Genomic DNA, 144,179 nt, shown 5'->3' with positions numbered 1-144,179 from the left:
TTTTTCAGAGGACAACACAGGGAAAGTACCCTGCAGTTTGATGCTACTGCATCTCTGGCAAACACCTTGTCTGACTCAACCCAAGCCTGAGATATCCTTAGACTGGTTCACTAACAATGCCGGGACCAAACACTGTGTACATGCAAAGAGAGCCATTGCAGATGACTGGACTGAAGGCAGATGTGTCTCAGCCACAGCAGTGGGGTGCACACAACAGGCAAGGGGACACCCCTGAAGCACCAGGTTCTGGTGAACAGGGGACATTGACTGCAGGGCATTAGAGGACCTTCTTCTTCATAAGGCCACTACTTTTTTTTTTTTTTTTTAAAGATTTTATTCATTTGAGAGAGAGAATGGACAGAGGGGAAAGACAGAAGGACAGGGAGAAGAAGACTTCCTGCTGAGCTGGGAGCCCAATGCGGGGCTTGATTCCAGGACCCAGAAATTGTTACCTGAACTGAAGGCAAATACTTAACCATCTGAGCCACCCAAGTGCCCTGTACGGCCAATACCTTTAAGAGCATGAGATGCAGCTGACTCTCCTGACATGTAGAAACAGACACAAAGAGTTAGATAACATGAGGAGACAGAGGAATGTGTCCCAAGTGAAAGAATAGGACAAAATTACAGCAAGAGAACTAAAGGAATTAGAGATAAGAAATATACCAGAGAGAAGGCAGCGGCCATAAATATATTCACTGGTGTTCAGAAACGAGTGGATGACCTCAGCAAGACCTGTAATAAAGAGATAGAAAACGTAAAATCATCTGAGATGAACTCAGTAACTGAAATTAAAAATACACTAGATGGAATAAATAGACTGGAGGAAGCAGAAGCACAAATCAATGACCTGGAGGACAGAGTAAGCAATCAAACTGAACAGAAGAAAGACAAAATAATAATAAAAAATGAAAACAGACTTAGGGAACTCAACAACACCATCAAGCATAACAACATTTGCCTTTAGGGATCCCAAAGGCAGAAGACAGGGAAAAGGGGGCAGAAATTTTATTTGAAGAAATAATAGATGAAATCTTCCTAAACTTGGGGAAAGAATCAGAAATCCAGATCCAGGAGACACAGAGAATCCCTGAAATTATCATCCCAAGGAGGACCTCACCAAAACACATAGTAATTAAATTAAAATTAGTTTTTCTGGCTGGGTAGAGTAGAAGAACATACTTCAAGCTTAGCCAGGCCCTTTGTGCTTTGACTAAAACCAACCCACTCCCTGTGTTCCCTGGCTGAACTGTGCACTGGCTTACTTTGCAATTAGTTCTACCTTCCAGACTCTTTTCTCAAGTTTTGCTGGGTTTGCATATGTTTCCAGTCAGGCTTTCTTGTCAGAGTGGGCTGGGAGGTAAGTTTAGCAGCAATTTAGGCTATAACTTGGCTCCCATGCCATGAGCAGAGGCAGATTAGACTCCAGGGGTAGCAAAGATGAATTACCTTTGCTGAGGATACCTGTATCCTGTATCCTGTTGTGTTCCCTGGTCAGTTGCACCTCCATCTTGGCTCTGCAAGTGAGCAAACCTGCTTGTTGGGATTACAAACTGACTGCTCTAAGTAGGCACTTGGTCTGCCTTCACCTGAGTGCTGATTGCTGCAAGCCTTTTTCTTCTTCTCCATCACAATTCCTAGTGGTCAAGTGCCAGAGATTCCCCTGTAATCCCTATGGGGCAAGACTGGTTGGGGACTCCCAAGAAACAACCCATAACCCTGAGGGAATTGAATGTCCATCCTAGGCTCTGTTTCTTTTTGTTTTTCCTTTGTTTTCTTTTATCTTGTTTGTTTGTTTGTTTGTTTGTTTTACTGGAGGAACCAGAGGCTCACAGGAGATTTCCAAGCATGGTGCTGCACAGGGGTGGGGAAGGAGCAATGTGGCCAGTGTATAGCTTTTTACCCTTCTAATGTGGTCTGTGTTGGTCTCTATCATGCAGGGAATGTGCTTTGGCCTCAGCCGCATGTCCTCTGGTTTTCTCAATGGTGTTCTATGCGTGAATAATTGTTTGTTGTTTTCCTTATGGGAGGAGCAAAGCCAGGAACAACCTATGTCACTATCCTGGTGACATTACTCTTAGTTTACATTTTAATTTAATCTTTTCTTTTATAAAAATTCTATGTAACAAATATATGAAATTATGTATGTTATATAATGTATAATATAGATATGCTAATTTATATTATGTGCATTATATTTCAAAATCTGTCAAAATAGGTTAATACTTAGTATAGTATCATAGTTGGTAGTACTCCATTTCATCTTTCCATAAATTGTCCAGACGTGAAACCACTCTTTGTGATTATTGAGTCTGAGAGTTTCAGTTCCCATCTCTTTGATATTTTGCCATCTAAATTTGGAAGAAAATTAGACCTCTTGTTTGCTGGGCTTTAAGGAACTGTGGATGCCCTTGTTTGTTTGTAGTAGATTCTTTTTTGAGGCACACTGTTAAATAATACCACTACTTAGAGTGTAGCAATTCCTTAGTACCAGGACACCAGATTTTGAAATGGTGCTATCCACGGATCTCAAGATAACACTACTCCTCAAGCATGAGAGGAACAGACCCTCTCAAAATCATCTATTAAAACCTTAGGCTAAGGTGATACCCTTCTTTCTAAGAATTTAAAACCTTTTCACTTCTTAGATAGGAGAACCTGATATTGTGTTTCAGGACACAAATCAGCACTGGGAGCCAGAAAGGGCAGATTTTTACCTCAGCTTCTATCCCCAAACCCATTATCCCCATACCACAAGAATGACAATGGAATCTTTTTATCTCTTATGGCTCCATAAGATGAAGTATTCTCAGCTGTGTTACCAAAAGGAGATAGTATATGATCTTATTTTGTGCTTTCAACATTCTTTGTTGTACAGATTCAGGAAATACATACAGAAAACCTGGTCATTAGGTGAAAATTAGCTTTTTATTTTATTTTTAAAATAAAAATCTGCTTATATCTGCTTAGATATGACTTCCTTTTAATTTCCCTATTTATAAGGATTCATGAGGAATAATGCTAACTAGATAAAGTGCTAGGTAGGACTGAGGAAATGATTAACTTTATTCTACATTCAGTCTGAGTAGAAACTGTAAGCAGAAATTGATGCCAACATTATTAGCTGATTGATGCCTTTGGTACTCATGACCTAAAGCAGTCAATCAACTACTTAGTTAATCTATTCTGCCAGAGTCCACAAGAGCAGCAGGGAGCAATGTGGATGGATGATGGTCCTTCCTAATCATGGAGCTAAAGCAAATTCAAAACCATCAGTGATTTGATAGCTCATGTATATGTATGACCTGTTGAGCCTGTCAGTAGTGATGCCTTTAGAGGAGGTTTTTTTCCCCCCCTTACCATGATCCATGGAACACTAACCCAAACCGAAGAAACTCCAGCAAGAAATGCTGTATACTGCATTCCTATCTTCTCAAGTATTCATAGTGCACAATTATTTACTAATAGCTGAAGAATTCTGTAATAAAGTAATCTGTTTAATGTTGTATACTCCACCCAGCTTTGCTCAGGCTTATTCTCACAGCCTGCTCCTCTTTCTCTCTTTTTTTCTCTCAGTAAATAGCATTATCATTGTTTGGAAATAGTATTCCAAAATCTTGTTTTGGAAAACAGTGCTCTTGATCATTTAAAAGTTAATCATTGCCAAAGTAAAATAGGCCTTGCCAAGTTGGAATCTTGTATATTGCTTTTAAATTATTTTACCTTGCCTTTCTAATCTTCTGACAAGATAAAGTTTTTAAAAATTACATTATTATTAACCCCATTGCACAACAGTAAGAATGAAGAAGAAAATGGGAGTGTCCTAGTGTAGCAGTACGAGGGCTACACATTAGGAAGTCCAAATCCTGGTTGTGTGCTGAAGAAGGCTTAACCTTTGCCTGGGGACTTAAGACTTGGTCAGCTGTCATACTGGACACACTTAGGTCTACTGCACTCCTCTGTTCATAAAAACTGAAAGCATGGTTAGTTTAACCCAAATGTTAATCCCAGTTGGGAGTAAGAAATATCCAGGAATTCTGGGCCTGACTCCTGATTCACCAATTCTCTGGGCCAGATGTAAGACCACTGGGGAGTACTGACTCAAGAAGATGATGAAGAGGTTGGCAGTAGCACACGTAAATCAGGAGAGAGTCCAGGTGGGTGTGCCTGACAGTGAGATGTGCAACATGCTGAATACACCACAGAGAGACTATGTGCGAGCCCAAAGCCAAAAGATCCCCCAGGGACTCTGAGAAGCCAAGCTGAGTCAATTATGTGTACGAGAAGAAGACAGGTCACAAGGAGAATTCAATTGTAGGCTAGAGCTGTTTGGTAATAATAAATATAAATTTATAACAGACATGACAGCAGTATTTATCACACTTTCAACATTTGGAAACGTTTTCTATTAGCATGAAATTACAGCTCTGACCAGAAATTACCATTATTTGCATGTGGTGTGGTTTATAAAGTTGTAGTCTTCTTGCAACACTTCTCCCTTTATTGTGGTCTTCTTTGGCATGCAGTTAGAGAAATTCCTGGTTCTAATTCTCCAAAGTCACTTACTTTTGTTCTCAGGAAGCAAATTAAAATCAGTAAACCCTTTTCAGAAACTACCATGGGCAAGCAAACATATTGGACAACACAGGGGAGTTAACAACTTAGAAATAGTTCTGATCTCATGCTGTTTATCCTCAGTAAGCTTCCATTTGAAATAATCATTTCTTAAAGATTTTATTTATTTGCGAGCTAGAGAGAGACAGAGTGTGTGTGCACGAGTGAGGGGAGAAGATTCCCCAGTGAGTAGGGAGCCTGAGGCGGATCTTGATCCCAGGACGCTGAGCTAAAGGCAGATGCTTAGCAGACTGAGTCAAGCAGGTTCTCCAGTAAACTTCAATTTGGATGTGACCTAAGCCCATCAGGATTCTGAAATTTCTACTTTGTTTAACAAATACTTGTTTATCACTTAGCATGCGCTATGAATGGTATTATGTACTATGCACCATCCTAAATTTGTTAAAAATATTACTTTACTTAATCTTCTTAATAAGCCAGTGTGTAAGAGTCTATCAGTGTCTGCATTTTACCTATGAAGGAACAGAGGGACAGAATAAATAACTGTTTTTCCCAATGTCACATTACTAGTGAGAGATGGAGACAGGATCTGAACCATGCATTCTGGCTCGAGACTCTGTGCTCTACATCACAGTGTTCTTTTGCTTCTTAAAAGATGTAAAATATTTGTTAATTCTGGTGCATCCCTTTATTCCAGTGACCTATGCCAGATCAGAAAAGTTTTTAAGTTGGGATATGACATTCATATAAGCATAGCTGGACATCTAATTATACAGTGTCCACCAAAATTCATGAAATTAAGATAGTGTAACTCAACCTCAAAATAGATCCATTTTTCATTTCCTTGAAGTACCAACTCCTTGTCCCATCTGCAAGCAGATAGCTCCTTTTGAATGAAGTGACTTTTTCTTCTCTGGTTGAAAGGTCATTGAAAGCACTCATTTCAGGAAAAACAATTAATTTGAATGTATTCACAGAAATAGACTAGTAGCTTGTCAAGCTTACCTTGGTGGTTGGTTATCCCAAGTGATTATAGTCTAGGAATCCATTATGATTCACAAGTAGCTTTGCATCCGTCCCATCCAGAAGTGAGTGGGATCCTCAGCTGGGGAGGCTCTTGACAGAGAGATGGCAGCTTTCACAGTCCCGAGACAATAAAAAGAGTTTACTTAATTTAACTGACAGAAGTCTTGAGACTCTTCAAGAAAATGCCTTCTCATGGTTAGACACCAGCTTTCACAGTACTGAAATGCCATAAAAGGCTGGCCAAATTAAGATCTATTTCTTCTGCCCCTGAGGTCTCAAAGTGGAGTTCTCATCAGAAATCCCAGTTCTAAAATGTGCCACAAGAGAGAAAAGGAAAGACTGTCACTGACCCCTAGTTTGAGTGACCTCTTTCACATACCACACCACCCCACTATCAGTGGAAGTTCCAATCTTTGGTTGATTATGGGAGGAAGAAGAAAAGCAGAGGGTTTAGGAACTGCAACTTCGGTTTGTGAGGGGAGAGAGGGACACCTTCCGCAGCTTGCCCTGTACATTAGTGTGGAGTTGGATTTTATAGGCTTCTTTTAAAGCTCCCCAAGATAATGTGCTTGCAGAGGAAATAGTGTGCTCACTACACCATTCCAGCTACCTTCTTTTAATATTTTGATTAATGTGTATGATGAGATTTAGTTAAAGACCTCTTTTTTCCCCTGAGCTTTTTGAAAGAGTTGTGAATACATTTTTACACTTAGTATCCCACTCCCTCTTGGGCAATCTGGTTTCTGCTCACAGGACTCCAATGTCCCTGCTACCCTCCAAAGTCTAGCATAAGGTTGGAGGCTGCTAATCACCAATGTTTCTTTTCTACAGCACACTCTTTTCTTGGCTTCCATGGTGGTTCTCCTCCTACTATTCTTGGCATTCCTGGTAGATTTTTTTGGAAATACTCCCTCTCCCACTTGATCCTTTAATAAAGTTAGTGTGTCTCAAAATTTTGTCCTGGATTATCTTGTTACTTTCTACACTTCCTCTAGATGAATCCATTCATTTCCATGGGTTTAAGTATAGCTCTTTCCAGTTCCATCTTGTGAGTTTCACTTGTTAATTATATATGCATTTGAAAAAAATCAGCACTTCATCCAATCAAAAGCATGTCTAATTTTGCGTTGCCTATATCATGGATTGGTACATCCATTCATCCATCAAGTTGCTTAACTATCTAAATAAAATGCTCTTACATTCCACAAATGAATCAATAGGTACTGCCAATTTAGTCCACTCAATATTAGTAATTGGTTTAATACATTTCTATTTGCTTTCTCAAATCTCTCCAATATGTGCCCAGTGAGTATACTTTTCTTCTGATTTTGCATTTATATTTTCTTATTATGCATAAAACTAAAAGCAGTATAATCTTTGTTGAGAAGAATTATCAAGTTGATCCTCAAAGCCTACAAAAGAATAAATAATAATTGTTTGGAATGGGAATTATGAATTTCAGGGAAAATAGTAAGAAATGTTCAAAAATTACCTGATGGCCTGAATCAGATTTTATATATTTTCTCATACAAAAAATTTTGAAAATGTTGAGGCCTTAAGAACATCAGGGAGAAATCTAGACATATCATTTAAGTACAAAATTAAAAGAAAAAAATCAGGGGTGCCTGGGTGGCTCAGTGGGTTAAAGCCTCTGCCTTCGGCTCAGGTCATGATCTCAGGGTCCTGGGATCAAGCCCTACATTGGACTCTCTGCTCAGCAGGGAACCTGCTTCGTCCTCTCTCTGACTGCCTCTCTGCCTACTTGTGATCTCTGTCTGTCAAATAAATAAATAAATAAATAAATAAAATCTTTTTAAAAAAAGAAAAAGAAAAATCAATAAGTAAATGTTCTTATTCTTAGATCCCCCAGGGCAGCACTTCCATTTTCTTTCTTTCTTTCTTTCTTTCTTTTTTAAAGATTTTATTTATTTATTTGACAGAGAGAAATCACAAGTAGATGGAGAGGCAGGCAGAGACAGAGGAAGGGAAGCAGGCTCCCCGCTGAGCAGAGAGCCCGATGCGGGACTCGATTCCAGGACTCTGAGATCATGACCTGAGCTGAAGGCAGTGGCTTAACCCACTGAGCCACCCAGGTGCCCCCACTTCCATTTTCTTGATCAGAAAATTCAGTGAAGAGTTCTTTACTTGGCACATCTTCATTTTTTGTTATTCTGGTATTAATAAATAAATGTAAGCAATTCCATTTATATTTCAGCATGGTATTGCTCATTTTCCTAAATTTTTAACTGTTCCAACCTTGAAAAATATTTCTGAATGTAGCGTTGGTCACTTATTTACATAGATTATTTCCTGCTGGGTTGTATTAGATCTTAATATGCTCAAATAAACCATTTGCCTCCTCTGTTATTAAATTTCTTTTGTGTTTATATATTATCTCACTAATTAGATAATTACTCCCTTGATGTCTTCCTTATAATTCCCTCATTTCTCCCATAGCAAATAAGATAGTTCCAAACACATAGCAGACATTCAATAAATATGCTTTGATAAATTGAGTACATTTGGATCTTGCTTCTATTTAATGCTTGTAATGTTAGTCACCATCTGTGGCTCTCTTTAATCATTCATATATAATTATAGCAAAAACAAGCATGCTACTTCTGGTGATGCTCTTCTCTAGGTCTGTGCCTTCTTAAAATTCAATCAGGCTTCAACACACACACATACACACACTTATTGAAGGGTTGAAGATGAAGGGTAAAACTAATGTCATTTTCTTCAGGAGTCTTACGTAATTGCTCCTTCCACATCTTGTGCTGTTCCTAATTCCTCTCTACCCACAAGTGTACTCCTCAGAGATACCGTATGAGCATTGATTTTAAATGCTTATCTTTTCAACATTTTTTTAAAAGATTTTGTTTATTTGAGAGAGAGAGAGAGGGAGAGCATGAGCAAGGAGAAGGTCAGAGAAGCAGACTCCCCGTGGAGCTGGGAGCCCGATGTGAGACTCGATCGGGGGACTCCAGGATCATGACCTGAGCCGAAAGCAGTCGTCCAACCAATTGAGCCACCCACATGTCCCTAACTTTTTTTTATTTTTAAATAACTTCTATATCACTTGCCTCCAGAGACTCTCACAGGGAACACAGACAATTATACTCACTTGTGATAAATGCCAGTTTAAAGTGAAATAAATAACTTGAGGGGGCACATAGGAGGTATAGCTTCCTTAGCTTCCTTATGTCTGGGTGAGAGGAATGAAAAAGAATAGTACAGACCATTTTTCTTTGCAGACATCACTGGGAGAAACCTGGAAGATTGAAGAGGAGTCACCCAATGTGTTGGCTTCCTGTCACTCACTGCATGTCAAGTTATCCCTAATTTAGTGACAAAAGAGAACATTAATTATTTAATATTCTTTCATAGGGTTCTGGTGTGGACCAGCCTCCAGCAGACATTCCAGATGTGTAAGGGACTGAATATTCGTATCCCCTCAAAATTCATATGTGGAAACCCTAACTCCGAGCTGGATGGTATTTGGAGATGGGGCCTTTGGAAGGTCATTAGGATTAGATGAGGTCATGAGGGTGGAGCTTTCACAGTGAGATTGGTGGAGAGACACCAAGGGCTTGCTTTCTGTCTCTCCCCACCCTGTGAGGACCCAGTGAGAAGGTAGCTGTCTAAACACTACAGTGAGTGACTCTCCTCAGAACCTGACCGTGCTGGCAGCCTCACCTCCATCTTGTGGCCTCCACTCTGTAAATTTTTGTTTAATCTACCCAGTTTATGGTGTTTTGTTATGACAGCCTGAAATGAGGTCTGTATTGTTGTTATAGTCAGAAGGTGTTGGATGCTGGAGTCCTTGTGCAGGCTTCCTCACTCCCACATTGGAGTGACCAGACTCAAGCAGCCGGAGCCTAGACGTGTTGGGGCTTCATAGGTATATCCTTATGTCCACGTGTTTTCTTCAGCTGGTCTCGTCAGCCTGGTAGTTCCAGAGTAGACAGCCTTATTTACAGGTGGGCCCAGTGCTCCACAGGGACGACAGACCAGGCCAGATGGCAGCTGCATCACCCCGTATGACTTCGCATCCCTAGTCACGCAGCCTCGCTTCTGCCACATTCTCTCGATTACAAGCAAGTCACTAAAGCCAATCCATATTCAAGGGCAGAGGAATTGGACTTCACCTCTTGGTTGACGAAATACCAAAGACTTTGTGTGTCTGCCTTAAAACCGCCATGAAGAAGTATCTGTACGCATTTGTGTGCGCGCTGCGTGGGTTTGCGCATGTGCGGGCCGGTCCGAAGGAGGGGAAAGGAGGCTGGTCTGGTGAGAAGCCACACGGCGGAAGAGAGATCAGGGAACATTTGTGAGGTGATATCCAATGATTCTCACAGAGTTCGTCCTGCCACCATACCCAATAGAACGCTTTTATCTTTTTTTTTTTTTTTTTTTTTTAAGATTTATCCATTTTTTTTTAAAGATTTTATTTATTTATTTGACAGAGGGAGATCACAAGTAGGCAGAGAGGCAGGCAGAGAGAGAGAGAGGGAAGCAGGCTCCCCGCTGAGCAGAGAGCCCGATGCGGGACTCGATCCCAGGACCCTGAGATCATGACCCGAGCTGAAGGCAGCAGCTTAACCCACTGAGCCACCCAGGCACCCAAAGATTTATCCATTTATTTGAGAGAGAGAGAGAGAGAGAGAGAGAGAGAGAGAGAATGCACACACAAGGGAAGGGAAGAGGGAGAAAGAAACTTGAGCAGACTCCTGCTAAGCTGATAAACACAAGGTGGGGCTTGATCTCATCTTGCTACTCCTGACTAGTCCCCTGTCCCCCAGGAAGAGTTCATTCTTTGCCTCTCATTGTGTCTCCACAGCCCTGGCATTCTTGTTGTTGTTGTTTGCCTCTTTTCAGTCTCCTGTAACAGGTCGTTCTTCTCAAACTCGCCAATCCTGACATTTCTGTTCGTACATGTTGCTCAAATCTACCCATTCCACCCTAACTGCTCAATTCCACAGGCCATACCGGGATGGTCATTTCTTTCATTCAACATGTATTTCCTGAGCAGAAATGAAGGGACTAAAGGTGGAATACAAATTTCAGTAGGTAATTAGGGAAGACCTCATGGGAAGGTGATTTTTTATAAAGGATTGTATGTACGTATGTATTTGTCAGAGAGAGGGTGAGAGAGCACAAGGAGGGGGAGCCCCAGGCAGAGGGAGAGGGAGAGACGGGCTCCCTGCGGAGCAGGCAGCCGGATGTGCAGTTCCATCCCAGGACCCTGGGGTCATGACCTGAGCCAAAGTCAGATGCTTAACTGACTGAGCCTCCCAGGAGCCCCAGGGAAGGTGATTTTCTTTTTTTTTTAATTTTAATTTTTAATTTTTTTATTTTTGTATAAACATATACTGTATTATTAGCCCCAGGGGTACAGGTCTGTGAATCGCCAGGTTTACACACTTCACAGCACTCACCATAGCACATACCCTCCCCAATGTCCATAACCCAACCACCCTCTCCCTACCCCCCTTCCCCCAGCCACCCTCAGTTTGTTTTGTGATATTAAGAGTCTCTTATGGTTTGTCAGGGAAGGTGATTTTTAAGGAAAAATGTTGGATGGGTAAGGGAAGACACATTGTAAATATTTGGGCATGTTGACATTCCCCCAAGTTGAGGGAGCTGCAAACACAAAGGCCACACTCTGGAAGTGTGCCTGGCATGTGCAAAGATAGACAAGCTGGCTGGTGAGTCTAGAACTGAGGAATGTAGGGTGAGAGTAATAAAAAGCTAAGGTCAGAGAGTTAAAGGTGGAGGATGGACTGATCACCTGGGATCTTGAAGGCTATTGCATGAACTCTGGCTTATATTCGGAGGGTTTTAGGCAAGGGAGTGACATGGGTCAAGATTTTAACAGTCACACTGACTTCTGGGTTGAGAATATACTGGTGGCAAGCCGTGGGGAGAGTAGTAAGGATGGAAGCTTTGCTTCCAGTTAGGAAAGACAACGGTGGCTTCGAGCACTTGCCCAATATTATAGTAGCAAAGGGATTTTTGTTTGTTTCCATTTAAAGGTAGGACATATTTTAGCATACTTGCATGCTCGGAGGGGAGAACTGTCTGTAGATAAGAAAAGTGAACCTCCTGTTCTTTTATGGAAATGAAGAGATGTAGATGGCAGTACATGAAAATAATCATGCTGGTGGCTTAAAAGCAATCTAAGAATCTCCGACACAGGGGCCTGTGAACTTTGTGAGTTAGAAGGTGACGTCTTGGATTATCTAAGCAAGACCTGGTAGGATGGGAGCTATGCCTCAGTGTCCCACCAACACTTATAACGGGTGCCATCAGAATACTCCAAGGTTGGCAACTTCACAGAAAGTATTCTACCCTGCTTTGGACTCTGTCTTAGATACTCTCTAATATTCCAGAAGTATTTTTTGACACGAGCTTGGCATTAGCATTTTAAGAGATAAGTAAGGTTATTAATATATATATTTATATGTATCTACTACCTTCCCCCTTCATGTTGCTTGGTCTATGCAAATAAGCCAGCTGCCACTCACTGCGGAGTTGCTCAAGTGAAAAGCTATTTAAGAACATATTACACAAGCACGTGTGTTTTGGATGATCAGTCCTTCCTACTTTAAACTTAGACACTTTTAATTCAAAGCACTGTGTGCTTTCTCTGTATAGAATATTCTGATTTGTATAGGACTCTGTCCAGTTTGAATTTAGACGGGCGTCTCCTTACACCCCAGTGACCTCTGCTCTGGATACGGCTCACTTACGTCTTTGAGATGTGCTCCTGGGGTGACTGACGAACCCATTTCAAGTCAAATCATTCCAAGCATAATTTCCCAGTTTGTTATGACTCTGTCAGCTGTTTGTCTCTAGCTAGTTACAAAAGACAGAAATTTAGTCTATTTATATAGACTCATAAAGGATGCTAGGAGGTATCAGTCTTGTGGGGGATTTTCAAGGTTTAGAACCCAGTGGAAATCCCAGCCATTCTTTCTGCTTCATCCCCTTCTGATTTCTTTGAAATGTGAAAGCTTTGGAAGGAGTATTTAATTCATTCAGATTTTATCAGGTTGTTTACCATTCCGTATAAATGCAAGCCAGGGGGGTAGGACTTAATCGGGGGAGGGAGAGGGAAGCTTAAACACAGGGGCATTTCTGGGAAGTGGGGATGACCTGTTCCCAGAGAGAAATCACAGTGAATCAGTTTCCCCTCCTTGGTGAATGAAGACAAGCAGATCTTGATAACAACGCTAACCACTGAGAAGTTTGTTTTATTGGGAAAATTATTAACAAAAAGGATAGATAAACACCCATTTCTAACAGCCTGTAAGTGCCAGATGAATGCTTTGTTATTTGGAATTTAGTTAATTACTTAGAAGTTTTGCAGATTGTTCAAAGATTTCCATCTTTCCTGCATGGAATGGCTAGCTCACCCTCTGATTAATGCCATTGGGTCACATTCTCCAAAAATGGCTCGTTCCACAACCTTTGCAGGAGAATATTCCACAACCTATTGTGCTAACAGATCTGACAAGTCATCTTTATTTCATCTCACATATTAAGTAGCAAGAATGTCTTCAGTAGTGCCCGCTATAGAGTTTTGAATCATATTCAGTATAACCTCAGACTATAACAATTAATTTGAATCTTGAATTAAGCTTTATTGTTTGGATGTGCCTTGCAAGGGCGAATCTGCCATTCTAAGGCGATATAAGGAGGAAGTGAGGCTATTGCTGAGTCTGAATTACTGGAATTTGGACAGTAGCAGGAGGGGAACAAAACTTCTGCAGAAGGGCAGAGGGGAATGTGAGGGGATAAGTTTGTCATCATCTGGCTTCTGTCTCGTAGGTTTGAAAACTCTGTGACTTGAGCAAAGGGACTCTGAAGTTTCCTGTTTTTCTTTCATGAGAGCCAAGTCGGGGCTTTAACTCAAAGTGGGAGGAACAAGAGTTCTTGTGATCCACAGTACTAAACCAGTGGAATGTTCTACCTGAAGTAGATACACTTGAAAATGTCCAAAGGAGTCTGGGAGCTAAACACAGAAGTCAGCCAGAATCGATGAAGAGTGGAGCTTCCTGGAGCCTGAGGACGCGCGGGGTGGAGATTGGAGTAGGGATTGGTTAAGGGGGGCCACCGTGACTTGAGGTTCTCAGTTCCTACCATCCAGTCAAAAAAGGGGAAAAACGCTGAAATAATGTCAATGAACCCTGGAGCACCACTCGTTAGTTCACAAAGCAGCTTCCATTATAACCCAACACCCTCCAATCAGGTAGTGCTTTGTTGTTTGTTATCCACAGTTTGAGTAAGACTATGAAATTCGGAGGTTAGATGTCTTCATATAATTACTTCATTTAGTGTCAAAACTATGCCCAGGCCCCAAGCCTTCTTTTAATATTCTTTCCACAATACTAAATGCTTTTCTCTGTAGGGTGATTAACTAGTTCAGTGTTAAACAAACTAAGGTAGAGGAAGTATATCTCTGTGTATTTGTGATAGGATTTATATTAGTAAATTGAATAAACATCTCAAAATCAGAGGCCTGCTGTTTGAATAAAGAAATATTTGCTAAAAAGAGAGAGTGGGAGTTGCTTATCCATTCCCCTCAGGCCCACTGTATTTTACATTGGGTTTTGTCTGCCATCTAGTGGAATGTTGAAAAACCACATGTAAAAACCAAGGGCTCCTTCCTTGCTGTAGGTTATCCAGTCTTTTTGGTTTTGAAATTTAATCCAAGTCTTCAACTTTACCTGACACTTTTAAAGGACTTGTGCAGATTATTTCTTATCTCATATATTAGTAGGGATTCTGTCATCCTTAATTTTTTGTACAATCTAGTTTTTGGTTACTTGACCTTGGACAATAATATCGGTATCTCCTCCCCCACCCCGTCTTCATTTACTCTTCCACGAAATGAGGTTAAAATCTCTTTCAGCTATAAAATTCTGTGGCACTATACTAAATCTTCACTTCATAGTAAAAAAAAAAATCACATTTTAAAATTGATACTCTTCCCCTATTTTCATATCTTATTACTCAGATTATTCATATGTATTAGTGTTATTAAAAGAAAATGTGGAAAATCAATAAATGAGGTCTTAAAAGATGATTAAGTCTTCTCTGTTGTGGGAAAAACGATAAAAAATGCACATGAGAGAATCATTGAATCTACATAAAAGTAACCTATATGGATAGAATATTTTTAAATTTTGTGAATCACCACTTAAAATTTCATTTTATCTTCACAATAACTCTGGGAGACCTTTCGAACAAGTTTTATTACTACTATCTGCCAGTGAGCAAACAGGAACAGAAATACTTAGTGGATCAATCTCACACAGGCTGGCAATTACAGAAAATGCATTAAAATTCAAGTCTGTGTTACTATGTGCAGAGAAGCAGCATTAGGATCTCACGTGGAGCTTGTGAGAAATACAGCATCTCAGACCCCAGCCCAGACCTATGCAATTAGAGACTGTGTTATCACAGGATTCCCAGGTGATCTGATGCCCATTCAAGTTTCAGAAACACCAATAGCCCATGAACCATTTATAGACCAAGATGTCTTTCCAAGATATTTAAAGTAGCCATGTGGCCTTGAAGGAGCATTTAAATCACTTTTCATCTGAGTGAAAGACTTAAATGTGGGAAAATGTTGTCTTAGGTGAGAGGACAAATTTCGAAATAGCCAAATCTCTTGAGGTATGTAAGATATAAGGATGTTTTGAATAATTTCAATCAATTTATTTGGAAAATGTTAATCAGGGTGATTCTAGAGTAACAATACCAATTTTCTTGTTGGTGTATTTCTGTAAAGCATATGATAACTAGCATAAGCCTTTTTTAAAAATCTAGAATTTTTGAGGTTAATGACCCTCCTCTCTTTCTTTGTTTCATGGACTCCTATTCATCCTTCAAAACCCGGCTCAAATAAAACTGCTTCAAAACCGCTTCTATGAAAAAAAAAAAAAAGTTTAGCTCAATTCTTTTGATTCATAGATGAAACAAAGGAAATTTAATCAGACAGTTATTGGCAGCACTAAATTTGGAGCACCTGTCTGCTGGTCTATTACTCTCCAACCAAAACATTTTATTCCTCACAAATATGGATTATAGTTTGTCTGGATAACTGTTTCCCGGAGCCTGTTCTGCAGAACACTAGTCCTGCAAGTTTGCGAAATACTGCTTTCCCATAGCTGTTCTTCATAAGTCTTGGTACGTTCTTACAATGTGGTCCTGTTGTATGGAAATTAGTCTAACTCTTCACCTCCATTTACCAGGACCTGAATGAATGCTCTTTGATGTCCCCTTGTGCTATATTTCTTTCTCCTCCGGGCAGAAAAAATTCTGTAGTTTGAAGGGCTCCTGTGATTTATTTGGACCTACATGGATAATATAGGATAATCTCCCAACTGAAGTCTATAACTTGAATTACAGCTGAGAAGTCTGTTTGCCTTATAACAAAACAGAGTCTCTGCTTTTTGGGATTAGGGCATAGATATCTTTGGAAGGCCAGTCTTCTTACTGCAAATGTCAAATCCTTGCAGAGATCTTCCCTGAGTCCCTAGTATTGAGGAACTGCTCAGCACTGTATTGTATTACCTTAATTTAATTATTTATACCTCTCTTTAAAAAAATTGTTGTATCTGATGATCCTGAAAGAATGTTTGGCGCATAACAGGTGCTCAGTAAATATTTGATCTCTCAATTTCATCTAAGCCTCTAGCCTTTCCAAATGTATTGTTCATAAAATTCAGGGTGCATGTTTGTTTGAGAAACTTAACATTCCATGCACCAAGGCCATTTTTATGTTCTACAGACACACATGTGCACACATGTATACGGTCTGCATGTAAGTGCATGCATATATGTGCACACACAAACCCTGGATTTCTCCCTTTTTGTCTGCTTTAAAACTTTATGTGAAACATGGATTTTTGTGTGACTGAGAAGTTAAGGGTCAGGTGCTTTAGGCACCCCACCAAATTATCTGTTTGCTTTTGAAGCTCAAAGGCTGCCTGCTAAAGTTCAGTGCCGTCCGTATTTATCTGTATCCCAGCACTTGCATAGGAACAAAGAGGTTCCTTTTTTGAGTCACGGTCTATCTTCTTTGTCTTACTTATATCATACCCATTATCCTGGAGCTCTTGAGCAATAGGAAATATACAAAATTCCTTTATTACACAGTAGACTGAGTGGGAAGAAGGTTTAAACGTTCTTCCACATCAGCATTCCCAAATTGAAATTTTTTGAGTCATTACTACAAATACTTATTGGAAAACACTGTGTTCCATGCTTAACTTTAGAAAACATTGGATTAAAGGAGTTCAGTGGTATCTTGGAACATATATCATGCTTATATATCTCACAACTCTTTAAGAGGGCTATTTAGTTTGTAATATCCTAAATATTTCACCAGAGGACCAATTTTTCCCCCCTATAGAACTAATCCAAGAATTAGTGTGCTAAGAGACACCACTTAGTAAACATTACTACAGGCTATCTTCATTCTCAGTATAAGGGTCTTCCAGGTTTCCGAATTTATTAACACAGTTTGTACATAAGCTGTTGGTGGCTCCAAAAACAACTTAAAAGAAACCATTCAGAGGAATCCTTTTTTTTTTTGGAGGGGGGTGATCTTTTATTCAGAATTTTTTTTTTTTTTTAATTATAACAGACCCTCACAGCATAACTCAACAACTTATTTTCCATGTCACATGTTTCCAAGTTGGGGCTGGTGGCTGTGATGCTGTCACTCAGGAAACCAGGCTTCCTCTGTGGTGGTGTCACGTGTAGCAACAAGTAACAATGATCTAAGAGCTTTTCAGTGTTTCTGAGGAAGTATTGCATCACATTTCTATCTGTAGACAATTGGCCAGAATTTATTGCCCAAGACCTAAATGTCGGGGTCTGAGAGATGCAGGGAAGTAGACAAAATGTTTGGCACCTTCTCTGTTGTTACTAACAGTGCTGCTTCATGAGTGAAGTTTCCATGGCATTAGGAGCTCGCTGTCTTCTGAATGTCAAGAGAGATTACTACATGTGTTGTGAGATGGTAAATAGAGTCTGCCGCAGAATGAGGAAATACTGAATGTGAGAGAAGATTAAAGCATTAGTAAGATACGTGTCATGTCCTAGTGAGAGAAGAATTTCAGAAAGTATTGGCGAGGAACCAAAGGAATATTTGGCATTTGCTGAAAAAGGGTAGCTGTGTAGTCCAGGAATGTGTCATGTGGCACACAAAGTTACTACAACAGTGCAGTCACTACCGTGATCAGATGATTAAAGTTAGTGTGTCAATGAAAGCCAGAGTAGGGGAAAACCATGGTTTTATTTTTATTTATTGTTAAAGATTTTATTTGAGAGAGAGAAAGAGAGAGAGAGAGAGAGAACACAAGCAGGGGAAGCAGCAGGCAGAGGGAGAGGGAGAAGCAGACTCTCTGCTGAGTAGGGAGCCTGCTGTGGGGCTCAATCCCAGGACCCTGAGATCATGACCTGAGCCAAACAGTGCCCAAGACACTGTTTTAAATATTGAGCACTTTATATATGCCTTTTTCCCCCCCAGGCACTTTATATTCATGCATTAAGGGTACAGTTATTTTACAGTGACTAAAAAAAAAAAAAACAACAACTGTGAGAAACAAGCAAAATAAGAACAGCCAATGGTGTTTTAAAGAATGTACTTAGCATTCATAAGTAATTATTCTCAAGCCAAAGGAATTCAAAGTCATAAAACATTGAGATCATTGAATAGTAATTTTTCCTCTTGGAGATTTATAGCACCTTAAAGTGTCTGAAAAGCATCCCAGGAAGAAATCAGTTTAATGGTATTTACCCACATTTATCAAATAGCTATTTATCATATAGCTAAAAAGAGTGAAGAAAAACGAACCTAACACAAACTGCTTAGCCATGTATGCTCCTGAAAGAGATAGGAAGCATCAGGCTTCTTGTCTTGCAAGATGTGCCAAGAAAGGAAGGTCCTGGCTACTTCTTAGGCAGTCCTTCTCTAAGGTTTGTATTTGCAGTGATCGATGGAGAGGGATAAGCAAATGTCTCACTCCCATCCCAAACAAAAAGCAGCCTTGCTTACTATTTACTCTCCAAGTGGTGGATTCCTGAAACGCCATGTTCCTCAGCTGGGATACAAACCCACTATGTGCATACACACCCACAACACCCATCTGGGCCATACTCCATCGGCTCTGTGAGATTTATGGTTAAGAGCAGCTGAGAGCAAATACGCTGTTGCTTGTGCTTTGGTGTACTACCAGTAACAGTCTTTTGTCTCTTTCCCAGGAGTATCCTGTGTCTGCTGTCAATATCTATGAACAGTATAGACTAAATTATTAGCTTGTAAATAGAGTAGATTCACCTAAAGGGGGCAACAGTATAACACGGTAATAATCAACTTTCAGCTCCTTCCAAAGGTTGATTAATTTGAATAATTTTTTCCAGGGTTATGAGTTCTATTTGGCAGAGGGGAAATAGGAGTTATTAGACAATCCTCTCACAGTTGCTGGGGTCTACCAAATTTACATGGTCTTAGTTAGCATCTGAGTGCTTACTTTGCCTCATTCACTGTTGAAAGCACTTTATTTTTGTTAAAGATTTTATTTGAGAGAGAGAGAGAGAGTGTGTGTGTATGAGCAGCAGGGAGGGGCAGAGGCAGAGGGAGATCTTGGCAGAGAAAGAGGGAGAAGCAGGCCTCCTGCTGAGCAGGGAGCCAGGAGCAGGGCTCCATCCCAGGACCCTGGGATCATGACCGGAGCTGAAGGCAGCTGAATGAGACACCAAGGCGCGCCTTGAAAGCACTTTGTTACCTCACTTAACCCTCAGAGCCACTCCATAAATGTCCTCATTTTACAGATGAAGAAACTAAGACATAGAGGGGTTAATAATTATCCCAAGACCATACAGTATGTGGTGGACCTGAAATTCAAACCCAGACAGCAGAACTAAATTTCTAACCACCAAATTAAGAAAAAGGAGATAAATTTTTAGATTTAGTCACAGTAGAAACCAGAACTATTATAACCAAAGTAAAAATAAAAAACCTAATTGAAGATTTTCTCAACTATCAAAACCCTGAATTTTCAAATATCTTCCCATAAAGATAAAAGCAGATACAAATTTTCTTATCCAATAAGTATAAAGAGTATCTGACAAAAGAGAAAAAGAGTTTTGAACTAGAAGGGAGGGCCCTAACAGTTTCAAATATGATAATTCTTATTTAACCATTCAGACAGTATCAAACAGAGCAACCCCTGTGAGAGGGGCTTCCAGTCCCAAAAATCAAGAGTTCCATTCTTGGTGTGGTAAAGCAACACAGTTAAATATCTGTTCTTTATAGCCCAAATTTTGGATGACATATGTCTTACATAGAAATGATAGACTGGTTTAATATTACTGTATAGGAAACGTCCCCATTAACCAAACCACTCAAAATAATCACCCATCATACCATAATTTACAAAGTTTAAGTACTTCCTAGCATAGGGATTCATAAACTATGACCTGGGACCAATTTTAGTCCATTCCTGGTTTTTGTAAATAAAGTTTTATTGGAATCCAGCCATGTTTGAGGTTGCTTTCATTGCTATGATGATAGAGCTAAGTAGTAGCAAATGCCACAGAGCCCATTAGGCCCTGGAAAGCCTGAAATATTTTCTATCTGGTCCTTTCCAGAAAAAGTATGGCTGATTCCTATTTTAGTAGCTTAAGCACATTTTCATCAGTGTTAAATACCTTAATGCTTGTATGTGAAACTGAGTCCCATGTAACTTTGTTCAGAAGTAAACCCTAGGATTAATAAAACTTGGGACACTTTTTGATGGTAATATTTCTACAATGTGGCAGTGAATTAAGCTTATTGATCATATGTTTATCCCATCGCAGGGTGTTAGTGTTTAAACCCACACATCAACTTGCCCATTTCATAGTTAACTTGAGGGACCTCCCCTTCCTCTAAAGACCAGGGATTTTTCTCTCCGTGTTTCCCATGATAGACCTTGCTAACTATTCAGGGCCGTTGGTTTATGCAGATCTTGGACCTGTCTACTTATCTCTTTCAGCCAGTTCATTCTTTTTCAACCAAACGATTTCATGCAACTACCATCAAACAGCTGCTAAATGAACTTATTTGCCATCTGGGCCTTATGCTGCATATACAATTTGTAATTTGTTGTTTATTTAGCAAGACTGTTAAATATTTTCCTATTTTGCATTGCTGAGTTACTCTAAACAAACTTGTTCATTGTTTTTTCAGTCCTACTAGAGGAACTATAGTGTTGTGTAGGAAACTTCTTGACTCGTAGTATCCTCTGAGTACGTCCAGGAGCTGTCCCACAGGTCTTGGCACAGAACATCTCAGAGAACTTAGCTTATCTAATGCCATGATCTATCAATTTAAAATGCACAGTGAGGAGCTATGAAAGATTGAGTAGGTTTACAAACTTAGGACAGAGTGGGAGAAGCCCCACTATGCCTGAATCCCACGCTGTTGCGGCAGTCTACCCTGCTGATGGTGAGGAGAGTAAGACCGGAGTTGGGATTTGAACAAGGGGGTCCAAAACACAAGGGTGCTTGGTGTAAAAATCCACCCTTGTTGAATTAGACACAGGAAAAAGTATGTCTAGCCACAGCTGTGGAGAATCAGTGACCTGATAGACAGCCATGGCTTTGGTTTTTGCTTTTTTCTGTATGTTACTGGCAGGGGAGAAATGAGATATGTCTGTGTCTCTTATAAACGTATTATACACATTTAGTGACTCAGACATACTTGGTAATTTCATACCTTCCTATTTTCATCACATGCTTGTCACACAAACTACTTCCTTATACACTTGGTTTCATCTCTCCATTTTATTTCTTTTATTAGCAGAGCTGAATATTCTTTTTTAAAATTGAGGTATAATTGACATAAAGTATTAGTTTCAGCATTACAACATAACAATTCGATATTTGTATAATTATAAAATGATTACCACTACAAGTCACATCTCTCACTGTATGTAGTTAGGAAACTTTCTTTCTTATGATAGAACTTTAAAATTTATTCTCATAGTAACTTTTAAATCTGTAATATCGTTATCAATAACTGTAGTCACCATGCTGTACATTATGTCTCCATGACTTAGGCATTTTATAACTGGAACATTGCCGCCTTCAACTTCCTTCAACCATTTTAATCCCCGAATATACACACCCCACCTCTAGCAACCACCAATCTTTTTATCTGTAAGCTGGGCCTTTTTAGGTATTTATTTATTTGGATTCCTTGTATAAATGAGATCATAGAGTATTTGTCTTTCTCTGACCAACTTAGTTCACTTAGCATAATGCCCTCAAATTTCATCCATGTTGCAAAGGGCATTTTTTATGACTGAATAATAGTCCATGGTGTGTGTGTGTATGTGTGTGTGTGTGGTGAATGGATGAATGGATGAATGGATCATCCATTCATCCATTGACAAATACTTGGGTTGTTTCCATATCTTGGCTATTGTAAGTAATGCTGCAATACACATCGGTATTCAGATATCTTTACTAGTTGGAATTTTTGTTTTCTTCAGAAAATACACAGAAGTGGTATAGCAGAATGCTATAGCAGTTCTATTTTAAATTTTTCAAAAAAAGATTTTATCTATCTATCTATCAGAGAGAGAGAACAAGCAGGGACAGTGGCAGGCAGAGGGAGAAGCAGACTCCCCACTGAGCGAGGAACCCAACGAAGCACTTGATCCCAGGACCCCTGAGATCATGACCTGAGTCGAAGGCAGATGCTTATCAGATATATCATTTACAAGTATCTTCTTCCTTTGCATAGGTTACCTTCTGATAGTTTCCTTTGCTGTACAGAAAGTTTTTATTCAATGTAATTCTACTTGTTCATTTTTCCCTTTGTTGGCTTTACTTGTGATGTCGGATCCAAAAAGTCATTGCCAAGACTTATGTCATGGAGCTTTCCACCTATGTCTCCTCTAGTTTAATGGTTTCAGGTCTCACATTCAAATCTGTAATCCATTTTGAGTTAATTTGTGTGCAGGTTGTAAGATAGTGGTCCAGTTTCATTCTTTTTCATGTAGTCATTCATTTTTCTCAATACCATTTATAAGGAAACTGCCCTTTATGTGTTGTGTATTTTTGGTTCTTTTGTTGTAAAGCAATTGACCATGTATGCATGGGTTTGTTTCTTGGGTCTCTTTTTTTTTTTTTTTTTTTTTTTTTTAAGATTTTTATTTATTTAGGCAGAGAGAGAGAGAGGAGGAAGCAGGCTCTCCATGGAGCAGACAGCCCGATGCGGGGCTCGATCCCAGGACCCTGGGATCATGACCCGAGCTGAAGGCAGAGGCTTTAACCCACTGAGCCACCCAGGCGCCCCGGGTCTCTATTCTTTATGTTTGTTTTTATGGCATTACCATACTGTTTGGAAATCAGTAAGCATGATCCTTCCAACTTTGTTTTTCTTTCTCAGGATTTCTTTAGCTATTCTATGGTTATACACAAATGTTAGGATTATTTATTCTGTTTCTGTGGAAAATGACATTGTAATTTTGATAGGAATTGCACTGAATCTGTAGATTGCTTTGGGAAGTATGAATATTTTAACAATATTCTCCCAAATCATGAGCATGGACTATCTTTCCCTTTATTTGTGTTACCTTCAATTTCCTTGATTAATGTCTTATAGCTTTTGCCCTAAAGACCTTTCACCTCCTTGCTTAAATTTATTCCTAGTTATTTTGCTCTTTTGGATGCCATTGTAAAAAAGATTGTCTTCCTAATTACTCTTTTATTGGTGTATAACTGATTTCTTTGTATGAATTTTGTATCCTCCAATTTATTGAATTCATCAGTTGGTCCTAGGAGTTTCTTGGTGGAGTCTTGAGGACTTTCTACATAGTATCATGTCATCTGCAAATAGTCACCACTTTACTTCTTCTAATCTGGATGCTTTTTACTTCTTTCTTTTGCCTAATTGTGGTGGTCAGGACTTCCCATACTATGTTGGATAAAAGCAGTGAGAGTGGACAGTCTCGTATTGCTCTTGATCTTAGAGTAAATGCTTTCAGCTTTTTATGGTTGAGTATAATGTTAGCTGTGCTGGAGTCACATATGGCCTTTGTTGAGGTATGTTCCCTCTATATTCACTTTGTTATGATTTTTTTTTATCACTAGTGGTTGTTAATGTTGTCATATGTTTTTCATGTATCTTTTGAGACAATCATATGATTCTTCATTTTGTTGTTCAGTGGCGTATCACATTGCTTGATTTGTGATGAAGCTGTAAGTTTGTTCTTTCTTCTTCTTCTTCTTCTTCTTCTTCTTTTTTTTTTTGGAAGAGTTTGAGAAGGATTGGTAATAATTCTTCCTGAAATGTTTGGTAGAATTTACCAGTGAAGCTGTCTTGTTCTGGCTTTCTGTTTGTTGGGAGGTTTTTAATTACTGATTTAATCTTCTAGTAAGTGTGTTCAGATTTTCTATTTCATCATTTTTCAGTCCTGATTGACTGTATATCCCTAGGAATTTTTCTATTTCTTCTAATTTTGCTCAATTTGTTAGCATATTTGTTCATAGTATTATCATGATTCTTTGTATTTCTGTGGTATCAGTTGTCCTCTCTCTCATTCAGATTTTGAGTTTTCTTTTTATTTTCTTGATTAGTCTTAACTAAAAGTTTGTTAATTTTTCTCTTTTCAAAGTATCGATCCTTATTATCATTGATCTTTTTATATTTTCTTTTTATTCTTTTTTTCATTTATTTTTACTCTGATCTTTATTTTTTTTTTCTTCTAACTTTGGGATTTGTTCCTTTTTTAGTTCTCTGAGATGTAATGTTAGGTTATATACTTGAGATATTTGTCTTTTGGTGTAGACATTTGTTGGTATGAACTTCCCTCTTAGAACTGCTCTTGTTGCTTTCCACATATTTTGCTATGCTTTATTTCCATTTTCATTTGTTTCAAGATATTTTTTTATTTCTCTTTTGATTTCTTCTTTGTCTCATTGTTCAGCAGTATGCTGTTTCTTCTCCATATATTTGTAACTTTTCTAGTCTACTTCTTACAATTGATTTCTGGTTTTATACCATTGTGGTCAGAAAAGATATTGATATGATTTCAATCTTCTAAAATTTATTAAGACATATTTGTGGCTTAACAGATGATCTATCCTAGAGAATGTTCCATGTGCACTTGAGAGGGATGTGTGTTTTCTTTCTTTTGGATGGAATGCTGTATTTATCAATTAAGTCCATCTGGCCTAACATGTTATTTCTTTACTGATTTTCTGTCTGGATGATTTATTCATTGATGCAAAAGGAATATTCAAGTCCCCCATTTTATTATATTGGTGTCTCTTTCCCTCTTTAGGTTTGTTAAAATTGGCTTTATATTTTTAGATGTTTCTATATTGGGTGCATAAATATTTACAAATGTTTTATCCTTTTTTTGGATTGATACCTTTATCATTATATAATGTCCTATGTCATTTATGACAGTTTTCATCTTAAAGCATATTTTGTTTGCTGTAAGTATAGCTACTACAGCTTTCTTCTGGTTTCCATTTCATGAAATATCCCTTTCCACCCCTTCATTTTTTGTCTGCGTGTATCTTTATACTTGAAGTGAATTTCTTGTAGGCAGCCTATATCTTGGTCTTGTTTTCATTTTTTAAGTCCACTGAGTCATTCTGTCTTACGATAATAAAATTTAGTCCATATACATTTTAAGTATTTACTGATAGGAATGTGTTTTTGCCGTTTTGTTCATTGTTTTCTGGCTGTGTTGTAGTTCTTCTCTATACCTTCTCTTGCCTTCTTCCATTGTGAGTTGATGACCCTCAGAATGCTATGTTTACATTTCTTACTCTATTTTTTTGCGTATCTACGAGAGGTTTTTGCTTTGTGGTTATCATGATACTTATATGGAAAACTTGTAATAGTTTAAGTTGATAAGAACTTAAGTTTGAATGCATTTTTAAAGCTCCACATTATTTTGGCATCACATTTTACATTTTTTTGAATCTTGTGTGACCCTTAATTAGTTATTATAGTTTTTCACTGCTGTCTTTTAACCTTTATACTAGCTTTAGTAGTGATTAATCTGTAACATTTACTACATATTTATTTGTGATTTATATTTTATATGTTTTATTATTAATTAGCCTGCTTTTTTTTTCAGCTTAAAGGTCCTCTTAAATTTTTTATAAGGCCAGTTTAGTGATGATGAACTCCTTTAGCTTTTTTGTCTGGAAAACTCTATCTCTTCTGAATAACTTTGCTTTTGGGTGGAACATTTTTGGTTGGGATTTTTTTCTTCTTTGTGCACTTTGAATATATTGTGCCTCTATACTGTAGCCTGCAAACTTCTGCTGATAATTCTGATAACCTTATGGGGAGTTCCCTTGTGTGTAACAAGTAGCTTTTTCTTTGATTTTTTTTTTCCCTTGTCTTAAACTTTCAACATTTACTTGTATGTCTCAGTGAGGCTCTCCTTGGGTTCATCTTATTTGCAATTTTATGGGCTTCCTGGATCTGGAGGTCTATTTCTTTTACCTAGGTTAGGGAAGTTTTAAGCCTTTATTTATTTAAATAACTTTTCATCTCTTTCTCTGTCTCCTTTTCTCTGGGCCCCCTTTAATGCAGATGTCAGCCTGCTTGATGTTTTCCTTAAGTCCTTTAAGCTATCTTCACATTTTTCCTTTTTTGGGGGAGTTCCTCTGCTGTGTCTTGAATTCATTGACCCTTTCCTCTGTTTCATCTCGTCTTCTAGTCTGCTGAATCCCTCTCATGTACTTTCAGTGGTTATTTATGCTTTAGCTCGGTCACTGCTGTTTGATACTACTATCTTCTGTCCCTCTATTGAAGTTTGCTGTGTTTCTCCATTCTTATTCTGGGTCTTTTGAGTATCTTTATGAGAATTTCTTTGAATTCTTTATCAGGTAAATTACTTATCTATGTGAAGGGCTTTTTCACTGAAGTTTTATTATTATTATTTTTTTTAAATTTGGAACATATTCTTCTGTGGTCTTCATTTTACTTGACTCTCTGTGGTTTTCTTTGCCTTAAATGAAATAATCTTGAGTTTCCTCCTGTAGATGACCCCAATTGTTCAACCCTGCCCTAGCTCCTGTTCTTTAAAGAAAGTATTGTCTTTCCTATAGGGTATTTTTAATATAATTTACTTTGCATATGTATTGTCTTTCCTCTTGTATATATTTTATACAATTTAAAGAAAATGTTGAGTAATGATAAAGATTAGAATATACATGCAATTAGATAAATACTAAAGACACATAAGTGAAATCTTTTTCCTGATACCTAAATGCTGTGACATTATTTTCTTTGTGAAGATTTTAAAGTCTGAAGCACTGCTTGGATACACAGATCTTGTGTGCGGTGGATATATATGTTTTTCCTCCAATTCTTCATCCCACTTAGCTGAAGGAATTAAATTTCCTTCATATCTTTTAGATCACCATGTCAACTTTTAAGTATCAGATGTCTAGAATCTCAATACCTCACAGGGATACCACTCCTCACCTGCTGCCTCTCAACTAAATGTAAAGACATAGATCAGTACACTTTTTGAGATTTTCTTAAGATCCCTCCAAACTGGAGGTGTCTTTGGGATTTTCAGTATTTGCCCTGGAAGATAATGTGAGGAAAACAAGTTATTTTTTTATTTTAGTATCCAAACCAGTTATGACTACTTTGTCATGTAAACCACTGTGAATAAAACACAAGATAGAATGTGGTCTATTTTCCCTTCCTGTGAAAGCTTTTCAGGAGAACTAGTGCTCTGCATTAAGTGAACCCTTGCTAAAGAAAGAAGATTTACCTAATAGTAGGTCTCCTGATAAGAAGGAAAAATCCTTAAGCTCTAGATTGAAGTCCTAGTGCTGTCAAGGATGAAACTGAGTATATCTTTTGTTTTTCCTCATATGGGCTTAAAAACAGCCTAGGACAAAATGGTCATGGTTGAACTCAGCATAGTGCCAGAAGGAAATGGAGATTCAGACAGAATACTTCTTACAGAAAACTAGGGTAAATGTATTGTGACAGAAGAACCACACAAAGTATAGGAAGGAAGAACATATTTTAATGGTTGAGACCATTCTGAGGTGACTATGAAAGCAAGAACTATTACAAAAAATAACTGTTAATGCACATTCTATGCTTGGTAGTCTTTCATACAGTAATTCTTTTATTACCATTTACATCTCTTAACACCTAGCACAGTATTCTGAAGGTGCCAAGCGTAAATTGTATGTAACTGAGTAGAAAGAGCACATATTCATATTGCCAGAAGAGCTGCAGAATGTGGAAGATGGCAAAGTCCTTAAACATGAAGAGCCAAAATGTGCTGAAAACAATGTCCATTTGCATAATCAGTGTCAAAATATAAGCCCATATTGTTATACAGTAAGAGAATGGTTACAATGCCTGCAGTTGCTGTACAGAGGATTCCATAGAGAGAGTATCTTGAGTAATATATAACTTTACTTTCCATTCTTAAATGTCTTTCAAAATAGTCGGTGTTCACAAACTGTGATGTACTGACAGTCCTGGGGTCAGTCTATTGCAAATGAACGGGGACACTGATGTTTTTCCCTTGATAATGAAGACAGGAGTTTGGGTCCAAGATTTGTTGAGAATGTCCACTGTGTTGAATTTGCCACCAGGGAACCAGTTAGTGAATCAGTACCAAATAAAAACAGTTGGTTCATTCTTGAGCCATGTCTATAAAAACTGAAATCAATTTGATTGCGCACATATGAATTCTAAAAAGTTCCAGTTTTGTGTGCAAAATGGATTTTACCAACATCTTAAAATCCTTTAGAAATGTGCTGCTGCTTAGTGAAAAAAAATGCCACCATTTCTTTAATTAGAGGATAAGGTGTGTTTTGAAAAAATAAAGCATCTTAAGTCTTCGTTTTGTAGGCCAACAGTAACAAAGGTCCTGATGTAGCTGGTACAGAAAAGTGAAAACTCATTTACTGCCTGAAAAATAGGAGAAATGTTACTTCTTTAAAGCAGTAGAAAAATAAAACAGGTAATATTTATGTTCTATATATACAAGATATCATTCTTTCTATTATTTAGCCTAATTTTTCAAATGACAAAGAAAAGTTCTCAGATGGACATTATGGATAAGGCACTATATATTCCCAATCATGGAAGGCTACTTTCTGACTTTCAAGAATTAGCCAGATAAAGAGTGGTAGCTAATTAAACCACTTTTTGCCATCCCTTCAGGCCACCTTTCATTTAGAGGTGTATACACTATTGCTTTTGAAAGAACTATTGGCTTAATCTGTGATCCATTGAGTAAAACCATATGTTAACTCCACCATCTTTATTCCCTCTTGTATGTCCATCTTAGTTTTGCAACTGTTTACAAATCTATCCAAAGACCTAACTTTTATAATATTCAAAACTGATGCTCATTAAAGGAAATTTCTATCTTCCATGATTTTTCTAGAACTAGTAATCTGCAAAGAAAATTTTTCTTCTCTTACAAAGAAATAGTTTTATAAAAAGCAGTAACTTTTTCTTGTAACAACATCATGTCAAAGCAAAACTAACATACTTGCTGACGAAGACACTCTGAAAGCTTTCACTTATTCACCTTAACTTAGGCATGTATGGACTGAAGAAATTTGACATTCAGGGCTTGTTAAACACTGATGAAATTTATCATGTAATTGTGCTAGAGAATACCGAAAACAAATTATAACTACAACCTTTTGAAATGTATGCTTTCCCACTAGAACAAGTTTTTTGCAGTAATTTATTAGATAAATTGTCATATGAATATCTTTGTCTAATCATAACTTATTTTTTACAGTGTTAATGATAGGTCTTAAGGTGATGCAATATGTCCTCTATTCTAATGTGAATGTATGTAGGCAAAGTTATCTAGTCTACTTCCTAGTGAATAAATAATGGCTAAAATGATCAGAACAATATTCAGCTGCTTTTCTAGACACAGGCTGTGAATCTCACACAAAAATATTGAACAGAAAATTCCACTGTACATTTTTTTTTATCAATCAATTTGACTGATTCACATATTAAAGATGAACAATTCTGCACTGTTATAATGTTCTGGAATGTCTCCAGAAGATAGAATGAATGCTAAATAGTCCCTGACTATTGGGAACTCATGAAATTTTATTAGGGATTAACTGTGATAATACATGAAAACTGTTTAGCAAGAATTAGCAAAAAAATTTTTCCAAGATTATTCTTGGTACAAAGTAAAAAGCTCCATAGTTATGGGTAGCAACTCCAGAATTTCTATATAAGACATCTTGGGGTCAACAGTCTGATTTGAAGTTGTGACTTTCCAAGTAAGCATATTGCTTTTACTGAGGCTGTATTTTGTTGTTCTGAAGAGCTTGGGAAGAGAGGCTGGTGGAAACATTTGGGGAAGTAGAAGAAACATAGGGGGAAATGGAAAATTCTCCCTTAGAGGCCATACCAATGCCACCCATGATGATTAAAGGCTTCCATTAGGGGAGATAGGATCAGGCTTTCATTCCTGTTTATGAACAAAGGGGCATGGGCACTGATACCTAAAACACAGAGGTCTGAACTACTTCTACAATTTTTCTAAAACTCAAATATTGCCCACATTTAAGAGATTTTTCCTTTAAACTGAATAATTTAGTTTTGTTGTGTTGAACATGATCCTTTCATATTCTCTTGTACTGTTACACTCAAAGTCAAATCATACAATTTAATCATATATTGGGGATTCCACAAAACATTTGGGGTGTACACCCTAATTTTAGACCAGCATGTCTATATGCAGGAATTCTGTTTTTATATTAACAAGTTTTGTTCATTTTACTTCAGTGTTCTTTTAACAGCATATTTTTCTTCTATCTCTATTGTTTTGTAATGAGTTTTCAGTTTGTTTACTAATTTCTAGCTTAAGTTTTTTCCCCCTTTCCCCTTGCATAACCTTCTCTAGGCAGTGATATATTAATTACCATTTATTTCTTTATAATTAATGAGAATCAAGAAATGAAGAGTCAGAATAAAGCTATATTCATACTAACTTTTCAAAGGTGATAATTTCATCTTTTATTTCATTCCTCCCAGAACTTAAGATGTAATGTAGTGATCTGCTTGCTTTTCACAGGCCACATTTACTTGTCCAGTCTTTGTTTTTGTTCTAATTTAGACATCCCAAAACTTGGAGGGTATATTAAAAATGATAGTAGTCTAGACAAGTCTAGAAATGGTCACAGCCTAATTTGTAACTCCTCTTTAGTAAAATGAAAACATATGAAAACTAATATTACTGAAGCACTATATAAATTTCTTGGTATACTTACTTATTTTACTCTCTTTGATCTGCATGCACAGTATGAAATCATAAAAGCAACAAACATCACCACACCAACACTGAGTAAGATAATTTCTACCAGGCCAAGGAGGTTTATTTTTCCAGTCACTTGTTTTCTGAACTTTTCTGCCTTCTCATCACCAATGGTACCAGTCTGTAATCAGATTAATAATTAGCATTATAGGAGTAGATCAGTGGAGCAAAATACTTGAAACCTTCCACTTACTTATTACTCTTTTCTCCAAACACTTGCATAGGTGTTAGTCATCTGTATCTTTAAGACAAGCCAATAGAATTCACCTTGCATGTCAAGGGCAGCAATAAATACCAAGGTAGTATACGTACAGAGTGAAATATAATCCCCTTCCCTTTGAATTATGTTGTAATAATCCCCTTCCCTTTGAATATGTTATATAGTGCTATTGAACATACTAAGCTTCATTGATCTTCAAAATGGCCTTATTAACATATTCCACAATTTTCTAATAGATGTTTCCTATTGACAGATGAAGTGGCAAAGGTCAACAGTTCTGATCCCTCTCAAGTTTTATGTTCTGCATTTTCTAATTCTAGGGCTAATAAATTCCACGGTTTACACTACAAATATCTCATCAGGCAATAGGATAGATGGCCTGTACCTACTCTTTATAAAAAGCAGTAACTTTACTGCTTTTACTGTAAACCAAGTCTTTATAAAAAGCAGTAACTTTACTTGCTTTACTGTAAACCAAGTCTTTACAAGCTTGGTTGATTTTATTAACACTGTAATATTCGCAGAGTCTTGAGTTATTTGGAGTTACATGTACATATGACTTCTCCTAAAACAAGCACTATGACAAGAAAAAGTGCTTAAAAGATAAATTTTGAAAATAAGCAAAATGATAGAAAATGCTTTGACTTTTTAAAAGAAAAACACTGAAAACTAACACAAACTTGGTATTTCTGTGTGGTTGGGTTTTCTCAAATAGGTAGAATATATATAGTACTCATCTATATGGGTAAGAAAACATACACAATTTCAAATACTATACATACATTTTCAGTTTTGAGACACCAAAAACTTTTTTTATATACATGGAAGTTTACTGCTTTTAATGACAGAGATTAAAAAATACTAACCTCATTAAGCCAAAGAACAGGCACAATATAGTTTCGCTTCAGATTCTTTAATGCTCTATAATACATACATAAAAAATAATTATGAAAACACATATATGACAGAAATTTCAATAAGTACTAATGTAAATATATGTTCAGAAATTAGCTGCTTTTGCAACTTGGTTAAGTTCCTTGATTTTTTTTTCCCTATAATAAATCATTTAAATGTTAATGTGACTGTTTCTCAGACAGATTTCACTCTTAAAAAACTTTCTAATACCTATTTCTAATTAGACTGACTTTTTCTAAGCACAGATTTTCCCTTTCCTCAATGGGAAAGTGAAATAGGAATTCCAAAAACTGGTCATAGAAATATCTGGACAGCTTACAAAATGAGAGATACCACCAAACACTCAAAACACTCCAAAATATGTATAGTTATCATTTCAATAAACACTGGATATAATTCTAAATTACAAATGAAAATCATCATATGCATTTAATAATGATTTAATGACCTTAAGCCAAAGAGAAGTTGAAAATTTGTATTCTTTCCACTTACTTTAATAGACTAACTCACATTCTTACAAGAAAATACTAAAAATCAGGTAACCATAAACTTGTTCAAGAGACTCACTCAATTTTTCTTGCTGGCTTGACCAATATGTTGACTTGCAACCGTTTTGCAAATCGTAAAGTGAATCCAGTTATCTAAAAAAAGAACAAACTAGTTATTAACTTAAAAAAAAATCCCCAATTTTTATTGTTATATGGAAATTAAGATGAAATTCTACTACTTGAAACTTGTGAAATTAATTTTGACATGTTAAGTATATTACATATTACACTGCATATTACGAGAATCACATGTGTACATGCAGGTAAGCATGGGTATGCCTGTGCAAGCACACACAATTTCCTCACCCAAACAGATGTCAAGGTTTTAGTTAGATGTGTGGTATCTACCAAAAATGGTTTTGGGTAATGAACAAAATACTGCAGTGCTGAGCTGATCATATAGATTCCTGAACTCTGCATCATCAAATGTATATTTACTCAGAATCAATGTATCATCAGTTTAATTATAGTACTACCTTTCTCATTATTTAAACTGACACATGACCACTAAAATTTTGATATTTAACTTTTTTATTGATTTTTCTTCACACTAACTATAATAGATCTTGCCCCCAATTCACATATATCCATAAAAATCTTTTAATTCCTCATAATACACGCTATTTCCTCAGGCAAGCAATATTTAAAGTTACAAATTTATTTTTAAAGATTTATTTTAGAGAAAAAGAGAGAAGAGGGTATGAGTAGAGAGGGACAGGGGCAGAGAATCTTCAAGCAGACTCTCCACTGAGCACGAGGCAGGTTTGATCTCAGGACCCATGAGATTATAACCTGAGCCAAAAGCAAGTCGGGGGTGGGGGGGAAGGGCGCCTGGGTGGCTCAGTGGGTTAAAGCCTCTGCTTTTGACTCAAGTCATGATTTTAGGGTTCTGGGATTGAGCCCCGCCTCAGGCTCTCTGCTCGGCGGGGAGCCTGCTTCCCTTCCTCTCTCTCTGCTTACTTGTGATCTCTCTCTGTCAGATAAATAAATAAAAATCTTTAAAAAAAAAAAAAAAGAGGCTTAACTGACTGAGCCACCCAGTTGTCCCATAAACTGCTGTTTTATGCTTATCTAATATTTACTGTTTTAAGCCAATTAGAAACTTTCTCATTGATATTCCTGACTTATGAACCACTGAATAGGCCTATAAAGTTCCATACGCTGAAAAACTAAGGTTTAATGACTTTGGCATTTTATAAGCAACAATAGAAAGAAATCAATGTAATTTTCACTGAAATGAAAATAGTAATTTATCAAGATTGTGATTCAATAAATGTGATTAACAAGAAGGAGAGAATTTATTTTTTCTTTCAGTTTAATCAATAATATATTTGCTTACAGGTTCAACATCTAAGTATGTGCTATGTTCATCTTCATTTGGACTTAAGCCTTCAATAGGTTCTCCAATATCAGGACTCGCATGTAGAAAATGAGGAAGTGAAATGTATACAGGCTTTCCTGAAAACAAATTTTAAAAAATAATTGGGGATAAATCATTTCCCTCATTTCACATACCACTCAGAAAATATTTCCTTAAAAATAAAACTTTTTGAATAAAAGAAGGCATAGCTGGGCTTAAACACTGACTGGGGAATAAAGGTGGGGAGGAAATGATATGACCTGATCACTACTGTACAGAAATAAAATACAAATCTCCTCATCATCCTAGGCAGTTAATGTCCAATGTCTACTGTTTTTCCTTAGGTGTTAATTTTCAGTATGTTAAGTTTAGCTGCTAAGCACAAAATTTCAAGCATTATGTTCATGTTTCGGGCAGTGATATATCTGTGAACTGAAAATTAATTTAAGAGGCTTTCTTTCTTCATTCACATTAATCCCAGTACGAAGGAGGTAAGCTAAATAAGACAGACTTCAAATTGCATTTAAGTCAATTCTTGCTTCAAAGACATACTGAAAACATATTTTTATTAACCAATTTCTTGGGAAGAAAAAGCTAGAAAAATGAAGATGGATAAGTTGGGATGCTCAGAGGAGTCTAGGAATTATTTTTATCTTATCTATCTGAAAAGACACAGGAATGGTTACAAACCAATATCCAATCAGTACTTAATATCAAAAATATACAATGATGTGAAGTGTGTAAACCTGGTGATTCACATACCTGTACCCCGGGGGATAAAAAATATGTTTATAAAAAATAAAAAATTATTTAAAAATATACAGTGAATTTATAGAAAAACAAAAAACAAAAAACACCATGTAACCCATTTTAAAAAGGGGGCTAAGGACCTAAATAGGTATTTTCCAAAGCAGCAGAGAAAATAATAATGCCACCTAATAATAACTAAGTGGGACCTGAAAAACAAAACTGGGACCTGAAAAACAAAACAAAATCAAAACAACACTTTTCTACCACCACATTTACTTCCTGGCCTTATTGCTTTCTTGCTTTGATTTTAAATTTTTGGTGGAAAGGGATCTTGAGTAAAGGTTGCATTTTAAAGAATACTGCAAATTGTATCATGGACTGTGCTACTGAGAACATTTACTCACCTTCTTTGCATTTGCCAATGTCTAGCACACCATATGATGTACAATTTTTTGAGATAACTTTTTCTGTGCAGAAACAATGGTTATCTGGATTTTGAACTGGAGATGCAAAGGCCGTGGATGGAAGAACAAATCTATAGACAGGGATTCCTTTCAGATTAATGTCAGCTCCAAATACAGCATAGATTGACCTAAACACAGATAAGAAAGAGCTTTATTCGAGGAAACTGAACTACATTCTGGAGATTTTTTTTTTCTTTTATTTTTAGATTTCTATTCTTGCTTTAATTTAGAGAAACTGCATTGGATACTCTTGTCAGAATTTTAAATTCTCACTTATTTCACAGGAAAAAAATTCTTGGGAAACTGCAAGGCACACCAAGACATACTACCTGAGTATGAACTATTTTTACCTTTATGCTCAAAAGTTTCCAAGAGCAATTTTTGCTGTGAACTACCATGGGAATTTATATGGAAGACTTTCCTCACAGTTCATGTCCTCTATAGATTAAATATTCATATGACTTCCCTCAAATCTTTTATTTGTGCCCAGGTTAAATGAAATACAATGAAAATTTTTTTCTTTCAAAACTCAGTCCTGGAGAGGAAGACCAAGTACACACTGCGGCGTGTGCATGTGAGTTCTTGATATACCTATCTCATTATTTCCTAAGTGACTGCTTCAGGTACCGAGTACTCACCAACATCAAGACAATGTGCTGGGACTCAATACATATTCGAATCCCCACGTAACCCTACATAAAGAAACTCTTCAATGTCACAGGTAAGGAAAATATTGAGCTATTTCAAATGTTTTCCCATCATCTAGACTTTAGGAACAGGGCTAGGACTCAGCTGGCCTAGGCTCCAGTGCTTTGGTAATATCTGCTGGGAGCCACCCATTTTAAGAGGCTGGAGTAGCAGAGCAAGTGACCATTGTTCTGTATTAATGGCATCCCCTTCTCTGGACATCATTAGAAAGATGGGCATAACCTTCTAGATGGGACTGTTATTGAATATAGTCTAGTGTAGTCAATAAATAAATAAGGAAAAATAGGTCTTAAAATTGAAAAAAAATAATTTGTATAATGTATATGATCCATCTGCAACTGTCAATTTTTATGAAAGTTATTAAGCACATTATGAATATTTGTTTATTCTGAATAAAGCAGGAAAAAATTTCCCTTTGTGTACTTTTTTCCCCCAGATAATATCATTATTAAGTGTGAGCTTGAGGTCTGTGTTTTGTCACTTGGGGAAAAACATTTTGACTTCCAGAACTGCATTGTTGTCTTTGTATTACCTGCAAATATCAGAGGAAAAGAAACGCAGTACTCGAGTCTTCTCAACAAAAGGTGGAAATGAGGCTCCATCTGTTTAAAAATCAAGCCAGTGAAAAGGGATTAGATGTAACGTGTATTCTAGAAAAATTCTGTGATCTCTATGCCAGTATGATCAATAGAAATATAAGGCAACCTGTATATGTAATTTTTAAATTCTTCAGTAGCCACATTTTTTTTAGCAAGTAAAAAAAAACAGGTATATTTGATTTAACCCAGCATATCTCAAATGCCATCATTTCAGTATGTAATTGATACAAAAATTAACAAAATACAATGTGTATATTTACAGCATATTTCAATTCATAATTCCATTAAGCCCATTTCTTAATTTCTTTCCTTAATATCAACATGTGCTTAGCAGTTACCCTATTCAATAAGTCTATATACTATATATACTCTTTGGTATTTAATTTCATATTAAATCTTCCCACTCCTTAAAAATGAAAGTTTACAAAAATAATGGCAAAATCACATGTTAAAATTGTGATTGCGTTTGTTTTTGAAATCCCTCACCCCATCAGTAGGTGGCACTTTTCTTACTATGAAGTTCCCTTAGAAGTTCTGTTAGATTTATGTTGTTCTTTAGGGAGTGATACACTAGTCTGTCCTAATGGCTGATTCATATTTTTTAAAAATCATTTATTAAAATTCACGAACCAAAATTTCTCCCACACGCTTGGAAAACATACCTATCACACACATGATACATGAAGAAATAACTGGATAACTCCTGCATTTGCTTCTCCAGTTAGTTTCACTAAAATGAGCCATACCACTGAATGTGTTTGTTGAAAACAAGAAGACCCCTCCTTCAATTATGCATTCTGGGTTCTTTTTCTGGTTAAATGCCTCAGCCTTGTGATCTTGTTACATTTCACTTACACTCTTGTAATAAGTGAAATATAATAGAAGATCTCAGTGAACTTGATTCCGGCATTGAGAGAACTGGATCTTCAAGGATGGCTTGAACTCTCCAGATAGGTCACTCAGTGGACATTGTCTACGACTGCCTTCCCAACACTGTGACCATTAAAGGAAAAGGAAAAAGCTCCAGGAAACAGAAGGCTTCAGATTGGGGATGGAGGGATGGGTTATCCTGGTAATAGGTATTAAGGAGGGCTGGCAAGGAGCACTGGGTGTCATATGCAAACAATGAATCATGGAACACTCCATCAAAAACTAACAATGTACTGTATGGTGACTAATATAAAAAATAATTTATAAAGCTCCAAGACTCATCATCTGAAACATCATTGAAGATTATGCCACAACTCTTCTTAATTACCAGGGAAATAACTTACAAGATGCTGACTTTTTTTTAAAGTTCAGATATATATCAATATTTTCATTTTATGTCTCTTCTTACTTACTGGAGAAGGCAGAAGAGGCACTTTTAAATAATCATAACCTTTTCTGTTTTGTCAGTCTCTTTTCTCCAGTGCTATAAACCAAGAATCTCTCTCAGAGATCACATCAGAGTCCCCTGCCCTGTCCAATCTACCTCTGATCCTGTTTGTTTTCCTTCTATTTTCTTCTTAGATACCTTTAACTTTATGCTTGATGCTCATATATTTATTTTTGTGTGTGTGATTAATGAATCCTTTACCTCTCCTTTTAAAACTTACCTTTGGATAGAATTTAATTGCTTGTTTTTTTTTTTTTTTTTCTTAAACCCATAAAGAATCCTTTAGTATATAGGAGCAGTACAATGTATTTCTCTGTATCTAAGGTCTGAAGTATTATGCTTCTGTAATTACGGAAGTGAGTAGCATTAGAACACTTGACAACTTATTTGCAGAAATGCTTTATTTAGGGATTTCCTGAAATTTGGTACAAAGAAAACTCAACAAGGTTTTGCTGTTCTTTTTCTATAAGATAGTGGCAACAAAATTAAACAGATGGGTGAAACCCAACAGTACCTTTGGAAGAGTAAATATTCCCTGTGTTTCCTTTTTATTCCGTACCCTTTACATAACTTTGTATTTAACTGTCTTCATCTTTATTATATATTTTTTCCTACAAGGCACAACCTCACCAACTTTGGAAACCTCATGCTTCTGTCTCAGCTTCTGCATTTCTGGGAGCTCTCCTCATCTCAAGTTTTAATTACCTCATGGTATTTGATTCCCATTTGCTTTTTAAAACCTTAATTCTTTAACTAATAGGTCTACCTGCACTTTGCCTTCGCTTTTCTTCAAGGAGAGTAAGCAGCCAGATCTAACCCTGCTGTAAAATCTAAGTTCATACTACTTTTCCCCACTTCTAATTTAGAATGTTCATTTTGCACATGTTTTTCATGGAGAGTACACCTCTAACCTTAAGTTTTTGTTCTCCCCCGCCCCGCACTCTGACCAACCACTTTATTCAAAAGAGATGGCTGTCTTGAGACTTCACAGATTCTACCTCAGCTTGAAATCCCATTTTGAAATATGTTTTACCTTTTGTAATTATCTTTATTTTAAAAATTCTGGCAATTTTAAATTATCTGTACATTACTTATAAAATATGTGAATAGTAACTCTGCTCTAAGTTTTATTATTATTATTTTTTAACCCTTTACTTCTTTGCCAGGAAGGTGGCTCATGAAGTTGAGCTTTTATAAAGCAAATGCTTCCCTAGTCATGCAGGAAAGGCTAGTCCTCAGAGATAATCCTCCAAAATCCCATCACATTAGACAGACATTTACTAAGCCTATGTAACAATAGAGACTGAATTGCATGGTTCTAAAGATAGGTAAATGCATATCCTTAACTTTCAGAACACTGTAGGTACAGGGGTGGAATTTGTGCAATAGAGGGAGGCCGGTTCATTGTATTACCACGAAACAAATGCCCTTACCTGTACCATTAATCATGTCACAATAACTTGGCCAATAGGAGAGATTCCTGAGGAATAAAAAGAAAGGAAATCAACAAACATTCTCTCTTTACAGCACGTTTCTCACATTACTTTTTCTATTATGATTTGGTCCTTCTGCTAAAATAATAAAGATTAGATGTGTGACAAAAGCCAAGTTGAAGAATTGTTCTAAACCACTGAGCCCACATTTTGTCTGAAGGATCCATTAAGTGGCCAGATTATATATTAAAAATTGCCAAATGTTAATTCAAAACAATTTAGAGAACATTTCTGAAGAAAGAAAATGGAGAAATACATCTGAAATTTAGACCTCTACCTAGGGCAGAATTTTTTTTTTCACCCCATTGGGAGAAATGGGCAAATTGGTAGTATTTTAAGTGTTCAAAATAAATAGGAGAAAAATAAGTGGTTAACTGATGTAAGCTCAGTCTGAGGGAGAAGAAGGGTGTGAGGAGAAGGAAAGAAAAGCAGATGTTGAAGAAAAAGAAGAGACTGGAAACCTGCAGATCATCAATTTATACTTTTCTCCCTTTTAATGCTTGCAGAAGCTGGCATTCAAGTAGGACGGAGCTAATTCCTACCCTGGTGTCTACGCAAGATATATATATATATATATGTATGTATGTATCTGGAAGCACTACAAACAACAGTAGTAATAGTTTCTCTGTATCTTCAGTCACTTTTTGGTGATGGAAAACTTTTTTCCCACTGTTAACGTATCATCCAGTGACATGTCAAGGCAACTGTTGCTTTTTTTTTTTTTTTTAAACAGAATAAGTGGACAGTCATGCTCAGTCTTGCCAGGATCAGTAAAATTGATCTTGTCATAATCTCAAAATGCTGTGGAATTCTCACTCCGATTAGAAGCACTTAGCAACTCTCCTCAAAATGTCTCTGTAATATTGAAATGGCAGAAAGGCTCATGTTCCCCAATATACAGTGATGCTATTTCCCCCAAAATAAGCATTTAGAAGTGTTTTTCTTCCACTAGACTTTTCTACAGAAAGATGTACTACCTTAGTGAATATTTAATGGCTGTATGCAATTTTTAGATAGTGTGAGGCAGTGGTTACTTATATTAATAAAAACATTTCATCTCTTTCAATTCTGACTACTGTATTCTTTACCAGGAAATAACTGAGCTAAAGCAAATTTATTAACCTTGATTAGAAAAGGACTCTCTTCCCTGACACTTACTGAAAATCTTCCCATTTTTTACACATAGGATAAATTATGTATACTCCAGATGAACAGTCAGGAGCTAGGGGGGAAAAAAGCAAATCATGACTATATGTATTTATCTCATTCTATTACTCCTTCAAAGGAGGCACGTTCTTTATTTTCAAGTTTAATATGCCCATTTTAGAACTGCATTTGAAATACTAATTCTGTTTTTGCACTAATAAAGGCTTAAAAATGCTGATTGGCCAATACAGAAAATGATTTCAAGAAATTTTTGAAGGGAAAAGTCATGAAAACATTTGCATGAATTCATTAAGTTTTCATCTTTATAGACCCAGGCAGTCATGCCGTGACATGAACAATTTTTATTTGATAGGCTTCATAGAAGTGCAACACACCCAGCACACTGTTTTTCTAGCTGCTAGTTGTTGGTTTATGTATTGATTTTCATCCCTTCCTTTGCAGTCACAAACTGTAGACCCATCCTGCGGCAAAGATGGAAATAGTCCCTTTGGATTTCTTTACATAAGAGAACCTGTGCATGAGGGTAAACCAAATTCTCAACTGGGGCTGATTTTCAGCAGCTACACATGGGTGTGACCAGCTGTCATAACTAAAGGATTAATACCAGGCAGAACAAACTTTCCAAGGCTGAGATACAGGCAGGTCTGGTGCCTGTGCCTTGTTGAACGAATACCACACCTGCCTCCCCGTACACATACTTCCGCTGGATACTTACTCACCTTTTACCTTTGTAAGTGTCAATTATGGCAACTTGGCTTATGTTGTCTTTCCCAGTGAAAACTGTATACACGCCATCTGCAGTGTTGTTGTACTGAAAAGATAGGTACAAGAAGAAATCACTTCTAGGACAAGCCATATTTTCCAAGTTTTAAAATATGTAACTCGCTTTTGCATTTTTCCAGATTCTGGTGGTTTGTGATTACATGGCTGGAAATACATATGCAATGAAGGTTTAACATTATTGGTCTCAAACATTTTAAAAAGATTGCATATAAAAGGCACCTAGAAATAAGTGCTTGAGGTTGAGACAAAGGAAGGAAAACCTGTAGCAGAAGCTGACATGATCCAAATTGTAGTGCTCTTTGTCCTAGCTAAGCCAGTAAGGTAATTTTACCACTACTATTATACTGAGGTGAGGGGATATTAAAAAATACCTATGAGAACAAGGACAGACTTCTAGAGGTATTCCAAATGTCATGGTCTTTTCTTTCTTTCTAAATGCTATGATCTTTAATAAGTGGATACTAAAAATTAGGCCTACAAAATTAAAACAGAATTAGCCAAGGAAAGAGTTATGAGTTTTTGAGTTTAAAAAAAAAGAAAAGATACTAGCTGAATCTCTGATCCTTTTAAGCTTTCTACATTCATATTTATTGACCTATAGCCTTGCAATCCTGAACACTAAAACTAAACAACAAATTGGAGAATATAACTAATACTACGTATAGTGCCAAATAAGCCACAGTCAAAATTCCAATTCGATAGTTAGCTTGTCCTGTTTATAATTTAAAACCTTAAGCTATAAGTAAGTGCATTGCCAGGTTTGCTCCTTCTGAAATCTGCTGTTATTTCATAACAAGCACATTAAAATAGGACATTGCTGATTCATCCGTCTCATTGCGTGCAAACTTAAATTTATATTAACACAAATCTGAAGAGGTCTGAAGGAGGAATGATAAGATGAATCCATTTAACACAAATAAAAATATGATTATTAAACTTGATTTTTTGAGAAGGGAAATCAAAACCAAAAATAGAATTCAAAGCCTTATTTTGTATTTTACGACCTACTTTAGACAAATTGTGAATTTCTCCAAGAGTGGAAAACTAATTAAATCTCAGCTTCTTCATTTTAAATTTAATTGTTAAATTTAGATGAATTAAGTTTTCCAACCAGGAAAGCTGAAGCCATCTGAGACAGAGATGTTAAAAAATTAGGATATTTATTCCCAGATCAGAAATCATGTAAACACACTAAATTATAAAATTATAGATTACCAATGCCATCATATTTATCCAATTAACATATAAAAAATCAACATTCATATTTGAGCACTCACGGGATAAAACACACCAACTGTCGTAGAAATAGGATATGGAACCAAACTCAAGAACGGATCTGTATAGCCCCACAAGAACTCTCTCACAGTTCTTCTTTGAAACATAGAAGATTTTGACTTTTTGATAAGTGAATTGAGTACCACTTGAACAAATGCATTTGGATAGAGATGGGGTGCAGCCTACAAAAAAAAAAAAAAAAATTACTGCTTGAGACATCAATTTTAGTACCTATTTAGTACCTAACAAATAGATGGATCCAATACTACAATTACGTTCAATGGGGGAAAAAATCTGACTGGATCTTTAAAATTATTACCCAGTCTTGCCAGGTCAAAAAAATGTAGTTTGTCTAATCCCTAGATAATTACATTTCTCTGCCTCAGTGCCAGTCACAAGGAGACATTTAAAGTTAGACCCTATTTTTTTTTTTAAATGGTATACTACTTTAAGTGGTCTTCTAATTCAGTTGTTCTGATTTTTGTCTTCGTTCCAAATGTCCTACACGCCATTCAAATAATGACATAGGAATATATTTTTATAAAAATGACAAGAATACTATCTGATGATAGACTAATGATAGTCGGTTCTAGGGTATTTCAAAACAATTTTGTTATTTGTCTAGTCTACTCACAGCTACAGCCAGATTGAGAACGGTCAAAGTGTCATTCTCTGTTCCAACAGAAAGTGAAGGTTCGAAGATGGCACCTTTGGGCTGGACAAAAGAGACTGTGTGGCTCTCGGAGTCGTGGGTTATATTTTCTTTGGCTAGATAACGAACTCTGCAAAACAGAAATCAATAAAATTCAGAATAAATGTCTCAAGTGAGCAGGTCTCCACTGCCATCCATTCAGGTAACAAATAACTTTTGAGTATATAGAATATGTCAAAAATTATGCTAACCAATTTGTTTAAAACGATAAATAAGCCAGTGCTGGGTCTTGGGCAAATAGAGAAGGGGACCTAAAATCTGCATACATGGGAAAGGTAATAGGTGTTTATAAGAGTTTTCACAGAATCCATGGGAAATAGATATAAATCCAGGTTTATGATGGTCATCGTAGGAGTAAGGGTTAAGACACGATTTGGTAGCAATTCCATGTAAGTGGTCTGACTGACAGAAGTTAAGTGAGGAGAAACCGGGTAAAAGCCACATTGTATATTGTTAGAAATGCAAATTGTTGAATTTGGTTGGATGGCAGAGTGAGTAAGAATAGTGGGAAATAAAGCCATCAAAATGAGTAAGATCTCAAGCATAAAAGGGCTGCATCCTATCCTCTATTATTCAGCCTTTATCCTGAGGGTATGTAGGAGACCACAGAAAGGTTCCCTTAGGGGAATAGTAAGTCCCTTTTCTTACATTAGAAAGAATGCTGAATGTATACAGTCTGGCCAGCACTGGTATTTCTATATTTTCTAGTACTTTAATGAGAATGAAAGATAACTAATGAAATAAATTTCCATTTTACAGGCCAGTTCCCCTCCCCACTCCTGCCATATATTAAATACTCATTAGTTCTAAGTTCCTGGCTGTAAAGAGTACCAACCACTTTTTAGGAACATGGTGAAGGCTGATTATTATAAAAAAAAAAAATCTTTTGCAACTACAGGATATTTACTGAGACAAAATAAGTTACACATCATTCACTGCATTACCATATATGTGAATATCTATAAAGGAGATGAACAGATAGCTGAGGTAAAGACTAAAAACACATGGGACTAAAAAGATGTAAAACCAAAAGACACAACATTTCACTCAAGTATAATAAAAATGTAAATTGCTGGGTGGCGCTTGCATGGCTCAGTAGGTTGGGCACTGGACTCTTGATTTCGGCTGGTGTCGTGGTCTCAGAGTAGTGGGATCTAGTCCCAGGTTGGGCTCCATGCTCAACACAAAGTCCCCTCAAGATTCTTTCTCTTCCTCTCACCCTCTTCCTGTCCTTGCTCATGCACATGCATGTGCACTCTCTTACTCTCTAAATAAATAAATAAATAGAATCTTTAAAACAAAACAACAAAAAAAGTAAATTTCTGTAGGGTAGAAATTAGGAGTGTTTTATATCCCCAAGCACAGTGACTGGAACCTAGTGAGTTATGGATAAATAATTTTTGGATGAATAAATTAATTAAGGGATAACATTTCTTCAAAAGAGTTCACAGTGGGATGGAGAGATAATTTATTTTTAACATAATTTTGTCAAAGTCTTATTAGTTATTCTTTGAGTACTGTAGACATACCAAGAATATACAAATCTGAAAGGCAAACTGGACAGTCTATTGCTAGTCAACTAATATTTTTTCTTATGTAATTATATCTTAAAATTAGATAACCTGCTATTAACATTCAAAACTGAAGCACTTTAATTTTCAGGAAGACTTATGTATGTGTAATAACTGAAACAATAGCAACCTATGTGACCCAGATTCTAGCTTACTTAAGTTGTACTAACAATATTACACCAGTAGATGGCACTAAGAGAAAAAGCCTTTACACTGACGCCTGTGTTTAGAATGTACATTTAGAAAGAGAACATAACTAACTGCTCACTTCCTTTGTTTAAAAAATAAGAATGTACATAGGTTTTGCAAAGTGTTAGTTAGTAAGGTCAAAGGGAGAAATGTGCCTTAGATTTTGCTGCATATTGCTTTCCTTGTCCTTCTGCCAGAGCAAAGTAACTTAAAAACAACAAAAAAAGCAGTAATGTTGGATCAGAGATTCTCAGGGAATTACTGAATCTTCATAGAGACGATGAAATTGCAGTATACATAATTAAGATCTCAATCCAGGCAATTTGTGCTTTGACCCATGTTATACCTTGTCAATCAAAGTTTCACTGAACTCACTTTAGCAGACATGAGTCAAATGAGCCTGTGGTTCTGAGGGAGGGAAATCCTACTTCTTTGCCAGTTTCAACTGCATTCAGTGTATAATTTATGTGGAGGCAAGTTCGCTTCAACCTATTAGCTATTAGGAAGACTGAAATTATTGACTTTTTCTGAAAGATAACTGATTGTTTTCCCATTATTAAGGCATCTAAACAGACACTAATGGCTTCATTTTGGTGACATCATAAGACAGGATGATCCCTAGTTAATTAAATATCCCTTTAACGTTGTTATACAAATGGGAATTTATTGATTATAAACTTTAGCTGCAAAGCCAACTTCTCTAATTCAACCTTCCCCTCACTGCCTCTCCAAGTCAGTCAAGTGTATCTAACCCTCTGTTCCTTGGAGAGGGAGGCTAAAGTCTCTAAAAAAGAAATATCAGAGCATGACTTGGGCTGGATTCTGTATTATGTTTATATTTCTCCATATCTGAAGCAATATCCTTAAAATTAGGAAACGTGACCTCCCCAAAACAAAAATAAAACAGAAAAGGAGTTCTCAAATTCTAACAACTATCTGCTTTCCTCACATGTATTCAGTTCTCTCAGGTTGTAATTTTCTTAATAATTTTTCTTAGATTCTCATTAGTTCACATTGAATTCTAGATTTTCATAGGTATACATCATTGCTACAACATGTTTGGGGGGAGCAAAATACTTATTAGGCTTTTGATAATGACATGAGAACTCTAAGACCATGAAAAAAATGAAAACATTTTGCAAGGTTTTTTTTTGTTTGTTTTTTTTTTTTTTTTTTTTTTTTTTTTTTGCAACAATGAAAACCAAGTGTTCTTCAAGAGCACTGTGAATAGTCACAGAGGTTTGCACAGAAACAAGAGGCTTGGGGACAATCGCCAGGACAGAAGTATGTATCATACACTAGGGCAACAGGCACTACCTTCAAAATGGCTGTTATATTACATTTTGAGTGGGAGTTGTCAATCTAAAAACATGCAAATGTATAAAGAAATAAATTATGTAATTATAGACTAGCTAAAACATATTAAAATGATCAATTATAAGAAATTGTAAATATGAAATTTTGTAATAATAATGGGTCGTGCTATATAATGAGTTATAATTATCTTTGAGGGAAAAAAAAATCACACATTGGTATAATGAATAACACAGTAAGACTTACTTAACTTCCCACATGGATATCGTAAATGTATTCCTTATCCTTGGTGATGGTTAGTGCCTTTAGCACCTCAGTCCCTCCCCACTTTTCCTTCCTTATAGTTGGAAAAACTACATCATCTTCAACTTAAATAAGAAAAAAAAAATGCAAAAATCTAGGAGTCACTACTTCCTAGGTTTGTGAGAACAGGGACACATCACTTCACTTCCTCTGGTGTCAGTTTTATTTAGTTTACAAAATGAAAACTTCTGGCTAATCATTCCCCTCTAGTATCAATACCTGAAGATTCTATTCAAAAGTATGTTAAACTATTAAGGAATATAAGATATAGGCGTACCATCTTCAGTCTCAGTCCTAGAGAAAACAGAAGGATGAAACCACTGAATTGAAACAAACACCTGTCTGACTTGGAAATTAGTTTCGATAGAAATCCTTAGCAGATCCTGCAGTTAAATAAAATCAGTTTAATGCTATGATTTGCAAAATTAGTTATGAACTGAAATCACCCAGAGAGTCTGCAAAACCACTCCTGGGCTCCAACCCAAGAGTCTGCCTCATTTGACCAGGGGTGCCATCTGAGAGTTTGCATTTCTAGCAAATTTCCAGGGAAGGCTGATGCCGCTGGGGCGCGAACCACACTTCGAGAACCACTGGTATAATGCATACAGTCAATTTTTGGATTTTAAAATACTCTGGTTTTAAGAGTTCTCATAGATTTCTTGCTAGTAAGCATGAATATTTCAGAGTTGCCAAAAGTATGTGTCACAAGTGTGAAACGCCTATAACTTCTTAAATGTAAGGCAGTTATTTGATGCCGCCAAATTTCTAATAAAATTTGTATTTCCTATAATCATTAAATCTCTTAGATTAAGATTTTCTACAGGCAGGAATAAAATATTTCAATATATATTACTGGAAAAAATAATAAGTACATCTGAAAACGTCATTTTGCAAGTGAAAGTCTTTTCAGAAATACAGATGGTCAAGGAAAGAATGCCACTAACTTGTGGGGACTCACCTGTATGTGTAAGGACCCCTTTGTTTGACTTTGATTTTGCTGCTGTTTGCAACCACTTCTTCTGGGTTTTGCACGTCAAAGATCCAAAACTGTCTGTAAACTTCTGTGCCTGTTTTAACCCAATTTTGAAAGGCAATTGTACCTTCTTCCAGTACAACTTGCTACAAAAAGGAAAACAAGTTTGTGTTATTTCTTTGTAATAAATATGGGCGCTTCTGGGAATTTAGAACTTTTGGTGAGCCACTGCAAGGACCAAGCTCAAGGACCTTATTCAAGAGAACTCTTGCAAACCTGTCATACAATTGCAACAGAAATGTTTTCAATAAATTATTATAGCAACCTCTTTTAGTCAACCTTTTATAAAGGCAATCAGTATGTGATACTGCAGACATGGCTGGTGAATTAAGGCCATCAGTTGGCAAGGTTTACAGTGACTCTCTGGTAATATTGCAACAGTTAAACACAATTTATTAAGCAAATTTTATTAAACCTCTTCCAAAAAGTTCCTATCAGCTTGAGCATTAGCTTCTCTTCTGCCCTCAGACTGAGGAGACAAAACAGAAAAGTGAAGAAAAATCTGGCAGTATTGAAAGCTTTGATTTTTCCTCAGAAGTTGTACACTTCGGAGGATGATCACTTAACATTTGTTAAATTAAGGGGGGGAAAAAAAGGCTTCTCGATGAAAAACACAAATCTGACTTCTCTTCAAAATCTTCAATCCTGGGGCAACTGGGTGGCTCAGTCAATTAAGCATCCAACTCTTGTTCAGGTCATGATTTCAGAGTAGTCAGATGGAGCCCTGAGCAGGGCTCCTTGCCGGGTGTGGAGCCTGCTTAAGATTCTCTCTTTCCCTCTCCATCCCCCCATGTCTGCTCCCATATTTTTTCTCTCTCAAAATCCTTCTCAATCCCTAACTCAATATATTTGTGGTAACTGAAAAGGACATGTTTCCAAAAGCTGCAATAGTCTAACATTATTAAATTACCACTTTTAGAATAAAAGGATGAAATAAGGAAGTTGTCTTATTATTCTTTTGTGGAATTCTTTACAAATTATCAATGCCCCATGTAGTGAGGCTAAACAAGTAGAAAAAGTACCAATGATGGAACCACAAAACCCTATATTAGAAACCTGTTCCCTTGTTTTAAATGCCGTGGGACTGAGTAGAAAGTCACCAGACCCCTCAGGGTCAATTTCATTACCTATTAATTGAGGGAGTAATGGGTGCTCTCCCAGTTTCTGTCCGTGCCTTCCACTCTCTGAGTAAGTCTGTAAAGCTATGGTAACCAGTGCAAACAAAGGTGATTTGATATTTCCGGTTAAGTACCTTAGGAAGAATGCCCAGAATGGAACTCCATCTTTGTGCTTGAGGAAGAGGAAGAAAAGTATTTCACAGAAAATGCACCCAAAGAAACCCATGACTACAGAACAATGTGACCTGTTCATTTCCCTCACCAGGAAGCATCAATTCATAGAATGATGAATTGGGAAAGGACACCGAACATTATCACATTTTCCAGGCGAGCTCTCTGAGGCTCTGAGGAACTATGTGGGTGGCCCACGGGCACTCTAAGAGCCGCAGAACCATCATGAAAATCCTGGTCTCTGACTCTTAGACTAGTCCTCTTTTACACCATGCTATTACTATCCCCCCGCCCCCCGTTACCTCTGCATTTAGTTGGAAGAAGTAAAACTAAGTTTCATATCTTCAGGATAGATTACTTATTGCTTAATGCAGAGAATAAGGAAATTCCTTAGAGAAGAACAGGGCACCAAGCTAAAATGCTATTACAAAACTCCACGCTGTTGCAATGCATTTTCACTGGGCTCACTGGAGCTGCTAAAATGATGTGAGACCATTATTTTTGCAACCACAGGTCCTTGAAAAACTTTTTATTAGCTCCCCAGAAGTCTTCTTTCCAATACAAACAAGCTCAATATTAAGACAGAGTTACAAGTAGATGAAGTCTTACGGCTATTCTAAATGTAAAGGTATTTGATGAGGGTTTTGAAACTGACCCTAGGATAATTTACCAATTTCACAAGCCTGTATGAGGGTAAGAACACGAGAACATGGGCACTACTACTCTTGCACTGTAAGAATCTCCAGGACTAATGCAATAGCAATTATTTATCATATAACTCCTAAGGCACACATTTTACTTTAGTTCTTAATGAAAGAAACTCAGTAAATGTTTATAGAACTGAAAAGGAACTGTGATGGAAAGTACTTGGCAGGACAGAAAGCCTCCCTAAACCTAAGTTGTGTGCATTTAAAATCAAAAAGACTTTCAGTGCTGTCATGCTTTTCTTTTAAAGGCCAGGAATCATTCTGCCTTATTTGTTGATCAGGAGGTATTTTTCTTAAATGGGCAAGTTGAAACACAAAAATTGAAATGAACACATTGAATTATCAGCTGTTAGAAGTAGGGTCATCTTACCCATCTCTGGCTTTTTTCAGGGGTAGAAATGAGTTCTGGAGAAATGAGTTCTGGAGAAAGTCTCATTTCTAGATTTCCCCATCTAGAAATGAGTTCTGAGTCATTGTTATGTGACAGTTTAGTAGCAGGTAATAGAGAAATCAGTTCTTACTCCAAACCTGTGTAGTTTCCATAATGCATGGTTTGATGAGAGACAATGAGAAAAAATACAGAAACTGTCAAATTAGGGATGCATTTCTTCCGGTCCTAAGACTACTGTAAGTATTAGAAAATAGTACAGCCACTCTTTAAGTGGCCACAAGTTCCTCTAATTTTAAAAGGAACAAAGAATTTTATCCTGGCTTTTAAGTTGGATTTGGGCTATCTAGCCAATTTTGCAAATCTCTCACTATATTCAAAGTATGGAGTCGATAATGATGTACATGAAAAAATAATATAATTTAAGGTCCTCTCACTTGGCTAACATGTCCATCAGGATCTATCTGTTCCTGACCTTAAGCACACAGTCTACTATCCCCAGTCCTGACTGGACTCCAACCTGATGTCTCTCCTGTGGCAAGAACTTCAGCTGGGTTGGAACTTCTATTTTGCTACATTAATTTGAAAGCAGATGTTTGGAACAGTGGTGTCTTCCACCTAGTTACATACCCACTGGATCATCGCTATTGCAGGAAAACTGTTCATTACCACCGAGGGAAACTTTGGTGTCATTATTAAAATGCCCTTGATATCCTCCTATGCGTGGAGTAGGTAGGGTACCAGTGTACCCAGTATTGTCCCATTTCTCAAGGATCTCATAAAGTGCTAAGAGAATTATGTGTAGCAGAATTTAGTGTATGACTTAGATTCCCTTATCCTCACCCTGAACAAGCATAGTGGCTTCTTCCAACAAAAGAGAGTGATATATTTAAGAATGACACTAGATCCTATGGGGTTCGTCCCCAGTTGGGTCCTGGGCAAACCACTCAAACTGAGGCAGGTTATTTAATGTCTTTATACTGTCAAGTTTATCATGTCAGTTTATCTGTAAAATAGGGATAAAAAATAGTATTAGGCTGAACCACATGAAATTAGCATTTTTGAAACTCAACATAAGTTGAATATGGTTTAATTGAATATTTAGCCTCCTAGTTGTAGAGATTAATAAATGTGAGCACTTCGAACAGTGTTTGCACATGGCTAGCAACATTCAGTAAATCTTAGCTATTATTCTCATACAAATCCTATCCACCCTTTGCGGGGAAAATTCTAACATCATTCGTCTCTGGGCTGCTTGAATTGTTTCATTCATAGCATTTTTTGTCTCAACCAGTCATGTGGCGATAACTCACATAGAATTCTCTGGCACTTTTTTCCTGCTATTTAGTCATTTTAAAATTTATTCTCACCACAGTGACATTAAAAGTTCCTTAAAATGCAGAAACATACTGGAAATAGTCTTCACCCTCCCCATTCACTACCACAATTTGTTCCGTTTAGGACAAGTTACAAGCCATTTCCTCACATGCAAAAATATGTGTGCATTATGCATGCAAGTGAGTGTGCATGTGTGCATGTGTGCATGTGTGCATGTGTGCATGTGTGCACGTGCACACCAACCACACTGAATTATGGTATTAGTGGCAGTTGTGCCGACAGTCAAAGAAGAGCTTCAGCCTCAAGTCATCAATTAAAACCCAGCACAAGATTTGTTGAAACCCAGGAAATTAGCCTCCAAAAACTGATGTGAGAACTTAATATAAGAGGCTGTGCATTCAGCATGAGTACCAAATTATGCTGATACATTGATACAACTTGGATGGGAGGCTGAAAATCATATACACATACCTGCTATTTCTTGAAACACTATGTTAAGTAATTTTATTATCGCAGTTCAAATAAAAAATTTATGTAGTGTTTAATTCATTTTTACACCTCTAATTTAAAATTTATACTGTTTCATGTTCATGTTTATGTTCTCATATATTGTCATTAAATAATACAATTTCTACAAATCATTTTTTCATACCTGGAAACACTGTAAGATGGTATTATAGAAATAATATAAATATACTATTTAAAATATGAACTATCAAGTCAAATCTGGGCTATTTTAATAAATAATTATCATTTCAATTTATTTTATCTGAAGGCATGTCTTATAAGCTACCAAAGGGTTGTTCTTTTCAAGAATAGGGTGTAATTGACTGATGGTATAATTTAACATCAGTCTCTTAGGAGGAAAGAAAGGAAGCTTTAATTTCCTTCTTGGTGTTCTATACTTACTATGATAGGGAAATAAAGATTTATTTAAAATTACCAATGTTACACAAATATTTATCAAGTGATATAAACAACATCAAGTAACCAATTATCTTTCGTAAGTGGTGGCAGAACTTTGACCTTTTTCCAAAGTGTTGTGGTAGTTTCCACATTTGTGACAGCTAGTGCCAATGACTTTGTCTAGCTATGTAAGACTGCATAAACCTGCTGACTCCACAGAACTTTTTTAGCAATCAGAGTCAGAAGTACTGCTGGGAAAGTATTCAGCTATAATCCGTAAAAAGCATGATGTCCCTTAGAAAGTAAGTAAACATCCCTTAGAAAGTAAGTAAAATTAATGTTTTGTGTATACATACATGCATACACATATATATATAAAAGAAGTAAAATTTATGGACTATTTTAGACTATTTCAAGTGCTGACTCTGATATCATTTAGGTCTAAATGATATCAGAAGACCGCATGTAGTTCCAACTCCACTTCATAAATGAGATAACAGTATAGGATGATTTTCTGACCTTTTTCAAGTAAACACTTCATTTTTTTTTTTAAAGGGTGCTTGTATGCAGGTAACAACTTGCCCAATTTGCTATTAGTCAGTTAAATGAAGAAAGTAATCTTCAGTGAGTTTCAGTAGCAAACAATAACCAGAACTAAAACATTTATATGTTTGCAAAATAATAGCTTTAACCTAAGTGCTCCTGAAGCAGGGGGTCTTAAAGGCACTGGGCTCCATGGGTTTACTCAGAGATTTGACTCCTACTCAGAGTCAAGCAGATACATGTTGCAATCTTATTTATTTATTTATTTATTTAAGATTTTATTTACTTATTTGACAGACAGAGATCACAAGTAGGCAGAGAGGCAGGCCAGCAGGGGTGGGGGAGAGCAGGCTCTCTGCCCAGCAGAGAGCCCTGACGCGGGGCTCAATCCCAGGACCCCGGGACCATGACTGGAGCCGAAGGCAGAGGCTTCACCACTGAGCCACCCAGGTGTCCCTGCAATCTTATTTTTAGAACAGTTTTTGTAAACTGAAGAAAAAAGAAACAGCCTAGTATAATGAAAGAAAAAGCCCTGGCATCTTTATAGGACTAAAACTGACAAGATCAACGTGGCTATATGGAAATCTGGGAGAAAATCAGGCTTAGTCTTAAATATGTCAGAGATTCTGACCCCTAAAGGGATTCTAATGGTTCATCTTAGTCTACGGACATGTGGCAGGCATACGATATAAACTATCAGGAGTTTTTTGAAACTTATTCCTCCTCAATTTGTTTCGTGCCTCCTTCTCCTTCTAGGTTCTAGATCCGTACTCTCCCACATGGTCTTGTCAAAGGTTGCACAGACAACTCTTCAACAACAAGAAAAGGAAGTCCTCCATCTCTATGCTGCATTTCCCTGCTAAATTTGTTATCCTACCCTACTGAATTTATAGATTCAGTAACCTTAGTGACATGTTCTAACCATTATTTCCTGAATTTTCATCGGCCTGAGAGCATTTGATTTTCTCTTTTCTTGAATGCTGGCCCCCCACTAACTTCCAAATTAATTACACTCTTTTGTTTTTATTTCTTCACATACAATTGTTTGTTTTTGTCTTCTTACCTCTGAATTATGGATAAAACTTGTGATATGCTTTTTTGTCTCTATACTCAAGTTCTTGAGAAAGCACGACTGTTTAGTTTTATCTGTAATCTCTATAGCAATGATCAATCCGAGTTCTGACCTTTGAAATATACACTGATATTCTCATCAAAACACTCATAAAACCCGAGTCGTTTTTTTTTTTCTCCCTCCTATAGCACATCTTTCCCAATAGCTCAGTGGGACATCTTGAGGTATTTTTACCCTCTTTCCTAATTTAGTTCCATATCCAAACTGCACCACACTCCATCACTTTTTTTTTTTTTCCTATGTACTCTACCATGTGAGCCCAGAGCACCTTTGTGGTATCACGTGCAGACTGTGCAGAGATTTTGCCGAACAGGACTCTTTTAAGGTTCTCCCTGAAAGTGGCTATGTCTTACATAGGCTTTCCTTGTTCTGTTTTTGGCCTCCTCATGCTTCAACCCTTTCTATGGCAGGATCACAGTGCACAAGACTGTGTGTGATCTAGTCTCTGCCTACACACTGTCGGGGTTTGGCAACGGACTCTTCTGGCCACATGAGTTGGCAAGTCAATTTAAGGTCGTGTGACTAAAATGGATAAAATAACTGCTTCTCATAGAGATCTGCAAAGATTAAATGAATTGGTATATTTGAAGCTCTTCACAGCTCTGAATAAATGCTGGCCATATGATACCAATCTCTACGTGCAGGTTTTGTTATCTCTTACGCCTATAAGAAAACAGCCACCAATTACTACTGCCTGCCATTCAGTCAATTATTCTTCTGGCTGATCTTCAAAGCTTCCTAAATTTTACCCCATGCTGTTTTTCTAATCATCTCTTTTGTTGATCCTGTATTTGGGCACATTTTCTGGATTCTTCCCTCCCTCTTCATAGCTGTTAGTTGCATTTTCACAACTTTTTCCATAATATTAATCGGTCCTCTGATGCATTTATTGCAGCCCTCTTTGGACTTTCAAAATCCTATGCTTGATCAAAATCCAACATGTTCACATTTCTGAAGTTACTATTCTAAGAAAGAACTCCAAGTAGCATTTTCTCATAGGATACATGAGGCTCATAGTTCTTTGTATGTTGGTATGATATACCATCTCCAGTTAAATCTTAAACTTGTTGAGGTTAAAAAAAAAAAAAATTTCCTCTCTGTCACTATATAAAAGCACATTTTTGGCATCTCAAAACCCTCACTTTTCTCATGATTAATCATTCAATGTTATGAATGTAGAGATAAACGTTAAACACTTAAAATAGATGTTAGTACTTCACACACTGTTGACTGGAGAGGCTATCTGTACTACTGTTGTTGAATGAAGAAGAAAAAGATAAATGATCAATATTTAGCTACTGAACATCAATTATGTGTCAGAAAAAAAAAAAAAAAAACCTAAAATTTAGCTGCACAGTGGGAGATTATGGTGACTTTCCTTTCTGGAGACTTTTCCAAAAGATACATTGTAGCCTTTACATTAGCAGAGACACTGATTCTGTGCTCTCGCCACAGAAGTTCCAGAAGGGAAGCACAGTTGATAAAGTAGGAAGAGGACTATGCAGTGGCATTCCATCTCACAGGGTCACGTGAGCCCCACCTCACCAGCATCTGCTTGTCTCTCTTGAAACGGATCATAAATAATAGCAAGAAAACTGGGAATTCCAAGGAGGGAGGGGTAACATTCCATTTACAATATATTTTTACTTTTTATTTTTTTTTTTACAATATATTTTTAAAGTTGAAGTTAAATGCATGGGGTTTCAGCTTTGCAATGGGTTAGTAATAGCAATGCTAGAAATGCCTAGATTATTACTGAGAAAATACAGCACTCATATAGAGGAGCCATTATCTCAAAAATGGCCTACTGTCCTATCTTGTGTACTAAGACAATAGCTATAGTGAGAAACAATTTATTTATTATTTATTTATTTGACAGACAGAGAAAGAGGGCACAAGCAAGGGGAGCAGCAGGCAGAAGGGGAAGCAGGCTCTCCGCTGAGCAAGGAGCCTCATGTGGGACTCCATCCCAGGACCCAGAGATCATGACCTGAGCTGAAGGCAGGTGCTTAACTAACTGAGCCACCCAATGGCCCAAGACATTGTCTTTTAATTTTAAAACTATTTATTATTTGGGGCACCTGGGTGGCTCAGTGAGTTAAACCCTCTGCCTTCGGCTTGGGTCATGATCTCAGGATCCTAGAATCAAGCCCCATGTTGGGCTCTCTGCTCAGCGGGGAGCCTGCTTCCCTTCCTCTCTCTCTACCTGCCTCTCTGCCTACTTGTGATTTCTGTCAAATAAATTAAAAAAAAAATCTTTAAAACTATTTATTATTTATACTCATTGTAAGAACAAGAGGTCAACAGGGATGAATGGATGAGGGAAGTAAAGGTTTTGGCAGTAACAGAAATTTCAGTATAAATTGGTAGGTCTAGCCCATTTTATGGATTTTTGTTGCTCTCCATTGTGTACTATGCTCCTTAACCCTCTGCCTGGGCCACTGACAGCTAGACAGGCTGCAAACTGAGGCTAGCACTCAGATAGCTTTTTTTTACATATAATACTTGCCAAATGAAACCTTAGTATACGTGCCCTGGGGCAGGACACATGCTCTCAGGGTTCACAACAGTTCCTGTTCTTATGTTATTTTGTTCTTGGAATTTTTTTTTTTTTTTAATTTTTAAAAACCCTGTTTCATAACCCCTGAAGCCATTTGAATTTGCCACCCATGGTTTAGGACTCCAGCCAACCTGCTTCTTACTCTCATGCTCTCCCCGCCCCACCCCTCAGTCAAAGTTTGGTGGATGTGAAGCTCATTAGGAAGAATGACGGTAGTAGATGAATTCTAGTTTGTCGAATTTTTGCTAAAACAACAGGCAACTCAATGCATAAACGTTGGCTTATGTCCTACCTAACTTTCTGAAAGAATTTTCGCAGAATAAACCTTTATAAATAGGAGATGTTTATAAGACAATCTTATGTCATTACATATTATAAAAAGGAGCAGTTTGAAAAATAAAAAAGTTTATACCAGTTTTACCAAATATTCCTGCTTCATTATGAAATATAATCCATTTTAAATGTGTATGTATGTATGTGTATATACCTACCTACATATAAATATATTAACTTCTATCAGTATGAACCAAAGTACAACTAATTTTATAAATGTACTCTCACAAAGCACACTTATTTCTCATTCAAAAGCATATCAACATAGTCCTGAGACCTAGTGAAAAGCAATCACTTCTACTAACCTGCGTACCTCTACACAGCTTTTGTCAGAATTGGAATATTATGCTTAAGATAGTGATGCGTTCATGTTTCATGTACATTATACTTTTAACATTTCTCTACCAGGTGAAGTTGCAATGGTTCATTACCCCCTTTTTATTAAAGACACAACGTTGCCTGTGACCATGAAATAGAAAACAGGTACCACAGCAAAACAGGGACAGCAGACTGAATCCCAATGACAAGAAATACCCTTTAGACTACTTGTACCTTCTTAATGGTCTTCTCAATAAGCATGTCTCCAACCGGCATCAGAATACCTCCAAACACAGCCAGCACTGCGCCGATGACAGCACCAGCGATGAGCCCACAGTTTCGATCACAGCCCATTTTCTTTATAGGGGAAACAGGACTGTTCAGCACCTTCTTCTTCCAAACTCCTGGCTTTGCTTAGATGGTTTCAAGAGGCCTGGGTTTAGCCTTAGAAACAGATCATAAAACAGAAGCTTAAATAATCAGTATGAGAAGATCAAAGTACAAAGACAACGCAACTGAAAAGTCATTTTGCCAGTTATAAATAAACAGATGCTTTTCCTTTTTGTTTTAGAGATGGACTTTCTAGGTTCGGTCCTCCCCTTCTCGATGTTAACTGTCTATTGGTGGAAGATCTAAAAGATTTCGTCAGAGAGTATTTCCTCAAAATTCTCATCTTTTCAATTTTCTACCGTTGGATGATGAGCACTGAAATCTTATCTCAGGAGAACATGCCTGCTGTACTTCTGGCCTCCTCTGCTTTCCTGGGACCCTTGGATGCTGGCTAGTTCTTTATCTGGCTTCACTTCCCAAACACAGCCAGCCACAGCCTTCCTGGAGCTCTCCTGCTCATGAAGATATGTGGACTGAGGTCTTCTCTGCCAAATGCTAATTATGATAACACACGCAGTTTCTACTATACCTTATTCACGAGTATCCAGCAAGATACAGATTTTAGAGGGAATGTTCTGAGCAGTCTCAGAAAGAATCAATTCTTCTAATCATTCGTAAGCTCTCTGTTAAAACAAAAATGCAGAGTTAAATTGGGAAAATAAACTGGGAATTAATACAAACACAAACACAGCCAGAGAATCTCTCTCATGGCACCAAAATTATAACCACTACTAAAAGAAAATATCTCATTTTCATGAATATTGAGCTCATGCCTGATTTTTTGTTTTATAAATAATGTTAAAACCTGAACTATTTGATAGAAGTGTACTTCACTTTCAATTTTATTGTTAATAACTGAATTTTGGATAGACCATAGATGTGAAGAATTTAAATACATGAGGTAGAGGATATGTAGTTTTAATGATAGGCACCGCTTTGTTGCGAGCCTCAGTTTTTGTTTTTTTGTTTTTTGTTGTTTTTCTTTTTTGCATATTCAACTGCAGTATTATTTTGTCATCATGGGCAATTGCTTCACACCAATTGTGCTAAAATCAACTAATTTGTGCTTGTATGTAATTGCACCGATCTTATGTTTGGTATCTTTATACACTATGTGGTTATTTCACAAAGACTGAAAGGAAATTATTTCTGATATGAGTGGATTCTATTGTAAGAAATAAGAATTTGTTCCTTCTAATATTTGAAAGCACATTCCTATTTTTGGTTACAACTTATTTAAGTGGGGATGACCTGGCATTGACGAATAGTTAAAATGTGCCTTGTAGCTTAGAAACAAATATTCCCTGCTTCATTGCCCAAGACCTTGGAAAACATAAATGCCAAAAGAATGGAGACTGCAGACAAAAAAAAAAAAAAAAAAAACCCACACAAAATATTTTTTGCCAATACTTTATTATTTTTTTAAATTAATTTATTTGACAGACAGAGATCACAAGGAGACAGAGAGAGAGAAGAGGAAGCAGGCTCCCTGCTGAGCAGAGAGCCTGATGCGGGGCTCGATCCCAGGACCCCGGGATCATGACCTGAGCCGAAAGCAGAGGCTTTAACCCACTGAGCCACCCAGGCGCCCCAATACTTTAAATTTAATAATAAAAATTCAGGGTGGCTGGGTTGCTCCGTGGGTTGAAGCCTCTGCCTTCAGCTCAGGACATGATCCCAGGGTCCTGGAATCGAGCCCCGCATCGGGCTCTCTGCTCAGTGGGGAGCCTGCTTCCTTCTCTTTCTCTCTGCCTGCCTCTCTGCCTACTTGTGATCTCTGTCAAATAAATAAATAAATAAATCTTAAAAAAATAATAATAAAAATTCTACTTTTCTTATGGTCTCAGATTTTCCCTCTACAGCGTTGTTGCAACAGAAGTGCCACTCTTATGACATCATGAACACTTATTTCCGTGGGAGGAACCATTTCTTTAAGAATATTACTTGTATAGGTAAGAAAATAAGAAAAATTAGACTTGTCTTCAAAATGGAGAAAGGTAAGTGGTATGGTTTTTCCAGGGCAATTTTATTTACTTACCTCTACTCATTCTTATCTTTGTCATATCTCTTTACCCATGCCTTACACCCTGCATACTTCCACTGTAAATCAGGGTGCACTGAACTCCTTCATATGGAGGTTCTGATGGCTAAGAAGCCTGAATCCTATTAGTGTCAAACGTTTTTTCCAATGTAAAAAGCAAATATATAAGCCTAAACAAGTGACTTAGGTTTCCTGCGGTCTGGATTTGGCTTTTTATTAATTGCTTGGGGGTGAAGTGTGAAAAAAAGCTTTCCCTACTCTCTGAAATCATGTAACATGCATTGCTAACCTGGTGTTCTGTGCACTATGAACAAATAATCGAATCAGGGTAGCTTATTAACTAATATCTTACTGAATGCTCATTTCACAGACCATCCTCCAACTCCCATTTGCACGTTTTACCTCAAGTAGCAATCCGAATACAGAGATCTAATCTAGTGTAGTTGAGACTTAGTACACTGACTAGAGATTAAGCCAAAAAACTGATCTGCAACTGTCTTGCCAGATGACCGGGGGGTGGGGTGGCGGTGGTGGTGGGGGGGTGGGGACCACTTCATCTCTCACACTTCAGTTTCCTCATGTGTAAAGTAAGATTCTACAACGAGATCTGCAATTTTCAAGGGGCTGAACTGGTTCTTCAGATTCTTACATGGGTGACAAGTGGGCAGAGTGACTATGGCGTACAACCGTGGTGGGAACCCTGGGTCTAGATTCCCAGCTTCGTCCCCCTCTCCCACCTGATACTCTCCTTTCCACCACACGGAGGAAGCTCTAGGAGAATCTCTATAGAAATCAATGGCTTTGCAAACCCATTTAAAAATTAGTACAGGAAATCCCCATGGTTAAATTGCAGTTCTCTTTATTAAATATCATGAATCTATTTAAAAAAAAAAACCTCAAATATTAAGTCATACCTTTTGGAAAGTCATTTTATGTTCCATATAAACTTCACTAAAAATTTTCACTAATAGTCATGTCATTTGCAACTCTGACAGAGGGAACATAAAATGATTTAAAAATTAAATTCTACTGTTGCTAAAATAGATCCATGTGCATATATTTGCCCTTTTCCAGATTTTGTACCATAATCAAGTCATAAATCGATCTCACTGTTTCCAGAATTATTTTCCTTTATTTAAGTAGCCCATGTACTAGAGGGAAGAGTCCCAGGAACATCTACCGAAGACCCAGGGGACAGCACATGTTGTCCAATGCCTTCCTCTCTGTACCAGGAAATCCATTCTTGTGACTACTAAGGATCCAAAGATGTCAAGTAATGGGGAAACCTGGGTCCTGCCCAGGCTCTGTCTGTTTTAAACTTAAAACTGAAGTGAGATAGTGGATCCATCCCACTGCTTGTGAGTTTTAAGTTCATCAGAAAACAGAAGTATCAAGTAATTTATCAAGTAATTTATCCTGTTGAATCTCATGGTTAGACAGTTACTGGGATAACACTGGTTTGGATGTTATGTAAGGAAAGCTACAAGTAGTAATCCGACATTATTTCACATGTGTATTAATATTTTTAAGAGAGAAAGACCGAGTTTGTGTCTTTTTTTTTCCTCCACATTTTCAACTGATTCATTTTTGGTACACTGTTGTAACTTTCCGACATTTTCCCCTAATAATAGGCAAGATATTTGACATTACTTGGGTTCACTTATTTTCCTTCAGTGCCTTGATACCAGGAGTAATTAGGTATTGTTATTCAATTCATACTTTAACCTTATGCTTCATATTATAAAATTAAAATCAGTTTTATTCACCTGAGGCAAAGGAGGGCCAAACATTACATAAGACACACACTGCATACATAAGAGAAAAGCTCAGGTTACAATACATTCTATTGAATAGTTTTTCCACCCATGTTTATCTTCATGGGAAAAAAAAAAAAAAAAAAGTGTAGTTCCTTCCCATTCTTCTCTCACATTTAGCTAGGGCACGTAAAATGTGTGTCTTGCACATTTGATTTTCTTCAAAACATAGTTCCTTACATTTTCAAATAGTGATTTATTTCACTTGCTAATTTTGGATTACATTTATTGTTACTTCTCCCTCATAAGAATAGACAAGACATTGATATCTGCAATAATTTACTTCTTGCTTGAGATACTTAAATCTGGAAAGCAAAGAACAATCACAGGTACAGGACAGAAAACTAATGGCTGAATGTTTTCTAAAGAAGAGAAAAGAAAAGGGCATATTTAAAAATATCAGTTATCACATACCTTTCTTGAATCTATGGGGAGACCAGCTGATATCTTATCAATTTACAGATTATAAATCCTATTCTTTTTGTAGAATTTGTAAGTGTATCTTATTCCCTTGGGTTATCTTTGAAAGAAGGAAGAAAAATACAATTTTTCTTTCTTCTTTTTTTTCCCTTGTCAAATCAAAAAAGTGTTTCCAGAATGAATTTAGGAGCATTTTGCATTTCCACTATGTTGGAAACCTGGTGGTAGAAACTGAGAGATTGAGCTCTAAGAAGCCTCTGCAATAAATAGATCAGAAAATCAGAGAAAATTCCCAGAAATTCTTCCCATGTGTGGATAAAGCTGTGTTCCTCCTCCCAGGGAAACTGTGAAACTCCTCCCAGGGAAGGCATAGCCTAGAGGTAAAATTTCCTGGGATGTGAACTGCAAAACTTGAAAAAGCTCAGATTACAAGAGTATTTGTACCATAAATGAACGTTAGGCCCTTCATGACATTTTCTTACTCATGAGTGAGTAGCTCAGAATTCCTATTCTATCCATAAACCTTCCTTGCACGTTTCCTTAGAACAGAAAACCAGATCATACTCTTCTGTTTTCAACCACACACACATACACTGTTCTTTTGGTACACAAGCCTTCCTCACCTAATAAATATGGTGCCCACAAAACCCATTTTTGGTGTTATTGATTCAACAGGTTGCATATGGACGATGAAAGTTAGTTTTCAAAATTAGATTCCTTTTCACACTCTGACCCTACACCATACCTAGGTGTGTTTACATGCCATGATTTCCTAGACATAAATATGATGCAGGTTCAAACCCAAGCTAGTTGCAATGGGTGTAAACCAGTAATTTAAATGTGCTTGCATTTCATCATGTGGAAACAGAAGTCATTAGATCCGTACCTTATAATCTTCTATTCAGAGACAGAATTCTTTACATGCAATTCCAGTGTATAAACATAGCTAAAAGAAAAGCTATTCTGGTTAAAGGGGGCAAGAAGTGTGGCCCTTTCTCCTTCCTGTCCTACTTCGCTTGGGCTCTGAGTCATCCTCACAGAACCCCAGGGCTCTGCAGAAAAAGACTTCAATAACTAGATGAGAAGTTATTCAGTATCTTTTCTTACTGAAGTTACCATAGTCCTTTTTACATGTGCATTTCTATCCTATTAGAATATGTGGGGGTAGGGGCACCTAAGTGGCTGACTCTTGGTTTCAGCTCAGGTCATGATCTCAGGGTCCTTGGTATCAAGCCCAGGGCTTCACACTCAGCAGGGAGTTGCCTTGGGATTCTCTCTGTCCCTGCCTCCTCTAAAATAAATAAATTAATTTTTTAAAAAAGTGGAGGTAAAAATATACAACAGAAAAAAATTATAAACATCTATAATATGAAACAAAAATACAGAACACTAAATTAAACTTTCAAATACTGTAATTTAAAACTTATTTCGGTGGTAGTCTTAAAACAGTAAGTACACTGGACTTCATTACTAAGTCCATCTAGAAACAAGGCTACTTTTTGGAGTACTTGGAGAAATTACTATAGGTTTGAAATGATTTTCTTAAGATCAGATGAGTTTAAATAGGACTGTCTAGAGCTTTTCTTAATCTTTGAACCTCGGACAGGAATTCTATTTTTTCCCACCTTAAATTATACTATAAACAGTAAGATATCATGTGCTTAGCAATGGTTCAGATTCTGGACTTCGAAGTCAAGTGATTTAAGTTTAATTTGGGTCTTGATAGGATAGTTTCTCTTGGCTAAATTTTCTCTAAAATTTAATCAAATAAGGTTTTAAATTTCAAAAGTAAATTAGATTATGTATAAAATTTCCTATCATAAAAAATGTTATTTTGGGGTGCCTGGGTTTCAGCTAGGGTCGTGATCCCCACGTCCTGGGATAGAGCCCCTCATCGGGTTCTCTGCTCAGCAGGAAGCCTACTTCCCTTCCTCTCTGCCTGTCAAATAAATAAATAAAATCTTTAAAAAAATGTTATTTTGACATGTTATCATGAAATATTATTTTGAACAACCATACAATTAAACAGTAAAATGTTATTTCATACTGGCCAATTTTTTAATCTAATAAATGTATATAGTGTATTCAAGTAGGAACAATTATTTGCAAAACACTTAGATGACAATAAACTCTCATTAAATTTGTGTATATATATATACACAAATTTAATCAGGTTTTTTATACATATATAGGAATATATACATATATATATATATATATACCTATATATATATATATATATATATACATATATATATATATATATATATATATATATATATATATATAAACTTAAAGTTTACCACTCAAATGGGAGGTAGCTGCTAATTTAGGAGATGCTGTTTAAAGCTTTTAGCCATAACTTGAACCAGTGAATGAAAAGACCTTGCGATTAAATCAAAAGATGGTTACAGAATTTCCTCCTTCAGAAACAGAAAACCCAGAAGATTCAAGTGTGCTTGAGTAAACAGGGCCAAACATTTTCGTAAAAAATAAGGGAGGCAACTATAAATTCCAAACTTTCCAGTACATCCTGTGCAAGTACTCTCCAATTGTAAGGTCGGTGTACCTCCCGGACTAAGCTGTTATCTGATGATGGTGAAATGGATTCATTGTTCTGCTATAATAATGATTCTGGTAAATAAAGATTTTCTACATATTTTTCTCTCATAAAATCCAGTGGACCACTGGACCCTATATAACAAAACCCTTTTAAAATTTCATTTTGGTCTTTTTCTGAACCAATATTGGAAGTAATGCTTCTTTTAGGTTCAAAAGACATTACTAACTCAAAACCACATAGGAGAGGACTGAAAAATGCACACAAACATTTTAAAAATGTCTTTTACTATGTTTCTTAATAATTCCAGAAACTGTGTGAGATTTACTCCAGAGAATTTATGCCATTTCCAGTATGAATTTTAACTTGCTGTAATTAAATTGAAACTTTTAATTTTCCTAGGATGATTTATCCTTAATTTAAACTTAGGGGATCCTGGGCAGCTCAGTCTAAGTGTCTGCCTTTAGCTCAGATCACGATCCCAGAGTCCTGGGATCGAGCCCCTTACAGGGCTCTCTGCTTGGTGGGAAATCTGCTTCTCCCTCTTCCATTCCCCCTGCTTATGTTCCCTCTCTCGCTCTCTGTCAAATAAATAAATAAAATCTTAAAAAAAAAATCTTTAAAAAATAAATAAATTTGGTGTCATCATTCAAGGAAATAATTTGTATTTGTAATAATGCAAATTTGTTTATTTATTTATTTTATTATTTATGATACTAATATTTATTTGTAATAAGTTTTCTACAGAGCCCAAAATATTAATTTTGATTTCTTTTTATTCTCCTACCTACCAAGTTTTACATAATTTATACTAATTAATTAAATCTAGAATCATTATTTGGAATATAATTTACCTTTCCAAGTAGCAATTATAGTTTCTTTGTTCATTAAGGAAAAAAATGTTTAACAAGAACATATCCAAAATACACATTGCATTTAACCATAGTGATAAAATTCACCAGCAATTAATAGTATTCAGATAGAAAATTAAACACACTAATGACTCTGTCAAGTAATAAGTAGTTAATTGCAAACTAGAAATGTTGTGGACATAAGAATAGCAAGTCATTTATAATAATTAATGCATTATATTAATCTTACCATGAATTTTTATTCCTAAATTAAAAATCAGGTATAAATAGCTTAAGTGTACAGTGAAAGTTTCACTATAATCAAACTGGATCATAGATCATTTTAAATGTTAATAAATGTTTACAGATGTAAAATTTTGAACATCAAAAAAGAAAATGCCACTGACCATTGAACAAGGTTTTAATATTTTTTAAACATAAAATGCAGAAAGACTTGTAACTTGGAAAACAACACAAATCCAATTTAAAAAAAAAGCCTAATGACTTTGAAAAAACAGCTACAGCTTCATGTTGTTATTGTGCTACTTCTTAAGAGTGTTATTATACTGCAGTCATCTTTTTTGTTAGAAACAAATCATATGACTTACCTTTAAATAGGCTAAGCAAGATTTTTCAATCAAAGGCTCAAACATTTGAACAGACAGTTCTTGGTAGGACCAAATGGTACTCTGCAGAAAAACTCTACACTAAAATCCTCATTACATAAAGCCTGTGAGTTTAAATATGCTTTAAAAAAAAAAGTATGATATCAAATCCCAGTGAGTGGTTTGTTGCCAGAGGAATTAGGAAAAAAAAAAAAAAAAAAAAGGGAAAAGAAACCCACCCACATCACACTACTAGTACGGCTCTTACGGGTCTATTTTTATGGTCTGGTGAGGACCTATTACCTATATCTGAGATACTCAGCAGACTTTTTTTTTTTTGGCCATTTTCCCATCCAAGTAAGTCAGAGGCCAGAGAAACAAAAGGCACTGACCTGCTGATCTGCCTCTAATATATTCTATTTTCCAGCGTAATCATTATTCCAGATGATGAACTGAGTCCGGGGGGGTGGAAAGTGTAAATTAAGAACTGGTAATCTTACTTCCTTGTCATGATTTAGCTTGCAAAACTCCACAAAACTGAAAGAAAATGCACTTCTCTAGACAGCATTAATCTAAAGTGCATGAAGACTAAGGATTTTGAAAACAGTTGGAGACACTGTCAATCAACAAGGATGATCAACGGACTTTAAAAAAGGAAACAGCATATTGTTCTAACTGGAAATTCTTAACTAATGTTTATCATTTTCTGTTAGTTTTCCAACAACTGTCATGAGCTCAGCAAAATATCCATATGAAGACAAAAATGAAATTCCCCTTAGGTTTCTTCAGCCAAAAGACAACTATTCAATAACTTAAATAGAATTACATTTAAGATGACCTTTTAATGTAGAAAGGTATATACTTAAGGTACTTTAAAGGAAAGGCAAGATTTTAAAATCTAATGAAGACAGAAGGTCTTGCGGGGGAGAGAGCCATCAATACTAAGAATACAATGAAATTGCCAAAATCATGTAAGGAAGGTCAACATCTTTACAAAGTTAAACTGCCATCTATCAGACAGGCCGCTGCATAAATGCCTCCAAGTCAACCTTGAAATAAAGCGAGCTGACAATAACAGGCAGGATATATTTAGTTCATTAGATCATATTTAAAGTAGTCCTTCTCACTGGATTGCCTGTGTTCTCCCTTCTGAGTATGGGGGACTCTCTTCGTTTGTAAGCACTGCAGTGCAACTGGACAGGAATCTCAACTGCCCTTTTTCCCTCAAGCTTTCTTTTTCCCAGGTATTTTCACGGATGCTTATATTTAAAAATGAATGCTTAGATATTAGGACTTATTAGGTATTAGGTATTATTAGGCTTTTTCTTTCTAAATCTTGAGACCACTCCATTAAGATAAAGTAGAAATGAACTTGCACAATCCCCTTGTGATTTATGCTTTTCATTTCAACAAAAGAGCTTAGAGATTTCAGGTAACTTTAATAAGAGGAGTCCTTGAAAGGACTGTGACCTTTGCTGTATTAGTAAAATGGTAATAAAGGGCTATTTCAATAACTATTTTAAGAGTATCTATCTTACTGTTTTTGAACTGCTTTGATATATTTTCTTCTCAACTTGAATTCTCACACACTGCCCCCGCCCCCAACATGATGGTTCAAAAATAGCTCATAGACACAGGAGTTCAGATAGCTCCTATTATAAAGAGCAAATTTTAAACATATTGCAAGGATAGTTAAATGACGATGAAAACATGAACACCATCACAGAAAGATACTTCAGAAAAAAATACAAGCAAAATAGATGTTTTGACACTGAACTTACTTGGAACACTCATCAGTAGGCTAATGCTATCCAAACCCTCTGACTATCTCTGGAGAGAGAAATGTCACACACTCCCAAGCAGTCCAAGAATCAAATTTACATTCCCAGAGGGCAGCTGTGTTCAATCCCATAGACAGCAGTTCCTGAGTAGCTTTCTGAGTCTTGTGTGCTAAGACCCAGAAAGAGCAGAGCTAGGTAAAATCTGTAACCATACATTTAGATTTTGAGCAAAATCGATAACTGGGACAATAAAGCAGAAACACGCTGCACCCATTTCTGAGTAAACAATGTTGAGGTTTTCATTTTGAGAAAAGAATATGTACCCACAGTATTTTGAAGGGATGTATTTTATATGAGAGTACACCTTGCCATATGTACATCCACTAGAGCACTAGACAGATCTAGTAAAATGGAAGATGAAACTTGCAACAGAATAAAGTCCATTTAGGCACAGCTCTCTAGGAACCCTTTTTGGTGACCACATAGGGTTTGAAATCACACAGACAAGTGAATCCTGAGGTTACTGGGCACTGGTTGAATCGAGTGGAGGTTAGTAGTTAAAGAATCTCTTACTCTTATTTTTTAATTAAAAAATGGACAAAACTAAGTAAGAGAATGGTAAGAACCAAGTGAGGGACTTCTTTGCAACACATGACAGGGGCCTGATCGCTAGCACTCAAATTCAAACCCCTTCCACTGGGCCCCTGTCCCTTTTCTCCCTTCTGTTCTATTATCTGATGATTATACAGCACTATTCTACATGGATTTGGCTTATTTTTTTGTCCTGTTTTTGCAATTGCTAGAATACTGGCTCCAAGAAGAGGGAGACATTTGTCCAGTTAGTTCACTGCTCAATCCCCAGAGTGAAGACCAGACTCAAAGCTGGTAACCAGTTAAATGAATGGATACACACAGTAATTGTCATAACCATAATATTTTAAAAGGAGTCAGAATGGGGGCCCCTGGGTGGCTCAGTAGGCTGTTTCTGACTATTGATTTGGGCTCAGGTCATGATCTCAGGATCATGACATCGAGCCCCACATCAGGCTTCATACTGGGCTTGGAGCCTGCTTCAAATTCTCTCTCCCCTCTCCTTCCCTCCCTCCCCCTTAAAAAGAAATAGCAAGGATGGTCAGAAATAAGAAGTTACTAGACTGTCTGTTCATACCACAAATATTCAATGGTTTGAGATGCAGAGCATCTGCTTTGACAGTCAACGGACCAGAGTTTGAATTTGGAGTTCATCACTTCCTAAAGTATGTGCCTTATTGCTACTACTTTGCCTCTCTTGGTTACAGTAGAAATACTGCCTTTTCAGAACTGTTGTAAAGATGAAGTTGATAATACTAAGGATTTAGCACAGAGCCTAACATAGAGTGTTTAATCAACTATGGTGATCATTGGCTATTAATCAAATGTTTATGTTGGGGAATTTATTAAAGTAATATGGACAAATAAGAAATATTGAAAATTATAAAAATGTATAAAATGAGAAGTTTTGATCCCCAATTTAGTTATGTTCTCCTCAACTGCCTTAGCTTTATGAATTTTAAATTTACATACATATGTATACGGAATACTACACATACCAAATCATACTTTCTGCAACTGACTCTTCTCAAACTATATGCCTTGGAGATATCCTATTTTGGATAGAGTTATTGTTCTCTTTTTCCATTATTGAAAAATATCCCATAGTGAAGGATGTATTGTCTTTGAAATAACTAATCTCTTTTTTAATGGATATTTTCTTTTATTGGCAGTTCTATGATCTTACCAAAAAAAGCTAAAATTCATATACAGTTAAAAAAATTTTTTTAATTTATTTATTTGACAGACAGAGATCACAAGTAGGCAGGCAGAGAGAGAGAGAGAAAGAGAGAGAGAGAGAGAGAGAGGAGGAAGCAGACTCCCTGCTGAGCAGAGAGCCGGATGCGGGGCTCGATCCCAGGACCCTGGGATCCTGACCTGACCCGAAGGCAGAGGCTTTAAGCCACTGAGCCACCCAGGTGCCCCCAGTTTTAAAATTTTTTGAGTGCATAAAAAATGAATTCTGGAACACTGAAAAGAAAATAAAATGAAAAAAAAATTTTTTTTTTTAGTACAGCTGACACACAATGTTAGTTTCAGGTGTACAGGATGGTGATTCAACAGCTCTGTGTTGTGCCATGCTTCCAGGTGTCGCTCTCACCTGTCACCTACAACATTATTAGAATATCATTGTATGCATATATAGTTTTGTTTCCATGTTCTAGGACACCAGTAAACAGCAGTGAGTGAAATTTCTAGGTCAAAAGTGTGTACTTTTTTTTGCAGGAGTAGGGAGTAGAGTTTTACCAGATTTCTGTTTATACATCTACACCACAACGTGTGAGACTACCTGTCTACAAACACACTCATTCTGGTTTATACTGAATTTTGAGTTTTTAACAAGTACTTTTTTATTGGTAAATATTCAAACGAATGAAGTTGAACCTATTTTCTTAGGTATATTAGCCATTTCTATTCTAAAATATTTGTGAGGGGTGCCTGGGTGGCTTAGTCAGTTGAGTGTCTGATTCTTGGTGTCTGCTCAGGTCCTGATGTCTCAGGGTTGTGAGACCTAGCCTGGCATGGGTTCCATGCTCAGGAGCAAGTCTGCTTGGGATTCTTTCTCTCCCTCTCTCTCTGTCCCTCCTATGCTCGTGCACACACGCTGTCTCTAAAACCAATAAATCTCTAAAGTATTTGTGATTCTATTCTGGTCCATCTTTCTTCTATGAATTTGTTTGTCCTTTCCTTGTTAATTACTAAGGAACTAGCCAGTCTTTTGACATTTGACAGTTTTTAAAAAATTTTGATAATATTTAACTTCATTTTTTGTCTAATTTTATACTACTAAAGTTTAAAGTTTTTATGCCATTAACTTTCACAGTAATTTCCTTTAACATATTGTGTCATACTTTGAAAGACTCTCTTCATTTCAAAAATATTAAAAGTAATCATTCTTTTAGTATTTGTAGGGTTTAAATAAAATCATTTGTAACAATATTTTTGGATAAGCTGATTCATGGAATTTAACGCTATGAAGTAAAAGAGGAAGAAGAAAGGGAATTGAGTAACAAATATTGCAACATATTTGAGAAGCAGATGATGTACACAGTGTGAGGACTCTAAAAGAGGGGTCACATGGCCTGGATTCTGATCACTGCTTATTAACAACAACAAGATTTGTGGACTCTGTAACACACAGTCATTGTAATTCTGATTTCCATTCATCACAAAGGGGATAATCATACAGAATTCACCTACACCCTCAGGCAGAAAGATCAAATCAGGTATTAGGTTTAAACCTAATATAAATCTGTATGCAGCTTCTACTAGGAGATGGAATTTTTTAGGTGTTTGGCTTTTTTGCTTGTTTGTTTTTGTTTTTGTTTTTTTACAGGCCAGGAAATGAAAAATCATCTTAGTATGATAGAAGAATCTTAGTATAATATACAATGCAATTTTAGTTGCATGGGTATGCAAAGACCTACTAATTATGATGATGACATAAGGGAGCTCAGACACACTGGAGGCTTGTTGAACTAAGTCTTTCACCTGTGTTACCTCAAGGACCTGCAATACCACCTCCCTGTGCCTTTAGATAACTGAGGTCACAAAGCTGGTGTGCGTCAAAGCCCGGATTAAAACCCAGATAGACTGAATGAAGAGCCTATACTCTTTTCTGAAAGAAAACAAGAATGAAAAGTTCTTAATCAATACCTAAATTTACATATACCCTGACACATTTGTACACATTGAACAACAATTTTTAAAAAACTGATGTTACCTTTAGAAGAAAATGATTTCTAACCACAACAGAGAATGAACAGTAAATGTGTAGTCTGTAAGTGGTTACTAAGTGAATTATTTTGAAATTAAATAAATCCTCCTAAAGGCCTGTAAATGATTTCAGAACATTAGCTGCCAATGTCAAACCATAAGTAAAATTTATCACTTTAATCTTTGGGGATAACTAATCATAACATATACACATATGTATACATATTTATGCATATGTATATACACACATAGACATATATATAATAGATATAATACATCTATTATTTTCAATTGCTACCTTGCTTATTTGTGAAAGCATCAAACCAATGGCATGTTTTACCTGCTTTCTATGGTGAGAAAGGACTTCACATGCAGGAATAAAAATAAATGAATATAGATGCACATAATTAAGACATAACAGTATAATGTCATGCCAGTCAAAGCTTGAGAAACTAAAACAGAGGCTTCTAAGATGGCCTTAGAAGAGAATTTCAAGGACACCATTAAAGGTAAAATGCAGAATGTCAGGGTAATTAAAGTTCAGATTTAAACCATGTAATCTAATGACTGGAAACACAGGATTAAAGCAAAGACACTACATTAAAATGAGAAAGTAAACTTACCCATATATTTAATAGAAGCCATGGTAGGAGCTGTGTGGAAAAGAGATTGAAGAGAGAACACCTCTGTATATGTGGCCAGTGCTCTGTGGGCAGGGCCAAATCAATATGTAAATTTCACAGGCCATCTAATAATGTTGACAGACCTAGTCTTTACTTCAACAGTTTGCTAAGCTGACTCAGCTCGGGAAAGGGGAAGAAAATAAGGCAATATTTAAATGATACTAAGAAACATAAGGAAAAGGTATGATCAGCGTAGTTGTCAGAGGAATTTGTGCTCATGCACTAAATGGAAAATTATTAGGGGTAAAAACAAAAATATTCAGGTGAAAGGATAACTAGGTCTGAAAACACGGCATGGGGAAATAGTAGGAAAGAAAGCACAATAATCAATAAGGAAAACAAGCCATTAACAAATGCCAAATTAGAAAAGGTTGAGGAAAAAAATATATAACACCTATTATTTTGAAATTTCACAGGATAAATATTTTAAAAAATGACTGAGCTAAAGAGGAAGCACATTTGATTCCTAAGAAACGGGGCGCCTATGGGGCGCCTGGGTGGCTCAGTGGGTTAAAGCCTCTGCCTTCGGCTCAGGTCATGATCCCAGGGTCCTGGGATCGAGCCCCACATCGGGCTCTCTGCTCAGCGGGGAGCCTGCTTCCCCTTCTCTCTCTCTCCGCCTGCCTCTCTGCCTACTTGTGATCTCTCTCTGTCAAATAAATAAATAAAATCTTAAAAAAAAATAAATGTAATCTGACTATACAGATAGCCCCTGAAGTGGGGTCTTAAAAATGAAATAAAATAAAGAAGGCTTAGCAAAATCCAGTTATGTTTGTGTTAGCTCATGGCTTGATCAAAATGAGGTACTTTCAAACGCTAAAGATATCAGGGAAACCATCAGGGAAAATTGAAGAGTGTGGCAAAGGCATAACAAAAAAATTTACACAAAGAAATCAGCTGAATAATGAGAATCAAAGTGATTTTGTTCCGTTTCGTAGACATACTAACCACCTTAATTGTATGGACATCCATGCCACTGGACAATCTGTTACCTTAAGTTCAAAGATACACAACTCTTGGACATCAGATTCCTGTAAGAGTTAAATGCACATGCATGTGCACACCATGCACACACGCATGCACATGTATGCACACACTTTTCCAGGGACATAGAAGCATACCTAATTAGGTCTCTTTAAAGATGAAAAGAAGTTTCTAAGATGCAGGTTATACAACAACAATTTATTTTTAAAAATCACCACACAGGAAAAAATACACTCCTGTAGCCTTTCTTTTTCTGTTTGTCTGAAGTGGAAGAGTTTTACACTACAAAGAATCACTTGGCACAAAGCCTACATTTGAGTGACACAGCCGCCTCTCCTAGAAGGTTTAAGGGAGCATAAAACAGTCTATCAGTCCTAGAGTGAAATCAAATCATCAGCGTCATTCAGGCTGGTTCTTAGTGGGCTTAAAGGAAGGGTTTGCTCTTGGGCAAGCCTGAGTTTCCTGCCTTCAAAGAGACCCACAAGTTTAGGTTAGAGTGCTACGTTTCCAATGAGCTCCTTGGGAGAACTTGAAATATATTCTTAAGATTTCCAAGAATCCACTGGATTCAAGATGGGAACATCTTACACTAGAGGTAGTTTTCAGTTTGAATAAAGCCTCGTACAGTAGTAAGAAAACAACAACAAAAACACTGAAAATATACACATGCACACACAGACTGTTTATATAAATATATATGATAAAGTTTCCAGAAGCAAATATTTACCTGGAAATGTTATGAATCATTTAGCTCACGTCTTTTAAATATTTCAACAGGCATATTCCAGATACCATAAACATAAGAACCTAGATGGAATAAAAAGTAATACACTACCACTCTGTGACACAGACAGATAGGTGAATTCAGGATAATTCTAAAATATCAAAACCCTGAAACTGGCCTCCATGTGTCTCTGTGATCACAAGGTTATCTGCTCATGGCTCATTAGAGGTAGAGTAAAACCTTCCCCTCTGTAATCTCTGCACTTTGATTCTGAATCATAAAGAAGTTTGACTTGCCTATGAAACTGAATTTTGGCTGTGACATTTCAGTAGCAGCAGCGTTAAAGCCTGCTCTGTGGGGCACCTGGGTGGCTCAGTCCCTTAAGCACCTGCCTTCTGCTAGGCTCATGATCCCAGGGGCCTGGGATAGAGCCCGCATTGGGCTCCTTCTCCCTCTTCTCCCACTCCTGCTCTCTCTCCCTATCTGTCTCTCTCTCAAATAAAATCTTAAAAAAAAAAAAAAAAAAAAAAAAAGAGAGAAAAGAAAAAAAAAAGCTTACGTTGCACTTTGGGGCATTGAGAGTAAAACTGATCAAGGAAATCACCTGGAGGTAACTGTACTGGGGAGGTTTAGGTGGATTTAGGCAGCATCTGCCCCGTCTCTCTGCACAAGTCTCTGTCCTCGTCCTAGCTCTGCAACAAGCAACCCAGGACCCAAAACATGTTTCTCATGACCATCCCTTTCAGATTCCTGACGGTCATTCTTCTCTTTTGTTCTGAGGGTGTGATTCAAGTAAACAGCAGCGGCTTGTAGAGTATGAATTGCTACAGAATGTCAGCCTCGCCTGACTCAGTCCTGCTGGTTTTGTTCTGCTTCATGACCTCCTCTCTCCTCAGGGACTGCTGGGACCCAACTGTTTTCCTGGCCGTGGGGGCCTGAGGTCTGTCTGTTGTGGTATGCAGGCAGGCAAACTGTCCCCCTCCACCATGCCTCCAGCTCATGGGTAAGGAGACAATTGTGAACTGGAGTGCTTCTGTTCTCTGAGGGCGTTTCACTGGACTCTGTGAGGCTCTTCTGTTAACAGCACAGTGCTTTCCTGTTCCGAGTGAATGCGGAGAATATGATTGTTTTCCCAAGCCACAGATACGAGGCTCGGAGCAGCATCCTCCATGTATTCCAAGGGCTAAAAACCATTTCCTGGATATGATCCAAGAATGAGGCTAAGCCGGTTTTTCCTCTCATTTCCTACAACTCCTCAGGGAAAACTGGGTCATCATGGTAGGCTGGAGGAAAGGCAGCCACCTCGGGTAATACTGGGAGCTGAAGGGAGTCCATGAAAGCACGGAAACCATACCATTTCATGAACTAACTCATTTCAAAAATAGAAACCATGAAAATATTTCCTACGTTATAAAGAGGCATGTCCCCAAATATTGTTTTTATAATAAGTCTCAGCATAGATTTCTACCTTTCATAAGCTTCTCTTTTAATTTTTCCTTCTTTTCCTTGGTCACCCTACATGTATTTGTCCTGGTTGGTTTCTATGCACCTATTGGGTATTTCGTTTTTATTTTTCTAGTATTTTGTCAAAAGGGTCCATGATTTTGGTTATATAAATTTGGAGTTGCATCCAAAATTACTTTGCGCAGTTGCATTTACAGAAGCATGGCTATCCTTAAATCCGCGGAAATCATGTATTCATTTGACCCTTCACTCTTTTTACAAACAGGTGCACATTATCCACTTAACAGATATTTCTGTTTTGAAAGGCATCCAGCCTCCAAATGGGAATTCAATATACCAAATGTTATCAGAAAATACTTTTGCCTAAACTTTGCCTTATTTTGTCACTTGTTCTTTTAACCTCCTATTTACCGCCCTGTGAAGTATAAAATATTTAAATTATTCAAACCATGAAACTAAAAAAAATGAAGATTAAATTATACTTATACTATTTACTAGTAGACTTTCTCTGGCTCATGTCAGCTAGGTTAGGGGAAAAATACTGTCTGATTTTCTTTTTAAGTCTTTTGGTGCAAATTTATCACTTGGGAAACTTTCTTTCTAGAATAGTCTACCATTGTTTAGGTCACTCTTTCAATCTTCCTCTGATCCTAGGGGAATAAAATTAAAACTGAGAATAATTTTTTTTTTTAAGTCCAGTACACAAGTGTTAAGACGTGTTTTGGGAAACTGGCTTTGATTTTTAAAGATGAAACATAATGAATAAATCTGACTAAATTCAGCCATTTTAACTGACTAAATCATGATCTGTAAGGGATATTTCATTATGCTTGAGAACTTCCCAGAGGAAAGACAGACAGTAACATTTCTTCAGGAGCTTCACACCCTCAGATCCTTAGTTCCTCCCGTGTAGGAAGGAGAAGCTTGTGACATGGAAGCCATGAGTAGCTGACTCAGCTTTTAGAGATGCCCTTAAATATTAAGTTCAGAAGGAAAATTTAAAAACCGCTCCCTGTTTTTATTTATAAAGGTTTTGATTCTAGAGACTCTCCTCTAAAAATACAAATGTTCCATTTAATACTTTCCTTTAATTAAATGGAGAGTGTTACCAGAACATACATTTTCCCTCAGGACTCAAAAAGACATTGGTCAACATTGCACAACATGGGTGGGAATCACTCTTTCTACTATTATTTCTCCCCATCCCCATCCTCAATGTAGAAGAATAAGGAAACACATGCATGCTGCTGGAGAACTTCTCAAAATCTCAAGGAAAGTCAGTCCAAGTCAAAGACAACACCCCAAGAAAGGGAAGTACAGAAAAAGTTAAGGAGAAAGAACTAGCAAGTTTGATCCAACTATGCATAAAGAGTACTAACTGGAGTTTTCAGTTATGTGGACAGCCAAAAATCCCTGGGTTGATTCAGCTAGCTTGTAACCCAAACTTTGGGTTACAAGACCCAGTCTATGTAAAATGTGGACCTCAGGTCACATATATTTCAAGCAACTAAAATATCTAACCAAAGTTCTGGTTCATTAAGTGTGGTCAAGAAATAGGACTTAACCAGGAGGCCTTTAAAAAAAAAAAAAAGGTAAGAAATATGGTTTTCTACACTACATGCTACAGAGATATTAATATTAAGCACATATAAAATACCATGTGATTATATTTTCTTCTATGTATCTCCAGAACTCCTTTGTGTTATACTCACAAAAGGTGTTATAAAAAGCTCAATTCATCATTTGTTTGTTTATTCATGACTTGCAAGGGAGTCCGTCACCATAGAGCTCCCTATAATGTACTTACTGGGAACTATGTCAGTAGTGTTTATCATTATATCCCAGATTTTAAAACAGTGGCTGCCACATAATAGGTGTTCAAATAGGCATTGAATAGATACTGAAAGGCCTATAGGAGAGGTACCGCAGCATAGATAAAAAAGAGACATGGGTATGTTGAATACTTTAGTAGAAGAGGGGTTACCAGGTTATCTGACATCAAGTTTAAAAGGACTGCTTATCTTTTTCACAGCAAAGGAAACAGTCAACACAACCAAAGGACAACTGACAGAATAGGAGAAGATATTCGCAAATGACATATCAGATAAAGGGCTAGTATACAAAATCTATAAAAGCTTATCAAACTCAACACTCAAAGAACAAATAATCCAACCAAGAAACGGGCAGAAGACATGAACAGACATTTCTACAGAGAAGATATCCAAAGGCCAACAGACACATGAAAAAGTGTTCAATATCACTTGGCATCAGGGAAATAAGAATCAAAACCACAGTGAGATACCACCTCACACCAGTCAGAACGACTCAAATAAACCAGTGAGGAAACAACAGATGTTGGCGAGGATGCGGAGAAAGGGGAACCCTCCCATACTGTTGGTGGGAATGCAAGCTGGTGTAGCCACTCTGGAAAACGGTATGGAAGTTCCTCCAAAAGTTGAAAATAGAGCTCCCTATGACCCAGCAATTGCACTATGGGGTATTTACCCTAAAGGTACAAATGTAGTGATCCGAAGGGGTACGTGCACCCCAATGTTTATAGCAGCAATGACCACAATAGCCAAACTATGGAAAAGAACCTAGATGTCCATCAACAGATGAATGGATAAAGGTGTGGTATATATGTACAACAGAATACTATGCAGCCATTAAAAACCCCTGAAATCTTGCCATTTGCAATGACATGGATGAAACTAGAGGGTATGATGCTAAGCCAAAGCCAAATAAATCAATCAGAGAAAGACAATTATCATATATATCTGAGTAGACTCTGAGAGGAAGGGTGGGGTGGTTGTAGGGGTTAAAGAGGGAAAAAATGAAACAGGATGGGACTGGGGAGGGAGACAAACTATAAGAGACTCTTAATCTCAGGAAACAAACATTGTTGCTGGAGGGTGGGGGGTTAGGGATAGGGTGGCTGGGTGATGGACACTGGGGAGGGTATGTGCTATGGTGAATGCTGTGAATTGTTGATTCAAGACTATTGATTCACAGACCTGTACCCCGGAAGCAAATAATACGTTACATGTTAATTAAAACAAAAAAGACTTCTTGTTTTCCAGGTATGTGTGTGTATATGTAGGTATGTGTGTGTGTATATATATATATATATATATATTTTTTTTTTTTTTCCCAGTAAGACACCAGGCATGAAATCAAACAAAGTACAGTTGGGATCTGCTTTCAGCAAAAATCTGCACATATTGTACCAACAGTCTGATTGTTCCACATGAGACGATGTCCTTATGAAGGGCTTTACTTCTATCAGTTCACAGATATTTACGGAGAACTGCAATACAAGGATGAAGGACATGGTCCTATATAATAAGATCTTTGCAAGTGTTTTAAATGAATCTAATATACCAATTATGTTTATCGGTCCACAGCAAGGAAGAGACATTTATTTATTAAAATGAAGATCTCTACAGTCGTCTGAGAGTTTCACTTGTTTGGGTATCCAACTCTTGATTGGGCTCGGTCATGATCTCGGGGTCAAGGGACTGAGCCCTGTGATGAGCTCTGCACTTAGTGGGAAGTCTGCTTCTCTCCCTCTTTTCTCCACCTATGTTCCGCCCCCACCTGTGTGTGCACATACGCACTCTCTAAAATAAATCTTTAAAAAAAAATGAAGATTTCCAAATATTGTTTTAAAGATTTATTTATTTATTTATTTATTTATTTGACAGGCAGAGATCACAAGTAGGCAGAGAGGCAGGCAGAGAGAGAGGAAGGGAAGCAGGCTCCCTGCTGAGCAGAGAGCCTGACAGGGGGCTCAATCCCAGGACCCTGGGATCATGACCTGAGCCAAAGGCAGAGGCTTTAACCCACTGAGCCACGCAGGTGTCCCTGATTTCCAAATTTGTTAAAAAACATGATTCAATATTTGATGTAGACCATAATAAGTGTTTTTTTAAAAAAATATTTTATTTATTTATTTGACAGAGATCACAAGTAAGCAGAGAGGCAAGCAGAGAGAAAAAGGGGGAAGCAAGCTCCCCGCTGAGCAGAGAGCCTGATGCGGAGCTCCATCCCAGGTCCCTGGGATCATGACCTGAGCCGAAGGCAGAGGCTTAACCCACTGAGCCACCCAGGTGCCCCAGGGTGTTATATTATTTTGCCTATTAGAATTTTTTCCAAGTTTTCCAAATATTATACTCTACCATCTAACTTTTTACATGCCAATCTATCTTTTTCAAACTAATTTAGGTAATCCTTTGCTAATAGTTTGACTCCTCTGGGTTGTCTAGAAGACTTGTTCTGGACTGCTCACTTATTTTGTTACGAAACAGTGGGCCTTTATCTGACTTCAAAATGCACCTTTGGCAAGAGAGTTAGTATGGTGCAGTCATTGGAGCCTTAAACAGGCACCCCTGGGAAGTGGCTTTTCTGTTCTGAGAGCAGTTGGTTCAAGAAAAATGACCTAAGTTCTGTCTTTGTACTTCTTTCCATCCATGAGATGAGACATATTATCATTAAGTTGGGCATCAGCCAGCTGAAAAAGACATGCTGGAGGATCCAACACACTGATCAGTTTCAGAATTCTGTCGAAATGAACAAAGTACAAAGAACAAATTGGAAATATCACCAAATGTATCCTTCCTTGTCCCATGAAAACCTGAGCCACACTGATTTTTTTTTGTTTGCTCTCAGGAGAACCTTTAATGCAATGAACTCTTAAATATCAAAACAAAATGCATAAATGCCAAAACCCAGGAGAGAAGGACGGCAGGTAGAACCTGGTAGCATTCTTTCCTCAGGAGAGGCTGCAGGCTCCAGCTCTGCTAGGGACTGGAATAAACACGGGGAAGTTGGGATCAACAGGGAGAGGAGAGGGATACGGCGCCCACCTATGGAGAGGTGCAGAGATTACAGTCAAATAGAGCATGAATATACAAAAAGTATGAAAAGATGTCATTAAAATCTGAAACCATGTCTAAAAGCAGAAAAGACAAAATAGTTGCAAAGGTACTACGGGGAGCAAACATTCAAAGTGAGGATGAGAGTAGGTCTCTAAGGTCTTTTCCATTATTGCAAAAATGTGCTTTCCAAATAAATTATCTAATACATTTGTGTGTCAGATGACATGGCATATCACTTAAAGCACAAGATTTAAAAAGAAAAAATTGTGTAAAACACATTTACTATATGCAAATAAAGAGTTAATATAAAATGAAAATGTTTAGCATAACATACATAGATATATTTACAGATCATTTGCATGGAGCGATTAATCTAAGTCAAATTTACAGAACCTTTTTATTATCACATAGATTAAATACTTTACTAGTCCTGCTTTGTCATGCTTTCAATTTAATGAAAATCATTTGTATAAAAGCAAGGTAGGCAATGGACTAATAACCAACACACATAATATGCTAGAAATAACAAAAATTTTCATGTAGTTTCTACCCATTATAAACTATAGGTCGCTATTTTGAAATCTGGTAGTCTGTGATTTTATTTTTAGTTTGACTGTATAAATAATAGAAAGTACTGTTACAACAGAGGACCTGATCTGAATAGTCTTACCAGCGAAGTACGGAGACGTGGCAACGCGCCAGCTATGTTGGCTCTGCATTCACTGATAAACTGGGTTACCATAGCAAGCCCATAGTCACTCAGTCTCTAAGCAACCTAAGACTCCGCAGACTTCAGATACTTAGGAATTCACTGATCTTTCATCATCCTTAAGGGAGAAATACGAAAACCCGTGGTATCAAATTTAGTGCGGGATTCCCTGATGACCCAGTAGACCTCCTATAAAATGCTCCTGTGTTGACACCCATTTAACTTATTAAAGAATAGTATTTGATTATATATATATATATATATACATGTGTGTATATATATATGTGTATATATATAGAATACATATACGTATGTATGTATATGGGATTGATGATCAGAGTGTTAAGTGGGTGATATCAGGTACAAATATTCATTCAACAAATATTTGTTTGCCCAACCCGTACTTGGTACTGATCATTTTCTGTACCTGGTATCATCCACTTAACACTCTGATCATATATGTGTGTGTGTGTGTATATATATATATATATATATATACATATACATACATATTCAAACTGTCTAAAGACAAAGTCATCTGCATAATGCTGGCATTTACAAAATCCTGACCCTTTAGTAGAAAAACTATATCTGTTTAGTTGCATTACCTCACAGCACATCATTTCAATTTTTTGTTTGTTTTCTAATGGCTTACATTTAGGTAACATATGTAATGGGCTGTAATCTGGTACCAAAATGTTTAGTTACAGCATGTCCAGAATGCTTCAGTAATATTAACCACGCAGATGTCAAACAGAATTGTATAGGTCTGAGGTACAAGCAAGGTCACAAATGATTCTTTGAATGAGGTTCTATTAGCATTTCCTGTCCCTAGCTCTGTCAAACACTCTCTCTCCTTGGTCCCCTTGTCTTCACACAATACCCACAGATGTGAACTGAAAGCTGTCTTATAATTCACAAGGTTTACTTTCCAACTATTTAAGATCATTTAAGTTAAGGGATACAGATATCATTTGTTCCCACAGAACACTGTATCACAATGCAGGTCAAAATAAAATGCCATGACTAGAAATGGTTGTATGCGACCAGTAAAATGGCTATGTCTGAAATCTGCAAAAATGTTACCAAATTCTAGTATCTGATCTTTGATGCCTCCTATCATCATTCCATGTGGCTGGTTCTTACCATCAGAAACAGTGTAGGAATGATGTGCAACCCGAAAACTGCTTTTCATGGAATGGCTAATTTTTTAATGTTAATTCCTGTATCTTCTTAGCCTTTGAATCAAAGATTTGGTAATCACAATATGATGACCAAGTTCTCTCACCTGAGTATAAAAAAAACAAAGTTGCAAAGTTACCTCTCAAACAAGTCACAGGAGCCAGCTGTCCACTCGAGTCACACCAGGAAATGTCCGCAGGACAAACTCCACCTGTGACCTCTAGGGATTACTGCTGACTCTAAGTGTGGAAGAGAGCCGCTGCTTCCTCCGAGACTGGGAAGAGAACACTCTGCCTTACAATCTTAATACCGGTGAGTTCAAAACTTGCGTAATGATATTGTAACTGCTTCTTCACGTAAGAAATGACCCTCTCCAACAGTCTTCCTGGGTATAGGTATTCTTAAAGAGTAAAAGACAACAGAGCATGAATTTGCCCTTCAGTAGGTTATTGCTCTATTAAGATATTCCTCCGTTGCTGTGTGTGTATAAGCACTTGTACATTGGAGGGTCTGAAGACTTTCAAATATCTTTGAAGACCCTCTTATCACTTAGTAACGTACTTCTCACTGACAAGATCACAGCCAAGTTACTCCACCTGACCAACTCTTTCCATTTTCTTTTACTTTCTATAACTTCTTATCTAAAAGCTTTGGTTAGGCTGCCTGTAGGTGCAGGTCTCACTCACTCACTGAGAGAAGAGAAAAAATACAAGTAGAGCTTACAGTGGACAAGAAGAAAGCAACGATCAGATTAACATAGAGATCTGAGTGTTGCAGGCACTGGTCTTGAGTCCTACGTTGTTAAGCTAGAAAACTTCACAGTGATTACATAAGCGTAGTTACCAGTTCGAAGTCCGGTGGAAAAACCCAGGGCCGCCAATATTAACTCACTTGCAAGATGCTGGTTGGAAGACAACGGAATTAACACTGATAACTGTGGTTGAGTCTGGCCCAAGTTCAGGGTCAAGTCCCTGCTGTACATCAGTCAGCCCCACCTCCAAGTATCCAAGAATGGCTGTGGAATTTTGAGTGACACTCCACTTAGGCAGTGGGATTCCTAAGCCACAGTAAACCCTGCCGCCAGTGTTTACCAACCTCCCCAGCAAGAGAGTGAGCTGCTCCTCACTCTGGTTCTTTCCCTTAAAAAAAGAAAGAGAGAGAGAGAGAGAAAAACAATTACTCTGTGACGTTTAAAAGAACACAGAAGCAGGTCCCTCTCCAGGGATCTCCCTACTTACTTTCTCAAGGCAACTCCCTAGACTCTTTTCATCCTGTGACTTTGTTACAGGACTCTGCAGTCCTCCTAGGAACCATACAACAACATGCATGCTTGTCTTTAGGATAAGAAACAAAGCATTGATGACTATTCTAGTTTGTGAAAGCTGGAGAGAAGAGGTTTCTGGTGCAGGGCCTCACAAAATGAGCAAATTCAGGTCTACAAGAATCATGACATTCTTTGGCCATAAAAGAGAACCAGGATAGCAGTATTTGGTGGGCATATTATTATACACGCAACTCATTAGAATAAAAAATTGAAACAAAGACACTCCAACACCAAATCAAACCAATATGGTATATGCTAAATTGGACAAAATGAAAGCTGATTTTCCCCACATCATTTAGGCAATAGTTCCCTGGGGACGACTGTTGATGACATGAGTCCTTATCCATACACGTGCTCCATAAAGATTTATCATGTGGCCATGAGGTGCCCAGAAGTCCGTCCCAAAAAGGAAGAAAGCATGACTCCTATTGTGAGGTTTTCTGTAAAGTACTTCAAATACTTCTATAGGTACTTCAAATACTTCTATAGGAAAACAGCCCACGAGCACTAAGCATTTTTAAGCTACCCTCTCAAAACGGGCTGCTATCCTGGCTACGAATGCTCATCGTCAAGCTATTTAGCATGTAACCAAAGTCTATAATTTTGTTATCTTTATCTCCTAAAATCAGAAAATGTCCCTAAATAATGTCCACTGAAAATCGTAAGGTTTTCAGTGATGAAGTGAAAGATTTAGGAGTTGGCTAGACATATGGCTAACTCCCTCCTCTTACATTGTAGGCTCTTTATACCCACCAAGCCTGGTTGCATAAGGCTCAGCTGAGAAATGACCCATTGTCTAGCTTTTGATTTGGGGGTATTCCTGGTTATCTGCCTGGGACTGGGTGGTTAGCTGAATTCCATTGTGAGCATGTTACGCATATGCCTCCGACTCATCCATGTAAGACGTACTGGGCCTACGGAGAGCGAAGGGTTCCCGGAGCATGAGCACCAGGTTGAGTTCCTGCTTGTTACTCATCTGTTTCAGTCAGAAGTCCATCTGAGAGAGCTTTCCCTTTGTCTATTGTGGGCAGGAGATCTGAGCTCTCCCTGCTGTTATTTATTGAAGGCTACCACTATTTACTAAAATAACCTGGTAATAGTGGATGCTCAAATTGGCTTGGATCCTTGAGCAACACCTACCTGCAAGGAGCTCTCATTCTAAGGATATAGCTCACACACAAAGGGAAATTCTACATAAATCTTCTAGGGTAGAAGACCACAGAGTTTCCTGGGTTCCCAGAACATCCACATGTATTCAGATATAAATAGCTGTGACTCTTCGTTCAAAGACCTTTCGCCCACTTCTGCGTATGACACATTTCTTCTCTCTGTTCATGACCTTTACACTGCAGAAATTGAAGGAACCTTAAGAATCATCTGGTCCCGATCATTTAACAAAAGAGGTTACAAAGAACCAGAGAGCCGGAAATGCTTGTTCTACATCGTCCTAACCAAAAACAAAACCAGAAAAAACCCAAAACAAAACGAAATAGAACAAAACAAAAACCTCAACCAGAATACTGCTTTTTCTCCTTACGTGTCTATTTTCTCCAATTTTTACCTCTTTTTCACATATCTTCTTCCAGATTCTACCTTGATAATTTGCTAAGGCAATGCTTTACTTTTGTGTGCATTCTGTTATACTTTGTTCTTCTTCAGCAATGTTAATTTAATATTCAGTTTCTGGATAATCAGAATAATTTACCCTCTTTTTGATTCCCATATGCTAGCCCCTGTTACTAAAGTTTTGTAAAACTATTCTGGTTCTTGCTTTTTTGACCTCTCAAATTTGATTTTAAATATTTAAACATTTTAAAAGTTACTTAAATTACTAAATACAAAAAGAAAACATTTTTATTTGATTAATATATTCTACTTCTTCCCTTTCACATGGGACAATGTGAAAATTCTAGGAAAGGGCAAGGGAGAAGACAGATATTTGTTAACACTATACCATGGGCCAGGCATCATGCTAAATGCTTCCATGTGTCATTATTCAAGTCCACAAGAAACTCTATAATTAGGTGTTATTAGCTACATTTTTACAGAGAAGATAACTAACTCAGGGAAAACTAGGAAAATTAGACAAATGCTAAGATTTTCAGTATTAGTATGAAATGTATGATCTTGAGTTTATGCATCTAATGACAAGTAGTATCAAAGATTGGTAGAAAAATGCAAGTATATATGGTTACATATAACCATTTCCTTGCCAAGATCTAAATCTTTACCTTTTGTCAAAATAAAGCTCTCAGCATATGCATTTTGCTAAGCTACTTTGAGGTTTTAGAATTATTTTCATTACTTTTATGTAGAGATTATAGTTAAATAAAATAATAAATTTGTAGTCTTAAAAATCTATTCCTCTTGGCACTGGTATTTCCGGATGCAGACGTTATGAAAATAAATAAAATAAAACCTTAACTTCATGGAGTGAGACACGCATACAGAAAAATTACTATACTAGGACAACAGGTGGTCTGATGGAAAGTTTATGGTGCAGTGGGTGACTTGCAGAGGGGGGAGATTTCAGAAAAAGAGATGCCAGGGTTCACAGAGGAACTATTTCCAGTTCCTTCCACAGGCACATGATTCACACACCAATTACCATGTATTGGCCAACTCAGAGAAGGGTGAAAGACAGGCGAGATTTCTCCATCTTCAGAAAGATATAGCAATTTCTACCAGAAAGCTAGTGACTTCAAGGAAGAAAATGTAAAAAAATGCTGTGGCAGTATCAAAATGAACAAGATTAGAGGAAATTGATTTCCAGCCGAGTGTCTGCTAAGTTCAGGCACTGTTAGGTTGAAATGTGGTTTCATCTTAAAACTCAAAAGCAATTTGTATTAAGTTGCTGTGAGTTATAACTTTGCATAAGTCAGTCCAGGAAAGAACTAAAAATTCTACTTCGAAGCACAAAAGTTTACTCAGTGCTGAGAAAAAAAAAAAAGAAAAGAAAAGAAAAGAAAAGAAAAACAACAAAACAGAAAATACTGGATGCATTTTCTGAACATCATTGGTTGTTTGGTACTTTCACAGATAATGAAAGGTCATTTAAATTTAGAAAATGAGTACAAATATGTTGACTGCTATAAAAACATAATGATTTTTTTTCTTTTCTTTTTTTTTTTTTTAAAGATTTTATTTATTTATTTGACAGATAGAGATCACAAGTAGGCAGAGAGGCAGGCAGGCAGAGAGAGAGAGAGAGAGAGAGAGAGAGAGAGAGGAGGAAGCAGGCTCCCTGCTGAGCAGAGAGAGGCCTGGGACCCTGAGATCATGACCTGAGCCGAAGGCAGAGGCTTTAACCCACTGAGCCACCCAGGCACCCCAAAACATACCAATTTAATTTGAAAATAATGAAGATGAAAAGTAAAGGTGTACCTATAACTTTCAAAGCACTTTAATGATTTTTAAATCTAAAACTAGTCAGGCTAAACATATCAAAATGTACATGCTTATGACTGTTATAAATTTCCTTTTGTATTAAGTAAATTTTAAGAAGATCTTCATATATTTATATATCTCTTGTTATGGCTAAAACTTATCATCTTACTGTGAATGTTAGGCGTTAAAGAAAGCAAACATTCATACGCCTCAGGAAACAAGAAACCTGAGGTTGTACAAATACTAATTCACAAAAGATAGAAACTTAAGCAATGTATTCTTATTTAAAGAAATTAAATGTAGGGGTGAGGGGTGAAATTTGTTTCCATTTGGAAGCACAGAGGAAAAATTCTTAAAGAAAAATGTATTAGTTCCCCTATTTTTCACTGTAAAACATTCTTAAAATATGGAGAGCCTACACTGCAGCCTTAGGTCAAAAAGTTGGCTTTCTAAAAGTGCTGACTGTCCCCTAATCACCTCTATTTCCCTCACTTTAAAAGTCTTTTCCCAACTCCAGATCACTCATTTTAAAATCTAAACTCCTACAGGTGCCACCCAAATAAAATGCTCTCTGGTCATAATCATTTACTTCGAGGCTTTCCTAACAAGACAAAGAGTCAATGAGAACACAACACTCTCTCAGCAAGCAATCCTCCCTGTGACCTCTGTCAGGCAGTTTATCCTGGAGTCTCTCCCTCTTTATTGCTCAACTGGATTAGGTAATAAAAAGTCAAGTCTTGCTTTGTCCTCTACCAAAGAGGTAACTCCCAAAGTCCCTGGAGGCAGGGACTGGATTCCTCTTCTCTCCAAACATCACTGAGCTTCTAAGTTTAAACTCACGGATAAATGTTCGGATATATGGGCAAGCTTCTAGAATGAGACAATCGGGCAAATAATTATTTTAGTCTAGTTGCCTCAATGGAACCTCCTGCCCCTTCAGCCTTAAGATTAAGTAAAACCAAAGTTTTGCCTCATGAGTAATTTCAAAAGTCACTGCAGTTATCTCCAGAATCTGATTGCAGGCCGGGCTAACTTTTTAACTAATCACATCATCATTTTTATTTCTTGTAGAATCACACTGTATTTGTGAAAGGGTCATCTTATCAAAAGCACATTTTCTTTCTGAAAAACCCAAACTGTGTTGTGTTAACCCTGAGGGTGTTCATTACAGACCACACACCATTCCACGAACTTGATAGGGGTCTTATTACATCTCACAACCATCTGAAGGATTATTGTTTTCCCGGTATTAGAAATGGCCAAAGTACCCAAGTACGGAGGGACAAAATGACGGACACAGATTAAGTCTCTGGCTCAAGGTCTAAGAGGGCTGAGCCCAGGCCACACCAATGGGGGTGCTTTCGTCGACAAGCAGCAGACTGCTCCAAAAACAGTGGGCCAAGTATGGAGGAACACCGACGCACTTGTCAAATAATACTTATTAGGAAATAATGATCAGCTTCCGAAATGCTACCTTTTCTCGGAAGCAGCCACTAGAACACTGAGCTGTTTTACCATCTTGAAACCAGTTATGTGATCAAATTGCTTATGTATGTGTGTGTGCGTGCCATCAGCTTGAACCAGAGACCACAGAAATGCCACAGGATCACCCGTCACCTAGAAGGGTGTGTATTACTTTAAAGGGAGAAAATGTTCCATGTTAAGGTTTCAAAATAAAATCAAAGTTTAAAATAAAAATACAGGGCGCCTGGGTGGCTCAGTGGGTTAAAGCCTCTGCCTTCAGCTCGGGTCATGATCCCAGGGTCCTGGGATCGAGCCCCGCATTGGGCTCTCTGCTCGGTGGGGAGCCTGCTTCCTCCTCTCTCTCTGCCTACTTGTGATCTCTGTCTGTCAAATAAATAAATAAAATCTTTAAAAAATTAAAAAATAAAACAAAATAAAAATCCAGTCGAAGTTTCCATCCCTCCAGGAAAGAGAACAGTCTATCCTGACAAAAGGAATGTAGAATAGAAAATTCACTTCTACACAACAAAGGGAAGCAGGCCTGGTAAACTTCAAAGACTTTTCCATTTGTTTTGGCAAGAGGGAGCTCTCACAGTTGGTGACTCTGGGAATAGCTGTTTATTACTGAAATGGAAATGAGCTTCAAAATCACTGACTCAGGTGTGCAGAAATGAAATTCTTCTTTTCTACATTCTATTTTTTATTTCAAGTCTTCGTTCAATTTGCTCCAGCATATTTCATATTGGCACTTTCAAGAAACTCCTCCCCGGCCTTTTTTGAACAATTCTCAGTCATTTCAGGTTTAAACTCTCAACAATAGGTTTCTCAGTAGGAGTTAGATTCAGAGGAAAAGATGAGAACACAGAACCCACTCTGAATGGTGGCTATGGCTTTCCCCGGCCATGAGCACTTGGCAGATGATGGTTGTTCTTCTGCTTAGTTACACAACCTTCTAGAACCCTGAGCACACTGTTAGGGTCCCAGGGTCTTCATGAATGTGCTTCTAAACACAGCTGCCTATATGTCACAGAGAGCCCAGGATATACCACGGATACACCACGGATAAACCACGGCTCTGGCGCCATGAAGGACACAGTGTTTTCCAAGGCTGTAGTCTCTGAGCCACACCTCAGCTCTAAGAGTGTCCTACTCACCTGAGGGGAGAAAGGGGAGAAAGCTTGCCTTAGTCAATGGGTCTACTGTAAGGGAGACCACAGTAACTTTCTGGGATTCCTTCACATCTAAGCTGCTGTTTTCCTATTCCAGTCCAAGCTTAATGATCTTTTATCTGCCTTAGGATAATGTTGAGGATGAAAAATGTTTCAGGCTGATCATGACTGCTTTCCAGATCTTTATTAAAACTGAAGAGTTGGGGTGACCGGGTGGCTCAGTCCCTTAAGCATCTGACTCTTGGTTTTGGCTCAGCTCATCATCTCAGGGTCATGAGATCAAGCACCATGTGGGGCTCCTTGGGGCTCCATGCTCAGTGTGGAGTCCACTTCAGATTCTCTCTCTCCTCCTCCCTCAGCCCATCTCCTCCTCGCTCATGCTCTTCTCTCTCTCTCTCTCTCTCTCTCTCTCGAATTAAAAAAAGAAACAGGAGCCTAGGGGGCTCAGTTGGTTGAGTTTCTGCCTTTGACTCAGGACATGATCCCAGGGTCCAGGGATCCAGCCCCCACATCAGGCTCCCTGCTCAACAGGGAGCTTGCTTCTCCCTCCCCCACTCTCCCTGCTTGTATGCTCTCTCTGTCATATACATACATCTTCAAAAAACAAAAACAAAAACTGAAGAGTCACATAAAGTCCATTTCTTGCCTCCACTTAAGGCCCTTCCCCGATTTGCAGCTTCCGATTTTGCAGTTCAAATGACGAGCATGGGAGGGACAAAACTAGCTGGATTAATATGTCCCAACAACATTATATCCTATTAAAAAAACTGTAAGTTGTAGGAAACAATCACATGGAATTCTAAGAATATATTTGCAGAACTCTGAGATCCAAGTAGAAGGAAGTAGGATTCTCAGAAAATAAAACTAGGTCATTACACAAAGCATTTAGCACTGTAACTGGCATGATTGAAAAAAGGCGTATGAACAAACTATGCCTGGTTTGATATATCTACAGGTAGAGGTAAGTATATTTAGACCGGGTTATAGGAGACTTAAATGCCTGAGAACAACCTGATGGAAAAGAATGAAGACAGCAAAGATGAAGTGCTTCTAAGACTTTTGGTTCAGCGTGGCAGATCGTATGCTTTTTCACTTGCACTTGAAATTTCATTAAAATGCAAGTAACAGAGCTTACAAAAACATGAATGCATGTGTTCAGCCCAAGTATTTAGATGAGAGAGGCCAGAGACAACTCAATAATAAGAAAGCAAATGGACCAATGGTAATTGCTCAGCAGACCCTAGAGCATCAGATTCTCAGCACCTATGCCTAGAACACGAGGCCAGTGAGAAGCAAAAGGAATCTGTTCTAGAGTCCCAGAGATGGGGCCATGGATTAGCAGCATGGGGTGCCATGGGAAGCAGGGAATAATTTGGTTGAGTATCTTTGTAAGTCCTATACCCTAGATCCTCTCTCCACACACTCCAATGAGCCCGCTCTCTCTCCCTCCTCACCCTGCTGAGAGGTGGAGTCTTTTCTCTTTGGCGGTACTGAGCCAGAGAATTCTGGGCTTAAGAGCAGGAGGCCCAGGTATGGGCACAAGGGAGATCCACGCTGCGATAAGTTTAAGTGAAATTCTACATACTGATTCCTTATCTATTGCCAGAAGTGACAGAACTCTAGCAAGCCAGAAGTGACAGGATTCTTTCTGGGGAAGCTGACTGGTGTAAGAGAAAATGTGTTGCTAGGACGTCCTAGTGGAGATGGGCCGTGGAGGAGGACAACGACATGGCTGGGACTTTACCTGATTCCTCTGGAGTGATACTGACCAATAGAAGTATACCATGAGCCTCATGTTATACTTTTGAAATGTCCAGGTGCCCATTAAAAGCATAAATGGGTGACATTAATTTTCATATTAATATATAAATTAGCCCAACATCACAAGTACTATCATTTTAATCAATTATAATCATCTGTATGTATAAATAATATCATATGTATTGTATTATAGTGTTACAGTGCATTATTTTTTAATAACCAAAATAAAAATTATAGTATTTTTCATTAATGAGATATTTTGCCTTTTTTATACAAAGTCTTAGAAGTCCAAGTTTATTTTACTATTAGAGCACATCTCATTAACCACAGGAAACAAACTGAGGGTTGCTGGGTGGGGGATAGTGTAACTGGGTGATGGACATTAAAGAGGGCACATGAGGTTATGAGCACTGGGTGTTATATACAACTGATGAGTCACTAATCTCTACCTCTGAAACTGATGATATGCTATAATTAACTGAACGTAAATAAAATAAAATTTCAAAAAACAGCACATCTCATTTTGGACTAAGTGAATTCTCAAGAACAACCTATGGCTAGTGGCTACCCTATTGGTAAGAGAAAACCCATATGAATGAGATTTTTATTTATCTGCCAACATTTTAAATATAAATGGACCATCAGACATTTGAGGAACACCTGACATGCAAGACAAAATTTAAAACAGACAAGCAAACAATAAGGATAAATAAAACGAAAGGGGATAAAGAAAACACTAAATATTTTTGTGATTAATGTCTTTAGACTGAATAGTGAAATAGAAAATCATAAAATCACAGAGAGGGAAATAAAAGGGAGCAATCTGGAAAATGTAAGTGATGCTCACAGAAATGGCAGAGTCAGCAGAGCCGTTCAAGTGTCTGAGTCAGAGTGTTGGCTGCGCAGAGAAGTCATGAGAGCATCATCACTGGAGCAGAGCAGAGGCAACATCCACATGAAGCCATTTCCAGGGAAAGCAAAATAAAACCAGAAAGAAAATGAAGGAATAAGGGTAGCATTCATGAGTATTTTCCAGAATTGAGGGACAGAAATGTCTGGAGCGCAAGAAGTCACCCAGCCATAGCACAGTGGATTCACAGGGCCCCTGCAGTGTCCTAGCTGTCTGTACTCATGAGCCTTGAGACTACCAAGAATAAACAAAAGTCTTAAAAGCCTCTGGTGGGCTTGGGAGTAATGTCACACCCAAGTCTGAAAGACAACAATGTTCAATAGCAACACTGAGAATTTAGAAGTCACATGAGCAATCTCTTCAACCATCTGAGGGAAAATGATCTCTGTCATTCTATATGCAAACAGGCTTTCAAGAATGAGGGTAAAGTCATTTTAATGTCTGCAAGTTCCCAAATTTGTTTTTTACCCTTTCCTAAGGAGCTCAAGGAACTCCCAGAACAGAAACTCCACCAAAGCAAGGAAGTTAAACCAAGAAACCAGAAGACAGATGATTGAAGAAATAGCTGGTCTGACAACTGAGAGACAAAAAGGGAATTTCCATGAGGAAATTTAAAGGCAGTTTCAGGGTAAGAATTATGTCAGAGGCTTAGGGGAGTAGAAAGGTAATATTGGATCAGGAGGATGAAAGAAGATTGAAGGAGGCAATTAGCATCACCAGGAAAAGGTAAATTTGACCAGAAAGAAAGCACTCATTCTCAACTTGTGGCTCTGCTTTTCAGAAAATGTACATATGAATGCAGTCAGTAGTATCAGGATGGAACCCTGATTGGATTGGAAAAGGTATACATGTGGGGGTTGTGGGTGACTGGGGGGAGGGGTCTGTGTGTATATACAATAAAAGGGAGGTCCTCCTTTTCCACAGGAGCAAATCAAAGGCTAATGTGTAAAAGACAACAATTAAAAAAAAAAAAATCAAGCATTAACACTATAGGTATGTTATCTAGAAAAAGTCCAAGGTATTCTTCTCCTGGGAGGAGACATGAGGAATGGGAGAAGACAGGGAAACCAGGGCAATTGATTTTTTATTTAATATTTTATTTATTTGTCAGAGAGAGAGAGAGAGAGCACAGGCAGGCAGAGGCAGAAGCAGGCTCCTGGTCAAGAAAGGAGCCCTATGTGGGACTCAATCCCAGGACACTAGGATCATGACCTGAGCTGAAGGCAACCACTAAACCAACTGAGCCACCCAGGCATCCCTGAATTGTTCTTCTTTAGGTGCTAAAATACTACTTGACTTTTGCTCAATCACATTCATTTGGTAATCAAATACATTTATTTATTTATTTATTCAAGATTTTATGTATTTGAGAGAAAGTCAGCAAATGAGTGAGCAATAGTGGGGTGAAGGGCAGAGAGAGAGAAGCAGGCTCCTCAATGAACAGGAGCTGGATCTCCTGTCACTGAACCTCGGGGCCGGATCCCAGGATGCTAGGGTCATGACTTAAGCTGAAGGCAGACACTTAACCAACTGAGCCATCCAGGTGCCCCAATCAAATACATTTTGAAACAATACTGTATCTGAACTGAGCTGTCCACAGTAAGGACTTTCAATCCTTTAATTTTTCTTCCTAACCTTGGGTTTCTTACCATCACTGTCTCATTTTTTCTGTGTCTTGATCTTCCCAAGAGTTTCCCAGGAAATTTATCTTCTCAGAAAACTGCTTTATTTTTTACTTCACTGAAAATATTGAGATCATCTAATACAGTCTCAACAGCTTTATAAAAACAGGATACCTGCTTCACGCAGGTACAGTAATTCCTCACCTGGAATTCTTAGCTCTTGTGAAGGTATTTTCATGTGTAGGTAGTTGTTCAGATTGATGTGTCTGAGACAGAATGGGTGCTAGAAATTTCTAAAACTGCTCTCTTGCTGACATCATGCCTATTTAGTCTAAAAATTTTATTGGGAGTCTTTATAAATAGTTGCTACACAAGCCTGTAGATCAGAAAATCAACACACCAAAATTTACTTCTGTGTTTGGAATTTGACCAGGATATTGTAGCCTGTTGCATACCAGCTCCCAGACACCTATCCTGTAAATTTAGAATACTTTCCCCTGCTGAAATTATCTTCATTTGTCAATAATTTTAAAAACACACTTGGGAAAACTTAAAAAAAATTAATTAAAACAAAAAAACTAAAAAAACATACTTGGGAAACTATAGTATAATCATATATACATAAGAGGAAATAGATTCAGATGACAGATGATCAAGTAAACTTAGATTGGGTGATTCTTTATAGATCATCTGGTATAGCTGCCTCATTTTAGCTAAAAAGCAGAGAGGGGAACTTAAAATTTATTTTTATCACAGACAGTAAGAGAACAGGAAACGAAGTTCATGTCTTCTAATTCTGAACCTGAGAGGGATATTAAAAAAACATTTAGAGTTCCAACTGTTTTAGTATAGTTTGGATTTTAAAATCATAACTGTATAATAATTTTGCACCCATTTTACAGATGGAAACTGAGACACTGAGAGCTGCCCAATTTGTCCAAGGGAATGAAACTGTAACTAAGACTTGAATTCAGATCTACTTAATGCCATATAAATTTTACACTTAGGAATTGCTATTGGGGAAAACTCCAAGAGTTTTCATAAAGCTTTTCTCCTAAGCTTTTCTGGGATAAATTATAAAAAATAGAAGTAAAGAAAGTTCCGGGGCGCCTGGGTGGCTCAGTGGGTTAAGCCGCTGCCTTCGGCTCAGGTCATGATCTCAGAGTCCTGGGATCGAGTCCCGCATCGGGCTCTCTGCTCAGCGGAGAGCCTGCTTCCCTCTCTCTCTCTGTCTGCCTCTCCATCTACTTGTGATTTCTCTCTGTCAAATAAATAAATAAAATCTAAAAAAAAAAAAAAAAGAAAAGAAAGTTCCAAGCTTTGGATTAAAAGGGAGGAAACGTGTTAGGAAACTTATTTACTCATATGTTCATTTTAACACTTACTGGCCACTGATTTTATCCAGACACTGAGGTTGGCACTGGGATACAAGAGGAGTAAAAACAGGGTGTTTAATAGATTATGGTTTTGTTGAGAGGAGATACACTATACATTAAAGGAAGGGCTTCAATGGATAAGTAGATATTTTCCAATCATGCGAGAGGAAGAAAAGGCAGGACAAGCAAAGTGAACAGTATGAATAAATTCGAAGTCAGAAGGGAATGACCACAAAATCACTTTTAAGGAAGCAGCAAAAAGTGAAGAAAATGGGTGGAAACAAGATTTTGAGGCCCCCTGCATATTTCTAAGAAACTCGAATTTTATTCTGTAAGCTGAAGAGACTCATTAAGCAACTGTAAGTAGAGGAAATGATAAGATAAGAGTTTTCCCTTATAAAGGGTTGTACTAAAAGCAGTAGATTGGGAGGGAAGTCCACAGAAGACTAATGAACAACACGAGGCTCTGTATCCGGTCTAACGAGGAGGAGACAGAGTCATTCTAGACAGAAGAGGGCGTCGTGGGAATATTTGCAGTTATGGCGACAGCCGCGGCAAGAGGGTCATCAAACTGAGAAGCCAGCCCCTGGAGTCCTCCTCCTAACTGGGAGGAATAATCCTGGAAAGCCTGTTTGACCAGGCTCTGGAGCAGAACAGCAGGGCTAGGAAGAGGAGAAGTATAGAAAACGGAGTAAGAGCTGAACCAATAGCCCCAGTAAAGGCAGAGACAAAAACACTAACACCCCAAGGAACCTAGGATGGAGCATTTCTCTTACACCGGCTGAAGTGCCAACTATAATATAATGCGAACAAATAGCAAAGCAGATAACCAGGGCACCCACGGCCTTCAGCCGCTATTAAGAAGCATTTAAACTCCTGATTTCTCACTTTCCCCAGGCTGCAGTATGGCTCACAAGGTCGAGCAGAATTGGGGGAGCCCTGCAGCATTGTGGGGGGTCAGGGAGAGACGCAGGGGCTAAGGTTGGAGAACAAAGGTCAAGAGACAGAGGGCTCTATTATGAAGGCCATGGACCAATGAGTAGGACACACTGGTCAGTCTAGTCTGCGTATCTTTGAGAAGGACCTTAACAACTTATGTTGTTAAGCAATAAGTAAAAAAATTGTATGAACCTGCTTTTTGGTGTACATATGCACAGTGTCTTGTTTGGCCAGTGGTGCACAAAACATAAATGCATTAGGACAGTTTAAAGAGCTACAGGATAAAGAACGGAAGAGAATTTAAGCCGGTGGAAAACACGAAGACTTTCCAAGAAATAATCTGGTTAGTTTTTGCAATTAAAAACAATCACCTCTGTTTGCCCCTAAGCCTGATATGCTCTGGAGAAACAAGGATTAGATATAGGCAGGAGGAGAAAGTTGCCATTTTATTCTGACCTAAGTCATAACAACTGTTTTAATAGTACCTGTGATGTGTGAGCAGTTTGCGGAAATACACCAAGTGCAGGAATGTTTCAGGTAAGGAAAGTGGCCCTAATCCTCTTTTATTTCCATTTAAAATAGGTATCTCTTGCTAAACTGAGCACACAAAAATACTTTGACCATTACAAAAAGCAGTAATTAATTACTTTGACCATTACAAAAATCAGTAATTAATGTTTATCTGTAGCAAACTTCCAGGAGTATTAAAGAAAATGCATATCCACAAGTACATTTATGCAAATTTGACCCTGCATAAAATAAAGAACACTGTCCAAGAATACTAACTTCCCAAGTAACAAATGGATATTTTTATATTTATTGGTATTATTTCTCTTTTATTACTATAAATAAGGAATCAAGTCAGTTATCAGGATCTTGCTATAACTACTGAACTATCAGGATTTCAGGATCCAAAGTGCTTCCAGTGGTTGTACAAGACTTGAATAAACCCACATCACCTAGGCTCCTAACAGATATCTGTAATATTTAAAAAGACTTAAGCCTTATTGCTTAATTAACAGTTGAAATGTTTAACTGGAGCTTTAACTTCTCAATTACAGTTTCCCATTAGGTAAATTATTATTCCTGGCTTCCATAAAACAAAGCTACATGTTTCACTTGAAAACAGGAAAGATGAAATAGGATCATGCGAAAGGGTAAATCTTACTGGGAAAATAAAAAATGCACATCTTTCTTTGTTTAGATCCTATCTTCAGGGCAACTAAAGGGCAAATTCTATAAAGTTCAATGAAAATAACTTCTATTTGTTAAGAAGATAATACGATAAAAAAAAAAAAGCAGAGGTGAAAAACAAATCTCTATTTTGTACTGCCTTTATTCTATTTTAAGACTAATCGGAAAAAACACCCAAAGATGGAGAAATTTAATCTTACATATGGGACTGAAATCTTGGATTTATGATGCGTCTCATGTTTAAAAAGTAAGTACATATAAAACAAGTGGTATATTTAACAATATTCCAAGTGTCTTAAATATTACATTGTGAAAAGTATTTTTTCCATATGTGACCTATGGAATCAAGCTTAATTTGTATTTTATCTCTTCTTTTCCCCACCGCCCCCACAACCTATCCCATCCCAACCCACACCTCCTCTACAGAAGCCTAACAAGTTCTAAAGCAAATTATAAGCATGGGGTATTTGTCAATGTTTCTAATTATCTTAAATCCACACATTACTAAAATATTGAAAATTATTCAATCATGAACTTGAATCACTTCCTAGATATTCTTTCAAGCAAAACTTACAATGATAGTCTATTATGTAAAAGAAAAAGTAAGATTATGCCGTTTATTTCAGGAGGCATCTAGAATATCTAAGTAGAAGTTTGGCATATTTATTTTTAACCACATTTATTTAAGTTCAACTTAGATCTATTTCCAGAAATACTTTGATTTATAGTAATTCTCAACTCCAAGATTCTGCAATCTGATTAATTAAGCTCTTCCCCTATGCACTAAGTGGAAAGACCCTCTAATTTCTCCACAAGTAACTTTCACTAAGTGAAATTAAGATTTTATTCCATTTATTTCATCGGTCAATGGTATATTTTTTTCATTTACATAACAAATTCATTTTCATGGTACAAGTGCCAAGAAATGAATCAATTCCCGAAACTGGTACGCATTATAGTTACACAGATTGATCCCTTGTGGTTCTTACTAACTATCAAAATGCTAGCATGGGGTGCCTGGGTGGCTCAGGTCATGATCCCACAGTCCTGGGATCCAGCCCCGCATCAGGCTCTGCAGGGAGCCTCAGCAGGGAGCCTGCTTTTCCCTCTGCCCCTGCTTGTGTTCCCTCTCTTGCTGTCTCTCTCTGTCAAATCATAAATAAAATTATAAAAAAATAAGCTAGCATAAAATAAATAAAATTTTGTATTAAAATACTCAGTGCATTGACCATACCTTAGGGCTTAGGAAGAAAATTACAAAGAAGCTCTATTAGAATCTTATCACCAATGTAGCGGAAAGTGGACTTCATAGAAGTAGGTTTCATCAGTGAAATAACAAAGAATTTTGTCACGAGAAAGAGAAAACCGCCCCTGATGTCAGGACCTCACCCACTGCTATGTGACAGGTAGGTCTTGCTGTCTCTGGACACTGGCCTGGTACTCAAGAGCCAGGCTTTAGTATCTGCTTGTCAAACAGGAACAATTTCACAAATATCAGCTTTAGACATGGCCACTCTATGATCACGGTGGGTCATGACAAAAACAAAACACTCTGTAATTGTGTCTAAATATAGACCAATCATCGGGGCCACTGGGTGGCTGAGTTGGTTAAGTGTCTGCCTTCTGCTCAGGTCATGATCCCAGGGTCCTGGGATCCAATCCCTGCATAGGGCTCCCAGCTCAGCGGGAAGTCTGCTTTTCCCTCCCCCGCTGCCCCTCCTTCCTGCTTGTGTCCTCTCTCTCTCTCTCTCCAATAAATATAATCTTTTAAAAATAAATAAACATAGACCAGTTATGAACACTAAGATAAGACGCAACCCCTTTCCCAGCTAATAAAGGTTATCGCTGTTTCTGTGCCAACTACAGCCTCTGCCAGTCTCATCTTGCCTCTTCCTAGATTAGCTGTATTAGACACCCAGTTGTAAAATTACCCTGCTTCCCAACAATATTCTATTCAGGGCAAAGCTGTTTCCTTGCCACTGCCCTCTGCCACCCAATCACCCAATCGAAGTCCAAATTCTGTAAGAATCTTTCAAACACCTATCTGAGTCACCCTTGGTTCCCTGTGGTACACTCTGCCCTCTGCAATGAGTAATCAACTCAACTTGTTCAACTGCAGGTGTGTTCCTGCTTGTCTTTGGCTGAAAAACACAATGACTATGAACTATCTCAAAAGCCTGGCTCTCGTGCCCCTGGTATCAGGAGGCTCTGACAGATTTAGCACCACGGTTCCAGAGAATGTTGTAGAAGACTAAATGGAACTTGAAGAAAAATTAGAAGATACTATGGTGATGAGGAACAAGAGAGATGATTATAGTTTTGCAAAGTGGCATTAAACAATGATTTTGAGGTTAGAGCAACTGTATCAAATGGAGAATAAAAGAATAGGTCAAGATGAGACACATAAGCCAGGGCAGGGGAGGAGAAACCCATCAGGAGCTGAAGGACATTGAAGTAATGAAGAGCTTCATAGTTCTGCTTCAAGAGAAGCTAGAAGAGTATGTTGAGTCTTTTTTTTTTAAGATTTTATTTATTTGACAAAGACACAGCAAGAGAGGAAACAGAAGCAGGGGGAGTGGGAGAGGGGAGAAGCAGGCTTCCCACTGATCGGGGAGCCCAATGTGGGGCTCTATCCCAGGATCCTGGAATCATGACCTGAGCCGAAGGCAGATGCTTAATGACTGAGCCACACAGGCATCCCAAGTATGTTGAAATCCCACTAAGGGAGAGGCATCTCAGCCACTACACTGAAGATACTATGCAATTCTAATTGCCACAAAGCGTAGAAACAGCACCATATAATTAGAGAACCAAGACTCTCCCAATAAAGGGCTATCAAGATAATAGTAGGTTGATTTTAAACAACCTCTTAAAGGGATTAAGATAAAGTTTGTATATTAAGGGATCAAATTTTAATGGTGATCAGTAAGGTGGGAAGTATAGGATGTGAGAGGAGATGAAGGAAACAGCGGTCATGACGATGGTGATGACGGGGCTAATTACGCCACATAACAACAGATTTTTTTTTTTTTAAAGATTTATTTATTTGACAGAGAGAAATCACAAGTAGACAGAGAGGCAGCCAGAGAGAGAGAGAGAGGGAAGCAAGCTCCCTGCTGAGCAGAGAGCCCGATGCGGGACTCGATCCCAGGACCCTGAGATCATGACCCGAGCCGAAGGCAGCGGCTTAATCCACTGAGCCACCCAGGCGCCCCACAACAGATCTTTTAAAAGCAGGCATTATGAGAACCGAGTTAAACATTTTTGGTTATTCACATATACACCAATTTTTTTGAGAACTACTGTGCTAAATCAAGTCCGATTGAAGCAGCTGTCAAAACTGAGCGGAGTGGTGGGACATAATACTTTTCACTCTCTAGTTTCCAACATTCCCTTGCTTGTCCAGCGGACTCTGAGTTTGGCCCAGCCATCACAGTGTTGTCCTTCCCTAATCTTATCTTGCCCTTCACCCTTTGCCCACATAGCAAGCACCTGCTGAGTGGTCATGCTTGCAACCTGAACCCAGCTCTGGTTCCGCTCCCTTCACCACATCACAGCCCAGGAGATACACAAATTCTTGCTTCAGGCTTTTTTGCAATCACTTTAACAAGTTCTTTCTTTCTTTCTTTCTTTTTTAAAGACTTTATTTGAGAGAGAGCATGAGAGGGGGGAAGGTCAGAGGGAGATGCAGACACCCTGCAGAGCAGGGAGCCCAACTCTGGACTCCAACCCAGGACTCCAGGATCATGACCTGAGCCAAAGGCAGTCCCTTAACCAACTGAGCCACCCAGGCACCCACTTTTGCAGGTTCTAATACTGGATCACTTCCCCTATCAAACTCTTCCTCATTCTTGAAAGCTCCAGAATACTTCTGAAGCCACTTCCCTATCATCGTCTGAATCATTAACTTTGCTTCTCACTTACTTCGACTTTCATTTCTCCAGTGACACTGGGAAATGTTTCTGTAGCCTTTGCAAGAGTAAAGGTAGTCTGAGGTAGTCTAAGTCTGGACTTCTGACTGGGAAAAATGGGAGAACAAACAAAACAAAAAGCTGCTATTTCCCCTCCAGGAGCTCAAGGCATGGCTAGGAAGATACATTTGTCTCTTTACAAATAATTGTATTTGTACAATTTTATAAATAATTGTAAATTATTTTACACTGTGACACGTACACCGAGGTTGGGAGAAGAATAGTGGATTGAGGAAGGGTGATGAAGGACATTTTGGTGAAAAAATTGTTAGCTTACTTGAGAGGTATACAATACAGGTCCGGGTAAAGCAAGTGGGAAAGGGTAAAATGGATAAAAGATATTTATTTATTTATATAAATATTTATATTATTTATATCAATTATTTATTTATATATAAATATACTTTATATATTTATAAATACATAAAGTATATTTATGCATTTATAAATATATAAAGTACATATAAATTTATTTATATATAAATAATATAAATATAAATATATTATATATGTATGTATGTGAATATATATAATCTCCATAAGAAAATACACACTGACAGGGTGGCTGGATGGCTCTATCTGTTAAGCCTCTGATTCTTGATTTCAGCTCAGGTCATATCAGGGTCATGTGATCAAGCACCTGCCCCATCTGTCATCTCCCATTGGGCTCCCTGCTCAGCAGAATCTGCTTGAGATTCTCCTTCTCTTATTGCCCCTTCACTTTGAGCTCTATAAAATAACATATAAATCTTAAAAAAAAAAACCAAACAAACAAAAACCATACTGAGTAAATATAGCTATTTGAGAAAGCTTTGGTCCCAGATATGGGTTTTGGAAAGACAAGACGGGATATTTGAGAGACAGGGACAGATGACAACGCGAAGTCCTACCACAACCCACACCAGACTGAGTTGTGTGCCTGAAGACCCAGGAATTCATTCTCTTGGGAATTTCTCTTGAAAACAATCTAGAGCTACTCAAGAATTTTAGGGAAGGCATACATAATAAAATCTAGGTTTAGGAAGATGGCTTTGGCACGATGTGGAGAATAGATTGGGCAGAAACCTAGAGGAATCTTTTGAAAATAACCCAGGCAGAAAATTATATGGTCTGAATTAAAGTAGTGGCTGGAAGGAAGTAGTTGGGAAAGATTTCAGAAATATTTAGTAGAGATGGAGAGATATTTAGAAAGTAGCAGGAATAGCTCAGCCTTGCGGAATAATTAGCTAGGTAAAAGTTAAAAAAAAAAAAAATCAAGAAGGGGTACTATGTTTCAGGCTCTAGTAACAAGAAGAAAGCAAAGAATGAAGAGGAAATACTAGGAATAGATGTGGGTGTGGGATGAGGTTAGGTTTATGCCATTTTCACTGAACTAGCTGCAAGATCCCGGGCCAGTTTCCTAATCTCTGTTTACTCATACTTAAAATGAGGCTAACACTACCCATGTCTAAATTAATATGCAAAATAACAATAGTTAATCCCTCTAAGCACTTATCACATACAAGGCACTTGCGTAAATACCTTGCATGCAGTAACTCGCTGACTTTGAGCAACTGACTTATGAGGTAGGTACTTTCATCATCCCCATTTTACGGATGAGGAAGTAGAAGCTCAGAGAGGTTTACCAACTTTGCCAGGGTCATGGCTGAGGGAAATGGCAGATCCAAATTTCACACCTCTTCCATTGGACTACAGAGACAGTGTTTCCACCAACAGTTTACAATGCCTCTCATTAAATACTAATTATTTTACATCATTGCGATTAGAGCGGTTATAATTTCTGGTTTCACTGGCAGGATATAATTACCGATTCAACCTATTCATTTGTTTAAGAAGTGTTTGCAGAGTCTATGTATGTACATATATTTTACTCAGCAAGAGGATCGATCCAAGCATAGTAAGTGACATACCTATCCTGGGGTTGCTTCCAGTTGAATCTTGAACGTAAAATGTACATCATGAAACAGAAGACAAAACTAGAAGTTTAAAGGGGTCAGATACTTTCAACACAGGATACAAAGTGTCCACATGGAGACCTTGATCAGCAGGCACTGGGACCACGAGATACAGACTTGCGTTCTCTTGAATGTGTAGATTATTGGCAAAACTATAAAAACTGATAAGGTCACTTAGTAGGTGCTGATGGGGAATGGGGCCCTAAAAAACCGAAGACCAGGAAACAGGAGACTGTCACTTCAAAGCCTGTGCTTTGTTTATGCCATTGCACTTCAAAGGCAATGGCATAAACAGCTCATTTAACATCTCTGGGCCTTGGGAGTCCTCACTTATAAAATCAGTGGATCTTGGTTTAAGAGTATACTAAGAACTCTTCCCACTTCTAAGGTTTGCAGCTTCTGCTGTGAGCAACTGTGAACATTGGGAGGGCTGCCGAAAGTCGACTTCCAGCTTTAAACCTCAGAAAAAAAGCCAAGCTTCTTAGCTGTTGCTTTGCCATGGGAGATAATTAGTAAGTCGTTTTCTTTTCACAAAAGACCATTCAGTGAGTTTCAACTGCTTTTATTTATTCTACAGGATTTCAGCTTCAGAAATGTTCCTGCGGTTACTATGTACAGAAGTTCTGTGTGGGAGATTTGAGAGAGAAAAACAAAATGGCACCTCTGTTACTTAAGAGGAATACTAATGGGGTGGAGAAGATAATGGGCATCATCCCAGTGAGCTTCCTACAGTGTGCCTCTGAATACCAGGATTTACCATTTTCCCCGCTTAATCTTTTTTTCCTGACTTCATTGGGTAAAACATAAAATGTCACTGAATGATTATAAGAGTTGGGCAGGATAAGGATGCAATACAGAGGTTTGGAAAACCGAAGGAAGTCCCCTGACCAAGAGGAAGACAACAGAGGATGATTATGCCTCTCCCCCAGCTGGCCATTCCTTCCACCCCAAGGGAGGATTCTGGGGTTCTGGGTGACTAGGCTTGCGAACAACAGATTCTCTCTTTGCTGTGGTTTCCCATTAAGTGTGTGAGACGTGAAGGAATCATAATCTGTACTTGGGGCCAGGTTAGCAAATCTAGAAGATGTCTACTGGACCCTGCGGAGAATGGAACGGATAGAAGTAAGAGAGATTTTCTCTTCTTCTCCAAAACTTGGTACACAGAGTAAAGACTGCAGACTGAATGTCAAAACAAGCATATCTGAGTTTTGCCCACAGAGGGGGGTGGGAGGAAGACTAAGAAATCAGTGGCATTTGGGGAAATAAATGAACTTCACGGACTTGACCCACTGGGAGATTATCGTGTTATGTGAATTACAGAATACTTGAGTTTTACATTTCATAATTCAATTTTTAACAGATATTCTACCGTGTATGACAGAATAACAAAACCCCAGTCGTGCTGAGAAGGGAGGAGTGGTGCTCGTCATGGTAACGTTCCCTGAAAGTGCCTACCTAAGGATTTCACACACAAAACACTGCACAGATCTATCACTTTGCGGTAGAGATTTGTACTCATTTGGTTGTGTTTTTTTTGTTTTTGTTTTTGTTTTTGTTTTTGTTTTTAAAGCACCAAGCATAAGAGATGCATTTAAATGATTAAAACTTCTGAGAATTTTAGTCAGAGCGCTTAGTGGAAGGTGAACATTTTGGGTTAGGAAAGATTTAGATGTAAAACTTTTAGTATTGAATAAAGGAGTAAAATCTAACTATCAAGGGCTTAATCTGTGTCAGGCACAGGGCAGCGCTGATGCTCAGTTACAAATGACCCCTGCCTCCTTGGAGTTTACAGCCTCGCCAAAGGGCCAACTCAGAGGGCACAGTGAAGGTTTAATCACTGTTCATTATAGTTATCACAGCTTGTGTCCTGCTCTGTAACTGCCCCTCCATGTGTCAGCTTAGATTTAACTTTTGACCAAGCAGCTCTGAAAAGGAGACAGCTCCCAGAAACTAGAAGTTTCCAGAGAAACTCGATGTCTTTCCTTTCCCCTCCAAGAGGCAGATCTAAGGTTTAGAGGAGTGTTGGTTCCCCCATTCAGATGAAATAGTTCATCACAAAGTAAGCCTAAGGAGCTATCAAACCCAAAGCTGAGAGTACATACACAGTTATGTGATCATATTCCAGAAGGGTTTTCTACATTCTGTTAGTTCCTTAGCTTTTTAAGAATGCATTGCTTATCTATAGGGGCAGTGACAAGAAGTTAGGAAAGTTAGCAAAGGAAGTAACTCTGCCCAGTCTCTTCCTTCCAGTTCTGTAAAGTTAGCAGTCACCTGTCCAGCCCATCTTCTTCAGGAGAGATGATTCATTATGGGGTCTGTGTGCAGTGGTGTGGAAAGTGTCCACAAAAATCATCCCACATCTTTATCATTTACTAAGTTAACAGGTTTTTTGAAACTTCCATCAAACCATTTCATTCTAGGGTGCCTGGGTGGCTCAGTGGGTTAAGCCTCTGCCTTTGGCTCAGGTCATGATCCCAGGGTCCTGGGATTGAGCCCCGTGTCAGGCTCTCTGCTCAAGGGGGAGCCTGCTTCTCTCTCTCTCTCTGCCTGCCTCTCTGCCTACTGGTGATCTCTCTCTCTCTCTCTCTGTCAAATAAATAAATAAATAAGATCTTTAAAAATAAAGTTTCATTCCATATAAACAAAATTTAGAACGTGGTGGGTGGGGGGGGGGCGCGGGGGGGAGAACAAGCACCTGAAGAAAGATCCTGGATCCTTATAAACATCCAGCACAATATCGTTAATCATGTTCTCTAGAGCCTACAACAGCGTCTGACACAGAATAAATACTCATATGTATATTTTAATGAATGCAACAACGAATAAGTGACTGACAGTTGATTCAATCAGGCTCGCTGTTTTAGGGTTCCCTCTTAAAGTAACAACACTTGTTGAAAAGATCCCACTCACTTATTGCAAATTTATGCTTGTTCTATAAAGATACTGTGTTTAAGGTCCATGCTATGGAGCCAGTGTCCTGAATAAATTAACTCTTATTACTTCGTTTCTAAATCTTCCTAGATGGAGATACAGGAAGGACACTTTACAATGGCATCTGTTACATTTCAAATGGAATAATGAGATTCCAGAATAGGACAAAATGGGCCTCCACATGAATTTTGTTTAGACTGTGTTCTTAATTTTTAAAACTATGACATGACTACTAATATTTTTTGATTTCCTAAAAATTAAAGTGGGAAAAAATGTAACATTTATATTTGGAAGACTTAATGAGAAAAACAACATTAAGAGATGAAACTAATTTTTTTTTTTTTTTAAAGCACTGTTCTTATTCTGTTTTTAAACTCCACAAGCACTGAACAATGGTTTTCTATTTGGGATACTCTGGACTCCTTAACGAATGTAGCCAAGCTGTTTGCTATGCCCCTCAATGATGCTTGCCAATTTTCTGTCATTTCCTCTTTCAGATGATAGTGTTTGTGTGACAAAGGTCTCTGGGTATATTTCAAAACATTTTAAACAATTTAACAATGTACCACCAAGCACCTTCTTTAAAGTGTTACTCAATTTCCACACAGCTAAATTCCTCAGAAGACACAAAACAGAATCCACCTTACTCGCCTTCATAAAGAAGTGGCTAGAAAGTTCATGGGGAAACCAGGGGCATAGACTCACTGTCTTTAGTAAAAGACAAAACTTTTTAGTGGCTTAGTCAATTTCTGCACTTTGCTACAATACAACAAACGGTAACACTAATTATTTATAAAACTGTATTTCATTTTTTATTCTCCCTGCACTTAAGTTAGTTTTAGACTGTTTCCTTTTTCCTGACAACAGTTCATTGTTTATGATGGAGAGAATCACACTTAACCCAGCAGAATTTAGGATTCCAGGAACCCGATGAAAACACAAGGTCACTTCACCTGCGGGCACCTCCCTGTTCCTCACTTCAGAATACTTCCTACAGGCTGCAGGAAAGTGGTAATGCACGTAGCAGTTTTCATCCAAAGAACGATGAAAAACATGAACAACGGACCAATAAAAGACATTTTCCCCTGTCATTCATTTTAAGCATTTCTTTTGAATTTCAGAATCCTATGAAGTTTAGTTTGTAAATACTAAGAATATTAAATTCCTTAGTGAATAATCCTAATTAGCCATTTGTGCCAAAAGCAAAATTAACCACAGTCACATTAACATCAGTAGGTTACTATGTATTTCTTCACTCCAAGAAAAACATATTCTTCCATTTAACTGGCCTGCTCTGCAGTCTTAAATAGTCTTTACTACTGATTTGTTAGCCACATTATAGTCCCCCCCACCTTTTTCCTTCTCCCTACTTTTGCCTGACAACGATTCTTCTGAGTTCAAAAGCTTAACTTTTCCCAGGTGAAAATTGTTTTATTATCCTCAGGTGTTAGCTTTCTTAAACTCTCAAAACAGTTAGCTGCAAAGTTGTCATTGTCCTTTACAAAAGGATCAGATTCCAAATAATTGGTGTTTGCGTTGTACATCATCTGAAAACATTTCTCCTTTCCTTGTCAGGATTACAGGAGTCTCGTGTATTGCCCTGCAAATCCCACTTTCATTCTTTAGTCAGGTGTACCTGAGAACAAGTCAGGTTGCCTGTTTCTCTTCATCTGATCCACTTCCCACCTGAGCTGTGAGTTCTCACGCAGGGAGTGGACGAGAGGTTAACACTTTTGTAAGCATCAGTTCAGAATGTTCGCCCCAGAATTCAGCACAGCTCCAAACAACCACTTCTCCAAAGAACAAAAGGAAATGATCTCTTAAAGGTAAAGAATTCTACCCGATTCTTTTTGAAACTTTTAAAAATAGCGTGGGGTGTCAGAGGGGACTGTTTTTAAATCAGCATCTGGTTTTGTCTGTAAGCTAAGTATGTCCTTAAGTTTCCTTTCTGCGTAAGTCACTCCTCTGTCATTCTCTGCAGTGTTCTCTGATCTCACACAGCCTTACTATGAAACACCCCAGGTAGCAAAGTTCTGCTATGTGACAAAACCCCCTCCCTCCAAAGTAAGTTATCTGGTTCCCACCGTCAGCACAATTTGTATTATCACCAGTGATCAGTAAGTATATATCAAGATTTTTACTTTTTTTTCCTTCTATGAGTCAGCTTAAAAGGATTTGATCTTTTAAATTATTTCTTAAATATACTTGTTAGTCTTAATGGTGTGCCAAAAAACATTTTCAGAGTCCCAAGAACAAAGGTCATTCAACCTCTTGTCTCACTTAAAAAAATAAATAAAAGTTTTTCCAATTTGGAAGAGAAAAATTTAATTGGTCTGATTTTTAGTGTCCTTTTCAAAAAGATAGTATTTTTAAAGCTTAGAAGAAGGTAAACAGAAATTAAAATAACACAGACTAGGTTGGGACAAGCCATATCAACTTAAGAGAATCTGAAGGAATAATATTTCCAGTAAAATTACACTTTTGAAATAAGAAATTTATGTTTTTCTTATACTTTCCAAGTCAAAGCCATGAAGGGGGCAAACGGAAATATCAAAAGATAAATTTGGAGACTAGTAGAATTGTTTAAGTGTCAAAAGGCTATTCATCTATTTAGTTGAAAGCTTACAAATGTTTAAAAAAAAAAAGCATCCTAAAGTATTAGAACAGACAGTATGATCTTCTTAAAGAGTTAAAAATAATAATTATTAATATTTACTAGATGATAACCCTTCCACAACAAAGACATTTATAACCTCACCCCTAAGTAAAAATATTTTGCTCACCAACTTCTGGAGTAGCTTGCTTGCCTAGAAGTAGGATCTGAAGTGTGGCTTCAGAGACAGTGTTGTAGGAGGAGACGCAGAAAATAAACACATGATTTCCACAGCACAGCAGCTGAGAACTCAGAAATGAGGCACGGGGTCTTGACCATTCATCTGTCTTTAAGGTTATCCTGACATCTGAAAGCCATTGACATCCTGAGCCTTCCAGCTCTTCAGGCGCATGCCTAACTCGAGATAAATATAGATCCCTGACACCTGAGCCAGATGGAATGAAAGTTAACTTGAAAAATCTCATTCATTTTGTGCCTCAGTTGAGGAAAATAAAACCTATAATCCTTTTCCTATTAAAACCTTTTATGTCCCATAAAAAATAGTTTCTGTGCTTATGAAACATGAGAAATTGAATAATCATTAGTAATCAATTTGCTTCTCTCCATAATTACCATTTGTTGTGATAGCATAGAGACAAGCTCAAAATCTCCTTTTCTGGTTAAGTATAAAAGAAACAGAATAGTGAATATTAAGAATAACTTAACTTTTTTTTGAGTTTCTTTTGCAGGCGAGTCCTTAAATGTGAATATCTATTTGGTAAACTCTCTAGTATCTTTTCTCTTATATGGTGGGGGAGTAATTTGGTTCTTTATTGGTTGACTTAGTGAGGCAGAAAGTGTTATGGGTTGCCAGGTGCTTTGGTTTAAGTTAATCTTTCCATATAGTTGTGTAATGTAGCTGATTTCAATTGAATTTTGTTTCGTACTATTTGTAAATATATAAATAAGATTACCTTTGGCCTGCAAAACTATGATTAAAGTTATGACTCTGAAGATATGATGGCAAACTTTCTGATCAATCACTTTCTAGGATTCATAATTTAAGAATCTAATTCTACATTAGAAGTGAACAGAGGAACTAGAAAAGTCACACGGCTCCCCTGAGATTTTTGAGGCAACAAATATTTTGAGGTACTAAATATTTTGTGGTACTAAATATTTTGAGGTACTAAATATTTTAATAGTATGTCTTACAGAATGACATTAGAGAAAAATAATGGACTTTGGGTTACCACTTTCTAAGTGATGCTGACCTGTACCTAGTAGTACCTATCATCCCACAAAGGAGAATGATTCTTTTTTTCCAATGACTAAAACCACTGTTTTTGTGTTTTAGTAAGTCCAATGTATGGAGCACTGTGCTCTTGGCACTTTGAGAAGTAGATATCATACAATCCCATTCTCTTCTCCTAATCCAAAAATATCCTTTCAAATCCAGTTAATATTTTTAGGTCCCATTTTGCAGAAAAGAAGGCTGGAACTTAAAAGGGTAAATACTGACAGTGGACATATGGCTAGTAAGTGGCTCATATGAGAATCTAACTTACACGAGTTTCTTTCCCATCATACAGTAGAATTGCAGGTTAAAAATGAGTTTCATCCATGCTTTATCTGTATTAGATTAGCCATCCTAGTTGAGATTCCAAGGCTTTAAAATTTTTTTTTTTTTTATTTTAAAACCAAGTTAGGGAAAGGATGGAAACAGTCCCTGTGGAGTATTGCTATGGCACCAGGAAATCCCCAGAAGCATTATGTCTCCAGCACAAGGGAAAGACAGTTCTGTAAGGCACAATTCTAGCCAGAGATCTTTCTCATCTCTTACATTTATGTTTTTCAACTTGTCCTCATCATTTTCTATAAACAGAGTTTGACCTGGCAGACCCTGGAGGGCCAGGTCTGATGGCCACTTCTCAGCCATAATGGCACATCTGGCAAGTGGAGGTTGGATGACCAGCATAAAGGAGGGCTATCCACAGGGCAGAGAGTCAGCCAGTGAGGTTAACCAACCAGTACCAGGGGAGATTTTACATGAGAAGAGGGTTGGGACTGGTGGGGGGGGGGGTGAGGTATTTTCAATATCATAGAATGTGAATGTGAGCCTGTTCATTCCAAAAAAAAAAAAAAAAAAAAGATTTTCCATGATTTTCCACAATTTTCATGTGTGTAAAATGTCTATTACTTGAATTTATTTATAAAACGTTTCATCCAAGAATTGAGAAGACAAAAAATCCAGTGGACTCAGGATCACACATATTTTCAATGAATACAATGAATATCATAGAATGTCTCCAACACTCTAAGCACCATTATTTTTGGATAAGGGTTATGTCCTATAAATAAGAATAGGAAATCTTGAATTTCCTTTCCATGAATTACCTATTCATCGTCATTAAATTGTTCACTCCCTGCTAGGCACCAATCTATGAACAGGGGGTATTGAGAGAAAGGAAATACTAGTGGTAGACCCAGTTTAAAAAAAAAAACAAAAAAAAGACTACAGGGGCACTTGGCTGACTCAGTTGGTAGAAGATGCTACTCTTAATCTCAGGGTCATGAGTTCAAGCATCACGTTGGGTATAGAGCCTACTTAAAATAAAAATAAAAATAAAATAAAACTATGGCTCTGGGATAATGATCTAGGACAAGACCTCTAACCCCTTATCCAGAGAATCATCAGAAACTTTCTTCACCAACTATCTTCAAAATTAAACACTTCACCACAGAATGTCAGTTAAACCCAGGACTTTTCATGCCCCCTAACCGTTCCTCTTTCAAGGATTGATGAGTCTAAATTTTTGAACCAGAGAAAACCAAAACATCTGTTTTTTGTTGCACACCGAATGGCAGATTTTTAGGGTATTAAAGTTGAACCAATAATCCTGCTGCTAATAGCAGCTGTCGCCAGCTGTCGATAGCCTGGCCCTCACAAGATGCTATTATGGAATTTCCCATTTCGCTGTGAAAAGCTTTTCTCGAAACAAGCAGTTCATCTCTACATACACACAACATCATTAATACGGGGCATTAACAGTACTCCTGTCTTCTGTCCTCCCAACCCCTTCCAGTCCTGTGGCTTTGATGCCATTCTTCTTCCTGGTATCTTTCTTCTTCAGCCAGCCAGCATCATCCTGTAGCCTTTGTCAAATATTAGTAACAGAACCGGCTTCCTCCTTAAGCACTCCATGATGAATGCGTTTAGGACTTTTAAATTAACATATGCCTTAAAAAGTTCCCTTCAGAGAAATTCAAATTTTAAATCTCAGATTTGTCCCTCACTTTGTATTTCTGTCCATTGTGTAAGAGTTAACACTAAAGTGTTTTGAATCCTTGGCTCTGTAACGTATCAGGGAAGGAATAGTTTGTGGCCTTGTTGGGAAATTTTGGCATAAACCCCTGTACACACTTGAAAACAATGAGAATATTCACCAAGATACTTCAACACATTAACCTTGCTACCTTGTTTTTAGGAAAAACTTATTTGGAAAACGCCCTTGGATTGTAATCAACTTGTTTAAAGTGTACACACATAGACTGTGTGTGTGTGTGTGTGTGTGTGTGTGTGTGTGTAGGGAAGCCTCTGTGACCTTTCAGCTTAGCTTATTACAGAGTAACATCTCTTTACACTTTGCTCCAGTTTACCTTAGTTTATCTCAGTTTATGACCATCTATTATGATTTCTTAAATAATGCCTGGCTCTCTTCACAAAACAGTAAGATACTTGGGAGCACAAACTTTGACTTTTTATTTACCATTTTTATTTACACTGATTTACAGACACATACTAATATCTAAGGGTGAGTAGGTTTTAAGTGGCAAAGAATTTGGAAAGCTTTCAAGGGTTAAGAAGGCAGCAACTGTAAGCAGCCTGCCATGGAAGGGAAGGAGCCAGAAGACTCAAGTCACTGAAGGACGAGAGCGGGAAGCCAACATGGCTGGATGAGAGGATAGGGAAAAGTAACAGGAGATGATGCAGGAGAGTTAGGAAAGAGCCAGACATCTTAGATATTGGCAGAGATTTATCCCAAGAACAATGGGGAGCCTTTGAGGAATTTTAATCCAGAGAGATACATGCTCAAGTCTGAATTACAGATTGGAAAAACAAACTCTGAGAGCAGCACGGCTGCTGGGATTGAAGAGAGGTGAGAATGGGAGAATGGATGTGGGAAAGCCAGTAAGGCAACTCTCACTAACTTGAATGGTAGCTTGACCTAAAATGGATACAGGAAAAATGGAGGGGAAAAAAAGAAAAACACATGGATTTGCAAAAATATACTTAGGAGATAAAATCAAGAGATTTTGGTGGTGGTTGTGGTTGTTGTATATGAGCAAAGGGGAAGAAAAATAATTAATTGAGGAAATCTTTAAATCGAAGGTATTCCAGAAATCATTCTAGACCCTAACAGAACATGACTCTTCAGATAACAGGAGAGAATACATCTAGGTCAGTGATCAGCACAGAGCTGATGCTGAAACATTTCCTGAATGAGAGACTGCACAAATGAACACGTGAGTGAGTGGAATTAAGTACACTGAGAACAGGAGTAAACAGTTCTGTTGTGACATTATATATCTTTGTTTAGGTTATCACAGGCAATTTGCTCAAAGCAACCGCCAAGTGGAGTCATAACACATCAAGTGACACCTCAGAGACCAGAAGGTCATGAGGACAGTCAATTCGTACAAAAGTATCAAGAAAGCTTGAAAGAACCCAGTGCTCAAAAGAAAGAAATTTAAAGTAACTTAGAGAAGTTGTGCAAGTGTCTTGCACGCATGTGGCTATGTCTATAGAGCTTGTAATCTAATGGAAACTTGGGTCCCTCTGGACCAAAAGCAAATAATATCCACAGAACATAAAGTCCTCCTTCCAGCACAACAAAACAACAGGCTGGTAGCCAATTATGGTAGCAGCCAAGCAGATGTCCCACTGGTTTTTAAAACCAGACACAGAGCCTTGGTTTGTTATAATTATTACTTCCATGTTGTAGCACTTACTGTGTACAATATTTTGTTTAGATGTTCTCACATAATATCAGCTAATTATCAGACAATTCTTAGTACTTTCTTGGTGGGTGATTGTACAAAGCAGTGTCTAGTGCACTGTAGCTCTCTCTTCTTTTCTTTACCAGAAATGGGAAGATTAAGAGTACAATCCTGAGGTCCATTAGAAGGTTCTAACAAAGCTCTAGATTTAAGATCTCTAGTCTTAGGTCATATTTTGCAATGATTCCTTTTTTTCTGAATATATATTTTTTTCATGTAAAGATTAGACACCCATTTTCTTGACTGTCCTTTTCCCATCCATGTTTGGGTTTTCCTTGCTGTGTCTGCATTCTCAATGTAGGCATTTACAAAGATCTAGATCTAGCCCATCTTTTCCTCCTATATCTTCTCTTCCTTAGCAACATATCCTACTCCATGGGCTTAATTTGGCACCTCTGGAGTTAACTTGCAAATCTATTTTTACCTTTAACTTCTGCCTACTAATAAATTTAGTTAGCATTTTTGAGAATTCTCTATATACTAGTCAAGGGTCTATATTATCTCATGTGATTTTAAAAAAAATAATGAACTTTGGGCTAAAATTAATATTTAACATTTAACAAATTCAAGTAAGGTTTAGTGAAGTTAAGTTACTTGCTTCATGGTTAGAAGGCTCCAGGTAGCCAGATTTGGGTCTGGTTCTCCATGGATCCAGCTCTTGAGCTGGGAGGTGCTGCTGAGATGGACTCACTGTGATCTCCCACTGCTGTGGACTTGTCTACTCTGCTGCCTTAAACACACATCTCCACTTCACTATCTCTGAGACTGTGTTCCTGATCTCTGCAGTGTTACATCACCACGTTTTCTGTCACCCAGCCTGAAACTCTTTCCCATACACCCAATCATCTTCCAATTCTTAATAATTCTAACTTCACTATGAACCTTCTATATGTCTCCTGTGTTTTATTTTCACTGCCTCTACTTAAGTTGGGTTCTGATTCCAATGAACCTTGTTCACTGCCATGGTCTCTTAATTTTCCTGCATGCAGAATTTCTCCCTTCTCATTTATCTTTTCCACAGCTTGCAGATTAATCTTCCAAAAACAAATTAGATTTTATGACTTATTTATTTAAAAAAACATTAACTGTACCCATTGCCCAGAGAATGGACTTTAAACTACTTAGACCACTGTTGAAGGGTATCAGATGTCATTTCTATTTATGTGTGAAGTTTCTTCTTCAGTGAAATTGTCCCTGTACTTTCAGCTAGCATTTCCCACTGCTTCAAATATTTCCTCTGCATAGAATTATGAAAGCTCTACCTAAATGTCACTCTTGAAATTCAATGATCCTTTAACATGATGTGTACACTGGAAGCTTTAAAAAACATACTATGCTCAATCTCCATCCCAAACAAATTAAATTAGAATTAATGATACTTCCATGTTTAAAAAATTACTCTTAGTGCTCCTATTAGCCCATAGGGTTACTTTCTGTAAATTAAAGGAATCACTTATTCAAGACACTCTTCCATACTCTATAAGAAAATTGCCATATGTATATTTATACTATTATCTTTTATAATTTATATAATTTATCACATATACAGTACTAATGACACCCTTTAGTATTGTTCATTGTACAAATTTAGCAGCCTATGGTAATCATGCTTGAAAATTCAATGAGAACATCTCCTCTGTCTTGTCTTTGTGAAGTCTCTTCAGTGTAAGCTTTTCCTGTACTGACCTCCCATAGTATTTACATTTGATTCTTATTTCCCCATAATCTCATATTTTATCATACTTAGCATACATATTTAATCTCTTTGATGACACTGAGGGTTTTCATTTAATTTAATCCACAGTCCCATGATACTAACCAATTATTTAATAAAGGGCTTTACTATGAATCAGAGTTTTAGAAATAAAGATCTCTGACAATACATCTAACATGTATTTTCATTGTCCCTCTCTTTTTTTATTGTACCTGTTTCTAAGAGTTATTTAAGACAATAAACAACATAAAATCCATGGAGGCATGAAATAAATAACAAAGATAATCATGAAGGAGGAGAAATGGATTTATTCCAAAACCCTGCCTGAGAAATGTTTGTTCACTCAAAGCCAAGATTGGTGTCCCCTGGCACGCAGGCCCAAAAGGGAGCTCTAATGTATGTCAAAGCTCTCATCATAAGAGAAAACAGCAGTCCTTCAGAAGACATCAAACTTCTTGTACTCTAAGTTAACTCAATTAAGTAGATCTTTATGAGATAGACATTAAAAGGCACTGTGTCTCCAACGAATTCTAACAAAAGGTTCAGAAATAGAAAAGATCTTAAAAGATTCAGAATCTTGGGGTACCTGGGTAGCTCAGTGGGTTAAAGACTCTGCCTTTGGCTCACGTCATGATCCTGGGGTCCTGGGATCAAGCCCCGCATCAGGCTCTCTGCTCAGTAGGGAGTCTGCTTCCTTCTCTCTCTCTGCCTGCCTTTCTGCCTACTTGTGATCTGTCTGTCAAATAAATAAAATAAAATAAAATAAAAAGATTCAGAATCTTAAAGCCTCTTATGGGGGAACCTGGGGGGGGTCAGTTGGTAGAGCATGTGACTCTTGATCTTGAGGTCATGAGTTTGAGCCCCACATTGATTGTAGAGCCTACTTTAAAAAATAAATAAATAAGACCTCATATCGTTTTGATGTTAACCATTTCTCCATGTTTATCTCTTACTATGCTCTACTTCAGGGACTCTGCTCAAACCATACTGGTCTTTCTGAAACAGGTCAGACTACATCTGGACCTTCCATGGCTGTTGGCTCTACTTAAAAAACCTCTTCTCCCGTATGTTGGTGTGTTGGTGCTGCTTCCTCTCTTCATTCAGCTTCTCTGCTCACATGTTACCTCTCTTGGGATCTATGTATTTAAAGAACAATTTCTCATCAATATCTTCTTAGTCTACTTTATTCCATTTATTATGCTACTTGATTTTATCAAATATATGTTTGGTATTCTTTAAGTTCTTAAAATCTACCATATAAAAATGTAAGTTCCTTGAGGCCAGGGAATTTTCACTATCTTGTTCACTGCCATATTCCACGCTCCTTGGACTACCCGGTACACAGAAAGAAGGCATACTGAAAATATTTATTAACAAGTTACGTAAACTATCTGTCATATATTTATTACATTAACTCACAACCAAAATGTTTGAGATTTAACATTGAAACTTAAGTCCATGAAAGAATTTTTATGGGGGATAGAATATTTATAGGTCAAGAATAGTTTCCAGTTTCTTCCCCATCCCGCCCCACCCCTGGAAATGATGAGAATTAATAGCAACAGAACAAAACAAAACAAAACAAAAAACCCTTAATGAGTTAGTTCTCTACTGCTTCATAACACATTACCACAAACTTAGTGACTTAAAGCAGCATCCATTTAATATCTCATAGTTCTAAAGATTTCTAAAGTCTGGGCATGGGGTGGCTAAATTCTCTTTTGAGAGTCTCAAATGGCTGAATCAAGGTTTTGTTGAGCTACATTCTCAGTTAGGCCTCGAGGTCATCTTTTACACTCATGTGTTTGTTGGACAAAATGAATTCCTTATGGTTGTAGGACTGAAGTTCATGTTTCCTTGCTTGCTGTTGGCCAGGGGTTGTCCTCAGCTACTAGGGGAGCCCTCAGGCCCTAGCTGTATGTGGACTTCTCGCAACATAGTAGTTTACTTCTTGAAAGCCAGCAAGACAATCTCTCACACTTGAAATCTCTGATCCCTTTTAAGACCTCCCCAGCATTGACTCCCTTTAATTTTGCAATAAAATATACTGTCATCACTGGAGTGAAAAATGTAACATAGACATCCCACTTATTCTCAAGGGCAGGAAATCATATGTGTGCATATCAGGACCAGGAATATTGGGGACCATTATGGAATTCTGTCAACCATATCTAATATGCTATTATTCCAAATCAAGTCCAACAAAAGTTATTACTATCCACATTCAGAAGGCTGAATCACTGTTTACCTCATTATTATTATATTTGTTGTGGTGATGTGTGATCAGTGATCTTTGGTGTTATTATTGTAATTGTTTTGGGGTGTCACAAACTGTGCTATATACAACACCAAACTTGATAAATCTTGTGTGTGTTCTGACTATTGCACTGGTCAGCTGTTATTGGTCTCTTTCCCTTTCAGGGGCTTCCCTATTCCCTGAGAGACAACAATATTGAAAGTAGACCAATTAATAACCCTACTCATAGTCACAGATTTCAAGGTATACTACAAAGCTATCATAATTGAAACAGTATGGTACTGGTACAAAAATAGACATAGATCATTAGCACAGGATAAAGAGCCCAGAAATAGACCCACATTTATAAGGCCAATTAATCTACAACAAAATAAGGAAGAATATATCATGGAGAAAAGATAGTCTTTTCAATATGTCATGTTGAGAAAACTGGATAGCTACATGCAAAAAAATGAAACTGGATCACTTTTTTATACCATAACCAAAAATAAATTCAAAATGAATTAAAGACCTAAATGTTGGGACGCCTGGGTGGCTCAGTTGGTTAAGCAGCTGCCTTCGGCTCAGGTCATGATCCCAGAGTCCTGGGATCGAGTCCCACATCGGGCTCCTTGCTCCACAGGGAGCCTGCTTCTCCCTCTGACTCTGCCTTCCACTCTGTCTGCCTGTGCTCGTTCTCGCTCACTCTCTTTCTGACAAATAAATAAAATCTTAAAAAAAAAAAAAAAAAAAAAGACCTAAATGTTGAGACCTGAAACCACAAAACTCCTTAAAGAAAAACAGGCAGTACTCTCTTGGGCAAGAATGTCAACAATAGATTTACATATATGTTTCCTCAGGCAAGGGAAACACAAAAGCAAAAATAAACAATTGGGATTATTTCAAAATAAAAAGCCTTTGCACAACAAAGGAAACTATCAACAACAACAACAACAAAAGGCAACATAGTGAATGGGACAAGTTATTTGCAAATAATATATCTAATAAGGGGTTAACATGTAAAATGTGTAAATAAGTTATACAATACCAAAACTCCACAAATCTTATTAAAAATTGAGAACACTTGAATAGACAGTTTTTTTTTTTTTCAAAGAAGACAGACCAATGACCACCAGACACATTAAAAATGCTCAACATACTAAACATCAGGGAAATGCAAATAAAAAACCACAACGGGATATCAGCTCATACCTGTTAGAATGGCTAGTATCTAAAAGATGAGAAATAATGACTGTTGAAAGGATATGGAGAAAAGGTAACCCCTGTGCACTGTTGGTGGAAATTAAAATTGGTGCCACAATGTTGCAAATAGAATGGATGTTCCTCAAAAAATAAAAAAATAGAAATGCCATATGATTCAGTAATTCTACTACTGGATATTTACCCAAAGAAAATAAAAACACTAATTCAAAAAGATATACGCACCCCTATGTTTACTGCAGCATTATTTAAAATAACTTAGATATGAAAGTAACTCAATTGTCCTTCTATACATGAATGGATAAAGAAGTGTAGTATACATATACAATGAGATATTAGCAGTAAAGAAGAATAAGATCTTGCCATCTGTGCAAACATGGATGGACCTGGAAGATATTATGATAAGTGAAACAAGTCAGAGAAACACAAATGCCATATGATTTCACTGATATGTAGAATCTAAAAAACAAATGAACAAATACCAAACAGCCTCTCAAATACAGAAGACAGATTAGTGGTTGGCAAAGAGGAGGAGGGTAGGGGATGGGTAAAAGGGATGAGGGGGTTTAAGAGGGACAAGCTTCCAGTTATAAAATAAAATAGTCATAGAGATGAAAAGTACAGCATCGAAAGTATAGTCGATAATATTGTAATAGCATTTTATGGTGACAATACTTATCAAGTTAAGCATAATGTATTGAACTGTTAAATCACTATCTTGTACACCTGAAACTAATATAACATTGTATGTCAATTATTTCAATCAATCAATCACCCTACAATGGCATCTAATAGTTCATGTGAAAGGAGAGTCACATGCATGTTAAGTTAAAAGGTAGAAATGATCAGGCTTAGAGAGGAAGTCAGGGCAACAGCTGAGATAGGCCAAAAGCCAGGCCTCTTATACCAATTACCCAAGTTGTGAATGAAAAAAAAAATTTTTTTTTGAAGGAAATTAGAAGTTCTATTCCATGAAGACATAAAGGATTAAAAAAAAAAAAAAAAAGTTAAACAGCCTTACTGTTGATACAAAGTTTTAGAGGTCTGAGTAGAAGATCAAATCAGCTACAACAGTTTCCCAAGCTAAAGCATAATCCAGAGCAATGTTCTAACTCTCATTAATTTTTCTGAAAGTTGAGGAAGCTTCAGAAGAGAGTTTGAAGCTAGCGGATGTTGGTTTATGAGGTTTAAGGAAAGAAGCTGTCGCCACATAATAAAAGTGCCAGGTAAAGCAGCAAGTCATCATGTAAAACCTGCAGCAAGCTACCTAGAAGATCTAGCTAAACAAATGAAGGCGGCCACACTAAACAACAAATTTTTAAAGTGGATAAAACCACCTTATATTAGAAGAAGTTGCGAGGTAGAACTTTCATAACTAGAGAGAAGTCAATGCCTGGCTTCAAAACTTCAAAGGACAGAGGCTGACTCTCTTGTTAGGGATTAATGCAGCTGGTGGCTTTAAGTTGAAGCCAAGGCTTATCCACCACTCTGAAAATCCTAAGGCCCTCAAGAATTATGCTAAATCTACTCTGCCTTTGCTCTATCAGTGAAACAACAAAGCCTGGATGAGAGAACAGCTGTTTATAACATGGTTCACTGGATATCTGAAGCCCACTCTTGAGACCTACTACACAGGGGGAAAAAAAAAAAAGATTCCTTTCAAAATATTACTGCTCATTGACAAGAGCTTTGATGAAGGTGGACAATGAGATTAATGTTTTTTTCATGCCTGCAAACATAATATCCATTCCACAGCCCATAGACTGAGGAGTAATTTTGACCTCCAATTCTTCTGTGTTTTTTTTTTTTTCTTTAAGATTTTATTTATTTATTTGACACAGAGAGAGATCACAAGTAGGCAGAGAGGCAGGAAGAGAGAGAGGGGGAATCAGGCTCCCCACTGAGCAGAGAACCTGATGTGAGGCTTGACCCCAGGATCCTGAGATCATGACCTGAGCCGAAGGCAGAGGCCCAACTCACTGAGCCATCCAGGCACTCCAAAATCTCCAAGTCTTATTATTGAAGAAATACACTTTATGAGGCTGTAACTGCCACAGATAGTGATTTCTTTGATGGACCTGGGAAAGTTAACTTGAAAAGCTTCAAGAAAGAATTCAGCACTCTAGATGCCATAAAGAACATTCATGACTCATGGGAAGAGGTGAAAAAAGCAACCTGAGCACAAATTTGGAAGAAGTTGATTCTAACCATCATGGATGACTTTGAAGGGTAAAGACTTCAGTGGAGAATTTAACTGCAGATGGGGTGGAGTCAGCAAGAGAACTAGAATTAGAAGTGGAGCCTAGAGATGAGACTGAATGAATGAAAACTTGTGGTAGAAGTTGAACATATAAGGAGTTGCTTCTTATGTATGAGGAAAGAAAGTGGTTTCTTGAGGTGTAATCTGTGCTTGTAAAGATGTTGTGAAGATTGTTGAAATGACCACAAAGGAGTTAGAATATTACAGAAATGTAGTGGGATTGAGAGGATCCATTCCAATTTTGAAAGAAATCCTGCTGTGAGTCAAATACTAACACACAGCGTCACATGTTACATGTGATAAATGACAAATCATTTATGAAAGGAAGACTCAAACAATGCGACCAACTTCATTGTCTTATTTGACAAAATCGCCATAGTCACCCCAACACTCAGCAACCACCACCACCCTGATCAGTGAGCATCTGCTGACATTGAGACAAAACCCTCCACCAGTGAAAAGGGTAAAACTTACTGAAAGTGCAGCTGATGGTTAGCATTTTTTAGCAATAAAGCAAAAAAAAGTATGTATACTTTTTAGATGTAATGCTATTGTACCCTTTAATAAACTATAGTATATGTGAACATGAGTCATAAACATTTGGAAATGAAAAAATTCATTTGACCAACTGTATCATGCTATTTGCTTTATTGTGGTGGTTTGGAACCAAACCCACAGTATCTCTTTACTGAGTTCAGGTCATAATTACTGGTCATGTCCATGATTCAGCTGGTGACTCAACATGCAGCCAGAAATCAGTCATAACAATAAGGGTACAAGGAAAAGAGATTTCCTATCTATCAAAGTTGAAACACTTTTGGCAGGAAGCCTAAAGACTTAATATTATGTAACAAGATGTTTTTATGTTTTTGTAGGAGAGAAAGTTCAAATAATTGTGAGAGAAAGTTTGAATTATTTTATAATTGAATAACACATCACAACAGTCTCTGTTACCAGATGATGAAGAAAACCTATGTGTTTCCTGATCCTACTTTGATTAGTTTCAGGCATACAGTATAGTGATTCAACAACTCTATTCATTACTCAGTGCTCATCATGATAGAGGATATTTTTTTCTTTAATGTCCCCCCCAGGTATTTCAAGAGCTGCCACAGGGAATGACAATGCACTCAATGGGGGCCTGCCATGCATTTTTCAGTGAAGGAAGACTGTCGAAATTACAAATGTTAAGTGATGTGCCTGGTGTGTGTGTCACAAATTTGCCAGCAGGCAGATGTCAATAAATTGTTGAACATGTAATCATGTAACTTCTTTCCTTTTATTTCCAGTTTAAATGGCCTGGTGAGTGTATGTGTGGTGTGTGGGGGGAGGCTCTCACTGAGAGCACAGGCTATAATTCCTGATCAAGAAAAGCCTAGCAGGGAAGTAAGAAAAAGTTCTCAAGTCATTTTATCTAATTACTGACATAGGTTTCCATCCAGAATCTGTAAGAAATCGGTGGGCCTTGCTGGCATCTGAACTCTGCTGCTCAGCTCAGACAACCCATGAAATTCAGACCTACTTGTTCATTTCCAGTCTGTGTTCATTACATTGCTAACTACCTCATCTAGCTTTGAAACTTCTCTCTGATTTTAACTTCAAGCCTCATCATGACCTTGGTGTTCCTACCTTCTTTGCCTGAAAGATGGATCTCAGCTTTATCTCACTCACATTGCTTAGGCTCGTTCTATCTGCAATGAGGGTGTCTTAGTTTTTTGAGTGAGCTATTTTCAATGAGGTCTCGGTCCTTGAAGAACTCAATCTTCTTCCTTGACACTGATATGGTGTCCCAAGTGACCAGCCTGTATTTAACAGTTTGGAATTTAAAATGAAGTCTATTTAGACCTCTTGAATTCATCTATCACCTATTAAAATATATTTTAGAACAGACATTTGAATAATTAAAGGTATTTTAAGAATTTACTTATATTCTGTGTATGTGTTTATAGATAAAATTAGTAGATAGCAAAATAAATCCAATCAATTTCTTCTGGGCTCTGAATTGTCAAGCATGTAAAAACAAAATTTAGTTACTGTTTTTTCCTAGTGACAAATGAGACTTCACCATAATTTCTGATAAGACTTCGAAGAAGCTGGCCTTATCCCTAAAATATAGCACTAGTTTAAAAAAGAACAAGAAAAGATACAGCCTTGTCATTTCTTTCCTTTGGAAGTATCCTGTTTCTAAATATAATGAGATCTTGAGAAATAATGTTTGTTAGGGAAAAATACATAACCACTTGCAATGAGATTTAAATGAGATACAGGATTCACCGTTTAAATATGTTAGACAACTTAGTTGAGACACATTTAAATCTGGAGGAAAAAACTTTTGAGAAGCTTAAAAAAAAAGAATATATTTTTAAATGCTATTTTTCTTTTTTATTCAAAGGGGAAAAAAAGAGCTTTTTACATAATGGGAGCCCTTGAAAATTAAGCACTGAATCAGGAGATCTGGGATGGTGACTCTCCCACTTATAATATATGTGATTATAGGCCACTTAACTTCTGTAAATCTTGATTTTATCATTTGTAAAACACAGCAGCAAGATGATAAACTAATAAAACCTGAGTAACTTGATTTTTATAATAGCCATTACAATCCTGAATGCCTTTTGTTGATGCATATTTTCTATTTGATCACATGGAAAAAAAGTTACATCAAAAGAAAAATAATGAATAATCTAAATATCTGTTTTCCCATTAAATGGCATATAATAGAAAATTTAATGATACAATGAGAAAAAAAACATATATATGTATTAGAGAGAGAGGTAGGGGAAGGGCCGAAAAAAATGTTAAGCATGCTCAGTGCCTATGGAGGAACCCGACCAAGGGGCTGGCTCATGACCCTGCAATCATGACCTGAGCCAAAAAACAAGTCAGTCGCTTAAGTGACTAAGCCACCCATGTGCCCCAATACAGTGAGACTATTAAGTCATGGAGATACTGTCATGTTCTAAAAGACAGTTACTAAAAGTTTTTCTGAGTATTAAACTAACAATGTGAATTGGAACATTTCCCCATTAGGTTGTTTCTTTTGTTTTGTTTTATTTTTCCTTCTGCATTAAGATCATAGTTAAACAACTGGAGAATGTTGCCTTTTTTTTTTTTTTTTCTTTGCCTCATCTGGTATATCCATATACTGTATTTGTTTCTTTTATTATTATTATTATTTTCTTTCCACATTTTTCACTTAGAGCTTCCTTCCTTGTCACTGAGACACTATTTCAAGATTCCAGCTCAAGGACTCTATAGTGTAATGTTCCTTAAACAACTACATGGAAGATATTGCAAGTAATGTATTATAAGAGCAAAAAGGGAAGCAACTCAGAAGCCTTAACATGATCTAAAGGAAACATCTGGTCCCTGACAATAGTAATGTGTTAAAAAAAGAATCGCCAACTTGTGGAATTTTATATTTAACAACAATGTCCACCACATAGAAATGGTGAAATTAGCAGTTAGGATTCTAAGGCCTCACTCTTGATCACAATTTACATGATATCACCCTATTGAGGAAACTTAGAAACCACAGGAGAGTAGGGTGCCTGGGTGGCTCAATGGGTTAAAGCCTCTGCCTTTGGCTCAGGTCATGATCCCAGGGTCCTGGGATCGAGCCCCACATCAGGCTCCCTGCTGAGCCTACTTCCTCCTCTTTCTCTGCCTGCCTCTCTGCCTACTTGTGATCTCTGTCAAATAAATAAATAAAATCTTTTAAAAAAAAAACAACACACAGACTGACAGTCTTTCGTACAATGACTTAACTGCACACAAAACTGATACAGAAAACACTTTTGACTTTGTGTTTTGGACTCTCTAAGCATGGAAATAAAGGTGTATATGACCATTTCCCAGCTTCAGTGTTTATCAATATTTTGCTATTTGGAGAGGAAATCATTTTTATATACTGAGTCCAGAAGGCCTTTGATGAATAATAGGAAGGGAAGCATGTAGGACACATGAAAAATGCAATGTAAAAATTGAAAGTTGAAAGCTAAATCAGAGATTCGGTTAGAACTGCAAAGACCAAGGCTGGGAGTCACTAGATAAAAGCAGTCATGAAATGTTATGTTTGTTTTGTGCACAAGCCAGAAGAAACTGATCAGGTTCATTTTGCTATAATACATTGGTTGTAGGAACAAAGAGAATAATCCATAGGAACAAAGAGATGATATAAATCATTGAGTCTAAAAATGTCACTTCTACTTTTCTTGATGAAAACTCAACAGGAGAACTCGACTCCACGACCTTTGACCTTTGTCATATTATCATACAAAGTCCTTTGGAGGTTTGGCTCTGTTACTTGCCAATCACAACTCAGGATTAGTGAGTTTCTTCTCGTTTAAGCTCAGGGCCCGTCCCACTGATGGCTTTCTATGGAAATTGGACAAATGCTAGTAAGTTAATAATAATAATTACATAATAATAAGTTTGTATGGCAATAATCAAGCCAAAAGGAATTCAATATAAACAGCAGCTGAGTCTCCTTGGGGAAGAATGTACATTTAGTTGAGTGTTTGGTTTCACGTGAAAGCTGGACAAATTCCTGTCAGGGAGCATGAGCCTCTCTGTTTAGGAAGATTGTTTCTTCTTAAGAATTCCTGGAGAATTTACTCTCAGTGATACTCATTTGAAAATTAACAAATGTTCCATTGTGTTGTTAATTATCATCATCCACTGAAATGGAAGCTCCTGGAGGGAAGTGACTGGCAGTCATCCTTGTGTCTAGAACACAGCAGCCACCCAGTATTTTTAATGCATGAGTTCACAAAATTTTTAATGTAATAATTATCACGAGTTTGACTGAATTTTGATTGTCCATACTATCAGAATCACGAATAACGAGTCTCCATCATGCACAATCAACATAAGCTATCTTTCCCCTTGGGTCACAGAATTCTCCTCAATGTCAGGCCATTCTTAATGATTTCTTAATGTTTGCACTCTCTAGACCAAGACTGATTTTTGTGAACCACTCTGATGACTTGTGATTATAAAAACCAAACTGGTTGACACATATACATCAAGCAATGTATTCAAAGTGAATGCAAATTACCAGTCAACTCAGGCGACACATATGGCCGATGAGAAAAGTTAAATGCCGTCCTCTGGTAGCATTGCTATTAGTGAGTGACTCCACTGCCAACTCCTGGTCCTTACACTACACTGAATTTATGTCTCCAAGGTATAAGGCAGGGCTTATGCTCCTTTGATGTCTAGTTTATACCTATACTTTCATTACTCCCGCCATGACACTCCATCTTACAGTTACATCTCAGTTAAGCCTCATTCAGTGTCTTGGGTTAACAACACTTTTATTGAGCAGATAAACTACTTCATGAAGAAGCTGTCCGATTTATCAGCCAGGCATTATTATTTATTCTTGCTGTTAGAATAGCTACTAATCAAGTGTCAAAATGTAGTTGGTTAGAATATCCTTCCTTATTCTGGTAGCCAGTTGTTATGTTTTTACTCTTACAACTAGAGTTCTTAATAGGAAATGAATGTCTAATGGATTATCCATAACTCTCTATTTTCCAAACACCTGGATGATTTCCCAATACTCACATGCCTCAACTAACCCTTTTAGGGCTTAATAAAACCTTTTCTTAGGTCTGAACAACAGGAATCCTGGGTTCTCAGGTCTCAGGTCTGAACAACAGGTATCAGAATCCTGGGCTCTCGAAAGTTAGAGTTTGGGTTATATGTATTATAAAATTGTCCTATATAAATTTGAAATTGAAATGCACAAAGGGCCTGAAATCAGAATCAAAGTTGTTTGTGTTTTACTATGTGCTGTAGAAGTTTGTTGTCATAACATCTAGAAATAATGGTCAAAATCAATTATAACAAGAGGTACTAAAAAAATAACAATAAGTATTTAGAACACTAGAAAAATACTCCAACTAAAAATAAATAAATAAATAAATAAAAGAATAGAAGCAAAGCCTAAATGAATGAGACCTAAGTACCTAAGTTGTCATGATGAATTCAGTATGACCATTCCATTTTTAGTTCTTTTTCTTTTTTTAAAGATTTTATTTATTTATTTGACAGACAGAAATCACAAGTAGGCAGAGAGGCAGGAAGAGAGAGAGAGGGGAAAGCAGGCTCCCCACCAAACAGAGTACCTGATGTGGGGCTTGATACCAGGACCCTTAGATCATGACCCAAGCCAAAGGCAGAGGCTTAACCCACTGAACCACCCAGATACCCTGACCATTTTTAGTTCTAATCATTCCTTTCAAATCCTAAATTAAGGGATGTCTGGGTGGCTCAGTTGGTTAAGCTACTGCCTTCGGCTCATCCTTGGATTGAGTCCCACATCGGGCTCCTTGCTTGGCAGGGAGCCTGCTTCTCCCTCTGACCCTGCCTGCCACTCTGTCTGCCTGTGCTCGCTCTCATTCTCTCTCTCTCTGACAAATAAATAAAATAAATAAAATCTTTTTAAAAAATCCTAAATTAATAACACTGAATTTCTTAGTTTTTTAATACTATACAATAGTTTATCTTCAACCACTCTTAAGTGATAAGAAATAGCCTTTTCACTAGAAGAAAATACATGAAACCTTTAAAGGTCACCTTTACTTAGTGAAATTTTTTTTTCATTTTCAAGTATTTCCCTATATACATTTAAAGAACATGTTCATCTTTATGCAGAATAAATCAACCAGAAAATTAAAGACTGTATCAAGGAAGACAATCTGAAAGCTATGGTTTGAATATTTTTCTAAGGAAGTATTTTATGCAACCCATCAGTTATAATTACATTTTTAATGGAAGAGTATAGGAAATAAAATATATTTATTTACTTATGGTAGAATAAGAAACAGAACAAGCATTGCCTTATAAACAATATATTTTCCATTTTTTTATACAACTCCTTTCTGATATTAATGCAATTTAAAATAAGTATTCATGGGGCGCCTGGGTGGCTCAGTGGGTTAAGCTGCTGCCTTCGGCTCAGGTCATGATCTCAGGGTCCTGGGATCGAGCCTCGCATCGGGCTCTCTGCTCAGCAGGGAGCCTGCTTCCTCCTCTCTCTCTGCCTGCCTCTCTGTCTGCTTGTGATCTCTCTCTGTCAAATAAATAAAAAAAATCTTAAAAAAAAAATTAAAAAAAAAAAAAGTATTCATTCAGTTGGGAGGAATTGACCACACAGTTGAAGCTTTCTCAAGGAATTATAAGAAATATTATGTCAAATTATTGCCTTCTAGTCTGTGCTCTCTTTTTGCCATCTTGTACCTCCTCCAAAATCATCCTGCCAATTCCAAGGTTTATACAGCCTTGAAGAAAAATGAGTCTCAAGCCCAAGAACTTTGACTGAAAGAGGCAACAGAATGACTTAAACACAACTGTCTTCCACTGGGGAGATCCTGTAAGTGAAAAGGGAGTACATTTCCTCCCAAGAGAAATCAAGCTCTAAATAAACAGAATGAGCTCATATCCTAAATTCTCTGACATCCAGACATGTCTAATACACCCACTCCCAGAATGTTTCTTTTTAGAGCATAAGAACTATTTAGAAAATCTTGGGTACTGATAAGTGGTGACATTAAGGTCAGTGAAAGTAGGGGATGAACAAGATGTACTGGAAAACTACCATCATGAGGCTGTTCTACAAGGGACAGGTAGAGATGTTAGGACCTTCCCCAGGCATCTCTTCCCACTGCCATTTCTAACCTTGGCTGTGTATAAAATTAGAGTACACTAATTATGCATTTCTTGCTAAATATGCAAAGACATTATAAAACAATCATTTGAGGGTGAGCAGAAAATGGTAGTTAAAATAAAAGAATATGAGATGAAATACCTTCCCTTTAAAAATTTTACAAAACAAATGACATTTCAGAGATTGCATAAAAGGGCCATCTAAGACTTTTCCCAGTTCTATGATCTTCCGGAGCAGAACCTGCAACAAATTTCAGAGAAAAAAGTACAAATAGTACTAGTGAGGTTCCTCTATAGCTTTGTATATCCCAGCTCCGCTGGGGGAGATCACATACTCAGGGCTGCAAAGGGAATGTCTATTTCTTGTCTTTGATCAAGGATCAAGTGGCCCAATAAGTTTCCATGTAATTAGATTTTGGATTTGATTTAAACCTCCTTCTGTCAGTAAAGTCTCTAACAGTACGACTGCAGAAGAATTTCAGCCTATTTTGCCTCCAGTACATTGTTTTAGCAGTTCTGTGGTTTTCTCCTTTTCACTTTTACTCTACCCTATTTCTTTGCTTCCTTTGGTCACTTTGTCCTGTGTCACAGTATCTGATTACTTGATCAAGGCACTTATGCAATGTGCTGGCACACCTCCTGCCTCCCTAGTACCTTGACCAACATGCTTATGGCAGAGGTTATCATGTGAATCTTTGGCTGGGTCTATTTAAGATAATGGAGCAACACACATAATATCAAGGGTCAAGTACAAAGGCGCTTGGGAAACAGAGAAAAAGACAGAAAAGAATGCAGAATAATAGTCTAATAAGTGAAGAACAAATGGGGACAGGATGTAAGCAAACATGATAGGCTTTCCTAGAATAATATCTTTGAAGTGTGATTTGTGGATATGGTCTCCTAAGAGCAAGGAGGAGACCCAGATTCTTGATGCAGTCCTTAAGCTCAGGAAAGTTACTTATGTAAGTTCTCTGGGCCTCAGTCTTATTGTCTGTTATGGAAATAATAATACTGCCTTGCTCATCTGTAGTTTTTTCGTTTGTTGCAGAATGCTCCAGTGGTCCAAAACGAAGTCTGGTGACCAGCAGGAACTCAGGCGAGCTGTGTACACCTAGATGGGAACCTTTGTAAGAGAGACTCTGAAGGCTCATTTTACGCAAAAATTTGAAGTCGAAGTTTTAGTTTGATTCCTTGGCTTCCCATTCTTGTGAAATTATTCTTGATTTGGCTTCTCTCTTCTCCCATCAAAGCTGTTGTGCCATTTCCATTGGTACCCTCTTTTGAAACCTTACATTTAGGGGTTCCAGTCAGTTGAGTGTCCAACTCTTGGTTTCAGCTTGGATCCTGATCTCAGGCTCATGAGATGGAACCCCACCCTGGGCTCTGCGATCAGCATGGAGTCTGCTTAAGAGTCTCTCTCCCCTCACCCCTCTAACTCATGCTCTCTGAAATAAATAAACAAATCTTAAAAAAAATAATATTATGAAAACTTACACTTATGCTGCTTAATATTTAAAATAAGCAAATATTATTCATGTGCTTTAAGGATATAAGTGTTTTAAGGCTTGGTTTTAATTGCAGAATGGGCTCTTTTTATTTTATAGATAGACCCATGTTTTATCACTGTGCTGCTTAATTTAAAACAAGGTAAGGGACTGACAGAATATAACCTCAGCTCAGGTATTGATGGCAAAGGAAAGTGGTTAGGAAGGGCTGTGTGAGGAGATGAAGGGAACTAAGATATGCCAGCAGAAAGATCTACAGAGCTGAGGTTATAGCCCTGAGAAGTGAAATAGGCATGCAGAAGATAAAATGTCACTATATACCCAGTCTGCAGTCAGGTTTTCTTGAGTTACCTAATGTCTGAAACTGAGGCCTCCCAGACCCAAAATCTGTAAACTTTTTGAAGTTCGAGTGTATGAGTAGGGAGGGGGTGAAGAAGTAAAACTGTCACTATTTTCAGATGACAGGATATTACACAAAGAAAACCCTAAAAACTCCATCACAAATCTGTTCAAATAAACAAATCCAGTAAAGTTGCAGGATATGCAATCAACATGCAAAAATCTGTTTCAAAGACTAATAACAAAATCCTGGAAGGGTAATATTAAGAAAACAATCTCATTTATAATTGCATCAAAAAGAAGAAAATACCTGGGAATAGATTTTACCATGGAGGTCAAGGCTTGCATATTGAAAAGACAATTATAAAAGAAATTGAAAAAGACACAAATGAGTAGAGAGATATTGTGTGCTTATGGATTAGAAGAGTCAATATTGTTAATATGCCCATACTACTCAAAGCAATCTATAGCTTTGCATCAATGCAATCCCTATCAAAATCCAGTGGCATTTTTCAAAGACACACAACAAATAATCTTAAAAGTTGAATGCAATAATAAAAATCTCCAAACAACAAAGGCAATATTAAGAAAGAAGACCAAAGCTGGAGGCATCATGCTCTCTCTCTTCAAACTATACAACAAAGCTGTAGTCATTAAAACAGTATAGTACTGGCATTAAAACAGACACACAGATCAATGAAACAGAATGAGGAGCCCATAAATAAACTCACGCACACATGGTCAATTAATTTACAATAGAGGAGTCAAGAATCTACAATGAGGAAAGGACAGTGTCTCAATAAATTGTGTTAGAAAAAAATGGACAGCCACATGCAAAAGAATGAAACTTGACATCTATCTTGTCCTATACACAAAACATTAACCCAAAATGGACTAAAGATTTGAACCAAAGACTGAAACCATAAAACTCTAAGAAGAAAACATAGGTTCCTTGATATCAGTCCTGGCAATGAGTTCTTGAATCTGATATCAAAAGTACAAACAACAAAAGCAAAAAAAACCAAGTGGGACTATATCAAACTACAAAGATTCTGCACAGCAAAGGAAACTATCAACAAAATGACAAGGTAAACTACTGAACAGGAGAAAACATTTGCAAATCATATATCTGATAAGAAGCTCATATCCATAATATATAAAGAACTCATAAAGAACATAATATATAAAGAACTCAATGGCAAAAATTCCCAAACAATCCAATTCAAAAATGGACAGAGGAACGGAATAGACGATTTCCTAAAGAAGACATACACATGGTAAACAGATACGTGAAAAGATGCTCAACATCATTAATCATGAAGGAAATGCAATTCAAAACCACAATGAGAAATGAATCAAAACCACACTTGTTAGGGGGCAGCTGGCTGGCTCAGTTAGTGGAGCATGTGATTCTTGTTCTCAGGGTTGTTTGAGCCCCAGATTGGGTGTAAAGATTATTTTGAAAATTAAATAAAATCTTGGGGGCCCTGGGTGGCTCAGTCATTAAGCGTTAAGCGTCTGCCTTCGGCTCAGGTCATGATTCCAGGGTCCTGGGATCGAGCCCCACATTGCGCTCTCTGCTCAGCAGGGAGCTTGCTTCCCTTCCTCTCTCTCTGCCTGCCTCTCTGCCTACTTGTGATCTCTGTCTGTCAAATAACTTAAAAAAAAAAAAAGATTTATACATTTGCATGTTCACTGTAGCTATTTCACTGCAGTGATTTCTAAAAGCTAAGATATGGAAGGAATCTCAGTGACCACTGGTTGATGAACAGATAAAGAAATTGTTATATAAAGATATATCATAGTACATATTATATACAGTATGTTTATACATATGTATATATTATAATATATATATATATAGTATATATTACAGTATACACACACACAATGGGATATTATTCAGCCATAAAAAAAGAATGAAATCTTGCTATTTGCAATAAGGACATTATGCTAAGTGAAATCAGACAGAGAAAGACAAACACCATTAGATCTCTCTTATATGTGGAATCTTAAAAAGAAAGATAAAAGCTCATAGATATGAAGAAAAGACTGATGGCTGCCAAAAGGGGGAGAAATGGGTGAAAAGAGTCCAAAGGTAAAAGAACAATAACAACAACAACAAGACAAAACACAATAAAACAAAACAAAACAAAAACAAAAGAAAAAGAAAAAAAGAAATAGTGGGTTTTGAGGAGAAATGGCAAGTTTGGCTTTGGAGATTTTGAGTCTGGGCTGCCTGTGGGATATCCAGACATCTGATATGTACTAGAAAATATCCCTCTGGGTTTAGGAGATGTGTTTGGGTTACAGGTAGACTGGGAAGCCACAGAGTATAACTAGTAACTGAAGCCAAAGGAGGTGAGATGAGCCACGAAAAATGAAGAGAGGAGAGGTTAAAGGCCAGAGCCCTGCGGTATATTAATAGCCACTACATTTAACGGCTCGGCAGAGAAAGAGGGACCTGCCGAGGAGACTGAGAAGAGCATCCTCCGGAGGAGGAAGAAAAAAAAAACAAATGGAAATCTGAGGTCACACAGGCTGATGGAAGAGTATTTCTCAACAGTGGGAGAGAATAAGTACAGTAAGAATTGAGCAATGTGAAATTAGCAGGTCGGGCTACGGCTGACCTTGACCAGACACACTTCTGTGGGTAGAAGACAGACTGGAGAGGCATGAACATTGGGAAGAAGAAGCACAAGGAAATTTGGCTGCCAAAGGGAGATAAGGTAGTGGAGAAGAACCTATGGGTCTGAGGAGCAGAAATGGGATGGAGAGATGAAGCACGATGAAGTGCTGTTGGGAAGTAGTCAGGAGGAAGGGCAGAGATTGAAACTCCAGGAATATAAGGAAAATAGCCCATTCAACAATTAACTGAGAGCCTCCTATGTGCCACATCAACCTAGCCACCCTCTCTTGAGAACATAGGTATAGACTACACATATCAAGGTTAGCCTAAGGCTTTATCATCAATAGAAAGTAGTTCTCCTTAAGCTGTTTTTCCTAAAAGTGCTGATTCTAACACTTCCCCATCCATCCCCCACCCCAGCATACCCAGATACCTTGCAGGGGCCATATAGAAGGAAGGAAGGAAAGAAAGAAAAAGAAAAAGAAAGGAGGAAGAGGAGGAGGATGATTTTCTTTATTTATTTGAGAGAGAGGGGGGAAGTATGAGCAAGGGGAAGGGCAAAGAGAGAGGGAGAAGCAGACTCCCTGCTGAGCAGAGAGCCCAATGCAGGGCTCCAACCCAGGACCCTGGAGGATCATGACCTGAGCTGAAGGCATTTTCTTAACCAACTGATCTACCCAGGTGCCCCACAGATTTAACTATTCCTGAAAAAATTAGGATGATATTGAAACATTAGTGAGCAGAAAATTAACACCTTATAAAGGAACTCCTTTATGGCCTCTATTAATCATATTCCTTGTCTGGCCTTTGTAGTTTGGGTTCTATATTAAATCAAATTTAAAGAACTTTAGGGTAGCTCAAGAGAATGAACTAAAAAAAATGATTAGCAAAATACTGGTATTTAGAGAAGTAAACAAAATGCTTAGAATGAAGAATATGTTTATAGTAAATAAGAGAATCTGAGTGACAATCATCACTGAACATATGATTTGTTCATCTAAAGAATACATTCATTTTACCCACAAACATTGTGAAACAATACTATAAAGCATTGAACATGGTTTTTAGAATTTCTTTAGAGTGTTTTTTTTTTTTTAATTCAAAGTCATCTGCCTTAATAAGACATGATAATCCAATAGAGAAATAAAGTCAAGGTTCAGCAACCTTGCCTAACTGAACTGAAGAGGCTCTGTTTATGTAATCCATACAGACAGCAGAACAAATGCTAGTGTGCTCAGCTCATGAAAGCATAATCCACTAGTTAACCACTACCCAAACACTAAAACAATGTTCCTGAAACAGTCATGCAGAACTAAACCCATCTCCAAGTGGTACTAACGTTTGACTGTATGATTAATAAAGACTCACTACCCTTTTATGGAAAGCGATAACATTCTGACATAAAACATGTGGTATGGCAAGAAAAACAGCATTTTGGAGAACCTCTATACCATTCTTCTCAGCTTACAAATGAAGCAGATGGGGTTCCTTAGGATTCAGTGATTTGCCTGAATTCCTAGGCTTATTGAAAATGTCCTCATTTCTAATACAGTGTGTCTAACTGTAGTGGAGGACATTGATAAACTGAAGATGTCTGTATGTAAGAGACAGAAAACCACAAATACTTGCAAAGTCATCATCATAAAAAAATTGGGGTGGATTTTCAATTTTAAAAGTTGACTGTCATTTTTAAAAAGTTATTCAAAGTGCCCCTCAGCCTAGAAATGCCATGAAGCCAATAATTAAATTTTTAGAACATTTCATATCAATGTCACAAAAAGTAGTTTCTAGATAAGACTCACTGTTGAATTCAGAACTTTTATTCCTTCTCTCTTTTAAGACCATTAAAAGAACTCTAGTTTGAATTAGGAATCAAATGGTAAAGCAGACATGGTTCCTGCTCTGCAATTGCTTCCAGACTACTCGGAATTATAAGTAATTAAACATGCAATTAGAATTTAATGTTAAAATATCTTAAGTGCCTATTATTTTTTAGGCACTATCCTAGGTGCTATAAAGAGCAGTACAGCAGAAAAGGGGGCAGGCAAAACCTCCGCCTCACCTTCTTTGGGTGAGGGAAGGAGAAAGAGAAAGAGACAAAGACAGAGACGGAGGCAGAAGTAAAATATAAACAAACATATATCCATAAATATAAATAATTCCATGTGACAGTACAAAATGGTAAGTGCTATGAGGATAATAAGTTAAGATAAAGGGAACAGAATGCTATGTTGGGAGGGGATGAGGGAAGAGCATGGTTCTTTCGGAAGGCTTCTCTGAGGTCATTCAATGAAGCAAAGAACCGAATATAAAATAGATCAGCCACAGAAAAAGCTGGGAGACCATTCTAGGCAGGGCTACCACAAGCCTAAAGTCCAAAGGATGGAAAGGTATGGGTGTATTAGAGAAAGAACAAAGCCATTATTGTGGGAACAGATCAAAGAGAAGGTAGGAGGAGGTCAGGTCAGATTAAGAAACGTTTATAGGTCGTGGTAGGAGTTTTGATTGTGTTGTGAAGCCTTTCAAAATAAGGAAATGTAGGGACCTCTGGGGGGCTCAGTCATTAAGCATCTGTCTTGCAGTCAGGTCAGAGCCCGCATCAGGCTCCCTGCCCAGGGTGAAGCCTGCTTCTCCCTCTCCCACTCCCCCTCCCCCTGCTTGTGTTCCCTCTCTCGCTGTCTCTCTCTCTCTCTCTATGTCTAATAAACACACAAACAAACAAACAAAATCTTTAAAATAATCAAATGTAGAGAAAAGATTGGGAGCAAAGGGATTCGTTAGGAGATTAGTTTAGGAGACCAGAGATGTATAGGGGTGACCCAACAGAGGGTAGTATCAGTGAAAATGCTGAGAAAAGTCACACATAGTAATATATAGTAATACACATACATATATACATAGTAATACACATACATATATACAACAGTTGACCCTTAAACAATATGGGTTTGAACATACATGTGGGTCCACCTATATGTAGATTTTTTTGAAAAACACAGTACAGTATAATAGTAAGTATGTTTTCCTTATGATTTCTTTAATAACATCTTTTCTTTAGCTTACTTTATTGTAAGAATATAGTATATAATACATGTAACATGCAAAATATAAGTTAATTATTTTTGTTATTGGTAAGTCTTCTGATCAATAATAGGCTCTTAGTAAATTCTTGAGGAGCCAAAAGGTCTACACAGATTTTTTACTGAACAGGGGTTTTGTGTCCTCAGTCCTGTGTTTCCAAGGGTCAACTTGATTTTTTTTTTTTAATTTTATTTACTCATTTGACAGAGAAAGAGAGAGAGAGGGGCCAAGCAGGGCGAGCAGCAGGCAGAGGGAGAGGGACAAGCAAGCCCTACTGAGCAGAGGGCTCGACATAGGGCTCAATCCCAGGACCCTGGGATCATAACTTGAGCAAAGGCAGCTGCTTACCAACTGAGCCATCCAGGCACCCCCAAGGGTCAACTTCTTATACATACATATAATAAGTAAAGCATAGTTCCTGATGAACTGACTTGATATTGGATGGATGTGAAGAAACTGGAAAAATCATGATGAATCCCGGATGTATGCCTCTGAAGGGCCATTTAACTCAAGCTTCATCAATGAGTAAGCTTTCCTGAGGACAGTAATATTCTACCAGCTTTATTAGGTCAAAATATGCAGAAGCCATTAATAGATATATCCCCCAAATATGTAACTAAATATTTCCCAAATACATTAACTACACTGGCCATTTCTGAGCTTAATTCTTCAACAACAGTGAAGATAAAAGCTTACAGAGTATTTCCTTTTAATTACTAATCTTGAAAGAAGTTGATTATTAATGAAAGGTGGCAGAATGTTTCTGTGTTATCTTTCAAATTTGGTGTGTAGATGTGAACAGAGGATATAAAGGGAGAGGGCAGTATGTGTAGATGATGTTTCGCTGATACTGACTAGGCTAGCAGAGTTCAGTGAGGAGGAGGATAGAGATTTGTAAGGGAAAAAAAACCCTAATATAATGATAAAAAGTTCAAGTTGGAAGGAACTCAGAAGTCAATATGTTCCTGTACTTTATCTTATAGATGGGAGATTAAGTATCAAAAATATTAGATAACTGAAAGAAATTTTCAAAGAATTCTCTATCTTCCCTGTTCACATACAAGTACATATCATTTTGCCATCTTTATCTCACTTATGAATTTTCATGAAAATTCATCTCTTTTAAACTCAAGAGGTCATCTAATCTTATTATTATTTATCTCCTTATTATTTATCATCCATATTACTTATCTCCTTTCTTCTAAAACCCCACTCAAATAGTAGTAAAAACCTAATAAGTATATAACTCTAATAAAACGGGTTGGAAGAGAACTTTCAGTATATAGGAGATTCCAACACATTTCTGGAAAAGGGTAAAGGGACTGGAAATTCCTGAAATATGAAGTAAAATAAGTAACATGGCCTAAAATAGATACAGAAATGACTATAGTGAAGCAGACAGATAACCTGGTCTATGTAAGTTAAATTTTCATCCCATCAGTAGAAAGTATTTTAAATTGATAACTTAAAAAAATAGCAATACAGCTATTAACTATTTAGTATTTTGAGATTTGGAGGTACTAAGAACAGCTACTGTTCTACTTTCCAAACAGTATTCTAAGGTTGGGGCACCTGGGTGGCTCAGTGGGTTAAAGCCTCTGCCTTCAGCTCAGGTCATGATCCCAGGGTCCTGGGACTGAGACCCGAATTAGGCTCTCTCTCTGCTTGGCAGGGAGCCTGCTTCCTCCTCTCTCTCTGCCTGACTCTCTGCCTACTTGTGCTCTCTGTCAAATAAATAAATAAAATCTTAAAAAAATAATAAAATAGGATACTTTAAGGTATTAGGACTTACAAACTTGATATTCTCATCTTCATTTTATAGATGACAAAATGGAGGCATAGAAATTTAAGCCCAAGGTGACCCAGCTCGTAAGCGGTGAGTCAAGATTTGAAGTCAGTACTTTAGTTCCACACTTTAAGCCACTACATTGTGCTAACTATGCATACATACATGGGGCGGGAACTACTACAAGACTGAACCTAGAAAAAAATTAAGAGGTTACTTCAGAGAAATGGGAGTGGGGGTAGGCCGAAACGGAACATAGGTTATGTGTTTTCTTTTTAGAGGTTCTATATTGTCTACTTTGTAAAGCATTTTCAAATATTACTTAAAATTAAACCAACAAATTAAAAAAAAAGGATAAAAACAAGAGGCCTGAATGGTATCGGATGACATCAACTGAATGATACGAGTAATGTGACTATATTTAGGTCAGCCTAAGAGAACACATGAGGCATTTTCTCTGTTTTTCAGTTTCTATGCTAATATTAAAAATGAAACAAACAAAAAAACCCCAAAACTTTTACATAAATATAAAATGATTCTTCATGTATCAAGAGACTCATTTTTGAACTTCAAATAATTCTGTGACCACTCTCAGTAATATTTTAAAGTGTGCACAGAAAGGAAAGTGTAGGGCTAAAGAACCATAACTTAAAGATCATAGAACCTAATCCACACTCTCAGTAACATTTATCTCTTTTCCCCTAGGAACTTAGAGTCTAAGAAAGAAATTCAGAAAGAAGTCCATTATATAAAATAATCAATGCCAGGAATTGATGATTCTACTATGTGAAGGCCATAGAGTCCCAGAAAGAGAGACCACAATCACGTAATGATAAGAGTAATTAATTGAAATGTAAATTATGATGCTGTAGACCGTTATCTCAAATTGTATTTTGTGACCATTAGTGAACCAGGAAAATAAAATCAAAGCAGAACTTTGAAAGTGATGATTTAAGACAGAGAGAAACTTAATTGACTTCAGCAGTTTTTAAACCAATAGAGCAAAATTTAGCTGTGGAGTTTGTTGAAAATGCAGATGATTGTACCTACTGCTTAGAAATTTCATTTACCCAGCAGTGCAGTTGCTGGGTCATACGGTAGCTCTATTTTTTTAACTTTTTGAGGAACCTCCATACTGTTTTCCAGAGTGGCTGCACCAGCTTGCATTCCCACCAACAGCGTAGGAGGGCTCCCCTTTCTCCACATCCTCGCCAATATTTGTGATTTCCTGCCTTGTTACTTTTTGTCATCCTAACTGGTAAGGTGATGGGTAATGATGCTGAACATTCTTTCATGTGTCTGTGAGCCACTTGTATGTCTTCTTTGGAAAATTATCTGTGGGGGTGGAAGGACAGGGTAGCCGGGGGATCAGTATTAAAGGAGGGCACATGTTGTAGTGAGTACTGGGTGTTATATGTAAATAATGAATCACTGAATACCACATCAAACACTAATGATGTACTGTGTGGTGACTAACAATAAAAAAAGAAATTAAAAAAGAAATTCCATTTACTTGGCTAAATGTGTAGCAGAGATACTGTCCCCCCACAGAAAACTACAATTAAAACAACAACAACAACAAACATTTCCACAGCCAGCTTTTAAAAACACTGACCTAGTTAATAATCTATCTATGTTTAGGATAGATTATTTCCACTTCAAATAATCTGATGATTCAGTGGAAACACTCTATCCTAAACATAGAAAAAAAAATGAAATATCCAGCCAAAAAATGTTCAAGATAGTCAGGGTCAGAAAGTCATTTTGTTTTTGTTGTTCCCATCAATTCTAAGAGAAACAGAACGCCAAACAGGATAAATGGAGTATACATTAAAGAGTATCTTTGGCGTATTTCCTGAAGCAAAATAAAAGTATGTGGCTAACATGGACTTTCTACCATCACACATTATAGCCAGGTTAAAATATGTCCACCAATTATTTGATACTCCTCTCTTCAAGAAATAAACACATATAAAACCTGACACTGAAATCAGGGACATAAAAGTAAGCTTGACTTCTCAGTTAAACTGTGGGGTAAAACAGACCATGTAACAGAAAGGGTCTAAGACCTAAACCAAAGACCCACTCTGTGGTTATTTCTTTAAACCCCAACTGCCTCATTGGGATTCATACATTTTGTAACTGGAAAACCCTAATACTGACCCTTGACCTGACAGTAAGAGCCATTCAAGTAGCATAAAAAGGACCAAATGAAAGCCCCTGAAATTTCTCACTCTTGAAACTTCAGAAGCAATACCATATTCTAGACATAATTGCAAGGTGTAGTGCCATCCTTAAAGATTTAAGGATATAGGTGTGGTAGTTTCCATTATATTTCCATTAACTTCTTTTGAACGGCTCTTGGAAAAAACTATACAGATGGCAATGTAATATCAACTTCACCAAGTGGCTCCAATTGCTGTTGCAAGGTAGATGTGTTGTTCGTACTTGAATATATCAACACAACAGCTGGCTTTGGTATGGATCTGTTGATCTGACAAACAGATATTTTTCAATCCTATCAATAAAGATAATTATATCTTCGTCTTGCCTTTATGCAAGAAGGGCAACTGTAAGGTTTTACAATCATGGTCCAAAGCCATGTTCAATTGTTTGCTGTCTCTATCATAAGAGAGTACACAGGATGCTTGGTCTTCTTTGTATGCAGCAGAAAGTCACTAATTTCATAGAAAGGGACTATAACTTCATGGAAATTGGAACTGGTGTATAAAGTCCAAGTACTCTGTGTGGACTTGTTAGACACATTGGACCTAGAGGGTCCAAGATAAGCCCACAGAGATTCATGGGCTCATCAGAGAGGGTCTTAGGAATATGGTGATATGTTGATTTTTAGGATATCCCCCTTAAGGTAAAGGACAGACCCTTTAGACCCTCTGGCCTTGCACTTTGTACGTCTAAGAAAGAGGCACACAGTTTGGTTCGCCTGTCTGGATTTGGAAGCAGCATACATGACTTTTGAGAACACCACTTCAGCTCATTTATCAGGTGACTCAGGAGGCTGACAGTTTTGAGTAGAGTCCAGAACATGAGAGAACTCTGGAGGATGTCCAGGCTATGAGCTGAGAAACCTGCTAAGAGTTTCATGGACTAAGGACTTAACTGGAGGTCAAATCTTATGACTCTAAACTAATGAAAGGAACAGAGGCCAAAATAATTCTGATTTCATATTCCATATAATGATACATTTATGTTCTATGCAATACTTCATATAGGTGTTGATAATAGAACACCAATAGGAATCATATTCCTGCTTCATTCAAAAAAGCAAGTTACATTATAATTCACTCTGAACATATTACAATGAACCAGCTTCATTGGTGTAGCCCCTACCTCCTTTAGAACAACATCTTAAAAGCAAGGAAATGATATAACTGGGATAGTGAGAATGACACATCGTTTTCTTTATTCTGTGCATATATATGTGGCTGCATACAAAAGTAAAACATTTTCAAACCTTTTGTTATAAGTTCATGAAAAAAGAAAGTGAACTATGGTTGTTCATTTGATCTTATGGATATCTTTATAGATATATACATACTGGTTAAAAGTGTAGTCTCTTTGGGCAAATATACATGCATTGAAATTTTGCCCTGCCACTAACAATGTGGCATTCACATTCATTTTCCTAATGGTACAATGTTTGTGGGAATTTTTAATTTATGGACTCATGTGATGATTAAGCAGAAAATGGCAGCACCTGTGGGCACCTGGGAGGCTCAGTCAAACGGTTGCCTTCAGCTCAGGTCATGATCCCAGGGTCCTGGGATAAGCCCCACATTGGGCTCCCTGCTCAGCAGGAAACCTGCTTCTCCCTTTCCCACTCCCTGTGCTTGTGTTCCCTCTCTCTGTGTCTCTGTCAAATAAACAAATAAAATCTTTAAAAAAAAAAAAAGAAAGAAAGAAAGAAAGAAAGAAAGAAAGAAAGAAAGGAAGAAAATGGTAGCACCTAGTACTGCATCTAGAATACAGTGGAAGTTTAATATATATTAACCAGATATCATTACTATTATCAATCTCATTATCTTACCTATATGTGAACACATAAACACATAATTTACACATAGTTTTTGTATATATATGTATGTCATTTATAGATATATCAACTCTCACTCATGGTTTATATTCATATATATATAAAACTGAAAAAAGAGATATTGTAGCATAGTGTGGGATGGTCATTTGAATTCACCATCTACACTTTTATTCATTTGACAAATAATTGTGGAGTATATCCATATCCTAAGTTCTAAGAATAAATGAGACTTGATTTCTACCTACAGGAGAATACATGGCCAGCTTAGAGTAAGAATGATAGCTTTATCTGTAATCACCCGTGTGTTTTCCTATTTTATTTTAAGTCCTTTTGCTTTTCCTCTCTTACAGGATACAAGGAGCACATACAAAATACAGATGTAGCAGTTTGAGGTTAGTTACCAAAAATTCAATCATTCTTTTCTGTCTAGCTCCAAAGTTGCAGTATGTAATACACCATCAATGCATGTCCCTGAAATGAATGCTCCATATTGTTTCTGATGTATATTTGAGTCAAAGGGTCCACCAGTTTCAGTATTTCTTTACATGTAGTTAAAACCCACTTTTATTAGGAAATTAAAAAAAAAAAAAAACCTTTCCATGTTACAACCACCATGCAACCTAAACAAAATGCTGAGCATGACCTAGCCCCCCAAGTGTTCAGTAACACATTCAAAGGAACATACTGCAGTAATTAAAGTAACTTAAAGCAATGTGTATCCTAACTGCATCCAAGATGACAAAAGAAGCTTGTGTTCCTGCCACTAAAGTGACTTTCCTTAATAAGTCATCACCCTTTTTGTTTAACTTCTTTCTCGTCCCCTACCAAAATGTCTCCTACACGCAGACTCTGTAAGCCCTTTTTCAATTATTTATTGTATGTTATTTATTTATTATACATTACATATTGTTTAGGGAAATAACTTGAAACAATCCATAGCCCTACAAGAGCTAGATAGATGCTTAGATGTTCATTCTAAAGAAACATGTATGTCCTTAAAGTTCCCATAGTTTTCCTAGAAATCAAATATGGTCATTTGATAGCCAGAGATGATGTTTCCTATACAACTCATTACTGGTTCCAGAAACATTTCTTTTCTTTTGAAGATTTTCCAACTGTTCTTATCATTATGCATTTATTAGTAGTGTTATTTATTTGATGATAATTACCTAAATAATTCTAGTATTGGCATCTTTAGCTCAAAATATTTACTGCCTTTTAAATGGGATACAGTATTACAAATTTATGTGAGTAGTCCATGGGAGTCAACTAAGAATCAGAATTGAGATATTATATGTTACGGAAGTTGAAGGTTTGTGTTACTTTTGTACTATCCAAGAGTATATACTCTGTAAATTTTGAGGTATCTGCACACAAATTTAAGTCCTTCTTTACCCAGGAGCATACTTCTCCATGGAGTCTTTTCATTCATAAAAATTTAAATTGAAAAAAATACATAAGGCATTAAATTAAAGCCAACTCTCAAAAAAAAAAAAAATTGTGAGAATTCTTTAGCCTCATGTCCAGAGTTTTCACAATATGGTCTTGAGTTTAATACTTGAACTACATTTATTTTGGGGCTTTGACTTGTCAAACTAGAATTCACGCAACAATTACCACATTTTGTGTGCCAGGCACGAGTCATGAGCTAGAGGAGAACTAAAATTTACTTAGTATTTTCTATATATTTTTTCATTTACTCTACACAGTGATGCTTAAGGCAGGCAGATACTCTTGTCTTTATTTTAGAGGTGAGAAAAATGATTTTCAGAGGCACTGAGGAGTTTTCCATGGACAGACAGCTAGCATATGAAATAGATGAATTCAATTCTATATTATACCTGATATCTAAGTTCAA

At 37.3% G+C, this 144,179-nt stretch overlaps 1 protein-coding gene across 3 annotated transcripts; it reads right to left on the bottom strand.

The window, feature by feature from the left end:
* Window positions 1–27,666: 27,666 nt before the first annotated feature.
* Window positions 27,667–109,092, bottom strand: CD36 (CD36 molecule). Of its 3 annotated transcripts, none has more exons than XM_059170958.1 (15): window positions 108,952–109,092; window positions 58,193–58,286; window positions 57,508–57,717; window positions 47,685–47,845; window positions 43,272–43,419; window positions 42,640–42,819; window positions 41,299–41,390; window positions 39,353–39,399; window positions 36,475–36,544; window positions 35,175–35,362; window positions 34,000–34,118; window positions 32,680–32,753; window positions 32,064–32,118; window positions 30,934–31,098; window positions 27,667–28,588 (listed from the first exon to the last, which is right to left on the bottom strand). In XM_059170958.1, the coding sequence occupies exons 3-14, from the start codon at window positions 57,625–57,627 to the stop codon at window positions 30,934–30,936; spliced, it is 1,419 nt and encodes a 472-aa protein (XP_059026941.1). In that variant the 5' UTR covers window positions 57,628–57,717; window positions 58,193–58,286; window positions 108,952–109,092; the 3' UTR covers window positions 27,667–28,588. The 3 variants fall into 3 exon arrangements, with proteins under 3 accessions (XP_059026941.1, XP_059026939.1, XP_059026940.1); XM_059170956.1 differs by lacking the exon at window positions 108,952–109,092 and adding an exon at window positions 72,166–72,261; XM_059170957.1 differs by lacking the exon at window positions 108,952–109,092 and adding an exon at window positions 65,958–66,113.
* Between the last annotated feature and the right edge of the window lie 35,087 nt (window positions 109,093–144,179).

The sequence above is a fragment of the Mustela lutreola genome, chromosome 4 (genome assembly GCF_030435805.1).
Source record: "Mustela lutreola isolate mMusLut2 chromosome 4, mMusLut2.pri, whole genome shotgun sequence".
Lineage (NCBI taxonomy): Eukaryota > Metazoa > Chordata > Mammalia > Carnivora > Mustelidae > Mustela > Mustela lutreola.
Note: the sequence above shows the minus strand (reverse complement) of the source record. Positions and strands in the feature narration are given on the sequence as shown.

Excerpts from the sequence above, each read along its gene's own strand:
- CD36 (XM_059170958.1), bottom strand. The coding sequence starts at position 57,627 with ATGGGCTGTGATCGAAACTGTGGGCTCATCGCTGGTGCTGTCATCGGC. Across the intron at positions 47,846-57,507 it reads TTGAGAAGACCATTAAGAAG|CAAGTTGTACTGGAAGAAGG; the intron begins GTACAAGTAGTC and ends TCCTTTTTGTAG. Across the intron at positions 41,391-42,639 it reads CAGTTGGTGTGTTTTATCCC|TACAACAACACTGCAGATGG; the intron begins GTGAGTGCTCAA and ends CTATCTTTTCAG.